Here is a 133,378-nt window from a genome sequence, read left to right on the forward strand (position 1 = left end):
AGAGGTGCAGTATCAGAAGGCAGAGGGGCTAACCCCCAAGGGAGAGTGGATGCTGTCACAGTGAAGGGGGTTCCCCCCAGGGACCATATGGGGCAAAGAGTGGGCACGACCTGTGAGTCCGTGACAGAGGGCCCTTAGCTAAGTCTTTGTATTGTGATGTTCTACAAGGGCCTAGTTTTGATTGTCCTTCTTGATGGGTGGGAGAAACACTCCTCCTGGCCACATTCACAAGTTCAGAGCAGGCATTTGTAATCATTATAAAGTAAAACTTCAATATTACCTTTTAGCAGGGGATATAAACGTTACAAGAATGGTTTTCATGCACCAACTTGCAAACATTGTACAGAGCGTAAACACGTCTTTACAAACAGAGCTCCCAGCTTGAACAAGGCTAACATACAGGTGAGCTGGTCTGGTTTCCAGCTATGAATCGGTCGGGTCTGAGCTGACGCCTACACCCTGGGCAAGCGCCGGCACCTCATCTACCAGCATCGCAGCAGGGCCGCAGAGAGCGAGCTGCAGCCAGAGCCCAAATCCCTACACTGCAAGGTTACAGCCGCAAGCAGCTGGCCCGGCCCAGCTGCAGGTGTCGGACTGCAGTGTAGACACAGCCGTGTGGGCACGACTGGCACAGCTGCACCTTGGCCACATCACAGCCAGGGCCAGCCTGCGGGAACTGAGCGGCGGCAGCGCCAGGTGCCCAGCAACGTGCCCGGCCTGGGCACCCCGCGGAGTTCCGGGACGGGCCCGGCCAGCCCCCGCTGGGGACGCCGGACACGCGCTCCCAGGCCGCGGCCGCGCGCAGGCCCCTGCCAGCCGCGCCGCGCGGGCTCCCACCGCTGGAGCGCGCATCGCCTGCACGCCGCGGCCGGGGCTGGGGCCCGGGGCGGCTCGGGCCGAAGGGTGGGTCCGGCCGGCAGCGAGGGGGAGGCCGAGGTGGCGGGTGGGAGGGAGCGCGGAGCTCCTGGCCGAGCCCCCTTGAGGCGGAGCGGGAGGGGGCGGCCCTGAGCTCGCGGCCCGACGCTCCTGGGGCCTCCCCGAGCCGACCCGACCCCGGGGCGCAGAGCTGCCAGTGGCGGGACTCGGGAGCGGCGCTGTGGGGCCGGCTGGGTGAAAGAGGCGGGAGACGCGCCGGGGCGCGAGGTGAGTGACAGTGGCCGGAGACGCGCTGCGGGGTGGGGGTGGGGTGACAGTCCCTGGAGACGCGCCGGGCCGGGGGGCTGGGCTGGGGGTGTGTGACAGTGGCCAGAGGCGCTGCAGGGTGGGGTGGGGTGACAGTAGCTGGAGACGCTCCGGGGGCAGGCTGGGCTGGGGTGTGTGACAGTGGCCAGAGGCGCTGCAGGGTGGGGTGGGGTGACAGTGGCTGGAGACGGGCCGGGGGCTGGGCTGGGGTGTGACAGTGGCCAGAGGCGCTGCGGGGTTGGGGTGGGGTGACAGTGGCTGGAGACGGCCGGGGCGGGCTGGGCTGGGCTGGGGTGTGTGACAGTGGCCAGAGGCGCTGCGGGGTGGGGGTGGGTGACAGTGGCTGGAGACGGGCCGGGGCTGGGCTGGGGGTGTGACAGTGGCCAGAGGCGCTGCGGGGTTGGGGTGGGGTGACAGTGGCTGGAGACGGGCCGGGGCTGGGCTGGGGTGTGACAGTGGCCAGAGGCGCTGCGGGTGGGGTGGGGTGACAGTAGCTGGAGATGGGCCGGGGCGGGCTGGGCTGGGGTGTCTGACAGTGGCCAGAGGCGCTGCAGGGTGGGGATGGGGTGACAGTGGCTGGAGACGCGCCAGGGGGCTGGGCTGGGGGTGTGTGACAGTGGCCAGAGGCGCTGTGGGAGCTGGGGGGGCTGACAGTGGCCAGAGAGACACGCTGAGGGGGTGGGTGACACTGGCCGGAGATGCGCCGGGGGAAGGGGGAACGGGGACACTGGCTGGAGATGCCTTGGGGACAGCGGGGGGGTTGATAGTGGCCAGAGACGTGCGGGTGGGTTGACAGTGCCTGGAGATGTGCTGGGTGTGTGTGTGTGACAGTGGCGCGGTGGGTCGGGAGGGTGACAGTGGTGGGAGATCCATCAGGGGGGTGGGACAGAGGCGGGAGATGTGCTGGGGGCGAGGGTGACAGTGGCAGGAGACACGCCGGGGGGTCGACAGAGGCAGGAGATGCACCAAGGGGCCAGGTGGGTGACAGAGGCGGGAGACGTGCAGCGGGGGTTGAAAGTACCTGGAGACATGCTGGGTGTATGTGTGTGACAGTGGTGGGGTAGGGCTGCAACGGTGGGTCGGGAGGGTGACAGTGGCGGGGGACAGAGGCGGGAGACGTGGTGGGGGTGACGGTGGCAGGAGACACGCCGGGGTCAACAGAGTCAGAAGACGCACCAAGGGGCCAGGTGGGTGTCAGAGGCGGGAGATGTGCTGTCCAGGGCTGCCCACGCCCGCCTCTATCTGGCTCTTTCACTCCCTCACTTGCATGGACCTAGTAAGGAGCTGGTGGTATGTCTGTGAGCTGCTCTCAGGACTGGAGTTTTCTGCAGGACATTTGGCAGTGGCTGAGAAGGCTGCACCTTGCACTGCTGCCCATAGGTCTGCCTCCTACTCCTAGAGTAATCTTGCAGCTAAATACTGGTGAACCTCTGGTCCAGATCAGGTGCCAGGCTATTCCGGGGCATGCTTCTTCTTCACATCGACTGGACCAGACACTGTAGCTTGCTCCATTCAGCTTATTCCAGTGCAGGAGCCTCCTGATTGGATACTATGGATGTCTTGCTAGAGTCACAGCCATACCCAATGGGCAGGCAGATCTAATTAGTTTGAGTCTTCTTCATCCTCTTCCCTGCTTCTGACAACAGCCTAGGCTTCTGACTTACTGCACGCATTATCCTCTTCCTGTATTACCATTATACCATTCTTTGATCCTCAGATGGAGGCAGGAGACCAGGAGGTGAGCAGCATGAAACTGCAGACATTGTCGTTACTGCCCGAGGAGCAGATAGTGACACTTCGTCAACAGATGGTGGAAAGCCAGGCATCCTATCAACGCAAGCTGCAGAGCTCCCAAGAGGCACAGCATAGGCAGGCAGTGCTTGTGCAGAAGCTACAAGCAAAGGTAAAGCAAAAGTATGTCCATGAGCAGTGAAACAGGGAGGTAGGGATCAGGAGTGAAAGACATTGGCTGAGATGTGGAAAGACCAGGAGTGGAAGAGAAAGGGGTGTTGTGGGTCAGGAGTGAGGAGCATAACTATAACTGACAGCTAATTTCCTTCTGCATCCTTTTTACATGTTTACAAAAGAGAGAGGCAAAAAGGTAGGATAGAGAAGGGCAAACATGGCAGAAAAAGGATAAAGGGGGAAGAAATGAAAACAAAATCACTAAGAAGGAAAGGGAAGTAGGAAGCAACGTAGAGGGAAAGAGGAATAGGGAAAATAAGAGCCCCACTATCTGTTGTGCTGGCAGCCCTGATGTTTGCTTGAAAGCCTCTGCAGCCTGCTCACGAATGCTGAAGAGTTTGAGGGGGACTTCCACAAAATCTGTCATTATGGAGGCTAGGACCGGACCTATCTTAAGGATTGGGTGCAGCAGGGCAAAGAGGACTGTGAGTGTGTGTAGACGGTGGTGTTGGATAGTGGAGGGGAGGTTGGGGTGGAGATGGGGAAAGGAGTAGCTAGGGCTGTGGGAGCTGTAGAGTGATGTGGGTAACAAGGAAGGGGAAATTGAGCCAGCAGTGGAGCATACAGTGATGCCATGTAGTTAAAAAAGGCAATAAGTGGGTCCGTTGCATTTCTAGCCTTTTTTAGCAACTTAACAATTTTAACTCCACATTCTGCCAGTCCATTACTTGGTGGATATTTAGGAGGGATAGTTCAGTGGTTTGAGCATTGGCCTGCTAAACCCAGGGTTGTAAGTTTAATCCTTGAGGGGGCCATTTGGGGAACTGGGGTAAATCTGGGGATTGGTCCTGCTTTGAGCAGCGAGTTGGGCTAGATGACCTCCTGAGGTCCCTTCCAACCCTAATAGTCTATGACTGGAGGTAAAATGTTCAATTCCATAATCTGGTGTGAAGGTCTTAAAATCTTTACTAACAAACTGAGGCCATTGTCCGCCCTCTCTATTTTAGGGACACCTGATATGACAAAAATAGCTGTATGTTTTAAGATTGTCTGCTCTGATGTGGTCTTCTGTAGTTGAGCTTCCTCTGGATAACTTATATTTTTGCAGGATCTGGCAACCTAATTTTCTGAGAGAAATTCCTCCAAATTCAACAATTCTTTTTTCTGTAATTGGCGTTTTGCTTTATTCAATTTGAGTCCATTGTCTCTAGCAATCTGCAGAACTTGTACAAGCCTGACATGAGTTCTTGTTCTGGGGCATTCCAAATGAGAGTATAATCTGTGAACATCTTAATACACTCATTGCTGCTACCTTGTTTTGTGGGATGCAGATATGAAAAAGGTATGTTCTTAAGGTGCAGATATGAAAAAAACTGATGCTATTGAAATGAATACCTGAGAGGAAGCTACTAAGGGGAAGGTTAAACATGGACATTTATAGGCACCACTCCCACTGATTAATACCCCAGAAATTGAAGAATTTAGATTGTGAACTCTTCAGCGCAGATTTATAAGAATGATGTCCTGTATGCTTGGATAGCAGCTAGCACATTATGGGCATTTATTGGAGAATAAATAATGACACTAATAATAAAAAATAGGTGATAAGTATATTTCATCCAGATAGTCCAGGAGGGTTTCTGTCTATTGCCTCATCAAATTTTGGCAACCCTTCCACATAAAAATGTTTGTTGTTCCTTCAGAATTGTGTAGGTTGCTGTTCAGGGGTCTCTGTGGTTTTTAAGACAGTTTTCTTAACCCTTTCAATAATATTTTGAAATATATCAAAATATTATATTTATAACTTTTTCTGTTGCTCTCTTCTCCCCTTTTTTTCTTTCTATGGTGTGTACTTTTTCTGGTTGTGTGGCTACATTGGTTTACTTCTCTATTGTTAGCTCCATGTAGGTGACTGGCATCACTCATGCTGTTAATTATAATTTAGTGTGTTGTATTAAGTTTGCTGTAGTGGGGATCTGTAGGTTTGCTTTGTATACTTTTTGGAGTTTAATTCCTGTATATGATATTGCTGGGATTTAATAGGGGTTTTGTGCTCAGTGGTTTTTCTAGGTTTTGGGATGTTTTTTTAGCTATCAGCTGAGTTGACTGTAGTTTGGTAGGTATGTGGGCATTATTTCACTGCTATCCAGTTCTCTCTTGCTCGCCTCAATCCCACAATTACTTTTTGGTAAGCTGAATGTGTCTGAGAATGGAGCCCATCTTCAGTGCCTGGAGAGATAATGGAGCAAATAATTAAGCAATCAATTTGCAAACACCTAGAAGATAAGGTGATAAATAACAATCAGCATGGATTTGTCAAGAACAAATCGTGTCAAGCCAACCTAATAGTTTTCTTTGAGACAGGAACAAGCCTTGTGGACGAGGCGAAGTGGTATATCTTCACTTTAGTAAGGCTTTTGATACCGTCTCGCATGACCTTCTCATAAACAAACTAGAAAAATACAACCTAAGATGGAGCTACTATAAGGTGGATGCATAACTGGTTGGAAAAGAGTGTGCATAACTGTTCCCAGAGAGTAGTTATCAGTAAGGCTACATTTTAGTCACGGGTCTTTTTAGTAAAAGTAATGGACAGGTCATGGGCCATAAACAAAAATTCACTGCCCATGACCTGTCCATGACTTGTACTATTTACCCATAACTAAAACTTGGGCTGGGTCTCCTGGGTGCTCCGGGGGAGGGGGGGCAGTCTGGGAGCACTGCGGGTGAAGGGGGTGGGTGGCCTGGGACCCCCACTGGTGCTTGGAGGGGAGAAGCGGCCGGTTGTGTGCTGCCTGGGATCCCTGCTGGCGCTGGGGGATTGGGTGGTGGCACAGGGCCTAGGACACTGGTTGGTGCTGAGACGGGGGCCCGGGTGGAAATAGGGGTTGACGGGGTTAGTAGGCTCCTTACCCGGCTCTGCATGTCCCTGCAGCTCCTAGAGGGAGGGAAGGCCAGGGGGGCTCCACACGCTGCCCCACACTCCAACCCCCTGCCTCAGGCCTGATCTCCCTCCCACACCCAAACTGCTGCTGGCCCTGCTGCTGCCTAAGTGTTTGGGCAGCCCCTCAGCCAGGCACACCGTCTGCTGCAAAAGTCACAGAGGTCATGGAAAGTCATGGAATCTATGACCTCCGTGAGAGACACGCAGCCTTAGTTATCAGTGGTTTACAGTCAAGCTGGAAGGGCATACCAAGTGGGGTCCTGCAGGGATCAGTTCTGGGTCCATTTCTGCTCAATATCTTCATCAGTGATTTATGGCAGATAATGGCATAGAGAGTACACTTGTAAAGTTTGCAGATAATACCAATTTGAGAGGGAGGATAGGATTAAAATTCAAAATGATCTGGACAAACTGGAGAAATGGTCTGAAGAAAATAGGATGAAATTCCATGAGGACAAATGCAAAGTACTCCACTTAGGAAGGAAGAACAGTCAATTGCGCACACACAAAATGGGAAATCACTGCCTAGGAAGGAGTACTGCAGAAAGGTTCTTGTTAACCTCTGAGGATAGAACAAGACACAATGGGCTTAAATTGCAGCAAGGGTGGTTTACGTTGGACATTAGGAAAAACTTCCTGTCAGGGTGGTTAAGCACTGGAATAAATTGCCCAGGGGGAACATAAGAACATAAAAATGGCCGTACTGGGTCAGACCAAAGGTCCATCTAGCCCAGTATCCTGTCTACCGGCAGTGGCCAATGCCAGGTTCCCCAGAGGGAGTGAACCCAACAGGCAATGATCAAATGGTCTCTCTCCTGCCATCCATCTCCACCCTCTGACAAACAGAGGCTAGGGACACCCTTCCTTACCTATCCTGGCTAATATTCATTAACGGACTTAACCTCTATGAATTTATCCAGTTCTCTTTTAAATGCTGTTATAGTCCTAGCCTTCACAACCTCCTCAGGCAAGGAGTTCCACAAGTTGACTGTGCACTGCGTGAAGAAGAACTTCCTTTTATTTGTTTTAAACCTGCTGTCCATTAATTTCATTTGATGACCCCTAGTTATTGTATTATGGGAACAAGTAAATAACTTTTCCTTATTTATTTTCTCTACATCACTCATGATTTTATATACCACTATCATATCCCCCCTTAGTCTCCTCTTTTCCAAGCTGAAAAGTCCTAACCTTGTTAATCTCTCCTCATATGGGACCTGTTCCAAACCCCTAATAATTTAGTTGCCCTTCTCTGAACCTTTTCTAATGCCAGTATATCTTTTTTGAGACGAGGAGACCACATATGTACTCAGTATTCAAGATGTGAGTGTATCATGGATTTATACCAGGGGAATAAGATACTTTTCTTCTTATTTTCTATCCCCTTTTTAATGATTCCTAACATTCTGTTTGCTTTTTTGACCGCCGCTGCACACTGCGTGGACGTCTTCAGAGAACTATCCACAATGACTCCAAGATCTTTTCCTGATTCGTTGTAGCTAAATTAGCCCCCATTATATTGTATGTATAGTTGGGGTTATTTCTTCCAGTGTGCATTACTTTACATTTATCCACATTAAATTTCATTTGCCATTTTGTTGCCCAATCACTTAGTTTTGTGAGATCTTTTTGAAGTTCTTCACAGTCTGCTTTGGTCTTAACTATCTTGAGCAGTTTAGTGTCATCTGCAAACTTTGCCACCTCACTTTTTACCCCTTTCTCCAGATCATTTATGAATAAGTTGAATAGGATTGGTCCTAGGACTGACCCTTGGGGGACACCACTTGTTACCCCTCTCCATTCTGAGAATTTACCATTTATTCCTACCTTTTGTTCCCTGTCTTTTAACCAGTTCTCAATCCATGAAAGGACCTTCCCTCTTATCCCATGACAAATTAATTTACGTAAGAGCCTTTGGTGAGGGACCTTGTCAAAGGCTTTCTGGAAATCTAAGGACACTATGTCCACTGGATCCCCCTTGTCCACATATTTGCTGACCCCTTCAAAGAACTTTAATAGATTAGTAAGACACGATTTCCCTTTACAGAGACCATGTTGACTTTTGCCCAACAATTTATGTTCTTCTATGTGTCTGACAATTTTATTCTTTACTGTTGTTTCAACTAATTTGCCCGGTACTGACGTTAGACTTACCGGTCTGTAATTGCTGGGATCACCTCTAGAAACTTTTTAAAATATTGGCATTACATTAGCTATCTTGCAGTCATTGGGTACAGAAGCTGATTTAAAGGACAGGTTACAAACCATAGTTAATAGTTCCACAACTTCACATTTGAGTTCTTTCAGAACTCTTGGGTGAATGCCATCTGGTCCCGGTGACTTGTTACTGTTAAGTTTATCTATTTCCAAAATCTCCTCTAGTGACACCGCAGTCTGTGACAATTCATTCCATTTGTCACCTACAAAAGTCAGCTCAGGTTTTGGAATCTCCCTAACATCCTCAGCTGTAAAGACTGAAGCAAAGAACTCATTTAGTTTCTCCACAATGACTTTATCTTCTTTAAGCGCTCCTTTTGTATCTTGATCGTCCAGGGGCTCCACTGATTGTTTAGCAGGCTTCCTGCTTCTGATGTACTTAAAAAACATTTTATTACCTTTTGAGATTTTGGCTAGCCATTCTTCAAACTCCTCTTTGGCTTTTCTTATTACGCTTTTACACTTAATTAGGCAGTGTTTATGTTCCTTTCTGTTTACATCAGTAAGATTTGTTTTCCACTTTTTAAAAGATGCCTTTTTATCTCTCACTGCTTCTTTTACATGGTTGTTAAGCCACGGTGGCTCTTTTTTTAGTTCTTTTACTGTGTTTTTTAATTTGGGGTATACATTTAAGTTGGGCCTCTATTATCGTGTCTTTGAAAAGCGCCCATGCAGCTTGCAGGGATTTCACTTTAGTCACTGTACCTTTTAACTTCTGTTTAACTAACCCCCTCATTTTTGCATAGTTCCCCTTTTTGAAATTAAATGCCACAGTGTTGGGCTGTTGAGGTGTTCTTCCCACCACAAGGATGTTAAATGTTGTTATATTATGGTCGCTATTTCCAAGCGGGCCTGTTATAGTTACCTCTTGGACCAGCTCCTGTGCTCCACTCAGGACTAAATCGAGAATTGCCTCTCCCCTTGTGGGTTCCTGTACCAACTGTTCCAAGAAGCAGTCATTTAAAATATCGGGAAATTTTGTCTCTGCATTTCATCCTGAGGTGACATGTTCCCAGTCAATATGGGGATAATTGAAATCCCTCACTATTATTGAGTTCTTAATTTTGATAGCCTATCTAATCTCCCTTAGCATTTTATCATCACTATCACTGTCCTGGTCAGGTGGTCGATAATACCGGTAGATCCCTACTGTTATATTCTTATTAGAGCATGAAATTACAATCCATAGAGATTCTATGAAACCTGTGGATTCACTTAAGATTTTTACTTCATTTGATTCTACATTTTCTTTCACATATATTGCCCCCTGACCCCGGCACAACCTGTTCTGTCCTTCCGATATATTTTGTACCCCAGAATGATTGTGTCCCATTGATTGCTCTCAGTCCACCAGGTTTCTGTGATGGCTATCATATCAATATCCTCCTTTATCACAAGGCACTCTAGTTCACCCATCTTATTATTTAGACTTCTAGCATTTATATACAAGCACTTAAAAAAATTGTCACTGTTTATTTGTCTGCCCTTTTCTGATGTGTCTGATTCTTTTTTATGTGAATGTTTCTCATCTGATCTGGCCCTTAGATTATCCTCTTCCATCCTTTCCTCCTGACTAAAACCTAGATAATATCTATCAATAGACGCTCCTCTAAGAGAAGTCTCTGTCTGATCCACGTGCTCCTCTGCAGCAGTCGGCTTTCCCCCATCTCTTAGTTTAAAAAGGTTGCAGAGCAGTTTTTAATGTTAAGTGCCAGCAGTCTGGTTCCACTTTGGTTTAGATGGAGCCCATCTCTCCTGTATAGGCTCCCCCTATCCCAAAAGTTTTTCTCCAGTTCCTAAGGAATGTAAACCCCTCCTCTCTACACCATCGTCTCATCCACGCATTGAGACTCTGAAGCTCTGCCTGCCTACCTGGCCCTACGCGTGGAACTGGGAGCATTTCTGAGAATGCCACCATAGAGGTCCTGGATTTCAGTCTCTTCCCTAGCAGCCTAAATTTGGCCTCCAGGATGTCTCTCCTCCCCTTCCCTATGTCATTGGTACCTACATGTACCACGACCACTGGCTCCTCCCCAGCACTACACATAAGTCTATCTAGATGCCTCGAGAGATCCGCAACCTTCGTACCAGGCAGGCAAGTCACCATATGTTTCTCCTGGTCATCACAAACCCAACTATCTATGTTTCTAATGATTGAATCTCCCATTACTAACACCTGCCTTTTCCTAGTGACTGGAGTTCCCTCCTCCGGAGAGGTAACCTCAGTGCGAGAGGATACCCCAACACCATCTGGAAGGAGGGTCCCAACTATGGGAAGGTTTCCCTCTGTTCCGTTGACTGCTCTACTTCCATGGACCTTTCATCCTCCTTAACAGCGCAGAGGCTGTCTAACCAGAGGTGGGACATTCTACAGTGTCCCAGAAAGCCTCATCAACATACCTCTCTGCGTCTCTTAGCTCCTCCAGTTCTGCCACCCTGGCCTCCAAAGCCCGTATGCGGTCTCTGAGGGCCAGGAGCTCCTTGCACTGAATGCACACATACGCCACCCGCCCACAGGGCAAGTAAACATACATGCTGCATTCAGCGCAATAAACTGGGTAGCTCCCACTCTGCTGCTGGGCTTCTCGCCTGCATTCTCTCCTACAGCTAACTAGTTAATGAAAGGGTATTGTTTAAATCAAGAAGTTTTGAATATAGTTTAGTTTACAGGTTTTAAAGAACGGCAAGTGAACCTTGCCCCCTTCCCACTCCCCTTCCAAACTCCCTTGTGAAACTCCCTGTTAGCCCTGGTCGCAAGTTTGCCCTGGTTGTGGAATCTCCATCATTGGAGATTTTTAAGGGCTGATTAGACAAACACCTTTCAGAGATCGTCTAGATCAGGGGTCTCAAACATGCAGCCCGCGGAGCTCTTCCCTGCGGCCCGCGGAGCTCCCCAGGGCCGCCCAGAGAGGGGGGCAAAAGGGGCAATTTGCCCTGGGCCCCGGGCTCCGCAGGGGCCCCCAAGAGAAAAGCGGAGGCTCCCGCCTCCGCCCCTCTCCTGGAGCCTCAGCGCATCAAGTGCCGAGTCTCCGCCGGGGCCTCTGAGCCCCGCTCCGCTCAGAGCCGTGTGGGGAGGGGGCGGGGCTGGGAGCTCCAACGGGGCCTGAGCCCCGCCCTGCTCAGAGTCGTGTGGGGAGGGGGCGGGGCAGCTGCCTCCGCTCGGCGTGGAGCTCACAGCCCCGCCACCTCACCACGCGGCTCTGAGCGGACGAAGCTCAGGCCTCGCCGAGACGCGCTCGGGTAAGGGGGAAGCGAGACCCGCCGGGCCGGGCTGGGGGTGGGGAGGGAAGCGGGACCCGCCGGGCCGGGCCGGGGAAGGGAAGCGAGACCCGCCGGGCCGGGCCGGGGGAAGCGAGACCGCCGGGCCGGGCCGGGCCGGGGGTGGGGAGGGAAGCGAGACCCGCCGGGCCGGGTGGGAAGCGGACCGGCCGGGTGGGGAAAGAGGACCCGCCGCCACGCAGCCCAGCCCGCCGGGACCGCAGCCCAGTCTTCGCGCGGCGGGGACCCCCGCCGCGGGTCTTTGGGGCACTTTGGCGGCGGGTCCCGAACGGAAGGGGCCCCGCCGCCGAAGACCCCGGGCCCCGAATCCTCTGGGCGGCCCTGAGCTCCCCAGTTACTTCCTGTCACCGCCAAACTCCCTCACCCCGCCTCCCGAGTTATTTTCTGTTACTAAGCTCCCCGCGCTGCTCCCCAATGTTTGGGGCCGGGTCTCTCCTGGCCCCACCTGCCACCCCATGCACCTCCCCCAGCCTCTCCCGGCCCCCACTTGCTGCCCCCTCACCGCCCGGGAGCCTGCCCGGGAGCTCACGCTGACTCCACTCCTCTGCTATGCCAGCTTCCGGCATCACCTGCTGCCGCAGGGTCCTAGAGCCCCCCTTCACTAGGGCCAGGGCAGGCTGCCCTTCCCCTGCCCTTCTGCCCTAGTCCTGAGACTCTCCAATGCCCCGAGCCTCTCCAATGCCTCAAACCCCTCACCCTCAGCCCCACAGCCCTCACCCCTGCACCCCCTCCTATCCCCAAACTCCGTCCCAAAGCCTGCACCCCCATCCCCTGCCACAGCCTGGAGCCTGCACCGAGCACAGAGCCTACACTCCAGACCCCCTCCCCCACCCAAACTCCAGCCCAGGGCCTGTACTCCAAACCCCCTCCCCCACCCAAACTCCCTCCCAGAGCCTTAGGCAGTAAATCTAAGTGCGTGTTTTGTCCTTTGAGTGAGGTGCATTACTGAGTGTATATATTTATTAAAACAGCTTGGAAATGACTTCGTCAAAAAAAAAGAACACTCATGGAAGAAAAGAGAGTTTTCCAAGACAAATGGGAGAATTTATATTTTTTCACAGAGGTAAAAGATAAAATTCAATGCCTTATTTGTCAGCAAATGATTGCTGTTCCCAAGGAGTATAACGTGCGTCGGCACTATGACACGATGCATCGTGAAAAATATGATGCATTCACCGGAAAAATCCGAGAGGAAAAAGTTCAGCAACTTAAAGCAGCATTTGCCAAGCAAAGAAATTTATTTTCAGGAATTAACAAGTCTAGCGAAGATTCAGTAAGAGCAAGTTTTGTGATAAGCGAAATGATAGCTAAATCATCGCGACCTTTTACAGAAGGCTTATTCATAAAAGAATGTCTTATGAAGGCCAGTGAAATTTTATGTCCTGATAGGAAGAAAGTTTTTGAAGGCATAAGCTTGACTGCAAATACAGTTGCCTGCAGGATAACGGATTTAGCTGATAATGTGCAAAAACAATTGATTCAAATGGCAAAAGACTTTGAAGTATTTTCAATTGCTCTTGATGAGAGTACAGATGTATCAGATACCGCACAGTGTGCAGTGTTCATTAGAGGTGTGGATTGCAATTTGAATATAACTGAAGAATTGCTAGACTTAATGCCACTGAAGGGTACCATAACGGGACGTGACATATTTCAAGGATTGGAAGAGTGCATTGAAAAAGCTGCGCTGCCATGGAACAAACTCGTATCTTTGGCTACGGACGGTGCGCCATCAATGTGCTCTGAAAACATTGGTGTGGTTGGATTATTGAAGACCAAACTGAACAGCCTCAATATACCAGGAATTAGCTTCACCAGTATACATTGTATTTTGCACCAAGAAGCCCTGTGTAGTAAAAGTCTACAAATGAAAGAAGTTATGGATGTAGTTGTTAAAACTGTTAATTTTATACGTGCACGAGGGCTGAATCACAGACAGTTCACTTCTTTTCTAGCAAGTATGGACAGTGAATATGGGGAACTTCTGTATCACACTCAAGTTAGATGGCTGAGTCGTGGAAATGTTTTGAAGCGTTTTTTTGCACTTAAAGAGGAGATTGATTCCTTCATGAAAATGAAAAACAAGGAGGTTCCACAGCTTGCTGATTCCACTTTTATCTGCAACCTTGCTTTTCTAACAGATGTAACTGATCACCTGAATGCACTGAACTTGAAACTTCAGGGTAGAAAACAGGTGATAACACAGATGTATGACAGTATTAAGTCATTCAAAGTCAAGCTTACTTTATGGGGGAAACAGCTGACTGCTGGCAATTTGGTCCATTTCTCAACTCTGAATTCCTTAGGAAAAGTTGAACCCAAATCCTTGAAAGAATATGCAGAGATCATTTCTAACTTACACAAACAGTTTGATGTGCGGTTTAAAGATTTCAAGGCACTTGAACCACATTTTCAACTTTTTTCCACACCATTTGCTGTTGAAATTGACAATGTTGCAGAGGAAATGCAGATGGAGTTAGTGGAGCTTCAGTGTGACACGATTTTGAAGCAGAAGTATACAGATGTTGGAATTCCAGAATTCTACAGGTTTCTTTCACAAGAAAGATTTCCCATGTTATTCTCTGCTTCTGCAAGGATAATGGCAATGTTTGGAAGTACATATATATGTGAACAGTTTTTCTCTTCCATGAAGATTAACAAATCTGTGTTAAGGTCAAGGCTCACTGATGAACATTTGCAAGCAACACTGAGATTGGTTTCGTCTCAGGATATCAAACCTAATATTGATGCTCTGGTTGATGCAAAATGCTGCCAGCTAAGTGGCCAAAAATGAAATGACTGTCAAAATTAGCACTGATGTTTCACATTACAGTTAAAGAAGTTAATAAAAAAGTTAATAAATTGACTTTTAATAGCATACTATATTTTAATACTATACTACTATATTACTCTTCATTTTTTTTCTGCCTACCTCCAGGCGCTTCCCGCCGCCAAGCCACCAAACAGCTGTTGGTGGCGCTTAGCACTTTCCAGGAGGGAGGGGGGAGGAGCGGGGAGCCGCGCGCTTAGGGGAGGAGGTGGAGAAGAGACAGGGCAGGGGCGGGGCCTCATGGAAGGGGTGGATTGGGGGTGGGGCCAGGGGCAGCAAGGGGGCGTGTCAGTGATGCGGCCCTCGGGCCAATGCACTAGTCCTCATGCGGCCCTCGGGGTCATTTGAGTTTGAGACCCCTGGTCTAGATAATACTTAGTCCTGCCATGAGTGCAGGGGACTGGACTAGATTACCTCTTGATGTCCCTTCCAGTTAGGGTGACCAGATGTCCGGTTTTTTATCGGAAAACCTGGTTGAAAAGGGACCCTGGTGGCTCCGGTCAGCACCGCCAACTGGGCCGTTAAGAGTCGGCTAGTCTCTACCTGTCCTGGCTCTATGTTGCGCCCCGGAAGCGGCCAGCAGCTCTGGCTCCTAGGTGTGGGGGCCATGTGGCTCCATGCGCATGCCCCCACCCCAAGCACCAGCTCTGCATTCCCATTGGCTGGGAACTGTGGCCAATGGGAACTGTGGGGGCAGAACCTGCAGGCGAGAGCAGTGCGCAGAGCCACCTGCCATGCCTCCGCCTAGGAGCTGGACCTGCTGGCCGTTTCTGGGGCGCAGCATGGAGTCAGGACAGGTAAGGAGCTTGCCTTAGAGCCCCCGAGCTGTGCCACTGACCGGGAGCCACTGGAGGTAAGCCCGTGCCCCAACCCTGAGCCCCAACACCCTGCCTCAGCCCTGAGCCCCCCCAAACCCAGAGCCCCCTCCTGCACACCAAATCCCTCATCCGAGCGCTCTCCCATGGAGTCCGGTACTCCACCAGGGCAAGAGGTGCAGGAGGAGTCAATAGGAGAGTGTCAGCCATCGACTTACTGCAGTGAATACACCACGGTAAGTAGATCTAAGTACGTCGACTTCAGCTATGCCATTCATGTAGCTGAAGTTCTGTAACTTAGATCGATTCTTCCCCCTCACTGTAGTCCAGGCCTAAGATTCATTCTTTCCTTATGGTGAGCTAATTGAAACTCTTGCGTGTGGTTAACAATTTCTTGCTGATCATGTTAATGTTACTGTGAAATCTACTGTGCATAGTCATAGAATCTTAGGTAGGCAGGGATTTTTTTTTCATGTGATTGCATGAAGTGCCAGTACTCTTGCACGCATCAGTGGCTCTTACTGAGTCTCCTTTCTTGTCCAGGTGCTGCAGTACCGGAGTTGGTGTCGGGAGCTGCAACAGAGGCTGGAAACGGAAAGGGGGGTGAGTTGTGCAGGTAGCTCACTGAGGACAGTAGGTGCAGAGTGAGTTAATGTTTTTATAAGAGCCAAAAAGCAAAAACAGAGGGAAATATGTTTCTATTGACACTGAAGTTTAAAAGACACTGTCTCTCTCTCCTTCCACTGCCTTGTTCCATCTCCACCACCAGAGTGGCTTCTTCAGGTACCATTTCCAAAAATCCTAACAAGCAGAGTGTTAATTTTTTAAAGGAACAGTTAGGTTAAACATGGTTGTATAATGTTGTTTTGGGTCCCTCCCCCCACAGCCTGGTGTGGGCTAAGCTGACTGATCTAGCTCTCCTGTCTCTAAATAGGGATTGGTCACAGCATAGGGCTTTTGAGGGGTATGACATTTAGATGTTCAACATGTGGCTCACTTTGGTTACTTCTCCTGTTTCACGGAGAGCAGAATTAGAAGGCAAAGAGGGAAAGAACCATAGAATGCACGTTCCTGGGCCCAAGCCTAAGTGAGCATTCCTCACCAACAGCACCATCTGCTGCCGCAGTGCTCCAGTTCTAGCACAGGCTAGTGGGTTGTGTACTGCACAAAGGAACAGGAACTGTAAGGAACGTGGAGCCACACTCGGACTGTGTCGCATTCTGCTCAGTCATTGCATTATTGTGCCATGGTAGCAGCCACAAAATCTGTGGTGCTGAGAGAGTATAGGGGCGAAGGAGGAACACAAAGGGCTGAGATGGTTTGATTAAGTCCTCTCTCTGTCTCTCTAAGGGGCCCATTTCACACAGGTGGGAAGCCAAGGAGGAGCACAGCCTGGAGAGGGCTCTGGTCCAGTTGGAGGAGGAGCAGCAGAGGTGAGAGGAAAAACCATATTATTCTGGGTTTTCTGCATATCCCAGAATGATGTGTGGAGAGATGGGAAAATCCCAGCAGTGCTGCTTGCTCAGCCTGGTGGGGCAACTGGGCAGATAACCCTGAACGGAGAAATATTATGACTGCATTGTGTGATGCCATAAGTGTGAACAGCATAATGGGACATGGTGGTGGACAGTGCCAAATGAATAACAGGTCACAACTTCAGACTGAAAATCAAGCCTATTATCTTGAGTGCTTCGTGGAATGGATGTGGTTTCTGTTCTGTTCAGGTTCCTATGCTGTGTCCAACACTGCGTTGTCTGGGTGCCTCCTAGTAGTGCATTTGGCAGTGTGACTAGCCTCTATTACACTCTCTTCTTTCCTTTCCTTTTCCTCCTCCTCTCCCCTTGGAAAGTGTTGTGTTTGGATTTTAAAAGACCTTATATTTATGTGTTGTGCTGTGTGTGTTCTCAGTGAGGGCAAGTGGGAGAGGTGTGCCTGGTACTTGGAGTGGAAAGGGATGAGGCCTATGTTGGTTTTTGGAGCCTGTGGGAGTTCATTCCACAATTTTAAACTGACCTCCAAGAAAGCTCTGTCTCTGTGTTCTTTACCATTGTGTGGAATAATTCCATGTGTCAGAGGGGCTGAGTTGTTGACTGCAGTCCTCATCCTGGTTTGGAGCACAAGTGGTTCTAGGAAGAGGGCAGGAATGTTGGCAGGGGCAGAGTAATAGAAAGCTTTGCATGGGCAAAGAAACTCAAACTTCATGCAGAAGTCACAGCAGAGATACAAGGGTGGAGGGAGAGATGGTGAGAGCAGGAAGACAGAATAAACTAAAATGTGGAGAGAGGGGAGTGATGTAAGCTGGAGAGGAGAAGGCTGCAGTCATTGAGACAAGAAATTGAGTGTGGATTTGTATCTTGGCAGTGGGGGTAGAGAGGAAAGGATGAATTTTGCAGACGGGAAAGTGAGGGCATAATGTGGATGTGCGGGGCAAGGAGTCAACAATGACAGGGGGCTCAGGAGATCCTGAAGGGAGGTCATGCTACCTCTCAGCCTGGAGAGACAGTCATGACTCAGGGAATCCAGCCACATGGTGGTGGTGGAATCCAAGAGTGTAGCCCCGGGGATGTTACTCTCTGATCCCCAGGTGATTTCATAGTCACAACTGTGGTGCTATTTACTGGGTGTGCTCATCACTGTTCTCTCCCCTCCCCAGATGTGAGAATCTAGCTGAAGTGAACACCCTGCTCCGGGAGCACCTGGGCAAAGCAAATGAGGTGAATGCAGCCCTTAGAGAGGATGTGCAAAAACTGACAGTTGATTGGACAAGGGCCCGGGACGAACTGGAGCTCAAGGAGAGCGAATGGCGCACTGAACGTGAGGTAGGGTTGGGGTGGGGAGCAGCGAACAAGATGCAAGACAGGGGAGAGAGAAACAGTGAGGTTCTCTCTTCCTCCAGCCAGGACAATTTGTGGAAGTTTTTGCAGTTTTGGGTATGGATTGATGTTGGCTAGCGGAGTGGAGGGGATCAGATTGTATTGATGGAAGGTGCTGATGAGGCAAGGCGGTGCTGCTGGTGGGGGCAAATATTAGCGAGATCATTGTGAATGCTGGGACTTGGGGGGCACTGGGAGCTGAGCCCTATCTGTGCTGAACACTGAGTCCTGTTACACTGGGTTATTGCCTTGTTGGAGTTAGTTTTGCATTTACACTCGGACAAGATGCTGGATCAGCAGTTTATAGACTGGAGGACTGTGTATCTCCAAAACTGGTGGAGCCCTGGCAGCAGCATCACAGGTTTCCCTCCTGCCAGTGTGCCTCACCTCTGATTCTGAAGGATTTGTTTCTGTCCTGTTGATAAATTATATAGTCATTTGCTTGGCCACACGTTGGTTCATTATTTTGTTATAAAATATACTCGAGGCCAGTGTCACTCAGGTGTATTAATATGGTGCAGAAAAAAGGTTCTACACAATACCAGTCTCCAAAGAGCAATCCCATGCAGCAATGTTACATTCACCGTATGCAGAAGGTGTGCTCCCTAAGTTACACATTTCAGCTGGTATTATATGATTTTACAACTACACATCTCTTTACATGTCAGTAAAATCCATTCCGTCAGTTTGTCTCGGTTTCCTAATTTGTTGTTCTGTTCCTTCCTCTTCTTTGTTTTGGATACTAGCATTCCAAGTACTGATCCATGAAAGTACTTCCCTTGTGTTAGGGAACCCAGAGAGATGGGGGCTTGCTGAGAAGCCCACCCTCTTTGGTAAATGGGTAGCGGAATGAGATACATGCCCATGGGGGAAGGATGCCTTCCAAGGAAAGGAGGCACTTAAGTCCACTTTTCAGAGGTTTGAAGTAAAGGCAGCATTATGGAAGGCTACCAGTAATCTTTCAAGTTTGGTGCTACTCCAGCAAAGGCAACTGGAGGATTGTAAATTAGAATTAGGGGTGGTTAAAGGTAATTTGGCACTACAGGGTTTGGAGTCAGAAGGAGAGTTAACAGACCCCCTTTTAAGGGACAGGTGCTGGGAAAGGGGACACAGGTAAAGGCTCTGCGGTATCAGTGCTGGGAACGGAATACTGGGAAACAGACTCTCCCGGCATGTAGAGCTATGGATATGCTTGCTTGAAACTAAACCCAATAAACATTGCATAGTCTGCACTTCGGGCTTCTGCTTTCTGCCTGCATGACAGGAACCAGTGGAGGGGGTGAAAGAGAGGCCTCCTAACACCTAGCTTATACTAAGACATTGAATGAATGTATCTTGATTTTGACAAGTTTCGTGTCTGCTTATGCAAAATGTTTACTTCAGCAAATGCAAGGCGTTCTGGAATGCTTAGCATAAGTGACCGGGTTTATGGAATAGTCCAGTTTCAGCTACATCACTGTTACAATATTGGTGCTTCATGCATACTAAAATATATCTATATGGTGTGGATAATACATATTATTAATATTATATAAATATATATGCTAGCCAGCAGATATTCATCAGCATCCCTCAAGACTGGCTCTTGGACATCTCTGCGGGGTGAGACAGGATTGTTAAGTGACTATTTTGTTAATCTCCATGGTGGCTGAGATTTGGGCCTGTTATTAGTTGCGCTCAGGTGGTGGCCCTAGGAAGGATGCTCAGAGTACATCTTTGGCCTTTCGGCTGGGACTGCTATCAAAAAACTTCTTTGTGTCTGAGGTGGTGATTCTCTCCCTGCTGGGAGAAAAGGGCACCTCATATGGTGTGAGTGGTGTGCAGAGGACCAGCACCATGTGGCTGAACTGCTATTTGCTTTTGTCTCTGCACATTTAGTTCTTTGAGGGGTACTTGAGGTGTGAACATGATCGACTTCTCAGCCTGTGGCAGCAGGTGGTGACCTTCCGCCGTCACTTCCTGGAGATGAAGACTGCAACTGACAGGTGAGCAGGAATGGGGACTCAAGCTGTTGAGGAAAAATGGGTGCTTCCCCTAACACCTTGTTCTGAGCCCCATGGTGCTGGGTTTACAGTTAAAGGACACAGTGCTCCCTCTGACAATTGGAAATAAAAGAGATAACTATGTCTTGTTCTGACACTCTCCTTGGAAGATCTGGGTTGCCTTAGGAATCTTATTCTCTGGGGTGGCAGGTATGGGGTCCCAAGCAGAGATGGTGGTGAGGATGGGTTAGGGTTGCCAGAGCACTGTGAAGAGTTCTTGGAGGAATGAACTTGACAGTAGTGAGGTCTGGGCATATTTTCAAATTGCCTCATCAAAAAGTCAAGCTGCTCACTTTCAAAAATGCCTAAAATACACACCAGTTGTTCAATGATAATGGAAAGGCCTGAATTTTCAAAAGGGCCTGGGTGAGTTAGGCACCCAACTCCCAGTGAAAGTCAATGGGAGATGGGCATCTAATTCTCTTAGTCATTTCAGCAGATGGGCTTGATTTGTGCATCTCCCATTTCCTTCTCCACCTCCTCTGTCGCTCCTTATCCTTCCTCTGTTTCTTTAACAGAATCATGAAGGTTAGAGATAGGAAAGATGCATAGGGTTAATCTAGTCCATAGTCAGGCCTGGTCTACACTAAGCGTTTAAACCGGTTTTAGGAGCGTAAAACCGATTTAACGCCACACCCGTCCACACTGAGAGGCCCTTTATATTGATATAAAGGGCTCTTTAAATCGATTTCTGTACTCCTCCCTAACGAGAGGAGTAGCGCTAGTATCGGAATTACCATATCGGATTAGGGTTAGTGTGGCCGCAGATCGACGGTATTGGCCTCCGGGTGGTATCCCACAGTGCACCACTGACTGCTCTGGACAGCAATCTGAACTTGGATGCAGTGGCCAGGTAGACAGGAAAAGCACCGCGAACTTTTGAATATTTCCTGTTTGCCCAGCATGGAGCTCTGATCAGCATGTGTGGCAATGCAGTTAAAAATCAAAATAAAGAAAGAGCTCCAGCATGGACCATGCGGATGTGATTGCTGTAAGGGCAGGCAAATCTGTTCTATCAGCGCTCCGTTACAGAAGACGAAATTCAAAATCATTTTTAAAAAATCTCCAGACAGACACCATAGCAGGGACTCAGAGCACTGCTGCGTGACAAGCGTAACGGAAAGCCAAAGAATCAAATGGACGCTCATGGACTGGAGGACTCAAGCTATCCCACAGTTCCTGCAGTCTCCGAAAAGCATTTGCATTCTTGGCTGAGCTCCAAATGCTTCTAGGGTCAAACACAGTGTCCGCGGTAGGTCAGGGCATAGCTCGGCAATTTACGTACCCCCCCACCCACCCCCAGAAGTGAAAGGGAAAACAATCCTCTCTTGACTCTTTTACATGTCACCCTGTCTTTACTGAATGCTGCAGATAGACGGGATGCTGCAGCACTCAACACCAACATCCTTGCTCCCCCCCGCCATGGGTGGCTGATGGTACAATAAGACATTGTCATCATCAGCCTATTGGCACATGGGGCAGTGCAAAAGGACTGGTAACCATGCCGATTAGCATCAGTGAGGTCGATCAAGGGCGCCTGCTCCTAATTTTTCCTGGTAGATGGTGCAGTATGGCTGGTAACCGTCTTAATCATAGCAACAGGGGGCTGAGCTCCATCAGCCCCCACCCTTCATGTGTAAAGAAAAGATTCAATTGCCCCTGGACTAGCAGCGGGATGCTGGGCTCCTCTCCTCCACACTGCTTAATGTCCTGTCTGGATTATCATAGCAGCTGGAGGCTGCCTTCCACTCATTTCTCACTAACAAGTCACTGTGTCTTATTCCTGCATTCTTTATTACTTCATCACACAAGTGGGGGGACAATGCTACGGTAGCCCAGGAAGGCTGGGGGAAGAACGGAATCAACAGGTGGGGTTGTTGCAGGAGCACCCCCTGTGAATAGCATACAGCTCATAATTTCTGCAGGATCTAACACAGAGCAGCTGTGCTCTCTGGTTCTATGATACAGTGGTTCTCTAGTACACTTGCTCATATTCTAGGCAGGACTGATTCTATTTTTAGATACCAAAAAGGAGGGATTGACTCAGGGAGTCATTCCCAATTTTGGCTTTTGCGCCCCTGGCTGATCTCAGCCAGGGGCACTTATGACAGCAGCAAATGGTGCAGTGCAAAAGGACTGGTAACCATGATCATCTTATTACCAATTTATGGTATGGTAGATGGTACAGTATGGCTGATAACCATCTCTGCTGTCATGCAAAAGCATGCTGCTGTGTAGCGCTGCTGAATCGCCTCTGTCAGCGGCATCTAGTACACATATGGTGACAGTCACAAAAGGCAAAACAGGCTCCATGATTGCCATGCTATGGCATCTGCCAGGGCAATCCAGGGAAAAAAGGCACGAAATGCTTGTCTGCCGTTGCTTTCCCAGAGGAAGGAGTGACTGACGACATTTACCCAGAACCACCCGCGACAATGATTTTTGCCCCATCAGGCACTGGGATCTCAACCCGGAAATTCCAAGGGGCGGGGGAGGCTGCGGGAACTATGGGATAGCTACGGGATAGCTACCCACAGTGCAACGCTCCAGAAATCGACACTAGCCTCAGACTGTGGACGCACACCACCGATTTAATGTGTTTAGTGTGGCCGCGCTCACTCGATTTTATACAATCTGTTTTGCTAAACCGGTTTATGTAAATTCGGAATAATCCCGTAGTGTAGACGTACCCTCAGACTTGTTTGTCTCTATCTGTTTTTCTAGTACTGTCTCTGTTTTATCATTGTAAATATTGCAGTTGGTGGGCTTTCACAGCATCTCTTGGGACACTATACTAAAGATGAGGACCAGGTCCTCTTAAACATATTTGGAAACAAATGCTGGGTTTGGGCATCCTAGAGCTGCGTGGTGTAAGCATATTGAGGACACTGCAGCCACATTAATTCAATAATCCTCCTTATTGTCCGGCCCCGTACGCTGTGAACAGGAAGGCTGAGAAGATAGGATGCTGCAGAACCCCATAGGAGAAAGCCCACAGGATAGAAGAGCAGTCATCCCAATCTCTGGGATCTTTCACAAAGAAGGAAAAGGAGCCATTAAAATGACTCCACTGACCCCCGTGCAAATAATACCTAATGTTCAACAGCATGAAAGGCAAATGGGAAAGAATCAGCACAGGAACTTTGTCCTAATCCATTGTGACATGGACATTGCCCATACCTGAAAAGTAACTGAGGGGAAAGATATCTGAGGACATTAGGTACTGCCAGAATTGCCCAGCCACAATGAACTCTTTCCCAGAAGAGGAAGATTGATCATAGGTTGATAAGTGATAGCACTGTCAATATTGATAGATAGCGGGGGCTTGATAGACTTCATCCTGTGGTGATAAGGGTCATATAAGCAGCAAATTACCTATATAGAGAAAAGAGAGTTAGTATGCTGGCCTTCATCAACCAGAAAGTGCATGGGCCTAACTTGCAGGTTGTCTCTGGAATTAGTCATAGTACCTCCAGAACAGGGGTGGGCAAACTTTTTGGCGCATCAGGTTTTGTAAATTGTATGGAGGGCTGGTTAGGGGAGGGGATCATGGCCCAGCCCCCATCTCCCCCCTCCTCCATGGGACCCCTGCCCCATCCACACGCCCCTGTCTCCTGACTGCCCCCTAGTGTGTATGCATTATGATACAGTCTTTAATTACATTTTTGCATACTATTTTTCCCACAGGGCCCCTATGTCATGCAGTCCAAGGATGGACAGTGCTTTGGGAATGAATTGGGTGTATAGTAAAGGAGGTTGTTTGTAGGACCCCTGCCTCATTTGTTGTAGAAGTTGAAGGTGTATAGTGAATGAGGAGTGAATGCAGGAAGAGAATGAAGCGTTTCAGGGTTAAGACAGTTGCATGCTATTCTGGACAAATGGATTCTATCCTTGCCTCTTCCACAGAGTTCCTGTGGGATTTTGGGGATGTCACAAACCAGACTTTTCACAGATGGTCACTAATTCTATGTTCCTTATTTTAGACTCATAGACTTGAAGTTCTTATGATCGTCTAGTCTGACCTCCTGCACAACGCAGGCCACAGAATCTCACCCACCCACTCCGTAATAAACCCCTAACCTGAGCTATTGAAGTCCTCAAATCATGGTTTAAAGACTTCAAGGTGCAGAAAATCCTCCAGCAAGTGACCCATGCCCCACGCTGCAGAGGAAGGTGAAAACCCCCTAGGGCCTCTGCCAATCTGCCCTGGAGGAAAATTCCTTCCTGACCCCAAATATGGTGATCAGCTAAATCCTTTGTGGGTGCCTGACTTCAGACACTTGGGTTTGATTTGCAAAAGTACTGAGCACCCTCGGCAGCAGCTGAAGTCAATGGGAGCTGTGCTTGGACCATAGAAAGTGCTGTAAACTTTTGAAAAATCAGGCTTTAGGCATCTCTGATTAACTGACAGTTTTGTGCCTCACTTCCTTATCTATAAAATGGGGATAATAATACTGCTTCACCTCACAGAAGTGGATCAAAAGTCAATTAATTAATGTTTGTAAAACACCAAAGTAATATGATGAGAGCACCATAGAAAAACCCATTTGGAAATTAGTAATTTTATATTCACTGCAGGGTTTTGATGCTTTGCAGTAAATGCATAGGCCACTTAGTGAATAGTGAAGATAAAAATCTTAAATGGCTGCCAGTGGGCCATCCGTATGTGGAAGAGGAATAAGTAATCATAATTAAAGACTGTATTGTAATTCATATATGCAAGGGGGTTGAATTAAAGTTTTGCATGGGCAACCATAATTCAGATATTTCCTAACATTTGAGTGCTTGATTTTGCAACCTTAATTTTTTAAATTTATTTTTGTATATGTAATTTCTTGGGTTTCTGAAAAAGCAAACGGAAAAGAGAGAAATTCTGTCACGTGGCATCATGATGGGGTTGGAATCTTCATATCCACCGCACAGACTTCTACCATTTGAGCTAATGGAGTAACTGGCCACAATAGTAGATTTTCATCCTCTGAACACTAGATGGGGATGAGGTGCACACTTTGCCAGGGAAAAAACGAGGAGTCCTTGTGGCACCTTAGAGACTAACAAATTTATTTGGGCATAAGCTTTCGTGGGCTAAAACTAGGGTGACCAGATGTCCTGATTTTATAGGGACAGTCCTGATATTTGGGACTTTTTCTTATATAGGCTCCTATTACCCCCTACCCCCATCCCGATTTTTCACACTTGCTGTCTGGTCACCCTAGCTAAAACCCACTTCATCAGATGCATGGAGTGAAAAATACAGTAAGCAGAATATATATTACAGCACATGAAAAGATGGGCATTGCCTTACCAAGTGTGGGGTCAGTGCTAATGAGCCAATTCAATTAATTGTTTTTGTGATACAGACTAACATGGCTACCACTCTGAAACCTGTCACTTTGCCAGGGGTTTCACAGATATTTGCTGACAGCAGAAGACTGGCGAGACCCTGGAGGAATCTTGGGTTCCATTCCAGGCTCTGGAAGGAAGAATTCTGTAGTGGATACAGATCCTTCTGCCTGTGTCTTTTCTAGTTCTGTGTCCCTTCTCTCTCAGTCTCCACTCACCCTGATTTCTCATCCTCATCCCAGCCTCCTTGATCAGCCAGTCCTAGTCTCCTCTGCAGGCTTCTCATTGACATTTGATTTTTTCTGCCCCCACCATGGCTCCCAGTTTCAGTCTCCCCTTTGGCTTCATGCCCCCAGTCTTCTTGCCAAGCTAGTTCCAACCTTCCACAACCCTCACCTCCTTGTCAGATCCATCTTCCACCCTTGTCCCACTGATTCCAGCCCCTCTCCTTGCCCGGTCATTCTCAGTCTCCTCCTTTGCCCCACACCAAGCTCCCAGGTCTATTCTTCCTAATCAGGCTCCTTGTCCAAATCTCGCTCCACTCCCCTTCTATTCTAGCAGACTCAGCTCCCCGCACCCCTCTGTATTCCAGTCCTAGGCATGCTGCTTCCATCTTATCCTCCATTCTTCCATGCTATCTGGGCACCTGCTGGGGGAGCATTGAGAACACAAGAGAAACGGTCTCCTTGCTCCCAGTTCCTGTACCTAGCACCACAGTGGTCCCCTGAAGCAGTAATTGTATGGAAAAAAGTCCTGCTCAGTCACTGCATCCCTTGGCTGAAGCATTCTCAGTACAGATAGAATCTTCTGAGAATTTAGCTGCCAAACTTTAACAAGTCGCTGAGAGAATGAAAAGTGAGGTTCCCCCCCGCAAGGCTTATAACTTGTTTACATTTGTGTAGCTTTTCACAGGGAAAGCAAAAGGCACATCTTTGACCCCAGGGTAACCTCCAAATTCTAAGACCTTGCTACAAAGCCATGGAGGTTCTAGAGCAGTGGTGGGCAAGCTGTGGGCTGCACATGGCCCGTCAGGATAATCTGCTGGCAGGCTGTGAGACAGTGTTTACACTGACCGTCCATAGGCATGGCCGTCTGCAGCTAGCAGTGGCTACGGTTTGCCATTCCCGGCCAATGGGAGCTGCAGGAAGCCGCAGCCAGTCCGTGCTGCTTCCCGCAGCTCCCATTGGCCGGGAACAGCAAACCGCGGCCACTGGGAGCTGCAGGTGGCTGTGCCTGCGGACAGTCAATGTAAGCACTGTCTCGCAGCCTTCCAGCGAATTACCTTGATGGGCCGCAGGTTATCCATCACTATTCTAGAGCTTCTCTACAGAACAGCTTTATGAATTTTTTTAACATAGGCAAAAAAAAATTTCCTTAATTTTGTACTCAGAAATCTCTGAACCATTTTCTTGAAAAATTCAGCCCGAGACAGACACCTGGGATGGAAAATTTCAATGCAAATGGTTAAAGTTTGGCAAAGTTTATAAGCAAATTCAGTGACAAAAAATGTTGGTAATGTAGAGTTAAGGTTGGACAGTGGTATCTCATAACCTTCTGGAATTCAGCAAATGTCAACCGTGTGAAAATGAGGAAATACAGAGATAAGGTATGTGCGCACACAACCTGAACTCTGTCCCTGTGGAGCTGGCAGTAACCACTGGGAGTTAACCTGCAGCCATTGCAGCTGCATTCTCTGTGTTAGGCCTATCTGTACTGGATGGTGGAGGGATTAGTTAGAGCAATTTGGAAGAGCAGTGCCCCTCTGGAGCAGTGTGAGCTCCTCTCCTTGACCCCTCTGTGTAATCAAAGGAAAGAAGTGTACTTTGGGAGATCCAGTATGTCTCATTTCATAAAATCATAGGGTTATAAGGGACCACAAGGGTCATGTAATCTAATGCCCTGCAAAGATGCAGGATTTGTTGTGTCTAAACCATCCAAGAGAGATGCTATCCAGCCTTCTTTTGAAAACCTCCAGTGAAGGAGCTTCCGTAACCTCCCTAGGCAGTCTGTTCCATTGTCCTCCTGTTCTTACAGTTAGGAGGCTTTTCCTGAGATTCAGTCTAAATCTGCTGTGCTGTAGTTTGAACCCATTGCCTCTTGTCCTGCCTTCCGTGGCAAGAGAGAACAACTTTTCTCCATCTTTTTTTATGGCAGCCTTTCAAGTATTTGAAGACCGCTATCATATCCCCCCCTTAATCTCCTCGTTTCAAAACTAAACATACTCAGTTTCATCAGCCATTGTTCATATGGCTTTTATTGCTTCCCTTTGATCATCTTTGTCACTTGCCTCTGGATCCTTTCCAATTTCTCTACATCCTTTCTATGCAGCGGTGACCAAGATTAAACACAGTACTCCAGTACTCCAGCTGAGGCCTAACCAGCACCATGTAGAGCAGTACTATCACCTCCTGTGATTTGCAAGCTATTCCTCTGCTAATGCAACCTAAAATTGCATTTTCTTTCTTTGCAACAGCATCATATTGCTGACTCATGTTAAGGTTGTGATCCACCACAACTCCCAGATCCTTATCAGCAGTGCTGCTGCCAAGCCAGTTATTTTCCATTCTATATTTGTGCATTTGTTTTTTCCGCCCTAAGTGTAGCACCTTACATTTGTCTCTTGTTAAATTTCATTTTGTTGTCTATGACCCTGTTCTCCAATTTATCAAGATCCCTCTGAATTATAGCTCTGCCCTCCAAAGTGTTGGCAACCCCCCAGCTTTGTGTCATTTGCAGATTTGATCAGTATGCTCTCTATTCCTAGATCCAGGTCATTAATAGAGATGTTAAACAACACCTGACCCAGTGATCCCTGTGGAACATCACTTGAGACCTCCCACACATCTGACATCATTCCATTAAATAGTTACTCTTTGTTTGCGGTTGTTTAACCAATTATGCATCCACTTAATGGTAGTTCCGCCTGTGACAGAGCGATTCTGGCGGACCCAACTGAGAGTGCCAAATCAGGACCAATTGCTTAAACAGGGCAGTAACAGCCCTAGGCTGGGGTTTTTCCACCTCTAAGGCAAACCAAACCAGCCAGACAAAAGGGACTTTGGTCTCACCCCACTGGCTAACCACAAGTCACACAAGCAATTTCCTTAGACACTCCAGTCTCCCAGTATCACCACCAGTGCACTCGTCCTGGGGATAAATGGTTATGAAAACCAACACCCCAATAAAAGAAAAAGGTTCTCTCAATCCCAAAGGACCAAGCCCCAGGTCAATATACACATCAGATCTTACCCACAAATCACGCTGTTGCCAATCCTTTAGAATCTAAAATCTAAAGGTTTATTTACAAAGGGAAAAAGGTAGAGAAGAGAGGTAGAATTGGTTAAATGGAATCAATTACATACAGTAATGGCAAAGTTCTTAGTTCAGGCTTGCAGCAGCGATGGAATAAACTGCAGGTTCAGATTAAGTCTCTGGAATACATCCCCCGCTGGGATGGGTCAGTCAGTCCCTTGAGTAGAGCTTCAGTTTGTAGCAAAGTCCCTCCAGAGGTCAGAAGCAGGATTGAAGACAAGATGGAGATGAGGCATTAGCCTTATATAGACTTTTCCAGGTGTAAGAATCCCTTTGTCTTCACTGTGGAAACTTACAGCAAAATGGAGCCTGGAGTCACATGGGCCAGTCCCTGCATACTTTGCTGAGTCACAAGGCGTGTCTGCCTTCTCTCCATGGGTCAATTGTGTAGCCGATGGCCCTTAATGGGCCATCAAGCCAGCTATGCAGGGCTGACATCAGCTTGTCTGGGACACTTCCCAGAGGCAGAGCATAATACAAAATACAGACATTACAGAGCCAATACTTATAACTTCAACTACAAAATGATACACAGACATACAGACAGCATAATCATAACCAGCAACCCAGAACCTGGTCTTAGACACCTTATATGACCCCCTTTACTTAAGATTTGGTGCCACTACAGGACCTTGGTTGCAACCCATGTTCTATATGGTCCCAATTTATATCAATAACGTCACAGTGTGACCTTCCAAATATATAAAAAATATATTTTTAATGTAACACTATTATAAATGCTTGAGGCAAAGTGGGGTTTGGGGGTGGAGGCTGATAGCTCTCAACCCCCTACATAAAAACTTATGACACCCTGAGGGGTCAAGACCCCCAGTTTGAGAACCCCCCTGCTTTATTCCATTCCCCCTTTAACTGTAGAGAGTCCTTACAAGGAGAAAAAACCCTGTTTGACAGTCTCTAAGATGGTATTAGAGATGGTGGTAACTCTCCTTTCGGGGAAAAATGTAAATTGAGATGGGCTGGAGTTGTTGTTAAAGTTGGATCGTGCTTCCTTGAAGAGAAAACCAGACAAACACACGCAAAAGGGGAAAGAAAAGAACAGCTTCTGTCTTTTTGATGGTGACTCTCACATGCAGTCTCATTGCTGGAGAAACACTAGCGAAAGCATTGCTCTGATCAGCCACTCAAAGACCTGGTAAAATTTTACAAGCATCAGAGTGTTTCAGGCATTGCTGTTAGCCAACTCCTTGGGCGCAGGCTTTAAGTGGTGGTTCAAAATGTACAGTCTTGGCCAGCTAAGCCAGTCTCTTATTAAACAGAAGGCAAAAGGGAATAGAAGAAATAAGGTGGGGAATGAACAAGACACACGAGGGAAAGGGTGACAAAGTCTCCCATCCCAGGTGATATTCATGATTTAGCCAAAGCTGGTGGAGGTGGTGATGTCATCTGTGTCCCTCTCTCTGGCCCAGTCTGGTCAGGATATCTCCACAATCAGGACAGTGAAGGCCCAATGGTGAAAATGTGTATCCTGGAATCCCAGGAAGTAGTGGCGGTGGCAGCCATGATGGTAAAGCTCACTCCTTCCAGTCCACCCACCTCTCAGTCAGTCAGTGTCCACTAATTTTCACCTCAAGTCTCTTTTTAAGGACCCCCGAAAGGAGTGATGGGTAGAATAGCCCATCCTCTCATTATTTTGTTTGCCAATTAGGCTTAATTTCTGAAGCACCAATTTTGGTCCATTGATTTCTGGTCCTACGCTCCTCTTGTTTACTAAGCATGATCTTGATACAGTCCTTGCATGTTATTAGTAAACCCTGGCTGTGTGAAGTACTTCAGCCTTCCAGTTTTCTTTTGAAACAATTTTATGAGCCAACTTGAGACAATTCACAAATCTTTACCCATTTTCCACCAAATAAGCTCATAATTGGAGTAGGACTGCTAGGTTCCAATTATTACAACAGACTCCAAATTTGGTTCACTAGCCCTACTCTCTGCCCCCAGATGTCAAGCCAATCGAAGTAACTATATGTGGATTTTAGGGCACTTAGAGTAGTCCTTTAAACAGAAATCTGTTCTTAACCTTAACTATAGAAGGGTCTTACAAGAGGGTGTGTTGGGCAACCTTTACTGTATGCCTGTAATTAGCCCCAACTTAACTTCATCCCTTTACTTGCACACAGCCAATCTAATTTTGGGGCAGGAGACCTGTATTTTCACAACCTCCTCTGCTTCTCTTGTGCCTCATACCATGCCTTACACCCTGCTGGAGACAAGTACATCAATATACATTTCCTGCCGCGTTTCCCAACTAAGGAGCTTATAACACTTTTGTAGTTGGAATTTGAGGAAAAAGCCATTGCTCAAGCCTTTGGAAATTGTGAGCTGCAGAAACCTGAGAGTTCCAACCTTTTCCTTACACAACAGGGAAGTTAGATTGGGGAGAACCCCCTTAGTATCAGTGTAAAAATTAAAGTTGCTAAATCAAGCACTCAACCAGAAAATTCCCAAAGTTCAGGTTTCTCCCATGAATCTTTGCATGTTGCACACATGGAATGCTTCAACAAAGGAAACAACACTAGAAAAAAATTATGTATCTATAATGAGGCAAAGTCAACACTTCAGGAAGTAGCTTAGCTTTTGGGATTCCCTGATTTTTAGTGTAGATCACCTTTAATGCTATAATAATGCAAGATTTTTGCATTCAAGTTTTTAGGTGTGTATTTGTTTTGTTTGGGTTTTTTGGAGGAGTGGGGATTGGGCAAAAAGAAATTGTACGCAAGCCCGTAGATACTTATCTGTCCCTGTCTGAATGTTTCACAATTTTAATGTATTTTTCTTTACAACACTCCTGTGAGGTAGAGAAGTGCTTTATCACCATTTTGCAGATGGGGAATTGAGACACAGGAAGTCTGTGGCATAGCTGGGAATTAAAGCTGGGTTTCCCTAGTCCCAGACTAGCACTGTAACCACTGAAACATCTTTCTTCTTCCTTAGTTGATTACAAACCAGATCACTGATCCTCTAAGCATCTGAGATGGCTGAACATCTTTGGAAAATGTTACGACTGATCCTCAACAATGGGTTGTAATTGTCATGTTGTGACATGTTTAAAAGGTGAATTTGCAGATGAAAGTGTTCTTGAGGATCTATTTTACTATTTTATTCTGCTTCAGGGACTTGTCAGCACTGAAGGCAGACCAGATAAGACTTTCTGGATCAATACTTGTCAGCTGCTTCCATCTAAGTTCTGGTACGCGGCACTGGGAGCCAAACACTTTGGAAAGATCTGCCCCGAGGGATCAGACACAGCAGCTTTGTGCCAGGGCTCAGGAGCTGGAAAAGGAAGTATACCAGAAAACCCAAGAAGTGATGTGCTTGCAGGTCAAAGGGGATATGGAGAAAGAGGAGCTTCAGGGCAGGTAAATTAATCTTGAAAAACCCACACACCTTTGGGGAATGTTTCTCACCATTTATCACAGAGGCCTTTGGAGTCAATCTGCATTCTTCTTCAAAGCTCAGCCACTTCGTACCAGGCTTGTTTTTCGAAATGGTATCTACTGATGGCTTTAAAAAGAAATAGGCAGGGAGGCACCTGAATGTAAAGAAAATGGGCTCTCTGAGTAGGGTGACCAGATGTCCCGATTTTATAGGGACAGTTCCGATATTTGGGGCTTCATCTTATATAGGTGCCTATTACCCCCCACCCCCTGTCCTGATTTTTCACACTTGCTGTCTGGTCACGCTGTCTCTGAGTGAGATGAAGTTGGAAGTAATGGTTTGTGGAAAGCGGGGTTTTCTTGGAGGGTGGGAGGCAGAGCTGGGTTTACAGTTACAATAGAACCTTAAGAGTTATGAACTCCAGAGTTATGTACTAACTGGTTAAGCACACAACTCATTTGGAACCGGAAGTATGCAGTCAAGGAGCGGCAGAGACCATAAAAAGAAAAAAGGAAACAGTACAGAATTGTGTTAAATGTAAACTACTAAAAGAATAAAGGGAAAGTTTAAAGAAAAGATTTGACAAAGCAAGGAAACTGTTTCTGTGCTTGTTTTATTTAAAGCAAGATGGTTAAAAGCATTTTTATTTTGCATAGTAAAGTTTCAAAGCTGTGTTAAGTCAGTGTTCAGTTGTAAACTTTTGAAAGAACAACCATAATGATTTGTTCAGAGTTACAAACATTTTAGAGTTATGAACAACCTCCATTCCCAAGGTGTTCGTAACTCTGAAGTTCTACTGTAATGTAGTTGGAGAGAAATGCTGAGCAGTATAAAGGGACCAGTTCTGTCCCCCACCCCAGTGCAATGCTATGGTAACCAGATCTATGCTGCAAGGGGCTGGAGAGAGAATCCCCACAGTGCAGATGCTGCATAGGGCTGCCAGTTATACTGCCCCCTTGCAAGCTCAGGTGCAGGGACGTGTTGGGGGCATCTACACAGTGCTCACTGTTACAAGGTTCCTGGGCTGTGACACAGCCCGTAGTCAACTCTCCATGGGGCTGCTGTAACTTACCATACCAGAACCACAGAGCACCTCAGAATCCTGAACGCCCAAAGGTAGCATAATGCCACCTCTGTCCCCTCCCTTTGGGCTGAGTCTTCTATGGTGTATCTCATGGAGGTGCTGCACAGACTTTCAGACATAGTTCCTATGCAGCTGATGGTGTGCTAAGCTTTTGGAATATTGCACAGACTTTTTCTTCTCAGGGTGATGGAGCTCTCAGCCTTGCTGGCGCAGTCCCAGAAGCAGAATGAGGAGAAAGAAAAGACCGTGAAGACGCTTAGTGACACGATGGAGATTCTGGTGTGTGAGAAATCTGTGGGAAAGCAACCGAACAGCTACTGGGTTTGAGCTTTTTTTTTCTTTCCCAGCCTCACCACAAAGAGCTGTGGCTTCCTCCATATATGGAAACATAAGGCACTTTGTCTAAATGTGTATTTTGTGGTTGGCAACTGAAGGCTGGGCAGTGGCAGGGGAACTGCGTGCACATCTAATCCAGCATCGAAGAGCTTGTAACAGAACATTTCACCTCAGGCACTTGTAATCCAGTTAGGTCACCAGTGACCAAAGACTGTCAGCATGTGACAGCTTCTCAGTTTATCCCGAATGATTTGTTGGCCTGTCTCATTCAGAGTTATCAGTTGTTGAAGTTGGTGTCCTTGTTAGTTTCAGCAGAGAAGATAAGGATTGAATGGGCCATGGAGAGTAATGTGCCCTTTCATCCCTAGAGCTGGCCCTTCAGTTCGGAGCTGAGGCACAGTGGCAAGTCAGTGCTAGAGGAAATGGGAATGCTCCAACTCATCCTTTCTGTATTCTTTTTCTAGGAGGCCAGTCGGTTGGCGGTAGAATATAAAGCTTCACTGACCAAGAATGCCAAAGAAGAGACCCTTTCCCTTCATCAGGTGCTAAAAGACATAACTCAGGTAAATAACATGTTCTGGCAATATAGCCATTCTGCTACAGAAATATCTGGGAAAGGCATGGGAAGTGCACGATATATCTGAGAAGAGCTCTTGATTTGGAAAATCTAACTTTTCACATCTCACTTGCCTGTAAATTCCCTCTCACTGTGGGCCAGATCCTGTAGACTTTGCTTAGACCTTACTCAGGCAAACATTGAAGTCACTGGGAGTTTTGTCTGAGAAGGAACGTAGGAGTCAAGTCATGTCTTTTTGGAACATTACCTTGTTTTTTGGAACATTACCAGTATTTTTTTTAACCTTATCCTGGCTTTGCTAAAACACTTGCTCATCCTTCTGCCTTAATAACTTCCTGAATAAAGGAATAAAAGAAAACTAGTAATTTTCATACAGGAGCAGTCCAGCATGCTGCATCCAGTAGTGGCCAAAACCTGATGCTTCTGACTGGATGCTATGCACCATTCACATAACGTGTTGCAGGAGTAATATGTATCCTTAACCTTTCATTTCCTGGTTTTCAGATGTTTAAGTTTAGCTTCTCTTCATATTTTTGAAGGGCACAAGGGCAACCTTAACTCTGTGTGGATGATGTTTTTGGACAGTTAATTTCCTTAGTTAAAAAAAAAGAAATTGGCATCCTCACATTCCACTGCCTCTGACTCCTTGGCGACAATTGCCCCGGCCACAGAATGCAGTGGCTGTGTTTTAATGCCTTCACCGCTCCTGCATTATCTCATCTCATCTCTTTGCCTCCCCAGCCCAGTCCAGCCCTCCCTCTTCAAAGTGCTAGTCATTAAACTGGGTTTTCAGAAACAGTTTTGGATGGTCCCTTATGCCTTTCACACTGCTCCAACGCCTCCAACCTTCCCTCCAGCTCGTCCATTTCTCTGACCATCCTTCCCACATCCTCACTGCCCCAAGGCTGCCACCGCCAGCTAGCTCCACCCTCTTCCTTGCTACCACATGTCCCGGGTAAGCTTAGAGGGCCCATGGAGAGGAGGGCAGGTAATGGGGTCTTAGGAGTGCATGTAATAGCTGGATAGGTCCATCACTGGCTATTAGCCAGTATGGGCAGGGATGGTATCCATAGCCTCTTTTTGCTAGAAGCTGGTAATGGCCAACAGGGGATGGATACCATTCTGTTCATTCCCTCTGAAGCACCTGGCATTGGCCACAGTTGGAAGACAGGATACTGGGCTAGATGGACCTTTGGTCTGACCCAGTATAGCTGTTCTTATGAGACAAGAAGGGGCAATAAGGTGAGTTGAGATCCAGAATCCCGACCCCAGATCTGTGTGTAGTGTGTGGGCGTGGGTTTCTACACGCACACATGCGCCAGAGGAGGCTCAGAGAGGAGTGACACGCCCCATTGATCTCAATGAGATGTTCTCAGGTGGATGAGAATACCCCATGGAGATGAATACTGCCTGAAATAATAGTTCAGAGAGGCATGAATTTAGGACTCAAACTCACTGTGCTGCTCAAGTTCAGTGGCCGCATCATGTCACTTTGGGCCCCCCCAGTTGGCAACACAGCCTTAGCCTTACTACATCTGCACATTTCTCTCTCTTTAACTGGTCAGTTGTGGTTAACTCATAGTGGAGGTCCCAACTTCACTCAAACTCTTTCAGTATTGCTTCCCCAAAGGGAAAGGGGCTGTGTGCTCGCTGGGATCAACTCTGAACAGGTGATATCAGTTTGGGTATAGTTTGAGACCCAGGTGTGTGGTGGGCAGGAAAAAAAAAAGAGGATTTTGATATCACACGGCTTTTTCTCAGGAACGTGTTGCTCAAGTGACCCCAGATTTGGTCCACTCACCCCACCCATGAAGCACAGCAAATGTCAGGACAATGTGATTCAGTATGTGGCGTTTAGACTATGTGGAAAAGTAGTCTGCTAAACAGTGAGTCTCAGCCGTTACGATAGTGCAGATTCTGCTCTGCTGTAATTACTCAGGCATGTTATTCATTCTTCATCACCTGAAATCTTTAATTCAAGATCAGGATGTATTTTGTAAAAGATCAGATGTACCAAAACCAGAAGTTATGGGTCTGATGCAGGAATTACTGGATGAAATTCTCTGGCCCATGTATGCAGGAGGTCAGAGTAGATTCATGAATAATTGACTGTAAAAACTGGCATTATTTAGATTGGATGAACAAGTGTAGGAAGGGAACTGACTGAGTATCCAGTGGCTAGGGAACTAGACTGCAGCTCGAAACTAGCGATTCTATTTCTGCTTTACTCTGTGACTTTGGCCAAGTTACTTTGGCCAGAATTCTCAGAGTTGGGTGCCTAAAGTTAATTTCCTAAATTCATACTAAGACTCCTAAATGAAAGTGGCCTGCTTTTGAGAAGAGCTGAGTATGTGCTGCTTTCAAATGATTTAAATGAAAAATTAGGTTATCTTTATTGAGGCACCCTGGTTTGAAAACTGTGGCTTTCATCTCTCATCTGTAAAGTGGCAGTAACATTTGCCTTCCTTCGTAAAGCTATTTGAGATCACCAAAAGAAAATCACTAAAGAAATGCTGAGTATTGTTATCCAGATTATAGAGGATAGATCAGTTTTCACTGTCCCATGGCAGAAGAATAAGGGAGGGTCCTTTGCTGAGGTTAGGATGCAGTAAGTATAGAACAAATGAAAGGAAATAGTGCTTCACACAACAAAGTCTGCCTGGAGGTACTGGAGGTTACTAGATCAAATATGGTGGCTCTATTTATTTTTTATGACCAATAACACTAGTTAGAATTCCCCATATAAAAGTAATCAAATCTCCTACTTCAGGGCCTTGCCTGATTGCTGCAGGGGTCAGGAGGGACATTATTTTCTGCTCCCTATATAGCACTACGTAACTGGCTCTCATTCTGGGCCACAGCCCTAACAGGGTCATCTGAGCAGTCCCTTCCAGGATTCAGGAAATGAAAGAGAACTTCCTCCCAGCCCATCTCAGAAGCCCTAGAAGCCCAACCCCACTGTGTTCCCTTTTGCCATGGCCTCTCCTGTCACTCTGTCAGCAGCTTGATTGCTTCTGGCTCTTCAATTTAACACCATGTGACATGGCAGGGCTTCTCCCCAACTTCCAAGCGCATACTGCCATGCCCAGTCTCCTTTAAGATTTATTGTACAAACAGAAGGAAATAAAACAAACACAAACAGTCCCTTTGCTTACCCTTTTGTCACACTCCCAGGGATCTCTGACAATCCTGCTATTTGCAACTTCCCAGTCCCAGCCCACTCTGCTCCCTTTCTGGAACACCAGCTCCAGGCTACTTCCTGGGAACCTGGCCCTTGCTCCAGGCAGGGGCGGCTCTGTGTTTTTTGCCGCCCCAAGAATGGCAGTCAGGCAGCCTTCGGCGGTACTGGTTACATGGATTCGGCGGCGCTTCTGCGGGTGATCTGCCGGTTCCGCGCTTACCTGCCGCCGAATTGCCGCTGAACCTGCCTGACTGCCGCCCTCACAGCGACCAGCAGGCCGCCCCCCACAGCTTGCTGTGCTGGTGCCTGGAGCCGCCCCTGGCTCCAGGGACCCACCACAGGAGTTAACTCCACTCCTGGGGGGAATCTCTCCCCAGGCACAGCCTGCCCCAATCACTCCTCCCTGTCCTGCCCTCTAACAGGTCTTTATAGCCCCAGGTGTAGCCCTTCCCCTTTTCATTGGGCCCACCTGCTCTGACACTGGGAAGCTGGGCCTGGTCTGCTCACAGAGACCCTGTGACACACCACTCGTTTTTCTGGTCCTTCCAGCGCCCTTTGTTACTAGCTCCCTGGCTGCCTGCCCAAGAGTACTTTGACAAAGTCTTAGAACTTTGATCTGTTTGGGGTTCCTTACCCACATGCCTCCTGGACTTCCTTTCCTGATTGTGGCCTTTAACTGGGCAACCTTAGTGTTAGCTGCATGGTCCACATGCATGATGTGAGAGGCGAGTCATCATTGTTCTGTCTGTTCGTTCATTTAATCCATTTAAGTTTAAATGTCTTTCCACTTGTATTTTTCAGTCAATCTGATGTGTTGATGAGTAATTCTTCTTTCCCTGCACATCTGTATAAGTCCTCCATGTTTCCTTTGCATGTGCTGGTAACACTAACTCATTCTTTTTGACTGCCCCTGGTTTTCCTTGCAAACTTTAGTTGACTGACTGTTCCTCTTAGGTTGCCTCCCTTTCTCTATTCCCAGGGCAGGAATTTTAACCTCAGATCTTTGCATAGACCCTCATGAAGCTTCTTTGGCCAGTTCTTGCTCCTTTCATGCTACTGTTTCAGAGGAATTATGATCAGTTGCTCTTCTATTATCATATTCTTCAGAATTCATCAGCTGCTTTCTCCTCTGGGGAGTTTTAATAATACTTTTCATGGCTATTGGTCACTAGAGGCCTGATTCTGTTACATTAAAGCTTTTTATATCACTCTGACTGCATAAAGAAGCCTTAAAGGAGGCAGAAACGGTGCCTGAGGGCCATAAGAAACTGAGCACTGGTTAAGTAAGCCCCCAGAGGCCTAGAATAGAGGGAGTACAAACATAACATCCATTCCTGCCCCATGGTTTTTCTCCTGTTCTGTGGAATCACCCATACCTGAAATGCAGGAGGTCATGGCCACCAGAACCAATCTTCCCTATTGCCTTAAGTCAGTTAGCCTGTAACCTCTGACTTCAGGCTGGCATGGAGGAGGAGGGAGAAATAGGTAAATAAGAGTGAGTGGTAGGAGGGAAGGAGTAACAGCTTGGTCTGGGGTTTCAGGCAGTGCTAGACGATACTGACAACGCAGTCAGCATCTCATGGGTTGAGAGCTCCCAGCATCCTGAATCCAGCAACCTCTCCTCCCTGCTGAGTTCCAGTGACATGGAAAGGGCCCTCGTTCTGGTGCACGAAGCATTGTCAAGGAGGTGCCAAGCAGTACAGGTGAGAGGGATCTGGTGCAGGACTCTCTTTACACTGGCAGCAATTTCCCCAACCCCACTGCCAACCCACTCTCTCAAATGCATGTGCCTCATCCAGCCTTTCCCCCTCCACTTACTCCTGCCCTCCAGCCATCCTTCTCTCCACACTGAGACTGCCTTTTCTCTGCCCCAACTTCCTCTGTAATTCCCCCTCCCACCTGAGCACCCTCCCACACTGGATCACATCTTTTGCCCTCAGATGATCTCCTGACTCTCCCAGCTGACTCATGTTTGAACTATCTCCCTGCACTCTTCAGCTGCTGTTGCCCTCAGGCCTAACTGTTGGCCTCCTCCTAGCTGGTCTGCCTGGGCCCATCTTCTCAGCCGCATTCTGCTCATGCACTCATTCTGCCTCTTCCCCGGCAGGCCCTAAGGGAGCAGCTTTCAGCCAGCCAGGACTCTGTCCATTCTCTGCAACATCAGCAAAGGCAGCAGGAAGAGGAGTGTAAGATGCTGAGGCAGAGGCTCCAGCAGCTGGAAGAGAACTGCAAGACACTCACCAGCCAGACGCAGCACCTCCAGTCCCTGGTGGAAACTCTCAGCAGGTCAGCCCTATGTCCTCCCTCCACATCGTATAGGAACTTCAGTAGCAGAGTGTTGGGGGCTAAGAACTCTCCTGTTCCAGAGTAAGTCTGGCTCTGCTTCTCAGGTTAGTCTTTCCCTGTCACCAGCAATTCATGTTCCTAGCCATCGCCCCATATCCAGGCTGCCTGAGGAACTTGGAGAGCTGCCCGAGTATAGTGTGTGTCCAGTCCAACCTCTGCCCCCCCTAAATTAAGCTGCCTAGGTGCATCCTGCATCCCCAGGTTGTAGAGAGGCCCTCTGCCGAGCACTGCTACCCACTGAGTGAGAGCAAGAGCCTCCCCAGCCCCTTTTCCCCCACCTCAGCTGCCAAGAGAGGAAAAGAGGTTCACATGCAGCAAGCACTTCTAACTCCCCCCATTCCATCCTCCCTGGTGATTCTCCTCATTCTGCTGACTGGGCCTTGCCTCTTTGCAGTGACCGTGTGAACCTGGAGAAGGCCAGGGAAGAGCTGCAGCAGCAACTGGAGGTGTCTGAGCAGGAGGCCTGGCGATTGCGCCGAAGCAACACTGAGCTACAACTGAAGGAAGATTTGGCTCAAGGGGAGAAGGAGGAGCAACAGCTGGAGATGGAGAGGATCCTTCGGGAGAGGGAGCGCCTGTGAGCTCTTCTGTCATCCCTCCACAGGGCAAGGGGTTGGGGCACTGTGGGAGCATGCTGGGAATGGTGGCTGAGTGCTGGAGGTGGAAGTGATGAGTGGCTGCACAGGCCTGGAAGTGGAAGCTAGGAGCTGAAGGGAAGCACCAGGAAAGGGAACATGGGGCTGAGTTAGGATGGTTAGTGCAGTTGGTGGCGTTTACTTCCATGATATTAGATTATTACTAATCTTCTTTGTGGCCTCATCCCCTCCTCCCTTCATTCCACTATTGGTCCTTGGAGGGCAAGGTTTTTACTTGGTCATCCCTGCTGGTCTAACTCTTTTCAGTCTTTGCTTACTGACTGAGACATGAAAATGGTTCTTCCCTGAAGAGATTACTCCTGATTTTTGCTCTCTTTTCCCTGGGCTCACCCATCTCAGCCAGCCGATGCTAGGCAAAAATGCACAGAAACAAGTGGTTGCTGCAGCACTGGGCTTTTGGGACAGCTCATGGGAACCTGCTGGGCCTGGTTCTGTTCTCTCCAGTGTTAATCAAGAGTAATTCCCCTAAAGTCAGTGGAGTTACACCCATGAAAAACTAGTGTAAGCCACTAGGGAATCAGTTCCTTTGTGCCTTGCTGTCCTTGGCTTTGTACAAGTGTTGGCACTACCAAGTGTTAAACAGTCCTGCATGTACCGAGTTACATTCTTTTGCCCAGAAGAATGGAGAGAAACAGCCCTTTTGTTCTGGATTTTTATGCTACACTTGGATATCACTGGGACAGGTGCTATATGATATCCAAATCAATAGACCTAGGTTACATCTGGCCCAGCTGATGCAGTCCACACTGCAGAGTGACACGTGTAGTGCAACTTCAGTGGCCACTCCTTCCTGTTCAATAATGCACTGCCTCACTGGATCTGTTTGAAAAGAGCAGAACCACTCAGATGCCACCAACCAGCCAGCGTCCTAATTTGCATGACCTTGTGCTCAACAGTATTGATGACAGATGGTGGATAATAGATTATAATAGATGAATCCTATTGAAATAATCCAAATCCTCCCCTGATTCCAGTCTGTTGATCTATCATGTAACACATGGGTAAAGTGGGTGGAGGTAGAGCTAAAGTCAGGGTCAGAACAGCAGCCTCCAGCCAGTATGTGGGGGGAGGACAGTAGTGTCAGGCTAATGTTGGGAACATGAAGGGACATGGACTCTACTCTATTTCCAGAGGATGGACAGGTGGTGGTGGTGGAGTGGCAGAGGATGGACAGGTGGTGGTGGTGGTGGAGTGGCAGAGTTTAAGGTCTGAGCTGAAACCTTAACTTAGAGTTTCCAACTTTGGGTATTTAAATTCTGAACTTTAATGCACTTGGTTTTTGGTAAGTTTATGCAATCATACTCACAGGTGCATTAGCAACAGTTCTTGTGAGAATGTCCTTGTTTTCACGTTCACAATTCTACCAAAAAAGCCTAATATTTTACTTTGAAACAATGTAATGCAGTATTTAGGGCTACAGGACAAGTTCAAGATAAGAAAAATATTGTTATATTATAATATATAAATATTCCATACTCTCTACGTTGAAATCTTCATAGGACTCTCCGAGAGAGATCAGTCTTCCATTGATGTTTCTAAAGTTACATTTTTTTATCGTAGAGTATAATCTCCATAATATATTAAAATCTCCACACTGTACTACAGATTCTTTTGGCAGCTGTAATCTCTACAGAACTAGTCGGTACATATCTTGATTTTTGCAGCACCCTTTCATACATACTCAGTTCTCTTCTGCAATAGCTACCACAACCATTCAATTTTCAACGAAACCTTTTAATAAAGTTGGTTTGGTTTTTAGTGGTATTTTTTCAAAGCTACCCAAATATTAGTTCTTATGGATGCCTGAGTGCCTGAGAATTGTAGAACTTGTAAGAGTCAGACCTTTGTGTTATGGTTTCCAAAGCAAAGCTAGACACTCTTAAAAATTTGGAAAGATGTTAAGTTTTCAATACAGTATAACTGAAGAAAACAACCAGACCAAACCTTTAAAAAAAATCATGTCTGGTCTGAACAAAGTGAGAATTTTCAGACCAAGAGGAATAACTTTGTAATCACCTATTCCTTTTCTGAGCAGTGTGGCATTGTTCCATACAGTACATTTGCTGGTGTTTTGTCCAGAGTAATTTTAAATGATCCACAAGATGAGGCTCTCATTGCAAAGACTCTAACATACTCAAGAAGTTTCCCTGATATTCAGTCTGAATCTTCTCTTTCTTTGATTAGTAATAAGCATAGTATTATGGAAGTGACTGGAAGCCCAGTCAGAATTGGGGTCTATTTTATTACACGGGCATACCATGCCTAGCAATGTGACAGTCCCTGCCCTAGAAAGTGTATAATCTAGGGTAATAATAAACAGGAGGATGAAACAAATAGGTGAGGGGGAGGAGAAGTAAAAATAATAGAAGCATGTTGTTATGCACAGTAGCTGTGTGCACAGTGTAACTATACCAGCTGGCAGAGTGCTGTAGACATCACAGCGGAGGCAAGTCTTATGGACTTACACATTTTGAAAGAATTTGTGCCATGTGTTAAGGGACAGCATGCAAGTAAGTGCAGTTCTGTCCCCTGGAGCACAATAAATAACTCCTCTCACTCTTCCACATCAACACCCTGCAAACATTTATAGAGGTCTCTAGTTCTCCTTCTCCCCTGCACACGTAAGCTCATAGTCTCTGGGCACTGAGACAAGCCCTACTTATGAAAAGAGCTCAATATTTCCTCATTAATCAATCCTTCCCACTCGTCTCCTCCATTGGTTATTGAATGGAAGCCTGTAAGTGGGAGCAGTGTTCCTGGTGGAAGAGCAGAGGCATTTGGAGGAGCTGCCTCTGCTTTGGGATGTTATGCCTGTGTATACAGCCTGCAATCGGGAGGGTGGTGCAGGAGTCCCCTGCTTAATGGTTATAGTCCAAGATGGTGGCAGCCTTGCCTGGTGGCGGCAGCCCCGCTTAGTAGTCACCACTCGAGTGGGAGTAGGGGAACCCAGGACCACCCTACTACATTGGGTTCTGACACAGGGTCCTGTGGGCCAACTTGGCTGCTCGCCTGGCCCATCAGCTTCCCTGGGCCACTTCCTACTCCAGTCTGCATCCCATCTAACCACTGCCTGGCTCTGGGTAACGTCATCTTTGGGGCCCCAGCCCTCATCCCTGCCACCAGTTCTGAGTCTCGACTGCTTGCTGACCCGAGGCAGGCTCCACTCTGATTATCCCCAGGAGCTCCCAGCTTACATCCTCCTCCCTGGCTGGTCAGGCCTAGCCTGAGCTGTCTGGCTGACTTTTTAACTCTGCCTCCAGTCCGAGCATGCTCCCAAGGGCTAAGGAGAGGGGCCTCCTTAGCCAATAACTATTCCTTAACCTCTTCTTGGCCAGTGAGGGGCCTGTACCCCGTCACACCCAATTCTGTGTTGGCTTTTTTGTAGCCACATCAGGTTGCAAACTTCTGTCTAACTAGGTTTGTTGTTGGTGTTCCTGCTTCCCAGATTTTTGCCTCCTGTTGATCATTTCCCTGTTGTATATTAGCCTATATTTCCTAAGATGAATGTCTTATTTTTCTTTCTAGAGAGACACTGTGGGTGAGGTAATAATCTTTTATTGGACCAACTTCTGTTGGTGAGAAGACCCACTGTTTCCTTGTGGTCTTTAACAGCAGCAGTTATAACACATGTACAGAGGACTGACCATTCCCAGATCTCGAGGCGGTTGTCCTTGTGAACTGTTGTGCTGCTCACAGGTCCCCCCGTGCCCTACAAGCGTGTCATCAGGCTAATGTGGAGGTTATTGAGGCTCACCCTCTGAACAAATATTTATTTAATCCCCGCTGATCCTTGATTAAGGGCACTAGGATTTCCTACCATGGACCAGCTTGAGAATGCTATCAATCTAGAAGGGTTCCCTCCCTGACTCCCAAAATTGCACTGCCCCCATCATACTGGTACTTAACCTCAATGCTTGAGGCATCCCACTAGATCTCTTCCCAAGGACAGTTTTTAGTGCTTATTACATTGTTTCTGTGCAAGCTAATTAGAACTAATTTTTTCAGTTAAGATTCTGAGACACGGTATCAAATACTTTCATTATTAATCTATAGACGAGAAGAATGGCCATACTGGGCCAGATCAATGGTTCATCTAGCCCAGTATACTGTCTTCTGACAGTGGCCAGTGCCAGGTGCCTCAGAAAGAATGAACAGAACAGGGCAGTTATTGAGTGATCCATCCCCTGTCATCCAGTCCCAGCTTCTGGCACTCAGAGATTTAGGGACACCCAGAGCATGGGGTTGTGTCCCTGACCAGCTTGGCTAATAGTCATTTATGGACCTATACTTCATGAACTTAGTACATTTTTTTAATCCAGTTATAATTTTGACTTCTACAACATCCCCTGGCAATGAGTTCCACAGGTTTACTGTATGTTGTGTGAAGAAGTACTTCCTTATGTTAATTTTGAACTTTCTACTTATTTATTTCATTGGGTTACCCTGGTTCTTCTGATATGTGAAAGGGTAAATAACACTTTTTCTCCATCCATAATTTTATAGACTTCTATCATATCCCCCACTTAGTCATCTCTTTTCTAAAATGAATAGTCCTAGTCTTTTTAATCTCTTTTTTATGGAAGCTGTTCCATACCTCTAATCATTTTGTTGCCCTTTTTGTTTCTTTTCCAATTCTAATATATCTTTTTTTGAGATGGGGCGACCAGAACTGTACATGGTATTCAGTGTGTGGGTGTACCATGGATTTATATAGTGGCATTATGATATTTGTGTCTATCCCTTTCCTGATGGTTCCTAACATTCTGTTAGCGTTTTGTGACTGCTATTGCACATTGAGCAGATATTTTCAGAGAGCTATCCACAATGACTCTATGATCTCATTCTTGAGTGGTAACAGATCATTTAGATCCTGCCATTTTGTATGTATAGTTGGGATTATGTTTTCCAGTGTAGATTATTTTGCATTTATCAACATTGAATTTCATCTGCCATTTTGTTGCCCAGTCACCTGGTTTACAGACTTCCCCCTGTAATTCTTCTTAGTCAGCTTTGGACTTAACTATCTTGAATAATTTTGTGTCATCTGCAGATTTTACCACCTCACTGTTTACTCCCTTTTCCAGTTCATTTATGAATATGTTTAACAGCACATGTCCCAGTACAGATCCTTGATGGAACCTCCTATGTGTCTCTCTCCACTGTGAAAACTGACCATTTATTCCTATCCTTTGTTTCCTATCTTTTAATCAGTTACTGATCCATGAGAGGACCTTTCCTCCTATCCTATGACTGCTTACTTTGTTTAAGAGCGTTTGGTGAGGGACCTTGTCAAAAGCTTTCTGAAATGCCATATTCACTATATCACCTGGATCACCCTTGTCCACATGCTTGTTGACTCCCTCAAACATTTTCAATAAAGTTGGTGAGTCATGATTTCCATCTGCAAAAGCTTTTTGACTCTTCCCAAACATATTGTGTTCATCTGTGTATCTGATGATTCTGTTCTTTGCTAGAGTTTCAATCAGTTTCACGGATACTGAAGTTAGCTTTACTCATCTGTAATTGCCAAGATTTACTCTGGTGCCTTTTTAAAAAATCAGTGTTATATTGGCTATCCTCCAGTCATTTGGTAGAAAAGTTGACATAAGTGATAGGTTATATGCCACAGTTAGCAATTCTGCAGTTTCACATTTGAGTTCCTTCAGAACTCTTGGGTGAATACCATCTGGTCCTGGTGACTTACTACTGTTTGTTCCAAAACCTCCTCTACTTACATGTTAACCTGGAACAGTTTTCAGATATGTCACTTAAAAAGAATAGCTCAGGTGTGGGAATCTCCCTCACGTCTTTGGCAGTGAAGACTGATACAGAAAATTCATTTAGCTTCTCTGCAATGGCCTTGTCTTCCTTGAGTGCTCCTTCAACACCTTGATTCTCCAGTGGCCTCACAGATTGTTTGGATCATGTCTACATTCCTCTCATTAGTGTTATAATTCTGTTCAAACAAGCAGTCAGGTTTGATTATTCTTTATAAACCCAATGTGATCAACTATGGAGTTATGACCACAACTTTGTAATAGCTGTTAAACTCAGCTTGCCTCCTTCAAGGCCTTCTGTCAAGTAAGCTATGTTATTTACAGATGTAAGGACCAGGAAGGACCACTATAATCAGCTTCTGCATAGAAGCTATAGAATTTCACTCAGTATTTCCTGCATTTAATGCATTAACTTGTAATTTAATTAGAATATCTCTTATAATAAGCCATCTAGTCATACTTTAAAGATTTCAAGTGGTGGAAAATTTACCACATCCCTTGGCAATGTGTTCCAGATGCTAATTACCCTCACTGTTAAACATTTGCTCATTTCCAGTTTGAATTTTACTGACTTCAGCTTCCAGTCATTGGACTTTGTTCTGCCTTTGAGTGCTAGACAGAAGAGCCCTCTAATATCTGATAGCTTCTCTGGTGTAGTCACTTATAGGCTGATTGAATAGCTTCTTAACCTACCCTTTTTGATAAATGAAGTAGATTGAACTTCTAGTCTCTCACTGTAAATTATTTTTTCAGACCACAAATCATTCATGTAGCTCTTCTTTGAACTGTCTCCACGGAAGAGGGAAAGGGAATAATGTGGTTTTATTTCGTACCAGCTTCACTTGACAACATCAAGTTGCATAAGGCTTTTATATCACGACCCATCACTGTAGTATCTGAAGGCCAGGTTTTTAAAGGTATTTACATGCCTAAAGATGCCTGGTGGGATTTCAGAAAAGCCTTGGCATCTTACTACTATTGACTTAAATGGGAGTTAGGCACCTTGGTGCCTAGTGGGACTTTCAAAAACACCTCTCTGCATCTTTAGGGACCACTTTTAAAAATATGGCCCATGTGCCTTCAACATAAAATTGATAGCAATAACAAATTCTCTAGCAGACTTCATGGGGCCTCTGGCACTTTTCCTTTTCAGGGTAAAAACTCTGCCTGGGGTAGGATTCTCTTTTTAAATGTTATTAATTTACTTTTTTGGTATTTACTTAGGTTAAGTTGTTTCAAAGTTGGTATCTTATGGTTTGTTGGGGGTATTTTGGTATCTGAATGAGAGGAAATAGTATGGATAGATACATTTAATTTATGTCCTGTGTGGTTTCCAAAGCTGGGTGACATCTGTCCACTGAACTGTAGGGGTGGGAATGGAGCTCTATTTTTGAGCTAGGTCCCACCATCCACTGAAGTGCTCAGAGCTCCTTTAGGCAACATGTATTCAGCTTGTGGAATTTGTAACTGAAGAAGGTCAGACAGTCAAGACCATGGCTGGGTAATGTTATGAATTCTAAAATCAGGGTAATCCCACTGAGATGAGGAACATCTCCATGTCCAGCATTGCACAGCTGGCCAGTTCCAGGGCCTCTCACCCACAACAGAGACAGAGGATGAGTGGCTCAAGCCAACAATGTCCTTGGACCCTGAGACCCAGAAGGGCTGATGGAATTGGCTGGGAAACAGCGGGTCTGGGATAGGAGTCATCTGGACATGTCTTCTTGTTGCCTAGGATTTTGAAATGATAATGCCTTTAAATCTAAAAGCTTCTCTCCTCTCTCTCCCACCTTCCACCATTGTGTGTGTGTGTTTGTGTGTCTATCTCTCTGTCTGTCTCCCTCCCCTCCTCTCAGTCAGAAGGCTTTAGCTGCACTTGAAGCAAAACATTCATTGTTAAAGAGCGAGTTGGTTGCCAGGAGGGAGGCGCTGGAGAAATCTCACCTTGATGGGGAGTTGATGAAGCAAGAGAAACATGAGCTTGCCATGGCACTGGAGAGGGTACGGGCTCATCTGTTATTCCCAGGCAGCATCAAGCCCAGCTTGTTATTTCAATAGAGAGTTCAAATATCAGGCTCACCATACATTGCTCCCTGTAGTAAGAAAAGGCTAGATAGTGTTATCTCCCATAGGAGGACACCAGAATCAAGCCAGAAAAACACTTTGGGGAGTTCAGCCTTCAAGTGCATAGAGGGATGGCTGAGAGAGGATTGGGACCCTGACTAGACAGAAAGAGGAATTCCTAGAGGATTAGGGGTGTGTATAGTGAGAGGGATGCACTTCGGGTCTGAGGGAGGAAGACTGTCTTGGAGACACAGCAGATATCAGGGGTTTGGTATGGAAAAGGCGTTCCCTGGGTTAAAGCAAGGGAAGCCTTTGAGGGGTTTTGTTTTCATCTTCTTCCTTTCTTCTTTGCCCTGCTAGGCAGAACAGTCAATTGCTGAGTTGACAGGGGTTCAGAATAAACTGAAGGCAGAAACCGCTGATCTGCATGATGTGGCTGAGAAGATGAGTGGCATTAATGAGGCTCTAGCTTTGGATAAAATGCAGTTGAATCAGCTTGTCCTGCAGGTGAGTAGAGGTCTCCAAGGTTTAGGTCTACCTTGCTGAGGTCTCCTTCAAGCTTCTCCAGGGAGTATGAGGGCTGACTGAGTGTGGATGTGGCACAGTGTTCTCTGCCCAGGGCAGAGGCCCCAAAAGGAATATGTCTATGTTCTCTGCCCCTTGATTTCCTTTTTGTTTTTTCCTTGACTGTAGTTGGAGCAGGAGAATCAGGCTTTGTCAAGCAAAGTGAAGGACATGCAGAGAGCAACAACCTCTGTGCAGGAGGAGCTGAGCCTGTCCGAAAGAGCAAATGAGGCGCTCTGTGCAGAGAAAACCCATCTGGAGCAGTTGCTGCAGAAGGCTAAGGAGCTACAGGAGGGACTGCAAGCAGAGTTGGATGTGCTGAGAGATGAGAGAAAAGAGACCCATGAGGTGATGAGTCAGGTGAGAGAGACCCCAGTTGTCCTCCACAGGAATCTGGCAGTACTAGCACTGTGGTGATGAGGCTGGGCGTGGTGCTGCTGGGTTTTAGAACACCCTCAGCACTAAGACATCCAGTGCTGTTGGAAACAAGACAGGGTCAGAGTTCACATGACTCTTGTGTATTTCATACTGGGCATGTCTCAGACTGATGGTGAAGGGTGGAGTTTGTGATGACTCTCCATGTTTTCTTGGGAGTTGAATTGTCCAATGGAGAGTATAGTGCATATAGTGAAGATGGTCACTTTCCACCCCAGGAACCCAAAACACTTCATAAATATTAGTGAGTTCAGACTCACAACCTCCCTGAGAGGGAGGGACACTAGCCCCATGTTACAGGAATCTGAGACTGAAGATTGCACACAGGCCTATGGCAGAGCATGGAATAGGACCCAGTCTTGCCTCTTAACTAGAGAAGCATTCTTCTAGCACTACCACTGCACCTGTCATTGCCCGAAGGAGAACTCACTGGGAAACATTGTATATTGCAATAGGGGCCCATTTCATCCCTGCACCCAATGAATCTGCATTTTCTGATGAAAAATTCCTGACCAGCTCTTGTTAGGGGATTTCCCCATGGGCTGGCTTGAGCAGCTTTGCAATCTCATGACACTAGGGTAGTGAAATGCAAGGTTCTGTACTAGGTCCAAAATGTCAGGAAGCATAAGGAATGGAATAGAAAATATAGAAAATGTAATGCCCTTGTATAAATCAGGAGTCCAGCCTCCACTGGATACTGTATGCAGTACTGGTCACTGCATTTCAAAAGGATATTGCACAATTAGAGGGGGCTCTGAAAGAGATAATGGTGAGAACAGTTAGGGGCCTGGAAAGACTCCTATAAAAAGACCTTGAGAAGATTGGCATTGTTTACATTAGGGAGGAGACATCATAAGAATATATAAAATACTGAATGGTCTAGAGCAGGTGTCCCCAACGCGGTGCCTGCGGGCGCCATGGTGCCCGCGGGGGCATTTAAATGCGCCCGCGTCCTGGCCAGCGGTGAAGCATCCACCGAAATGCCACCGAATTTCGGCGGCGACGCCTCTTGATGACGTCACTTGTCGGCAGCAAGTGACATCATCGAGAGGTGTCACCACCGAAACACCGCAGAAATTCGTCGGCATTTCGGCGGGTGCTCCACCGCTGCCATGGTCCTTCGTCTGGCGCCCGCCAGACGAAAAGGTTGGGGACCATTGGTCTAGAGAAGGGAGATTTAGTCACCCTGACTCCTAACTCAAGAACAAGGGCAGATTCATTGAAGTGAGACAGTGGTAAATTGATAAAAGGAAATGCTTTTTCACACAGCGTGTATTTAGAGTACGGAACTCCATTGCCACAGGATGCCACCACTGAGGCCAAGGACTTAGCAGGGTACAGAGAGGACATTTATATGGGTGACCAAATATTGAGAGTTAGAATAGTAACTACTAAGAAAGGAGATGGAAGGGCTATAAATCTTCTTGCACTGGGGCTGAAGCCAGTCTCTAACAGTTCTGGAGTCCCCTGGGGGATTATCCTACGGGCGGGGATTCACTTTTCTATGGTGTGTCTTGCACCTTTCTCTGAAGCAGCTGGTATTGGTCAGTGTCAGAGATGGGATAGTGGCCTGGATGAACCATTGTTCTGATCCACTCTGGCAATTCTTGTGTTTCTACATATTATTTTGGCCCTGGGAATCCCATGGGCCCTTGCTCCTCACTTCCCCTGCCTGCAGCTCCTGAGAATGATTTATAAATGCCCATGCTTTCTAGAAGAGCCTTCATGCCAAGGGTAGCTGGCCTTAAGCAACCTTTGTTACTCACTCCAAGCTGACCAGGATGATACTGTTGCCTCCTGTCTTGACTTATTAGTTAGCTCCTTCAGGGTACCCTGCCTTGTTTACTTGTCATAACTGAGTGCTTATCTCGTTTCCTGTTATAAATGACTTGTCATTTACACCTTGTCTGTCTCTGCTTACCACTCTCCAGCCACCACCAGGCTTCCTTCACTTATCTTCTGGATCCACTCCTCACTTGTCCTCATCCAGTTCTCCCCTTCCCAACCTCATTCTCACAAATCCTCTTACCTTCTTGCTGTCCTGTCTTCAGCAACATGTCTCCTAGGCCATGCCTTCCTCCTATCCCATCATCATCCTCACCCCGCTAGCTGCAAGCTGAGCCACCTCATTTCATAGAACCATAGAAGATTAGGGTTGGAAGATCCCTCAGTAGGTCATCTAGTCCAACCCCCTGCTCAAAGCGGGACCAACCCCAACTAAATCATCCCATCCAGGGCTTTGTTAAGCCAGGCTTTAAAAATATCTGAGGATGGAGATTCCACCACCTCCCTAGGTAACCAATTCCAGTGCTTCACCACCCTCCTAGTGAAATAGTGCTTCCTAATATCCAACCTAGACCTCCCCCATTGCAATTTGAGACCTTTGCTCCTTGTTCTGTCATTTTCCACCACTGAGAACAGCCGAGCTCCATCCTCTTTGGAACCCTCCTTCAGGAAGTTGAAGGCTGCTATCAAATCCACCCCCCCACTCTTTTTTTCTGCAGACTAAATAACCCCAGTTCCCTCAGCCTCTCCTCTTAAGTCATGTGCCCCGGCCCCCTAATCATTTTTGTGGCCCTCCGCTGGACTCTCTCCAATGTGTCCACATCCTTTCTGTAGTGGGGGACCCAAAACTGGATGCAGTACTCCAGATGTGGCCTCACCAGTGCCAAATAGAGGGGAATAATCACTTCCCTTGATCTGCTGGCAGTGCTCCTACTAATACAGCCCAGTATGCCGTTAGCCTTCTTGGCAACAAGGGCACACTCTTAACTTATATCCGACTTCTCGTTCACTGTAACCCCCAGGTCCTTTTCTGCAGAACTGCTGCTTAGCCAGTCAGTCCCCAGCCTGTAGCAGTGCATGGGATTCTTCCGTCCTAAGTGCAGGACTCTGCACTTGTCCTTGTTGAACCTCATCAGATTTCTTTTTGCCCAATCCTCCAATTTGTCTAGGTCACTCTGGACCCTATCCTTATCCTCCATTATATCTACCTCTACCCCCAGCTTAGTGTCATCTGCAAACTTGCTAAGGGTGCAGTCCATCCCATCAACCAGATCATTAATGAAGATGTTGAAGAAAACTGGCCCCAGGACCGACTGCTGAGACACTCTGCTTGATACTGGCTGCCAACTAGACATCGAGCCATTGATTGCAACCTGTTAAGCCTGACGATCTAGCCAGCTTTCTATCTATCTTTATACTCCATTCATCCAATCCATACTTTTTTAACTTGCTGGCAAGAATACTGTGGAAGACCATATCAAAAGCTTTGCTAAAGTCAAGTCCAACCCCAAACCCTCCCAGTTTCTTTTCTCCCAGGCTGCTTCCTTCACTCTACCACTAACCCTCGACTTCCCAAGGACTGGGTCTCAGGGGAAACTCCTACTCCTCAGTGTACTTTACGCAGCTCTCTGTGGGGCCTCCTCCTAAGCTCGTTGACAGGATTCTTCTAAAGCTTCTTGCAGGCCTTTTGCCTGGAGAGGCCTCGAACTTCTGCTTCTGTCCATGTTGAAAGAGAAACCCAGAGCAAATCTTGATCTCTCTCTCATCATTCCTTTACTGAGGTGAGAGAACCCTTATAAAAAGTCTCATTTCCCAGCATTCTTTGCTGGAAAGCCTACAAGTCCCCAAATTCCATTTATTCTGGGTTTTAACAGAGGTGTAGCCTGCCTTAAAGAACCATCATGCCTGGTTGCAGGTGGAAATGGAGTATCAGATGTACCTGTTTTCAAAATTAACCAATAAACTTTTAGGAAAGGAGGTAACACAACTTTGATTAAGTGGGAGCCCTTCCTCAAGCCCTGAGGAAGAAGAGAAGAGAGAAATTAACAAACGGACAAACACCCCCTAAACTGTCTTTGCTCAAACTTTTCAAAACGTCACCTTCAGGCATACTTCGACCAGGACTCTCAAAAGATTTCAGCTTGAAAGGTGAAAGCTTTGGAAAGTTTAATACAGGATTTTTGCATGGAAACACTGCAGCAGCCTTAGCTATATGTGTTGATAGCTGGAGTTAATGTTAAAATTGTCTAACACACAGGTTAAGGAAAGAGTGTCTGTACTTCTGGGTAGAATGCTTAAATTATCCAAAAGTATAAAGTCTGGTTTAAAAGTCATAAAATACATATAATACATAATCTGTAGTACCCCAAATTAGGGTTAATAAATTCATCAATACAGTTAAAAGTATTAGCATCCAAATATTTGGGTACATCACTTATAAGAGGTTATACTAAGAGTAGATTATGGAAAGCAAATATAGCAATGAGTGTAGATTGTCCCTCAGTAATTGAGAATTTAGGATAAGTTGTCCCTCAGTAAATACAATCCATCACAGAAGTATTTCAGTTACTTTCCTGACTCCACTTCTCAATGGCACTCCAGCTCACCTCTCCTGGTATTGCCAATGTCTGGTGATGTGTTCTAAATAGATGTCCCTCGATTACCTGATGGCGTCTGATACCATGAGTTGCCGCATCAGCTGAGCATAGCACTGATCGATTCCACATTCCTACAACACTCACTCATTACTGGGGCCCCATGCGCCCAGGAACCAGAGCTATAGTACTATCCCAAGCAACCCAATATGGACATAGACATCATTTCCAAATTATCATTTTCAGGCCTGGTTGTCTCCTGGTACATCAGTGCACAGTGACACCATGAAGGGAGATTATCTCAGTCCTTCAGGCCTCTCCTCTGGCTAGCTCAAGAGTGAAGCTGATGAGATCTGGAGAGTGCCTTGGCTAGTAGTAGGAGCTCATTTCCTCCTTTCCCCCCATTTCCAGATGTGTCGCCAGGAGGAGTCATCCAGCACTGACTTGGAGAAAACACGTCTGGAGTCAAGTCGCCGTGGAGATGCATTGGCTAAAGTATCCAGAGAAAAGGAAGCCCTGGTGCGTGAGAAGGCAGCACTGGAGGTGCGACTAGGGGCTGTGGAGCGGGACAGACGTGGCCTTTCAGAGCAGCTGGCAGAGCTCAGGTGAGGTTGGGGAGGTGAGGGCCTTGTACAGCACACAGATATATTTGTTGGATCTAGTTGTAATGTCACTCGGCACTGAGTAGCTGGAATAGCATAGGTCAACTTACCCACATAGTGAAGACATGCCCTGAGAGAGTGCTTTCCATCTGAGGATCACTTTATGTTTTGCAAACAGCCTCACCACCTGTGGGAAATAGGGCCATTTTAATATCCATGTGCCAGGGCCAGGGTTTGCTCAGCTGGACGGCAGCTCAACAGGAGTCACAAGAGAAAACCCGAAGTCCCAGTGAGGATTTATTTTTGGTACAAGCTTAATAAACTGAAGCAGAAGTATCTGCCCATGTCCCTTTCGTGCAACATAGTACTGGGTAAACTCCAAAACAATCCAGTATAATTCTTCGATATTTGGTTCCTCAGCTCTGACAGAGTGAGCTGTCCCTGGGCCATCCTCTTTGGCACGAGCTGTTTGCTTGGATCCAAGTGCTTATCGGGATTGTGGAATGGAGTCTGAGGCTTCAGAGGCTGAGTTTTCTGCAGGCTGCACTCTTCTGTTGATTGAGCAGACACCATTCCCTGATTACAACTCCACAGATTTTGGAGCGGGCACTTCTGGATCCAAGGCTTTGACCTGAGGACAGTCAGAGTCAGTCCCACATCCAACTAAGATGGAGCTAGAGTCTTATTCTGAAGGTGCTGGGAACCCAGAAACCTTCAGGGATCCATTTCTATGTTTGCTTATGTTGGGAATGATGGGGGGTCGTAGGAATGTGCCACAGACAGAGATTCCATTTTCCCTTGGTCCTCTCCGGCCTCTTTTGATTTCTAGTCCTTCCCTGTTTTATGGATCCTTTACTCCTGAGCCTTGCTGACCTGTAGGAACAGGCATCAAGGAGAAATTGTTTGGTCCTCATAGAGGTCTCCCTGTGGGATGGGGGAGCAGGCTGATGCCGGACACAGTGTTGGTATATAGTACTCTAAATACTTTTATTGATTACAATGTAAACCCCACTCACTCCACATTCATACCCTTTTCATACTGCATCAGAGTCTGACAATTAGAACGAAGTCCCGATGGCCAGTTGAGGTCTGCTTTCAGTTATAAGGCCTGGGGAGCCAGCATTGCACACCTCTTCAAAATTAGGGCTCTGGATCGATGTCTGACTCCAAATTGCAGATATCATAGACAACCATTTATAGTCCATTCCGTTGCGTCATCTGTCCTTTACCTTTGCCAAGAAAACAGTCCTGGGCAGGCCACCATAATCTAAGGCATTTCATTTCCCTCAATTTTTGTCCACAGCTCCACAGCTGTAGCGAATACATTGCTGTGACAACACCACTGATGTTATTCCTTTTTCTGCTGATTCTTTATCTTTCCCATGGACACAACAAGTTGTTTTGCACAGAACAGTCCTTGACCATTCGCAGCCTTAAATTCTTGCTTCGGTTGCCAGCACGCAACCCACGTACTCATCTCAAGCATACTTCACACACACTGGGCCCACTGGCCTATAACGTATTACAACGTATTCATATATATGTGTATATATGTGTCACAACATATATGATTATATCCCAACAATATTACGCTATTTTTGCTTCTGCATCAGGATCAAATATCTGAGTGATCCTCTGGTCCAGAGAGAGTTTACTGTTAGTTGCCATGTTGCCATGGAAGAGTATGGTTCTTCTTAAGTATCTGGGCTACCAGAATAATTCAGGGAATGAAGAGCCTATCTTATGAGAGGAGACAAAGGGCTTGGTTTGTTTAGCCTAGCAAAATGAAGGCTGAAAGGGGATCTGATTGTTCTCTATAAATAAATTAGGGGGTAAACACCAGGGAGAGAGAGGAACTGTTTAAACTAAAGGACAGTGTTGGCACAAGAAGAAATGGGTATAAACTGGCCATGAATAGATTTAGGCTGGAAATTAAAAGAAGGTTTCTAGCCATCAGAGGAATGGGGTTCTAGAGCAGTCTTTCAATAGGAGTTGCGGGGGCAAGAAACCCAGTTAATTTTAAGATAGCTCTTGATAAATTTATGGCTGAGATTAGGTGATGTGGTTGCCTTCAATAATAGGGGGCTGGACTCAGGGCCGGCTCTACATATTCGGCCGCCCCAAGCAGTCATGCGCGGGAGACGCCCCGGAGCCCCGGGAGCAGCGGACCTCCCGCTGGCTTGACTGGTGAGGGTCCGCTAGCTGCGGACGGTTAGCTGCCGCAGTCATGCCTGCGGGAGGTCCACCGGAGCCCCGGGACGACCGGACCTGCCGCAGTCATGCCTGCGGGAGGTCCAGCCGAGCCGCGCGACCAGCGAACCGTCCACAGTCATGCCTGCGGCAGGTACGGTCGTCCCGGGGCTCCGGTGGACCTCCCGCAGGTATGACTGCGGCAGGTCCGCTGGCCCAATCTGCCGCCCCTGACAACAACTGCCGCCCCACGCGCGTGCTTGTCACGCTGGGGTCTGGAGCCGGCCCTGGCTGGACTCGATGACTCAGGAGGTCCTTTCCAGCCCTGTGCTCCGATGTGAGAAAAAGGAGTATTGCATCCCATTTTGGGCCCCCCACTACAGAAAGGATGTGGACACATTGGAGAGAGTCCAGTGAAGGGCAACGAAAATGATTAGGGGGCTGGAGCACATGACTTAGGAGGAGAGACTGAGGGAACTGGGATTGTTTAGTCTGCAGAAAAGAAGAGTGAGAAGGGATTTGATAGCAGCCTCCAACTACCTGAAGGGGGGTTCCAAAGAGGATGAAGCTAGGCGGTTCTCAGTGGTAGCAGATGACAGAACAAGGAGCAAAGGTCTCAAGTTGCAGTGGGGGAGGTCTAGGTTGGATATTAGGAAAAACTATTTCAGTGGGAGGGTGGTGAAGCACTGGAATGGGTTACCTAGGGAGATGGTGGAATCTCCGTCCTTAGAGGTTTTTAAGGCCTGGCTTGACAAAGCCCTGGCTGGGATGATTTAGTTGGGGTTGGTCCTGCTTTGAGCAGAGGGTTGGACTAGATGACCCCCTGAGGTCTCTTCCAAGCATAATCTTCTATGATTCTATGAAGAGGAACAGGAGAATCATAGATTCCAGGGCAAGATGGGACCATTGTGATCATCTTGTGACAGGATCCCCAGGGTGCAGCCTGGGATGGTAAGACCATTGTGCCCCCTTAACTCTCCAGCCTGGCCTGTCTCTCACAATGCTTTGCAAGTGACATGTAGCAAACCCTTCCAGGTGCTGTTATCACTCAGCACAATGGCATGTGGAGCCCCACACCCAGCATGATTGCATGAATGCTTCCCGAGCCACTCATGAATCACACAGAGAAAGGCACCAGCCAAATCCCCCCAGCTCCCAGCCTTGTACCTCAGAAATATACCATCTTGCACTGCTCAAGACCCTTTCTTGAGCAATGCAAATTTATTAATTGGTTCACCACTTCATCAATGGAAAGTGGATATACACCAGCCTTTGTAAACCTGAGCAGATTTACCAAACACTTCAGGCAAGCTCATTGGTAAAGGTAAACAGTTAAACAAATGTATTGACTACAAAAGATAGATTTTAAGTGAGAGGCAAAAAGTCAGAGTTAGCTACCAAAGAAAATAAAATATAAGCACGCAATCTAAACTCTCAACCCTATTAGACTGGGCAACATTTAGATTAAGATATCACCCCACTGGAAATTGCAGTTCATAGTACATGGGTTTTCCCCTAGAAATCTGGGCCAGTCTCCTCTGTTGGAGTCTTCAGTCTTCTGAGTGTCCTTGTTGCTTGCAGCATAGGTGGGGGAAGGAGAAAGGCCAAATATGGGGCCACTGTCTTCTGTTTTAGACCTTTAGTCCCATGTGCTTGGAGAAGACAAGACCAGGCATATCTGGTGGGCATTGCTGCGTCCCCAGGCAAGGTTGAACAATTCCCCTTGGTGTGGCCTCATGCAGGTGAGTCATTGCATTGTAGCTCCCTTGCTGGACAGTGGTGGTTGATGGTTGTTTGACACCCGCCCGCATGTTGGTTACTTTCCTTGCTGTTGTCTCAGAGTCTCTAGGGAGATAACATCTGGCCAATTCCCCAATTTATAGCATGTTTTAGTGACAACCATACAACACAATCTCATAACTTCATATGTGCCAATGATATACATATTTAGATAGAACAATGACTTTCAGCAGATCATAATCTTTCTCTTGATACCTCACGTGGCCTGATTTATAGCAATATCACAATTATATATAAGTAAAGAATATGGGGGATACAGGGTGCTCCCCCAAGGTATAGAATTTCACACATCTAGTCCAACTTCCTGTGTAACAAAGGTCATAGAACTTCCCCAAAATAATCCCTAGAGTTTATCTTGTAGAAAAACAAGAGCTAGTTACTGGACCTAGAGAACAAGCTGTTCCATCTTCTGCCTCTCTTGTGAAGTGGTTAGAAATAGTTCTTCATCCCTTCTAGGTGATTTTTAGAGGCTTCCAGAAATGGCTAGGTTATATTGGTGATGCCTTTGACTTCAAAAACTAAACAAGTACATCAGAAAGTTCAAATTTTGTATGGTGATTTTGACTTCTGTGATTTCTTCCCTGAGTCCAGGAGATTGATTTGTGGCTTTTGATGTCAAAGACGTCTATGTTCACACATCCATCATATATCAGTACACAGAAATTCTTGGATTCTGTGTAACAGCAGTTATCCGTCCAGAGCAGTTCTCTGGTATTGACTATGGTCTCCTTACAGCTTTTGATACTCAGAGCTGTTCTTTGTGTATGCATCTGTCAAGGTTCCTTCCCCACTCTGAACTCTAAGGTACAGATATGGGGACCTGCATGAGAACCCCTAAGCTTAATTACCAGCTTAGATCTGGTTTTGCTGCCACCACCCAAATCATTTAAGAATTATTTGGGAAACTCTGTCTCCTTCCCCCTAGAATATCTCCCTCCCAAGTACTATAACCCTTCCCTGGGTAGCCTTGAGAGACTCCTCCACCAATTCCCTGGTGAACACCGATCCAAACCCTTGGATCTTAAAACAAGGAGAAATGAACCATTCCCCCTCCTTTTCTGCCACCAATTCCTGGTGAGTCCAGATCCAACCCCCTTGGATCTTAAAACAAGGAAAAATCAATTAGGTTCTTAAAAAAAGAAGGCTTTTAATTAAAGAAAGAAAGGTAAAAAATCATCTTTGTAAAATCAGGATGGAAAATAACTTTATAGGGTAATCAGATTCAAAGAGCCCAGAGGAACCCCCTCTAGCCTTAGGTTCACAGTTACAGCAAACAGAGGTAAATCCTCTTATCAAAAAGGAACATTTACAAGTTGAGAAAACAAAGATAAACCTAACACGCCTTGCCTGGCTGTTACTTACAAGTTTGAAATATGAGAGACTGGTTCAGAAAGATTTGGAGAGCCTGGATTGATGTCTGGTCCCTCTTAGTCCCAAGAGCGAACAACCCCCAAAACAAAGAGCACACAAACACAAGCCTTTCCCCCACAAAGATTTGAAAGTATCTTGTCCCCTTATTGGTCCTTTGGGTCAGGTGGTCAGCCAGGTTACCTGAGCTTCTTAACCCTTTACAGGTAAAAGGATTTTGGTGTCTCTGGCCAGGAGGGATTTTATAGTATTGTACACAGGAGGGCTGTTACCCTTCCCTTCATAGTTATGACAGTGTCAATGTGGACCCCAAACTAGATGCACTGTGCCCTTGTGCACGGAACCAGATTTTTTTAAGAGCACTGTCAAGTAGAGGCTATGCATGCATCCTGTACTGCCGCATGCTGCTTTATGAGGCTATAAAAGCCAGGGTGTCCACAACCCTCCCACAGTTCCCTCTTACTGCTCCTGGCAGTGAGACAGAACTTAGCAGGTATCAGACACATGGACTTTAGCTCCAGCTAAATTTCTCAAAAAAAAAAAGTCCTTCAAATCTTCTTAGATTCCTCAGAACCATCTTCATTATTTATTTTTGTTCCCTAGTCTGTTCTAGCACTTGTTGAACCAAAAGCTGCCTGCAGACCCTGGTGTCCAGGCCCCCCCATACAAGGTCCCCCTGCATAGGCTCTTAGAATGGGAAATTCAAAACCCACAGGCTTTAAGCCTTGTCTGCCCTGCAATGAGCTAATTCCTCTGAAAGATGGGCCCTGCAGATGCCTATTCTGCTTGAGAAAGTCTCATGTCCCAAGCCAGTGCTCTGTCTGCCTCTTCTCTGCAAGAACTAGCAAGTCAAGGGGTACAAGGCTGAAACTCCATCTTCTGGAGCAATCTATGAGAGTGGCATCTGATCCAGAAAAGCCAAGCTTGAAGACCCTTTGATGGCCAAACCCACATCTTCCAGCACTCCATCTAGCAGGCAGGCAACTCTGAAGATCTCTGCAGAAAAAGAGACACCAAAAGCTGACCTGGCACTGGCATCAGCATTGGCACTAGTACCAACCCTGGCATTGAAGTCATCAATGGCCCCCTCCATGATGATGACACTGGTCACAGATTTGTCAGGGGCAAGGTGGGGGACCCACTTACACCACCTGTAAATGCTAGGCTTGTGGTCCCAGGATGATTTCAAGCGCCACACAAACGTTTTTGAACCGAGAGCCATCAGACTGGCTTAGATAGCATTCCCACCAGTCCTCCAAAATGCCACAGAGTAGGTCCTGATAGACAACACTTTGGCAATTACTGTATAAACAAGCAGAGAGGCACTTGATCATCTCCACTGTGCCGGGAGGTGATTGAGTTCTGGGAGTGGTGTCATCAGCATGGAAATGGACTGCATGGAAGTGGCCCATGAACTTCACTTTACCTGGAATGGTCCCTTGAAATATGTGTTAACTACTTATGATAAACAATGTGTTCCACCATATATATAGCTGTGACACTCTGTGTATAGAATCCAAGACCTGAAGAATAGCTCGGTGTAAGTTCAAAAGCTTGTCTCTCTCATCAACAGAAGTTAGTCCAGTAAAAGATATTATCTCATCCACTGTGTCTCTCTAATATCTGGGGACTGACATGACTACAGCTACACTGCAAGTGCAAGAGAGTCATTATTGCTCTGTATTTATATCCTGTAGATCAGCAAAGGAGATCTTAGAATCCAGCCTGTTCGAGGCTCAGCAGCAGGTGTCTCAGTTGGAGGTCACTAGGGGTCAGTTGGAAATCAAGGTTCAAACAGTCACCCAGGCCAAAGAGGTGATACAAGGTAAGAGGCTGAGAAGCACAGCCCACCGGAGATGCCCCTTCTGTGGATGGGACAGAGGGGCCTCTGGGGAGTGAGAGATGGACATGACCCTTTCCCTGTCTGGGACAGAGAAGGCTCTGGCATGGTGCAGCTGAGCCCTTAATAGCTCAAGGAAGGGAGAAGGGTTCACACTCTTGCCATGTCTCCTCTTCTGCAGGAGAAGTGAAGTGCCTTCGTTGTGAGCTGGAAACAGAGAGATCCACAATGGAGCAGGAGCGGGAGGATATGGCACAGCAGCTCTCACGGACAGAGCAGCAATATCAAGATACCCTTAGCCTTCGTCAAACTGCGTACGAGGAGGAAATGAACAAGCTCCTGCGAGAGCTGGTAGGTGGTAGGATGGCCATTGTCAAAGGGCAAAGGCAGTGGATTTGAATGGTTAAGACCAGGCCATCCCCTGGGCCCATTTTAATGTTTTCATTAATGTTTATTGCTATCCTCAGACACTGTACTGTACACTCCCTGTACAATGTTTGCTACTGCAGCCTTGTATGATTTACTAACAACACCTTGTATGCTGGATTCCATTCCACTGCAAGACAGCTAGGACGTTCCAAAGCTCTAAACTTTGTTTTGTCCCTTTGAGCTGCATGTGCTTTGTGTACAGACTTGCTGCCAGTACATGGCTATGTTCATACAATTATTTTGTGATCACGACTGTGGGGATAACAAAAAATAGAAGGCCACTAAGTACAGTAAGAATGAGAATCTCAATGCCTGTTAATTTCTAATAGGAATTGGGCATCCAGATCCCTCAGACAATTTTGAAAATCCTTTGTTACATAATCTATCCTATAGAGGAAAAATAGAAGTATATCCTGTACAGCAGATATTTGCAGTGGACCATTTTTAAGCAATCCATAGACTATGATGTGTATGCACACAACGTTCATGAAACAATGAACAAATCTGGGAAAACTTTAACTTGTTTGCTTCAAGCAGAAGAGGGTGATGTTCGTGGAATAAATGCTATGAATAATTTGACAGCTGTAAATTAACGTTGCTGTTTAATATGGGTCTGTCAGTCATGGCTGTGTGTACAGCTGGGTATGATGGTGTTCCTAAAGTTTGGTCGGCAGACCTGTGCCGGTCCATATAGCTTCTCCAAGTGGATCCTGGGGCTGCTTGCATCATAGAGGCAATCAAGTGAAACAACACAGTCTCTCAGTATGTGTTGCTCTTCAAGTAGAGCTTCCTCTCATGCCTTTGCTTGTTTGGGCTATTGCCCTGGAGGTGAAGTTTGTTATCAAGCCTCATTCTTTGTTAGGTGTTCAAGGGGAATATAATTGTGAACAATTTTGCAGACAATACCACAGTGGAGGGGAAGAAACACAATGGTGTCAAAGCTGAGCTTCAATGGGACCTGAAGAGATTAGATTGGGGGCAACAGGAAACAAAGGCATGAAGTTCTGACAAAGTGCTGAATTGCTGATTTAACCCAGGCTCTTACTCACATATTGTCCCTAACCCACCTCCCAGCTGAAATCTCAGACCTCTCACCCAAGCTTGATAGTGCTTTCCGCCTGGTCTAGCTGATCCATACCTACTTTGCAGTGAGGACACAGGCTAAACCTCTCAAGTGCAGATAGTCCTCCAGCGCCTTCCCACAATTCTCCCAGTGTTCCCAGGATTGTCAGATTCTCCCACAATTCACTGGGAAAGAATTAGAGCAGCTCGGCTTGGTGCAGCACAGAGAACCATAGGATGTACCGCCAGAAGTCTTAGCATCTCACATGGGTGAATCCATCCACTGTAGACACAGCAACTCTCATATGGCTCTGCAGTGTGACTGCTCACACCTGAATTAGGCCAACCCAGGTACTGATCCCCTGAGTTAACTCTGCCGTACAGACCTGCTCAGAGAGAGGAAATAACTAGGGCCCTACCAAATTCACAGTCCATTTTGGCCAATTTCATGGTTATAGGATTTTAAAAATCATAAATTTCATGATTTCAGATATTTAAATCTGAAATTTCACAGTGTTGTAACCGTAGAGGTCCTGACCCAAAAGGGGGTAGTGGGGACATTGCAAGGTTATTGTAGGGGGGTCATGGTATTGCCACCCTTACTTCTGTGCTGCTGCTGGCCGCAGCACTGCCTTCAGAGTTGGGTGGCTGGAGAGCGGTATCTGCTGGCCGGGAGCCCAGCTCTGAAGACAGCGCCACTGCTAGCAGCAGCATAGAAATAAGGATGGTATGGTATTGTCACCCTTACTTCTGTGCTGCTGCCTTCAGAGCTGGGCCCTCGGCCAGCAGCCACCACTCTCGGACTGCCCGTTGCCACCCTTACTTCTGTGCTGCTGCTGACAGTGCTGCCTTCAGAGCGGGGCACCTGGCCAGCAGCCACTGCTTTCCAGACACCCAGCTCTGAAAGCAGTGCAGAAGTAAGGGTGGCAATACCACGATCCCGCTACGATAATCTTGTAATCCCCGCCCTGCAACCTCCTTTTGGGTTGGGACCCCCAGTTTGAGAAATGCTGGTCTCCCCTGTGAAATCTGTATAGCATAGGGTAGTAGTACACAAAAGACCAGATTTTCACGACCGTGACGCATTTTTCACAACTGTGAATTTGGTAGAAATAACCAACCCAGTGACACACAGGGGAGATGTAAGTAAAGCTGTATCTCAGTGCCTTGGAGGGAGTTTATCATCTCACTTTAACCCTGTCCTAATGTTACTTGTCATGTGATCAAATACGGTCGTTTATTTTTTGTATTGCTGTTTATTTATCCAGTGCTGGAGGAGCAATGCTGTGTGGGATCAAGACTGGGAAATGGAAGGAGAAATTGCTCAGCGTTGACACCCAGGCACAGTAGGGCAGGATGAACTAGACACATAAAACTCTTTACACAGCCCCTGCACCCACAAACAGATGGTGACTTTTCCCAGTAGCTCAGTTACCTGAAATTAGTCAGCAATTTGTGTATGTGAAGAGGGATTTCATGCATGCTGTTTGTGGCTACTGTTGCTTTATGGTTTGCTACTGGTAACATGCTGCATACAGTGGCTAGTTGGGGATGCCTGATCAAGTCACTCCTCTGGTCGAGGCAGCATAATGAGCACATAGCTAGTGACAGTGGCTGGTGGTGGTAGGTGTGAGTACCCTTCCTCCTCAACTCCTTGCTGGGGCCAGGCAGCAGTGGCTGAAAGTGGCTCCTGCAGGTGTGCAAAGGCTCCTTTCTCAGGCTCTTCCCTGCTGCTGCTGCTGCTATTATGTGACCTGCCATGGGGCACCACATCCAACCCCAAGTTCAGGAGGGCTCTGGGACTGGCTCTGCAATCAACTATGTTCAGAAGGCCTGACAGCCAGGGATTGAAATTCTGCCCAGGCTCACAGATTGATATGAACCAGCCACCTGAGGCTCTGGCACATTGCAGCAGGTTGCCCGGGGGGTGTAATAATGCAGAAGTGAGGAGGAGCCTCAGAAGAGCTGCAGGAACCTGTGCTCCTTTCCTGCTGGACTTGGCTGAGGGAGGCCATGGAGTAGCTCCACACTGTCTGGCCCAGCCTAAGTCATGGGGGCGGGTCTCCTCATTCTGTATGCAGTTTACGCTTATTATGCATTAATCAAAATGTTGAATTAAGCTCTGGGATCACAGGAAATAAGAGTAGAAGCAAATACTGGGGATGGTGATGCGGAAAATCCTACAGGAACAGAGGGAGAGAATCCTCACAGGAGGGAGGGTCAGCAGGTGGAGGGAGGTGGGGTGCTGTTTCCCCTCCAAGATCACTAGGAGTCCCCTTGGAAAATAACTGCTTCTGTCCCTGCCCACAGCACTGCCAGCAATGTGTGAGCTGTTGATGCTTCATGTTGGTGGCGGGAACTCTGACCTGGGCCTTTGGCTGGTGCCATAGCTGCAAGCTGTGATATGAGGAGGTAGCCTAAGTCTGAAGAACCTAATGGCTCTTTTTTTGATTGTTAGAAGAGTGAGCAGGAATGGCACCGCGCAGAGCTGAAAGAGATGTGGGAGCTCTCAGCCCAAGAGAAAGCAGAGGCAGAAGGGGCTTATGAGAAGAAGCTGTTGGAGCTGAAGCAGGAGGCTGCTACTATGCAATCTCAGAAAGAAGAGGAGCGAGCTAGGGCTGAAAATGCCAGGCAAGAGGTAAAGGTTTGGGAGGGAAACTTGTGCATTTAACAGCAGACATCTTTTGTCTCCTGGCTGGTGAAGTTTCCCATAACCCAGGTGTCTAGGCAGAAGTAAGAGGCTTCTTGAAGGTGATAAAATATCTTCTCTTTAGCACAGGAAATCAGGATTTACCAACCCAGATCAGGTGATTGCCCATGAAAGTCTGTGTCCTACTTCTGACAGTGATGGATAGTTGATACTGCAAAGGAAGATGAAATGCCCACAGCTGGGCAATTGTGCAATGCAGAGTAGGGAGTGAACTGCCTAAGGCTCCATGTTTGTCACGGAGGCCACGTAAGTCACAGATTCCATGACTTTCCGTGACCTGCGTGACTTCTGCAGCGGCCAGTGAGCCTGGCCTGGGGGCTGCCTGAGCAGCTCGGGCAGCCCCTGGGCCAGGTGCACTGGCTGCTGCTGGGGCAGTCTTGGCCCCTCCCAACCCCCAGCAATAGGAGTTTACCGGGGGTGGGGTCTCCCTGGAAGGGCAACTGCAACTCCCCTCCCTCAGCTCCTAGCTCCACCTGCTTCCTCTGCCCATAGGCACCACCTCTGCAGCTCCCATTGGCTGCAGTTCCCAGCCAATGGGAGCTGTAGAACCGGGGCTTGGGGCAGAGCAGAGGCAGCACATGGAGCAAGGAGCTGGGGTCCCTGCTTCCCAGGAGCCGGGTAGGAAGTCTGCCTCAGCCCCACCAACTCCCCTACACTCCCCAGCACCCATGGTGCACCCCCGGGCTATTCCCTTCCGCATCCATGGCCCCCCCAGGGCTGCCCTCCCAAGCCTTCTCCCCTCCCCCCAAGTTTTAGTGAGGCAAATATAATAAAAGTCATGGAAAGGTCACGGGCCATGAAATTTTGTTTCACGGGCCATGAAATTTTGCCTGTGACCTGTCCATGACTTTTACTAAAAATACCCTTGACTAAAACATAGCCTTACTTATGCCCAAAGGAGCAGATATGAGGGCCCTTTCATTTATCTTTGCTACATGCATTAATAGTGCATGAGGGATTTGTACTTCACTCACCTTTATTCTGTTCTAGGATGGGGACTCCTGGCTTCTCGGAATGAGCTGTCTGCAGAAAAAAGTTCAGCTCAGGTGTCTGGGGGGAGAAGTCAACAGAGCAATTTTCATACTTTCACTGTAGCAGGGAGCCTGATGTTATATGAGCCATTGTAACATGAGGCAACTCCTTCACCAGGCTGCGCCCAATTCTCCTGTCATTATAACAGGGTTTTTTTTCTCAGTTTATCTTCCAATTAAAGTCACTAAACTCTGGGTTAGGCCCTCTAAGGTATGTCCCAGTGCCAGCTAGGGTGACCAGATGACAAGAACAAAATATCGGGACACATAGGCGGGGCAGGGCCCAAGCAACAACAAAAAAAAAAGCCAGAGTGCCCCAAGCCAAAATATCGGGACAAATGGCGTCCTGACCATACATCCGTCGGGACACGGGGCAAACAACTGAATATCGGGACAGTCCCGATTTTATCAGGATGTCTGGTCACCCTAGTGCCAGCATTACTGTCCCTGCTCCTTAACCTGCATCCGGAAAACTGCCTCTTGGCCCTAATGTAATGCTCCTGGCAGAGAATATCCCGCATGGAGCCTAGGATAAAGGCAGCCATCTTCCCAATGCCTGACAGGGGCTGCCAGTCCAAAGGTAGCGGGAGCCAGTTTGGAGGTAGAAGTTATGTTCTTCGAGTGATTGCACGTGCCAATTCCACTGTAGGGGTGTGCGTGTTTTGTGCACAGATGTCGGAGATATTCTTCCCTCAGTGGTACCCATCGGGATGGCTTGAATACCCTCTGTTGCCACATGCTGGTATAAGAAGACAGAGCCACCCCCAAATCCCCTCAGGTCCTTCTTATTGTCAGTGATGGTTGTTGGAGAAATTCCAGACTTGTTGATTCAAGTGCTTCTCTCACTCGTTGTATATAGTTATAATTAGTAGTTGTTAGTGCTGGATAGTTAGTTTATAGATAAATTAGTGATAGGTTTCTGGTTTTGCATCCTTTTTGGACCATTTTTTCTCTTTCAGTACTGGTACCAGTAGGATGTCTTGCTTGGAGTTTAAGTTCTGCGGGACCTGCTCAAAACCCATCCCCGCCAGTGACCCCCCCATCCGACCTGTCTGAACTGTTTGGGAGAATCCCACAGTGGTGACAAATGCCACATTTGTTGTGGATTCAAGCCCTGCTCAGAAAAGGACAGAGCGCTGAGACTTAAGTGCTTGCTTATGGAAGCAGCACTTCAACCCTCCCACTGGAGTCATTGCATGGGGAGAGTGCCCTGAGTACTTAAGTGTCAGTACAGCGTACTCCACTGGACATATCTCCGACTCCTTTGCCCCTATCCCTGGTGCCAAAGAAGAGACTCAGACCTTCCTCGGGTTCCACATCTCCTTCTGCTGCATCAGTACTGAGGCGAGACAGAGGTAGGGACTCCATTAAGCACGTGGCAGAGAGAGCCACCTGAGAGGCATCACTTCCTAAGAAGGGTTCATTGCCTCCGGAGGCCGTGCCAAGTTCATCAAGTTTGTCCCCTGAGAGACATCTAAGGAGTCAACAAATTATACCTCTCCCATCCACTCCAGAGGCATATGCAGCCACAAGAGACTTGCTTAGCCTCTCGGTACCGGTTTCACCAGCAGTGAAAACTGTCCAGCCAGTCCCTGTGCCTGTAGCTCATTCCTCGCCACATCGAGAACCCCCAGTACTGCTGTCCAAACCTCTCAAGCTGATCTTATCGAGAGGAAAACCTCCTATGATTTCCCCGGTACTGCCATCCCCAGGTTTGGGCTACTTCTCACGTAAGAACATAAGAACAGCCATGCTGGGTCACGCAGTATTCAAGATGTTGGCATACCATGCATTTATATAGAGGCATTATGATATTTTCTATCTTGTTATCTATTCTTTTCCTAATGGTTCCTAACATTCTGCTTAACCTTCCTCCCCCACATAGCGGGGAAAATCTATTGTTCTTCTTCGAGTGATTGCTCCTATGCATTCCATGGTGGGTGTGTGCGCGTCGTGCTGCTCCTCTCCTCGAATTTTTTACCTAGCAACTCCGGGCCGGCCGGCGCGCGCTGATGGCGCGCCGCCATGCACCATTATTATATACTCCCTCCCCCGGCCCGCCTCAGTTCCTTCTTCCCGCCCGCCCGTTGCCAGTTGGAGTGTAGTGTGCCCTTACCGCCACAGTGCTAGTGTTTCTCCATATCTAGTGTATATATGTTAGTAGTAGTTAGTTATAGTGTATAGATTTAGTATGTGTATAGTGTATAGTAGTATAGTTTTTAGAGTAGGGAATTGGAAGTTGCTCTTCTTCCGCCCGGCGGCAATGCTTATTAGCACGGGATTCAGATTCTTGCAAGCCGCTTGCCAGCGGCCCATGCGACCCAGACTCCACTCCGCGCTCCCTCGCTGCGCCCGACCCATGCGACCAGACCAGATAAGCTCCTTCGTTGTGTGGCGAAGAGCGGGGCTCGGCTAAAAAAGCGGCTGGCTAAACTAAAAAGTGGCTGGCAGCTCCCTCGCGCGCCGGCGCCAGCTCGCCCAGCGCATCGACGAGCAGCTCGGCGGCCAGCACACGGCAGGCACGAAGCGAGCCGCCGAGCGGCGCTCCGGGCCACTCCTCCCCCTCCCTGGGCACAAGGCGCAAAAAGGCAGGCAAAAAGAAGCACCCAGCGAAACAGCCGGTGGAGGCGTTAGCCAAGCCGGTGTGCGCAGGGCAGGTGCAGCAGCAGCAGGGCCGCCGGCCGGCACGGGCCCGCCACTCCCGGCGCGGTGCCCACCGCCGGCTCGGTGCGCACCCCGCGAGCGAGGGAGGATGCGATCGCGTCGGGAGCTGCGACTGCGTCGCGAGGCGCCCTCGACCTGCGGCGGCTCCTGATCATCACGCGCCCGGCCAGCCGTCGGGCGGCGGCGTCCCATCCCCGGCTGCGGCGACCGATCCCCCCCATCCCGGGCGACCGAGGCGACGCGTCTCAGGATCTGGACTCGATCCGGTCCCTCGCGCCCGGACCGCCGCACCGCCGCCCATCCGCCGCGAACGCTCCGATCGCGTCACCATCGTCAGCGTCTGGCGCACCGCGGCAGGCGGCGGCATCAGGCGCAGGCCGCGGCGGCCGGGGCGCCGGCGCGCGCGCACGCAGCGGTCCGCGACGCAGCGCAGGCAGTCGCGATCAGCGCGGCGCACGCAATCATCCGCGGGCCGCCGTCAAGGCGCGCCGCTGCACCGGTCGATCGCAGTCGGCCCACAGTTCCCGGTCGCCGCTCGCCCCTGAGCTCCCGCTGCGTCCCTGCCCGCGCGCCTCAGCGCGATCCGCCCGCCGCCCCCCGGACCAGCTCCGGCGCTCGCCGCACTCCCCTTCACGGTGCGGGCGAGAGGCGGCGGCCCGGACTGCCCCGACCGCGGCGGCCGCACCGCCGGGCACGCACCGCCGCACCAAGGCCCCTCACCCCGCACCCCCGCCCCGCTGCCTCCCCTGGCCCTCTCCCGGACCACTCTTTACTCTCCTCAGCGCAGTGCGGTCATTCAGAGCCGGTAGACCCACATCAGAGCCAGACCCACCCATAGTATTGCCTGAGGTGGCAGGGGCGGCCAAGGCGAGCAGGCCTCACAGGCCACCCAGAGGCCCGGCAGAGGCGGCCCAGCACCCGGGCCACCTGCCCGCGACACCAGGCCCCACCAGACCCCCGAACCACACGGCCACTGCCCACCCCAGCGCAGGCCGCGCAGGCGGTGGCACCAGAACGAACAACGGTGGGACAACAACAGGAAGAGGTGCTGCCGGCGCCTCGTCCCTCCCTCTCGCCACGCGTGGCAGGGGCGCGCCATCAGAGCCCCGCCATTGACCTCAGGGCGCACTGGAGAGGAGGCAGGAGCGTCGGCAAAGCCAAGGTGAGGAGCCCCAGAAGTCGATGACCCTATTCGGGATGTCCACGGCGAGGCGGCCCCCAACAATGTGGCGCTCCTGCTTATCCGCACCATCCAAAAGAACAATGCCGCTATGCGAAGTCACCTTCCTCGGTCACGCCCGCCGTGCGAATACCTGCGTAAAGACCCACCACCCGCGCCAGCTGGTGGTCTCCTCACCATACACCCCACCTGGTCACGGACCGGGTCGCACGGACATGCCAGTCAGGCCCGGCGCATGCTTAATGGGGCGTAAGATTTTTGGGCGGGAGGTTCTCAACTCGGCGTAGCCAGACCAGATTTCTATTGTCGTTTCCAAGCCCTAATTGGGCCTCGTGCTAGCTATTCGAGCTGACCTCAGAGATGATTCGCCGCCCGGCCGCGCTGCTGGAGCTGGGCAAACTCAATTCGAGCGCGGTTGCGGACTGAGAGCCGGACTCAACCTTAGGCTGCAGAAAGAGGCCGGTGGCGCCGATGCGCAGGGCGGTGCGCCGCGTGCGTGGCCCTGGTCCTCCCACCTCCCACCGTGGCAACCTACCTCCCCTCCTCCCGACATCCCGTCAGAACCTTCCAGGAGATTCTTGAGAATTCAGACGGGAGGGCGGCGGAGACGTTGGCCTGGCGGCCGCTGCCATGCAGGAGCCCATGCCAGGGCGGAGTCTGGGCATGCTTCACCCACCCCAGGCCTCGCCCGCCATGCAGCCGCCCCCACCCCAGCCCCCCTCCCGACCGCGCCGGCCCCGCCGCGCAACCCGCCTCAGAGCTCCAGGCTCCCGGGCCGCGCAAGGGCCGCGCCTTCCGACCTCGAGCGCGTTTCCACCAGGCTCCGGAGCCACCTCCTCCACTTCCTTTGATGGGCTTTTCCTTTTGCCTTTCACTCCCATTCCCCATCCCTTTTCTGGTCCTCTTCCACTTCTCCAGCCCACCGCTCCATCGTCCAGCTTCACAGCTGGCCCACCACCTCCCTCCCCTCCAGCTCTTCAGGGACACCCCATTTCCCCCCTCTCCCCTCCCCTCTCCCCTTCTGCCTCTCACTCCCTCGGGTCTCTGAGGTGCCTCCAGTCTCTGAGGGGGAGATTCTCAGATATTTCTCATCTACATCCTCCATTCGAGGGTCATCCAGCGGGAGACAATTCCTTTCTCATATACTCTGAGACCTCATTGCAGGCCAAGCTCACCTCGACTTAGACACTTCCTGGGATCCGAGGAGACTGGTGGATCGCCTTCATGAAGGATGCTTAACCTTGGGGCTTTGCTTCTGGTTTCCATGCTTGATTTCATGTTTCACTTCAATTTACCCCCAGGTTGCAACTGCGGCACCTCGCTTCAGGCCCCTTCGCCTCTCCATGTGGCGGTCACTCGCCGCCATCTGGCCGCCGCCGTGGAGTATAAGTGGTGGCGCTCGGTCGTGTGTGGCGTGGTGCTGAATCCGTCGTGCCCCGCGTGCCGCTATCAGTGCGGCGGGCGTGGTCAGCACCAGTTCCGCAGGTTGGTCAGCGCCTCAGCGCCCTCCTGGCCTCCTGCCTCCCCTCAACCTCTCAGTCCCTCATCCTCCGCTCGCCTCCTATCAACGAACCTCTCCGCCTCCTCGCCTCCCCTGCCTCGATCCTCTCCTGCCTCCTGCGCGCGAGCCTCTCTCTCCCTCGTCGACCCTCCTCCTCGATCGCCTGGCTCTCCGCGATGCGCTCGTGCTTCTCTGCCGCGTGCTGCGCGCGCTCCAGGCACTAGCTCACGGTCACGCCGAGACGCTACATCTTCACCATCGCGGCGCTGAGGCTGATATCTTAACGTTCCAGGCGCCACGCTTCAGGCCGGGTCGCGGCCGGCACTCGCTATTCTGGTCGCGGTCCGGTTCCTCTCGGCTCGCGCAGGGTCGCGGGTGGCTGTCCGGTCACCTGCATCGCGCGGGGGGCCCCAGGGCCCCCGGCGCTCCTCACGCCCCTCCTCTGGGGCCCAGGAACCATCCTCCGGGGCTCTGGTGCGGGGGCCTGCAGGCCTCCACTGCAGCGCCTCTCGGTCTTCTTTCGGCCCACCCCTGACCGCTATCTGTCGGCACTTGGGCGGGCGGGGCCGCGCTGGCGGTATCTCTGCGACAACACGGCGGCCGCTCTCACGCATTCACAGGCGGATCTGAACAAACGATCCTCCCTGCGATCCCTCCGCTGTGCATCCCTATCTCTACTGGGCTGACCGCGAGATTTCTCCACACCCGTTCTTCGTTCTTTTCCTCAGCGACAGTGCCCTTCTGAGGTCTCGACAGGTGTCGGCTCTGGCGGACCCACTGATGGTCCCCCGCCCTGATGTGGCTCACCTCTCCTTCGGAGGTGGGATCCCCAAATGAGCCTGTTCGGTCCAGGACCAACAGGCCTTCCACTTCTCCTGGAAGTCGGACTCCCTCGGCTCCGGTCTCCATCCCCGATCTCCCTCATCGCCCCCCACGGGTCCCATCCTCCCCCCCGCCCCCTCCCCATCCGCTCCTCCCGCTCACTCTGTGCCGCCTGGCGCCCTGCTACTCAGTGAGCGAGCTCCGCGGAGCATACTCGCCGTACCCATTGGCCGTCCCTCTCGAGCTCGATCCGGATCGATTCTTCCCCCCCCCTCGACCCGGACCTCTTCCCTCGGCATCTCTCCTTGGTCGTCACCCGAACCTGCAGTGGCCTGCATCTTACAGCCTGTTCTCTGTGGTTGACTGGTCCTTGAGGTTGTTCGGCGACCGAGTTGGGGAAGCGGTGCAGCAGTGGAAGCCTCTGCTCGCAGTACCTCTTCTCGACGAAGTGCTCAGCCGCGCTTTGGGTGCGTCGTGGAGCACCCTGCTGCCGGTTCTCGCGATCCTTTCCTCGACTGCCTCCTCCACTGGTACCTGAAGGGCCTTCGGCTGCTCTCCTGGAGCCAGATTTGTGCACCTGGCGGCACCTGGCGGCTTATAGATGGCCACTGCCCGTTTTAATGTGTTCAAGGTTGCCCCGACCAAGCTGGGAAGCCGACTCTGGTCTCACCCAGCTGCCCGCCCCTACTCCGACCCCCCCTGGCCTGCTCTCTCTCCTCTCCCCTGGCCCCAACACCTTGCCCCCCCTTCGGCCCCTCTGCTCACGCTCACCTTGTCTGCGGCCTTCTTCGCCAGGCCTTCCAGGTGGCATACCGCCCCCCCATCCCGCCCAGCGAGCTCCTCCCATATCCTCGCTCCCCACTCCGGCCTTTCCATGATCTTCCACATCCGGTCCCTCTCCCAAGGTGGATGCGGCCTTCCTTCTTAATCAGGGAGCAGCTCTTCCACCTCTTCCAGGTTCGGGCCGCCTCTCGTTTACAGCGAGCTCCACACCCTCAGCGTCCGTAGGGCTCCACCCTGGGGCCGCTTCGGCCGCCTCGACAAGCGAAGGGTTTCCTCCTCGGTCATTTCCCTTCCTGGGTGACATCCTGCATTCGCGCTCGAAAGGGTGCGGTCTGGTCCAGCACCGACGCATTCGCACTCCTCATGAGGGCGCCGCCTGCTCGCGACGCACGCCTGGCTGCGATGCCACCGCGCCACAGGTCGACCGCCACCTACTCCTTCAGCTGGCACACAGGCCCATCCTACCTATTTTTGGTGCCAGCAGCCACAGACCAGCCAGGTGCAGCCTGCCCCAGGCGGTGCGGCACATTCCAGCCTCACAGTCTCGAGGCGTGGTACAGCCTCCTCACGGCGCTCGCCGAATGACCTCGGTAAGGTATGGGACCTCGTAAGGCTTAACCGACATGGAATGGAATGCATGTGGAATAACTGGAAGAAAGAACCTGTAGTACCTGCCTCTCTTCTTCTTCTGGTCTGAAGGAACTGAGGAACTCTATCCTTCCAGACCACTATCGGCCACAGGCGGAATAGCGGCAGGAGGAAGGAGGCTTACTGCGGTTGGAGGGGGCCGGGCGCCATGTCGGCGCCACTCCAGGGCCGGCAGCTGGGCGCCGAGATGCTAGGCAAAAATGTTCGGTGTAGAACACCAGCGCACACTAATGGACAGCACCTTATTCTGACAGTCAACTTGGCGATCATGTTTTTCATAAACAGACAAGAGAGGTCAAAACAACTCTGTCAGGAGGCAGTTTGCCTCTGGGACTTCTGTATAACCCACTCAGTTCACCTTGAAGCTGTTTACGTTCCGGAAAAACAAAACACATTGGCAGATCAGCTGAGCAGATCCTTCACCGATCAACACGAGTTGGTCGTTATGCTCAGATGTGGCCAGGTCCATGTTCAGACTCTGGAGGACTCCCCAAGTGGATCTATTTGTGACAAGAACCAACAGAAAATGCAATCAATTCTGTTCTCATAGACTCATAGACTTTAAGGTCAGAAGGGACCATTATGATCATCTAGTCTGACCTCCTGCACAATGCAGGCCACATAATCTCACCCATCCACTTCTATAACAAACCCCTAATCTATGTCTGAGTTATTGAAGTCCTCAGATTGTGGTTTGAAGACCTCAAGCTGCAGAGAATCCTCCAGCAAGTGACCCTTGCCCCATGCTGCAGAGGAAGGTGAAAAACCTCCAGGGCCTCTGCCAATTTGCCCTGGAGGAAAATTCCTTCCCGACCCCAAATGTGGCCATCAGTTAAACCCTGAGCATGTGGGCAAGACTCACCAGCCAGCACCCAGGAAAGAATTCTCTGTAGTACCTCAGATCACAACCCATCTAACATCACAGACCACTGGGCATACTTACTTGCTGATAATCAAAGTTCAATTGCCAAATTAATTGCCATCCCATCGTACCATCCCCTCCATAAACTTATCAAGCTTAGTCTTGAAGCCAGATATGTCTTTTGCCCCCACTACTCCCCTTGGAAGGCTGTTCCAGAACTTCACTCCTCTAATGGTTAGAAACCTTTGTCTAATTTCAAGTCTAAACTTCCTAGTGTCCAGTTTATATCCATTTGTTCTTGCGTCCACATTGGTAATAAAGGTAATAATTGGAGATATACCAATCTCCTAGAACTAGAAGAGACCTTGAAAGGTCATTGAGTCCAGCCCCCTGCCTTCACTAGCAGGACCAATTTTTGCCCCAGATCCCTAAGTGGCCTCCTCAAGGATTGAACTCACAACCCTGGGTTTAGCAGGCTAATGCTCAAACCACTGAGCTAGCCCTCCCCCATCTACTAAGCTTAAATAATTCCTCTCCCTCTCTAATATTAATCCCTCTGATATATTTATAAAGAGCAATCATATCCCCCCTCAGCCTTCTTTTAGTTAGGCTAAACAAGCCAAGCTCTTTGAGTCTCCTTTCATAAGACAGGTTTTCCATTCCTCGGATCATCCTAGTAGCCCGTCTCTGAACCTGTTCCAGTTTGATCTCAGCTCAGGCTCACTGACAGATGCTTTCCTCCGATCCCAGGAGAATATCCTTCTGTACATCTTCCTTCAGATTTCTTTGCTTCGCAAAGTCGTGTTCAGAATAAAGCAGGATGAGCTCATCTCATCCTTATAGCACCTGCATGGCCCTGCAAACACTGGTACTCAGCCCCACTAACCCTGTCGGCTGAGCCCCGTCTGTCCCTCCCCATTGGATCCAGACATAATTTCCCAAGATCACAGCTGCATATTGCACTCCAGCCTCCAAGCTCTCCATCTCACAGCGTGGATGCTTCATGGCTGACGCCCTTTGAAAAGTCCTGCCTGAAGGCTATCCAGAATGTGTTTGTAAAATAGTAGAAAACCCCCAGCTAGGATCACTTCCCTAGCTAAGTGGGAACACTTCTCCATTTGGTTTCTTGGGGAAGATGTATCTCCATGGCAAGTACCCCTGGACCTTGTGCTGGACTATCTTCTAGATCTAAAACAGAATTTGATGATTAGCTCTAGAAGGGTGCATTTGGTACGGGTGGATAATAGATCCCTTTTCTCCAACTCCATTGTTACTCAATTCCTGAAGGGCTTGGCCAGATTATATCCTCAAGTACAAGATCCCATCCCTCCTTGGGATCTCAATTTAGTCCTGGAAATTCTGACGGGACCCTTTCACAACTTGCTCTCTCCTCTACCTCTCCATAAAGTTGGCATTTCTAATAGCGATCACCTCAGACAGAAGGATTGGTGAGTTGAGAGCTCTGGGATTAGAATCCACCCCACATACAGTTTTTTATAAGGATAAAGTTTATCTCCGGCCTCACCCAAAGTTTCTTACAAAAGTAGTCTCTAGTTTTCACATTAACCAAGCTATCTATTTGCCCACATTTTTCCAAAACCCCTATCACCAGAAGCATTGGATGTAAGAAGGGCTCTAGCTTTCTATCTGGAGCATACTAGAGCATTCAGATCCTCCACACAACTTTTTGTGGCAGTTGCTGACAGAGTTCAGGGCAATCAAGTGTCCTCTCAGAGAATTTCCTCCTGGTTATCTTCCTCCATCTGTTATGTTACCAACTGACTAACACAACCCCACTATCTAGAGTAAAGGCACATTCTACTAGACAGCACACAAGCAGCTTTTGCAACTTTCCTGGTTCAAGTACCCATTATTGACATTTGTAAAGCAGTGACTTTGTCATCAGTCTACACCTTCACTTCTCATTACTCCATTTCCTGTCAGTCCAGAGATGATTCCAGTTTCAGATGGGTGGTCTTACAATCACTGTTCAGATAGACTTTGAACCCTCTCTGTAGCTGTTTGTTTGTGTCACCTACAATGGAACTGACGTGCAATCACTCAAAGAAGAAGAAACTGTTACCTACCTTTCTGTAACTGTCGTTCTTCAAGATGTGTTGCACATGTCAGTTCCACAACCCATCTCCTTCCTCTCTGTATCGGAGTCAGACCAGTATGAAGGAACTGAGGGGAGTCGGGGGCAGCTCCACATTCTTAGACCAGCACACAGTAGCGCAAAGTGACAGAGGGCACTCAAGCCACCCTGACAGGTACCACTGAGGGGAAAAAATCTCTGACATTTGTGCATGAGGCATCACCTACAGTGGCATAGACATGTGCAACACACTTTGAAGAACAGTTATGGAAAGGTAGGTATCTATTTGTTCCTTACCCTCCTCGTAGAGGAAGATGTCAGGAAACAGCTAACAGCTTTGAGGGCGGGGAAATCTGCCTCCTTTTAAGGCATAGAGCCAGAAGGTAAATCAGGAGCTGGAATGCTGGCAGTGGAGGGTAAAGAGCAAGTGCTGAGAGCTTGCTTCGTGGTTAAATAAAGAAACTGCAAAGTGACCAGTGTATACTCCAGTTTTCCTGTTTGTATGTGATATGTCACTTGGAGAATGGGCTGTTGCACAGTGGCCAACTTAGAGAGCTATCCTAGAGAACCATTGTGTAACTTCAGACTGTCATATATTTAATAAGCTCCCAGGAGTCAAGCTGATCAGGAGAACAGGCCAAGCACGTTATTAGTCTCATGAGCCTTCAATTCAATCAGTCTGCATAGTCTTCTGAAAAGCATCTACCACACACTGGGCATGCTCAGAGGTTTAACACCAATTTTAGCATAGTCACTCCTGTACTAGTAATTTTATACTCCTCCTTTCATCTCTCTCTTTAGCTACTTCAGTTCATCTCAAGCAGCACTCTTTTTCGACTGGAAATAACACATAGTACAGGTCCATGGATTTAGAAATAGCTTTCAGAACAATTTAATTAGTCTTTGCTCCCCAAATTTTCAAACATAGATGCCTAAAGTTGACCACCCTGGGTGGGATTTTCAAAATCCCCTAAATCAAAGTTAATGGGACATATGACTTAGGAGTGTGTAGGTGCTTTTGAAATTCATGTATAGGCACCAAAGGTCATTGAATTCCCGTAGTGCCCATTGACATAAATATGAGCTACAGGTGCTCAGCATCTCTGAAAATCAGGCCAGTTATTGAGACTGCTAATTTTAGGCCCCTACATTTGGAAACGATGGCCCTTATATATTATTTCAGGCCTGTATGTATAGCTGCTAACATGATTCACTCCATACTGATTATGCTTTGGCATCAGCCCAGTGTTACTTGGAGTTTGCAATCTTTGTGATGCTATTGTCTTCTATATAGGGTTTTGTAGTGCACTTATCTCTGTGGTATCTGAACATCTTCCAGTAGTGCATTAAGCAATGTGCCTATACATCGCTTGTGTGTTGTTTGTTCTCTCATCCTCTCCCCAAGAGAGAATTGTGTGCAGTGGGATGTCTTGTTTTGGTAGGTGTGGGTTGTTTTTTTTTATGCTGGGAGGTAGACTTTCTCATTTCTTTTACTGTTCCTTAAGGAATCAAGTTTCACAGTTTTTCTCTGGCAGAAGCTGAAATCTAGATTAGTAGAGTAGAATTTCAGAAGTTATGAACACCTCAGGAATGGAGGTTGTTCATAACTGAAATGTTTGTAACTTTGAACAAAATGTTATGGTTGTTCTTCGAAAAGTTTACAACTGAACACTGACTTAGTACAGCTTTGAAACTTTACTATGCAGAAGAAAAATGTGGCTTTTAACCATCTTACTTTAAATGAAACAAGCACAGAAACAGTTTCCTTACCTTGTCAAATCTTTTTTTAAACTTTCCTTTTTTTTTTTAAAGTAGTTTATGTTTAACACAGTACTGTACTGTATTTGGGGGTTTTTTTGTCTCTGCTACTGCCTGATTGCGTACTTCCGGTTCCAAATGAGGTGTGTGGTTGACCTGTCAGTTTGTAACTCTGGTGTTTGTAACTCTGAGGTTCTACTGTAGATTCTAAGGCCAGAAGGGACCACTGTGATCATCTGCGCTGATCTCCTACATAACACAGGCAACAGGACTTCCTTGAATTCCTCTTTGAATTAAAACAGATCTTTTAGGAAAACATTCAATCTTGATTTTAAAATTGCTAGTGATGGAGAATCCACCACAACCCTTGGTAATTTGTCCCAATGGTTAATTACTCTCACTATTAAAAATTTACACCTTATTTCCAGTCTGAATTTGTCTAGCTTCAACTTCCAGCAGTTGTATCTTGTTGTACCTTTGTCTGCTAGACTGAAAAGCTCATTATCAAATTTCTGTTCCCGATGTAAGTACATGTAGACTGTGATTAAGCCATCCCTTAACTCTCTCTCAAGAACCTATCCATGCAGGACCCCACTAGAAACACAGCCACTTGATGATGATTCTCCATTAACAATTACAGCTTGAGATTGCCTGTTGTAAATCCATTTAATATGTACCATGTTGATTTGGTACCATGCACATTTCTTAATCAAAATAACATGCAGTACCGAGTCAAATGCCTTACACAAGTCTTACTATATTACACCAATGCTGTTACCTTGTCATCTTGTTACCCTCTGCCTCGAGAGTGAGGGAATCTTGCTTGTGCCTAGTTGAGTGTCAGCTCCGTGACACCACCACCCAACCAGCCACTCAAGCATTCTCCTCTGGGCTATGCCAGCCCTGCATTTGCCTTGTACGTTAACAATAGATGCGTCTTACTCCCCAAGTCCCTTTGAAGTATTCTCCAGCCCCAACACTGCTTCCTCACAGAAATCCCAGATCCTCTGTCCCCAAAGGTTCAATGTATCCCAGTTTTACCTTAAATCACTGCTCCTGTAAACCACCCAGCACTTATAATGAAACAGAAGAAGGTTTATTTCAGAAAGGATAGAGATTCTACTAGAAACAAGAGAGAGTGATGGAAACAAATGATTAAAGTACAAAACAAAATCATAAGACATGAACCTGAGTCTTCACTTTTTAATAGACCCTTCCTGCCTAATAAAGTAGATTCCCCCAAAGTTCAGTCTGTTGCAGAGCTGGCTGGCTTCATAGGACCAAGTATTCAATTTTTCATGAGGACGACACCACTTCTTCTTTGAGTGATTGCTCATGTGTATTCCACTATAGGTGTGCGTGCTCGCCACGTGCACCGGTGCCGGAAGTTTTTCCCTTAGCAGTATCCGTAGTGGGGGAGCACCACTGCGACCCATGGAGTGGTGCTGACATATCATGCCATAAAGGGGACTGCACGCTCCCTCCACCCTCAGTTCCTTCTTGCTGCCAGTGAAGGTAGTCAGAACTTGCTCCAGCCTAGGCTGCAGCGTTATATCCTTAGTGGTATCCAGTCTTTGGAAAACTTCCTTGCTGAACTTTCTCTTGCGAAGCCGGGCTCGGGGCATGCCCTGTGGCCCAGGCTTCAAGTCGTGCGACTCCTGTCGCAACTCCATGCCCAGAAGCGATCCACACAGTCAGTGTCTTCGCTGTCTGGGCGAGGCTCACATTAGTGAGAAGTGTAAGATCTGCCGCTCCTTCAAGCCGCGAACAAAGAAGGAGCGTGAGATCCAACTCCAAGCTCTCCTCATGGAGCGAAGCGAAGCGCCTCCGGTGTGCCGTCCTGATTCAGCACAGCTCCCCACCTAAACAAGGGAAGACTCAGCAGCGCTGAGAGAAGGAGAGAGGTGAGGCCAGACCCGAGTTGGGCAGCCCACAATCCCCATCGGGACATAGACCTCCGACTCGTGCTGAGCGGAGTAGTCCAGTCCCGTCCACGCGAACCTCGCCCGAAGTATGCATGCCGTCGAGACCAGAGGCAGCTCAGGCCGCGCGTGATATCTTGGCGCTTCCGGTGCCGGGTGTGCCGCCTCAGTCGGGCCCCCAGTCCCGTGGAAATCCGCCCTTGGGCGCCCATCAGCCCTCCCCGGAGGTGTCAGAGGTCGAGGCACCTTCCCGGGTCAAGGTGCCGAGTAGAGCCCCGCGACACACGTCGACTCCGCGTCCCGGCTCTTCAGTGAGCGCATATCACTCCTTCGGTCTTGGATGCCGTTGAGGAGGTGACAAGAGACGACGCCGTTCCTCCTCCAGCTAGTCCGAGAAGAACAGGTCTCGACGCCGTCGGCACCGACGCTCGTACTCAAGCGCCCGCCATTACAGAGGCCATGCTCAGAGTGCGTCCCGAGAGTCCCCGGAACCGAGGCGCTGTGGTTGCAGGCGCCGCAGGGAGTCCAGATACACCTCATCGGAAATTTACCTTTCGACATCCTCCAGGTCGAAGTCTTGGGGCAGGAGCCGTCATGACAGAGACTGCTCCAGTCGTTCCTACGGCACTGTGCGTTCCTCCAGGACTTCTGCATCGGCACGCAGCCATCTCTCCCCGAGTTGCACCGCACCACATGACCAACCAGCCCTGCCGGCGCCCGAGGCAACTCATTTCCAAGCTGTTCCCTGGCAAGAACAATGGTGCCACTGGGCACCGTGGCCTCAGGTTCCTGTGCAGCCGAGACCTCGCTCCGTGGCAGGAGCCTCTTAAGGCCGCCCTGCGTCACCTCCCTGGCACTGGGATCAGACCATGGGCGCCGAACCCCCGGCACCGACTCCAGCACCAGACCTGGACGTCGAGCCCACGATGCCGTCTGTGGCTGAAGGCACCGCACCATCCACCTCTTCGGCACCGGGGGATTCAGTTGCGGTACCGCCTTCCTCTTCCCAAGAGGACTTCAAGGCACATCAGGAGCTGCTTAGGAGGGTGGCAGCAAATCTCGAGCTCTGGGCCGAGGAGATGGAGGAGCCATCTGATAACCTCTTCAATGTCCTTGCCTCCTCGGTACCGGGGCATGTGGCGCTCCCATTCCATCAGGGAGTAGCCAACATCACCACTGGCCTCTGGCCCCCGGCCTCCCTTGCGTCAATTTCCAAAAAGGCCGAGAGGAAGTACTTCGTCCCCACAAAGGGTCACAAGTACCTATACACCCACCTAGCTCCTAACTCGTTGGTGGTAGAGTCGGTCCACCACCGTGAGCGGAATGGCCAGCCCGCGCCCACACCAAAAGACAAGGACACTCGTAGACTGGACATCTTTGGGGAAAAAGGTTTATTCGTCTGCGAGTTTCCAGCTCAGAGTGGCCAACCACCAGGCACTGCTGAGCCGGTATGAGTTTAATCTCTGGGGTTCCCTCTTTAAGTTTGAGCCCCTTCTCCGGGACAAGGACGGAAAGGAGTTTCGGGCCTTGATCGACGAGGGTGCGGCCATGGCCAAAGCAGCTCTCCAGGCAGCTTCGGATGCAGTGGACACAGTCGCTCATACGATGGCTTCCACAGTCTCCATGCGACAGGCGTCGTGGCTGTCGCTCTCGGGGTTGTCAGTCAAGTCCCAGTCTATAATGCAGGACCTGCCATTTGATGGCAAGGCCCTGTTTGCAGAACAGACAGATACCCGTCTGCACGGGATGAAGGACTCCTGCACCGCCCTTCAGATACTAGGCCTGTACGTCCCTCCCTCTAAGGACAAGCCCAGGCCTCAAACCTCTGCTCCTTTCGTTCGGGGCAGATACGAGCCCCCGCCTAAGCGGCAGAGGGAAGAAAGGCGTCGGTCCCAACGCCAATCCCGTTTGGCCCCACAGCCTGCGACCTCTAAGGCCAGGCGGCCGGGGAAGCGGCGTTTTTGACTCATTGAGGGGGGTCACCGAGCCTGTTGCCAGTGTTCCCCCCACCCAGTTAATAAAGTTGCCTTTTATGAATAGTTTATCGGCCTTCCGACTGCAATGGGCCCGTATACCATCGGACCAATGGGTCCTCAGCACCATTTCCCAAGGGTACAGGCTGCAGTTTGTTTCCATCCCTCCCAATTGTCCCCTGTTCGGGCAGCCGGCCGGGGTCCCGGAGCATGCCCTCCTCCTCCATCAGGAGGTGGAGTGCCTCCTCTCCCTGGGAGCGGTGGAAAGGGTACCTCGGGAATACCAGGGCAGGGGTTTTTACTCCAGGTATTTCCTCATCCCGAAAGCGAAGGGTGGGCTCCAGCCCATCCTCGACTTGCGGTATCTCAACCAGTTCCTCGTTCGTTGCAAATTCCGCATGGTGTCCCTGGCCTCTATTATTCCATCCCTAGACCAGGGGGATTGGTTTACGGCGCTGGACCTCCAGGATGCATACTTTCACATCCACATATTCGAGGGTCACAGGCGTTTCCTCCGTTTCATGGTGGGTCAGGACCATTTCCAGTTTACGGTTCTCCCCTTTGGCCTCTCTACTGCCCCCAGGGTATTTACAAAGTGTATGGTCATTGTGGCTGCCCACCTCAGGAAAAAGGGGCTGCAAATCTTTCCCTACCTCGACGACTGGCTACTCAAGGGCTGGTCTTAGTCTCTGGTGCAGCAGCACATGAGCATCCTGCTAAACACCTGTGCAGCTCTGGGCCTACTGGTAAATGAGGAGAAATCCACGTTAATCCTGGTTCAGCACATAAGCTTTATAGGGGCGCTGCTGGATTCCCGGGCCATAGCCTCCCTTCCAGAGGACAGATTCGAGACGCTCAAAGCTCTCATCGCCTCGGTCACGGCCTTTCTGGTGACCCCGGCACAGGTGTGCCTGCAAATCCTTGGCCACATAGCAGCATGCACCTATGTGGTGCGACTTGCCAGGCTTCAGATGAGGCCCCTTCAGCTCTGGCTGGCCTCCCGGTACTGCCAGGCCAGAGACAGCCTGGAGTTGTCACGCTGCTGCCCCAGGTGGTGGCAGATCTCCAATGGTGGTCCCTCCAGAGCAACATGCTCCAGGGTATCCCCTTCCGAGAGCCCCCTCCATCACTAGACCTAGTGTTGGACACCTCGGACCTGGGCTGGGGAGCCCACATGGGCGATATCAGGACCATGGGCATGTGGTCACCAGAGGAACTGGCCCTGCACATAAATGTCACGGAGCTCAGGGCCGTACGCCTGGCGTGCATGGCCTTTTGCCAGCACATACAAGGGAAGGTAGTCAGAGTCCTTACGGACAACACGACCGCCATGTATTACATCAACAAACAGGGGGGCACGCATTCCCGGGCCTTATGCCAGGAAGCCCAACTCCTGTGGGAGTTTTGTATAGCCCACTGTACTTCTGCGGGCTTTGTACCTGCCTGGCAAGAGCAACACGTTCGCAGACCGCCTGAGCAGGGTGTTCTCCCAGCAGCACGAGTGGTCCCTGCACATGGAGGTAGCCAGGTGGATCTTCCTACAGTGGGGTGCTCCCCAGGTAGACCTGTTCGCCACCGCCCAGAATCAACAGTGTCCTCGATTCTGCTCCAGAGCGGGAGGGGGCGATATCAGATGTGTTCCTACTCCCATGGTCGGGGCTCCTGTTGTACGCCTTTCCGCCCTTCCCCTTAATAGGCAGGGTCCTACAGAAGGTGATGTCAGACAGGGTGAGGGTCATTCTCATAGCTCTGGATTGGGCCCGTCAGCATTGGTACAGGTCCCTACTGCAACTCTTAGCGGCTCCTCCGTGCAGGCTGCCGCTCTGCCCGGACCTCCTCTCCCAGGAGGAAGGTCGTCTCCTCCATCCCAACCTAGCCGCTCTCCACCTGACAGCGTGTCTGCTCCATGGTTAAATGAGGAGGAAGGGAGGTGTTCTGAGGATGTGAGGAAGGTCCTCCTGGAAAGTAGGAAACCCTCCACATGTTGAACCTACCTGGCTAAATGGTATAGGTTCTCTAGGTGGGCGAGGGATAGAGGTTCCTCTCCCTCCTCCATGTCTATCCAGCTTGTCCTCGACTACCTCCTCTTCCTTAGGACCCAGGGGCTGGCGCCCTCTTCGGTCAGGGTGCACCTGGTGGCCATTTCGGCCTTCCACCCCCCCAGTGCAGGGCCTGTCTGTGTTCTCGCATCACATGATGGCCCGATTTCTGAAAGGGTTAGATCGGGCATTCCCATATGCCAGACCCCCAGTTCCGCTCTGGGACCTGAACCTGGTGCTCTTCTGCTTCACAGGGTCTCCCTTTGAGCTGTTAGCCACATGCTCGTGGTCCCACCTGTCGTGGAAGGTGGCATTCCTAGTGGCCATCACCTCAGCCCGCTGCATCTCGGAGCTCAGGGCCCTGACTTCTGAACTGCCGTATACGTTATTCCATAAGGACAAGGTTCAACTCCACCCTCACCATGCTTTTTTGCCAAAGGTAGTCTCGGCTTTTCACATGGATCAGGATATTTTTCTCCCGATCCTCTGTCCTAAACCCCATTCCTCCAATGTGGAACGCCGCCTGAACACATTGGACGTGCGCAGAGCGCTGGCCTTCTACCTGGACAGAACCAGGTCATTTAGGAGGTCCCCCCATTTTTTTATTGCTTCGGCCGAGTGTATGAGGGGACTGCCAGTGTCCACCCAGTGCATGTCCCGCTGGATCACCTCGTGCATTCGCACCTGTTACGACCTGGCAGGGGTTCCCCTGCCTCCTGTTGTAAAGGCGCATTGCACCAGAGCTCAAGACTCGTCAGCGGCCTATGTGGCTCATGTCCCTATCCAGGACATTTGTAGGGCTGCTACGTGGTCCTCTGTCCACACCTTTTCATCGCACTATGCGATCGTCTCCCAAACGAGGGATGACGCCGGGTTTGGTACGGCGGTGCTCCGCCCCAGTAACCCTTAAAACTTTACATTTAAACTCCTACCCGCCTCCATCAGGTATAGCTTGGAGTCACCTATAGTGTAATACACGAACAATCACTCAAAGAAGAAAGCACAGTTACCTGTTTCCATAACTGGCATTCTTTGAGATGTGTTGCTCAGGTGTATTCCACGTCCCACCCTCCTTCCCCTCTGTCGGAGTTGTCTGGCAAGAAGGAACTGAGGGTGGAGGGAGCGTGCAGCCCCCTTTATGGCGTGATATGTCGGCGCCACTCCAGGGGTTGCAGTGGTGCTCCCCCACTACGGATATTGTTAAGGGAAAAAGTTCCGGCACTGGTGCACGTGGCGAGCACACACACCTATAGTGGAATACACCTGAGCAACACATCTCGAAGAACACCAGTTACGGAAACAGGTAACTGTCCTTTCTCAAGATGGCTCCTCAGTAAGAGGATCCGGGGGGCCTCTCTCCATTCTGTGTTATACTGAAACAGCCTTTGGTCTCTCTAAATAGACAGAACAGCCCTTGTCTCTTATAATGTCCCTTCTTTACCTTCAAAAGTGGTGTCAGTTGTGTGTAGCTCTCTCTAAAAGGTTTTCCATTGGCTGTTCTGGGATGGGGCAGTAGTATACCAAAGAACCTCGACATTTGACCAGATAGGGGTGGCAACTCCCTCCTGCAGGAATAGGCCATCACCCAGTAATAGTACTCCCTTGTGACTCCTTTTAACTGTAAGAGCATGTAAAGGGGTGCACTCACCCCTTGTGTGTGCCTGCTCTCTCTCTCTCTCTGGTTGCTCCTGCTCTGGGATAGAGCAGTGACCCAGGGCTCCCTCCCTGGAGAGAATGTCTTCGCCCTCTTGGGCTTCCTGGCTACAGCTCTCCAGCTGGGCCACTATAGTTCAGTCCTCCCCTCTGGGGTGCTTCACTGTCCAGGCCACTTCCCCCAATAGCTAATGGGGATTGAGGGGCGGGAACTGGGCCCAGCCCAGGAACCCTGTAGATAGCAGCTGTCTGCTGTGTCCCTTTATCTAAGTCATGCTGCTGCTCTAATTCCCTGGGCCACTTCCTTGCGGCCCTGTGCCATCTTCACCCTTATCTCAGGGCTTGTCCTGATGGAGTCCCCACAATCGACTCAGGGTTCCTTTTCGCTCTCCCTGGCTTCTGGCAGCTTGAACTCCTCCGAGGGCCTTCAGCTCCCTCAGCCAGCCACACACCATCCATACTCCTACAGCTCCAGCAAGGAACTGAACTCCCTCTGGCCCTGCAGCGCCTCTTACACTAGGCTGCTGGGCCCTGATTGGCTGTGTCCCACGCAGCCACTCTAGGCAGCTTGGAGGACCCTCTCCACTGCCCTTTTTTGGGGCAGGGTGTGGCACGGCCACGAGGCCTCCAGTAGGAGGTGCCAGAGGGTCTGATATACCCCATTGCAGATCATATGTTATTCTTTTATTGTTTAACAGCACGATTAATCACAATTAATTTTTTTAATCGCTTGACGGTGCTAATGATCTCACCTTGGGGCGGAACTCTGCTGTTTCTAAAAGCTATCCTCTTAACACTGTTAGCTTCAGTTTATGCAAAATTGGGTCTGCCTGTTTCTGTTTGAACTGTTAACTCTGAAGTAGTCTCACAACATGGACTTGATATTAATCCATTTCCGTGTCCACTGGGGTTGATGTGCTTACTGTTCTGCTAAGTGTATGTGCTACATGTATTTGTTATCCAGTTTACATTCCATATGGAAATCCATCTTTGCAGCTTGGTCCAGAAGCCTTCATCCCTCTGCCCCATCCTCAAGCTGCGCCCTTTCCCTGCTTACGTATGTACTCCCTCTTCCTGACAACTGAGGCAAGTTGCTAGGATGCGATAAGTTCTTTGCACGGCTCCCTTTGCTGGGAATTAAACTCTTCCCTGCCTGAATTAGTGTGTAGTATGTCCACACTCTCACATTTGGATTCTAGGTGGTGCTAATGATTTTTAAACAATATTCAGAGTTTGTGATCACTTTCTATATTATGCGTCCAGTATCCAATGTAAAGGCCAGCACTCTGCCATTAACGTCCAGTCCCAAGCAGTGTGCTGTGCAGTCGCTGCATGTCCAAGGAGAATGACAGCTCTGCCTTGCTCTGTACCAAGCACTGGGACGCTCTTGGCTTCACATATGGGAAAGACCTTTGGAAAACGATGATGGTCTATGGACACATACTTGTCCAAATGTTGGGCAACTGCTTGCCTCAAGTTCTCCATCACTGCTAATGCATTGGAATTTTTGTTTGTCAGCTGACTGGTTTTATTCTTTTTATTGCAATTTCTTCTTCTTTCCTTTCTTACATAAGAACGGCCATACCGGGTCAGACCAAAGGTCCATCTAGCCCAGTATCTGTCTACCAACAGTGGCCAATGCCAGGTGCCCCAGAGGGAGTGAACCTAACAGGCAATGATCAAATGATCTCTCTCCTGCCATCCATCTCCATCCTTTGACGAACAGAGGCTAGGGACACCATTCTTTACCCACCCTGGCTAATAGCCATTTATGGATTTAGCCACCATGAATTTATCCAGTCCTACACAACCTCCTTAGGTAAGGAGTTCCACAAGTTGACTGTGCGCTGCATGAAGAAGAACTTCCTTTTATTTGTTTTAAACCTGCTGCCAATTAATTTCATTTGGTGACCCCTAGTTCTTGTATTATGGGAATAAGTAAATAACTTTTCCTTAGCCACTTTCTCAACATCACTCATGATTTTATATACCTCTGTCATTTCCCCGCTTAGTCTTCTCTTTTCCAAGCTGAAGAGTCCTAGCCTCTTTAATCTTTCCTCTTATGGGACCCTCTCCAAACCCCTAATCATTTTAGTTGCTCTTTTCTGAACCTTTTCTAGTGCTAGAATATCTTTTTTGAGGTGAGGAGACCACATCTGTACACAGTATTCGAGATGTGGGCGTACCATGGATTTATATAAGGGCAATAATATATTCTCAGTCTTATTTTCTATCCCCTTTTTAATGATTCCTAACGTCCTGTTTGCTTTTTTGACCGCCTCTGCACACTGTGTGGACATCTTTAGAGAACTATCCATGATGACTCCAAGATCTTTTTCCTGACTCGTTGTTGCTAAATTAGCCCCCATCATGTTGTATGTATAGTTGGGGTTATTTTTTCCAATGTGCATTACTTTACATTTATCCACATTAAATTTCATTTGCCATTTTGTTGTCCAATCACTTAGTTTTGTGAGATCTTTCTGAAGTTCTTCACAATCTGCTTTGGTCTTAACGATCTTGAGCAGTTTAGTATCATCTGCAAACTTTGCCACCTCACTGTTTACCCCTTTCTCCAGATCATTTATGAATAAATTGAATAGGATTGGTCCTAAGACTGACCCTTGGGGAACACCACTAGTTACCCCTCTCCATTCTGAGAATTTACCATTAATTCCTACCCTTTGTTCCCTGTCCTTTAACCAGTTCTCAATCCATGAAATGCTCTTAGCTTTCTCTGCAACCTTCCAGGCAGTGAGAAACATTTTTAACTGTTGCTTTTACTGGTGCCGTTTTTGAAGTGGTTTTGGAGGGATTAGTTGTTCTCTCATTAATTTCCTGTACCTTCAGGCATTGTGTAATATCCACATAAGAGCACTGATGAGCTAGAGGGGCTGTGAGACCCTTGGGACAGATCTGCCTTTGGGCTTCAGGAGAGACAGTCTCACTTTCTTCTTCGTTTTAAATACATTTCTAACTCATTTTCTCGTAAGCTCTGTGCATTGGAAAGTGACCCTAAAGTCTTGCTAGGGACTGAATATGTAGAGAGGAAAGGGTTCATTCTGCAGCAGAAAGCTAGGGAGACTTATAGACCTTTCATCCACTGGCTTTTAATATAAAGTAAATTGGCTATGTTTGGGATGGCCAGCCCAGAGCATAATGATGTGAGCTTGGTGGGCAGGATGCTGTTATGTTTGCAATAGGTTGCGCAGCCTCAAAATGCTAAGGCTGGCTCTGCTTGTTGAAATGTTTAGTCTTCTTGGATGCTGCAGTCACTGTCATTGCTGCCAGGGGATCTCCCTTCCACCAGCATTGCTAGCACGTGACGAGGAGGGAGGGCCAAGCCGCTGCTATAGCCTCACTTCTCTCCCTACCATTGCCTTTGCCCCTGCCCATGGTGTGAAGAGCTGGCTTTGGAAGGGAGTCTGGAAAGCCATTCTCCTCAGACACAGACCCAGAATCCCAGGGGCATGGTGTATGGGGGTGGCAGGATTGATAGATTAAAGTCTGGGGGCAGTACAGATTAGATTTTGGGGGTAGAGCCTGGGCTGCTGGGTATTTTAGCCAGGGAGCATTGCATGTTTTGCCAGCTGAGGTGGAATGTTTTTTAAGAAGCCCCTTCTTTATCTTTCAGCAGCACCAAGCCGCTCAGGAGTGCAGCTGGCTGCCAGGAAGGTCCAGCATTTCTGTTAACTTTTGCCTGAGCCTTTGCTCCAAGTTTTAGGCTTGACACTTTGTGTGCATTACAAGAGCACTGTGTTTTGCAATGGGGTTTGAGAGAGAGAAGGTGAATGCCTGGCATCCAGGGAGGGAGGGCATTGTATGCATGAGGGCAGCATGGATTCTATGCTTAGATACCAAGGTGGTGAGCCTAGTAGAAATGCTGTCCAGAGAGATGAAGAAGATGCGGAAGATGTAGGAGTCTGGTTTCTTGGACACGTTCCCTGACTTTTGTTGCTGCTTTTCTGACAGCACTGAAGAAGTGCTCATATGCTTGTTTTCTCAGACTGCACAAAGTAGGAATGTACACAGGCCTGCACCAGTAACGTCGGTGAAGGCTGGCTAATGAGCTGTACAGGGGTCCACTTGCATCTTAGATGTTTGTTCTGTTACTGGGATCTGCAACAGCTCAGATATTTGGGGTTTAAAAGTCTTTCCTTAACTTACAGTTTTCCTCAGTTCAACCATTTGTGTTTCAATAATTCATTATTCTTTAAGGCTCTTTCTCTGAAGTTATTGCGCCATGTTTACAACCTTGAGTGCAGCTAGATGAAGTTATGAGTTGTGGATTTCCATAACTTTTTGTAAACTGTTTTCAGAGAATTGCCCTGGGATTGGAAGTTCCTGTTCCACTTGCTGTCCATGTGCTGCATTTCTTAAGTATGCAAAATTCGCCTGCCAGATCGTCCCCACAGTAGGGGCCCTTATTGTGTGCCACCCAAAGCCCTGCTCTTCTGTCTGAGTTCCTGGGCACGGCAATATCCCTACAATGCACTTGCAAGCATCAGAATGACTGCACCAGATCTCAAAGATGAAAATGTGCTCATGACACCTCAGAGACACCTAGTGGATATTTTCATTTAACCACCTACTCTTTCCAAGAGAGCCAAAGATTCCTGTCCTCTTTGGATCATGACACTCTGCTACTGAAACCCAGTGTGCACGAACAAGAGCTGCTGCTGGCTTCGTGGGAAGAACTGAGGAGCGTTGCTGCAGGCTGGGGATGGCCTCACTGAAGATGATCCAGCAAAGTTAGGCAGATGTTTACATTGACCTAAGGCAATTGGGAGGTGCCATGTGGTTTGGCACCACATAAGAGGAGACACTCATCGAAGGTGGATTTCTCTCACTGTCAGTCTCACCGTAGAATCTGGGTCTCTGGTGAAGTGGAGACTGACTGCGGAGACAAGAAGCTAGCCTCTGGGATTCGGCAAACTCATTATATCTGTGAGGGTTAAGCCTTCCCTCTCCCCTTTTGTCTTTGTGCAGGTGCAGCTAGAGAAAGAGAGGGAGAAGAAGTCTTTGCTGGAGGCACTGCTCCAAACACAGGAAGAGTTGACAGATGCCTGTCAGCAGCTGGAGCAGCTTCGCCAAGAGGTGAAGAAGCAACAGAAGGAGCAGGTAGGTTTGACCAGCAGGGAGCAGTAGAGAGGAAGGAACGGGCTGTCAGAGTCCAACATATAGGATGGAAAAAATGGGGGTGAAAGGAGAGAGAAAGGGGACCAAGTCAGGGACTGGAGGGCAGTGCAGAGCTGGGAGAAAAGCACTGGGGCAGAAAGGGAGAGGGCTGCGCCTGGGCAGAGGCCTGGTAAGCTGATAAGCCAGAGAGCTCAGTAAAAGGAAGGACAGGTTAGAGGCAAAGATGGCAGCCAGGTGGGTTTTGTGCACACGACCGCCCAGGCGGAGCAAAGGCAGAAATATGTGGTTAGTGAGAGGGACTCTGGGGCACAGAAAGGAAGGAGCAGGATTTGATATTTCACAGCTTTCAGTGACTCACTCTTTGGCCTGGCTGCAGGACACCATGGAAGGGCTGCAAGCTGAGCTCCAGGAAGCTCAGAATCAGATGGAGGCAGTGGAGAGCAGGCACCTGGAAGAGGTCAAAACCCTCAAACAGGAAATAGACATTCTCCTTCTGCAGCGAGACACCCTGCGAAACCAGGTGACTGCCCCAGGCACAGTGCAATGGGGATTCCACCCAGGAGGGTGGCAGTCCCCCTGCTTGTCACTCACCCTCAATACGACCCTCAGCCCTGATCCTGGCTAGGCAGAGGGGGGAGGTCCCCTCTGTTTGTCAGAGGATGGAGATGGATGGCAGGAGAGAGATCACTTGATCATTGCCTGTTAGGTTCACTCCCTCTGGGGCACCTGGCATAGGCCACTGTCGGTAGACAGGCTACTGGGCTAGATGGACCTTTGGTCTGACCCGGTACGGCCGTTCTTATGTTCTTATATCCCTCTGTCTTTTGCCTGGTTGTTCACCCCTGATCTCAGCTGGTGGGGACGGTGCCTCTCTCCGTCACTCTGCTGCTCACTCAAATCCCACCCCGATCTTGGCTGGCAGGGACAGTCCCTCTGCCTGTCACCCTGGCATTTGCTCCTGATCCCAGCTGCACAGTGGCATATCGCCATCTCTCCTGCTGCTGGTGTTTTTATTTCTAGGGGTGGTGGGGATTGGATGAACAAACTACTCCTCTTAGGTCTCCAAACATATGAGCAATATCTAATTTGTACCTGGCACTCTGAAGATCAGATGATACTTCAATTTGCTTGTTTGCTTTCCCCACAGGATACAGGAAGGCTATTGCATGCTTTAACCTCTGGCTCCTCCACTATTCTTCTGTCATATTTCAGGTGCAAGAGCTAGTGGTCACCAAGGATTCCTGGCAACAGATTGGCCTGGAGGCTCAGCGGCAATTGAACGAGGTGCAAAAATTATCCAACCAGAAGATACTGGAGGCTACTCATATCCAGAAGATGTTAGAGGGGGAGAGGAGTCGACGGGAGGAGGCGGAGCGTCAGAACACAGAGCTCCAGGCCGAGGGGAGAGGAGTCGACGGGAGGAGGCGGAGCGTCAGAACACAGAGCTCCAGGCCACGGTCGGAGCTCTGGAGGGGGAGAGGAGCCGACGGGAGGAGGCGGAGCGTCAGAACACAGAGCTCTGGGCCACCGTCGAAGCCCTGGAGGGGGAGAGGAGCCGACGGGAGGAGGTGGAGCGTCAGAACACAGAGCTCCAGGCCACAGTCGGAGCCCTGGAGGGGGACAGGAGCCAATGGGAGGAGGTGGAGCGTCAGAACAGAGAGCTCCAGGCCACAATCGGAGCCCTGGAGGGGGAGAGGAGCCGATGGGAGGAATTGGAGCGTCAGAACACAGAGCTCCAGGCCACAGTCGGAGCCCTGGAGGGGGAGAGGAGCCAACGGGAGGAGGTGGAGCGTCAGAACACAGAGCTCCAGGCCAGGCTCAGAGCCCTGGAGCGGGAGAGGAGCCGACGGGAGGAGGCGGAGCGTCAGAACACAGAGCTCCAGGCCACCGTTGGAGCCCTGGAGGGGGAGAGGAGCCGATGGGAGGAGGCGGAGCGTCAGAACACAGAGCTCCAGGCCAGGCTCAGAGCCCTGGAGCGGGAGAGGAGCCGATGGGAGGAATTGGAGCGTCAGAACACAGAGCTCCAGGCCACCGTCGGAGCCCTGGAGGGGGAGAGGAGCCGATGGGAGGAATTGGAGCGTCAGAACACAGAGCTCCAGGCCACCGTCGGAGCCCTGGAGGGGGAGAGGAGCCGATGGGAGGAATTGGAGCGTCAGAACACAGAGCTCCAGGCCACCGTCGGAGCCCTGGAGGGGGAGAGGAGCCGATGGGAGGAGGCGGAGCGTCAGAACACAGAGCTCCGGGCCACGCTCAGAGCCCTGGAGGGGGAGAGGAGCCGATGGGAGGAGGCGGAGCGTCAGAACACAGAGCTCCAGGCCAGGCTCAGAGCCCTGGATGGGGAGAGGAGCCGATGGGAGGAGGCGGAGCGTCAGAACACAGAGCTCCGGGCCACGCTCAGAGCCCTGGAGGGGGAGAGGAGCCGATGGGAGGAAGTGGAGCGTCAGAACACAGAGCTCCAGGCCAGGCTCAGAGCCCTGGATGGGGAGAGGAGCCAATGGGAGGAGGTGGAGCGTCAGAACACAGAGCTCCAGGCCACGCTCAGAGCCCTGGATGGGGAGAGGAGCCGATGGGAGGAAGTGGAGCGTCAGAACACAGAGCTCCAGGCCACGCTCAGAGCCCTGGAGGGGGAGAGGAGCCGATGGGAGGAAGTGGAGCGTCAGAACACAGAGCTCCAGGCCACGCTCAGAGCCCTGGAGGGGGAGAGGAGCCGATGGGAGGAGGTGGAGCGTCAGAACACAGAGCTCCAGGCCAGGCTCAGAGCCCTGGATGGGGAGAGGAGCCAATGGGAGGAGGTGGAGCATCAGAACACAGAGCTCCAGGCCACGCTCAGAGCCCTGGAGGGGGAGAGGAGCCGATGGGAGGAGGTGGAGCGTCAGAACACAGAGCTCCAGGCCACGCTCAGAGCCCTGGAGGGGGAGAGGAGCCGATGGGAGGAAGTGGAGCGTCAGAACACAGAGCTCCAGGCCACAGTCGGAGCCCTGGATGGGGAGAGGAGCCGATGGGAGGAGGTGGAGCGTCAGAACACAGAGCTCCAGGCCACGCTCAGAGCCCTGGAGGGGGAGAGGAGCCGATGGGAGGAGGTGGAGCGTCAGAACACAGAGCTCCAGGCCACGCTCAGAGCCCTGGATGGGGAGAGGAGCCGATGGGAGGAGGTGGAGCGTCAGAACACAGAGCTCCAGGCCACGCTCAGAGCCCTGGAGGGTGAAAGAGCCAGGTGGGCAGAAATCAAGTGTGATATGGGCTAGATATTTTGTTTTCAATCTTAACTGATTCCTGCTTTCCGGTCTGTGCACATGCAAGCTAATCTGGGAGCATCTCCCAAAGCTCTGAGGTCTGGGCGCAATTAGGGGCCTGCTCTTATGTTCTCCCACTGGGGTGCCTGAACTGCACTGTGCAGTAGCCTGTCAGTTTCCTTCTGACAGCAGGCAGCAAAGGCACTCCTTAGGGACCTAGCTGCAGTTGTACTGGCATTGCCTTGGTTTGCCTTCTGGAGACTGCTGGATTTCTCACAGTTCAGCATAATTAGCCAATTCCTTTACCCAGCTGGTTGCCCTTAATGACATTTCAAATGTCTGAGTGCCTTGTATGGAACATCCTTAGGGGGTCGCGAGGTTATTACATGAGGGGTCACGAGCTGTCAGCCTCCACCCTAAACCCCACTTTGCCTCCAATATTTATAATAATGATAAATATATTAAACAGTGTTTTTAATGTATAAGGAGGGGTTTGCACTCAGAGGCTTGCTGTGTGAAAGGGGTCACCAGTACACAAGTTTGAGCACCACTGATCTAGAACATCATGAATGGCATGGAGAAAGTGAATAGGGAAGTGTTGTTTACATTTTCATATAACACACGAACCAGGAGGCACCTGATGAAATTAACAGGCAGCAGGTTTAAAGCAAACAAAAGGAAGTTCTTCACATAACACAGTCAATCTGCAGAACTTGTTGCCAGCGGAAGTATAACTGGGTTAAAAAAAGAACGAGATAAGTTCCTGGAACATAGGTCCATCAGTGGCTACTAGCCAAGATGATCAGGGATTCAACCCCATGCTCTGGGTGTTCATAAACCTGTGAGTGCCAGAAGCTGGGACTGGCTCTCCTGATAATTTCTCTTGTTCTGTTCATTCCTTCTGAAGCACCTGCCATTGACCACGTGAAAAGACAGGATGCTGGGCTAGATGGACCCCTGTTGTGGTGCTGTCAGGCTTAGAGAGAGTCTCCCTGCCTCTGTCACAGAGCTGCCAGGATTACAGAGCCCTCCCCGCCCAATCACATTGCCATCAGAGCGTCACCCCTCCCCATTCCAGGCACTGAGCTGCCAGGATTACAGAGCCCTTCCCCCCCATCACATTGCCATCAGAGCGTCACCCCTCCCCATTCCAGGCACTGAGCCGCCAGGATTACAGAGCCCTTCCCCCCCATCACATTGCCATCAGAGCGTCACCTCCCCATTCCAGGCACTGAGGTGCCTGGATTACAGAGCCCCTCCCCCCCATCACCTTGCCATCAGAGCGTCACCCCTCCCCATTCCAGGCACTGAGCCGCCAGGATTACAGAGCCCTCCCCCATCACATTGCCATCAGAGCGTCACCCCTCCCCATTCCAGGCACTGAGCTGCCAGGATTACAGAGCCCTTCCCCCCCATCACATTGCCATCAGAGCGTCACCCCTCCCCATTCCAGGCACTGAGCCGCCAGGATTACAGAGCCCTCCCCGCCCAATCACATTGCCATCAGAGCGTCACCCCTCCCCATTCCAGGCACTGAGCCACCAGGATTACAGAGCCCGCCCTATCCCATTGCCATCAGCGTCAGCCCTCCCCCATTCCAGGCACTGAGCCACCAGGATTATAGAGCCCTCTCCCCCACATCACATTGCCATCAGAGCGTCACCCCTCCCCATTCCAGGCACTGAGCCGCCAAGATTATAGAGCCCTCCCCGCTCATCACATTGCCATCAGAGCGTCACCCCTCCCCATTCCAGGCACTGAGCTGCCAGGATTACAGAGCCCTCCCCGCACATCACATTGCCATCAGAGCGTCACCCCTCCCCATTCCAGGCACTGAGCTGCCAGGATTACAGAGCCCTTCCCCCCCATCACATTGCCATCAGAGCGTCACCCCTCCCCATTCCAGGCACTGAGCCGCCAAGATTATAGAGCCCTCCCCGCACATCACATTGCCATCAGAGCGTCACCCCTCCCCCATTCCCGCACTGTGCCGCCAGGATTATAGAGCCCCCCCCCCCCCCATCACATTGCCATCAGCATCACCCCTCCTGCATTCCAGGCACTGAGCCGCTAGGATTACAGAGCCCCCCGCATCACATTGCCATCAGAGCGTCACCCCCCCCCCATTCCAGGCACTGAGCCGCCAGGATTACAGAGCCCCCCCATCCCATTGCCATCTGCGTCAGCCCTCCCCCATTCCAGGCACTGAGCTGCCAGGATTACAGAGCTCCGCCCCATCGCATTGCCATCGGAGCGTCACCCCTCCCCTTTCCAGGCACTGAGCTGCCAAGGGATAGCTCAGTGGTTTGAGCATTGGCCTGCTAAACCCAGGATTGTGAATTCAATCTTTGAGGGGGCCATTTAGGGATTTGGTCCTGCTTTGAGCAGAGGGTTAGACTAGATGATCTACTGAGGTCCCTTCCAACCCTAATAATCTATGGTTCTAAGATTATAGACCCCCCCCCCATCACATTGCCATCAGTGTCACCCCTCCCCCATTCCAGGCACTGAGCCGCTAGGTAACTTTCACTCTGTGCATCTGAAGAAGTGGGTTTTTTACCCACGAAAGCTTATGCTCAAATAAATCTGTTAGTCTTTAAGGTGCCACCAGACTCCTTGTTGTTCTTGCCAGGATTACTGAGTCCCTTCTCTCTTTCAGCCTGGCTCTGACCCTGGAGGGGAAGGAGCTGAGACTCAGGACCTTCCAGGAGAGAGATGATGCCCAGCTGAGTGAGATCATCAGCCTGCAGGCAGCCATTTGCCAAGCTCAGCAGCTCCATTCTGACCACAGAAGAGAGATACAGGAGCTCAACACACAGGTGCCCTGCACACCAGCATTTCCTTCCCCAGCAGCACATCAGCCTTCCCCAGGACCAGCCCCAGCCACTGTACTCTGGTCCCTGCCCCCTCCTTCACTGCTTCCACTCCTGTAACTGCCTCACCTGCTCGCAGCCTTGGAGCTATGGTGCCGAAGCCTGGCTCTGGCTCTGGCTCTGCCCTCCCTACATCTTAACCTGATTGCAGACCCTGAGCTCCAGAGAGAACAGCAGATTTCTGTGGAGCATCTCAAAGCCTCTATTGCAGTTGTTGGCTCCAGGTGGCTGTGCCTACCCCTGCAAAGCACTAACTTCTCTCTCTGCTCCGGGGAGGAGGAAGGGAGCTCAGAGCTGGGAAGGTGCGTGGTCCCAGACACACAACTTGAGGGACTGACGATCTTGCTGTTCTGCCTCTGTGCTTTTGTTGGGTAGTTCACCTCCACTATGGCATAACTGGCTCCCCCTCAGGAGCCTCTTTCACCCTGTGTGTTTCGTCTGGTTTCTTTCTGAGGGTGAGGGCATGGTGGGGCGGGGAGCAACAATCTGTGTTTCCCTGCGGGTGGGGAGCTCCTGGTCCCTGAAGGTCCCGGAGCTTATTTCCAATCTGACCTCTGCACCTCCTTAGTTTTGTGCCTTTGGCTGTAGGAAGATGTCTGCTTGAAAGCAGCTTCCTTCATCAGACTCTCCTCCTCCTCCCTGCCCTTGCAGTATTCGTGCTGAGCCCCGAGGGCCTGTGTTCCTCTTCTCTGCAGGTCCACTCACTCAAGCAGGCAGTGCTAGAGAAAGAGGCTGGTTTAGTGGCCCAGGAGAAGCAGTTGTCACAGGATCTGGAGGAGTCACGGGCAGGTGAACGGCATTTGAGGGATTTGCTGCGGACAGTAGAGGCAGAGGTGTCTCAGCTGCGCCTTAGCCTTTGCAGCACAGAGAGCCGGGCAGAGGCACTGGCTGTGGAGTGCCACCGCGCCAGCAGTGCCCGCTGTGAAGCAGAGTCCCAGCTGGCCAGGCTGCACACCGTTCTGCAGCACACACTGCGTGGCAGCACTCTTGCAAGTGGAGACCTTGTCACATGGAGTGCAGGTGAGTGTGGCTGGTGTTTGTGGCAGTGTGCTAGAGGCTTACCCCCAGAAGGCCATGTGGATCTGTCCCTAGCTGAGAAGGCTTTACAGCCTAGTGGAGGAGACTGGGGTTCCCTTCCTAGCCTGATTTCCTGGCCCATATCACTTCCCAGTGGCCTTGCTCTGGTTGGGGAAGGCTAGGAACAGTGGGGAACCCTTTACCCTGGCTCTTGGCCCAAGAGAAGTCCTCAGTCTCTGACACAGCAATTCTTGGCTCTCCATTCTGGGCGAACAGACAGCATATTACGTTTGAAAAGTGTAACACGTTCCAGCCATCTCTGGCCCCCGGAAGGAGTGTCCTTCCACTTCTTCTGGAACTGCTTATCGGGATGGCCTTAGGGCTGGTTAGAGGCTTCCAGGGACTCCAGATCTGCATGGGTGACCTCAGTAGCAGGCGCCATGGATGATGGGTTATACATCTTATGGGATGCCGTGCAAGATGCAGGAAGCACTACAAGCCAGAGAGCCCAGAGCTGGTCATCAGCCCACCTGTGCTGCTGATTGCATGGAGTCCCACATGGCACAGTTGCCAGTACTTAGAAATGTCCCCTGGGACATTGCTCCAAGAAGCCCCCAGAAAATTTTGCATGGATTTTGTAAGGATATTTCATTGCAACCTCCCTGTCAACGTATCAAAAACAAGTACTAAGCCTGGGTGGGAGAAATCCAAGTGGGCAGGGCTGTATGGGGATGTGCCAGTGTTTCTCAGAGCTGATGAAATTGCATTGTGTGCTTTACTCCCCTCCCCCATTTTTCTCCAGGGGCCATTTCTCCCTCCCTTGCCAGTGCCTCCAAGAGGGGTCTCTGACATCCCGTCTCCCTCTGCATGTTACTGCCTCCTGAGGGGAGCTGCTGCTGAGGGCTGGTGGTGTGGGAGGAGACTGTCTCTCCTGGCTTAGTGCTGCAGATCACTCCTGTGTGAAGGAAAGCCAGCCAGTTTTTGATACGTTGACAGAGAGGTTGCACGCCTGGCAATAGCATCTAGTGTGTATAAGAGATCTGTGGCTGGGCCATATTCCAGCCCCATTTGCTGGAACAAACGGAGATGTGGGACACAGAGCAGAAACATGGGGCTGTTGGCAAGCGTGGGCAGCCTTTGTTTCTAAAGCCAGGAGGGGCACGGAGGGCAGGCCTATGCCCCCAAAAGCTCACTGCAGAGAGAACTAAGGCAGTGTTTGTGAATGGGGAAGCGACCTCAGCCCCAGTAGCCGTTGGAGAATGCCACATGTGATGTGGCACTAATGGGCAGTCAAGGTAATGTGCAGTGTGTCACCTATTCACTGTCACATCTATGGGACTTGCCCCGAGAGGTCTCCAAACTCTGCCAGCTTCTCCTACGTGAGAGCAGGGCTGTCACTGGCCAAACACTGATCCCAGGGCTTATATTTCCAGAACAGGACCGTGTTTGTGGGCTTACTGGGCCTCAATCTAAGGCCCTCCCCATAGAGCTCACAGCAGAGAAAGTGGCAACAGCCTTCCGGAACCTGCACCAGGACCTGAGGCAGACTCTGCAAGATCGGGTAACTGCTCTCCTCAGTGCACTCACTTCCCCTGCCCCTCTGCTGAGCTTAAGCAGCAAAAGAAGGTGGTGTGGCCGAACTGGTTCTAGTTCCCTATGCCAGTGCAGCCTAGACCTGCTCCATCATGGGGAGAGGGGAATATCCCCTCTGTAGGGATCCCACTCACTACTACTGCCCCTGTTGGTAATGGCCCTGCCATGTCTGAGTCTATGCCCTAAGCTTCCCTCTCTCTGCTGTCCTGGCACCATGTGTGTGTAGCTTCATACAGCCTCTCCTGCTTTCTCCAGGATGATGCCAGGAACAAGGCTCAGAAGTTGGAGCAGGAGCTGAGCAAAAAGGAGGCCGAGAGGGACTGTCTCAGAGCCCACACTCAAGAGCTGCAGAAGTGGTTGTCCCAAAGCCAGGAAGGTATGGCTGCCCCCCTTCCCACTGTACAGGCCCACTCTGCTTTATCAGCAAGGGAGTGAAGATGGCAGTTGGGGGAGAGGAAGAGCCACCATGAGAGCCCACACAGACTGGCGCTCCTGAATAGATGGTGAATCATTGCAGAGACAGCCTTGGTTCCCTGCAGTGCTCCTTGCAGTACTTGAAGAGTCCTCTCTTCCCTCCTCCTGCCCTGGGCTAACCTGGGGCATTCCTGTGTAATGGAGGCTTCTCCTCCATTTTCCAGTGCATTAGCTCTATCTCCTCCCCCAGGATCCTTGCGTTATTGCAGTTGTCAATAAATCATGTGCCTCTGCTACCTTCCCCAGTTTTCTACAATCTGCCGCTTCTGCTTCCTTCTCAACCCTCCCCTTCCTAGCCCTGATACAGTCTGAGCACAGGCTGCTGCTGAATCTCCCGCCCCAGCAAAATGCTTGATGGAGACACTGTCTCTCATCTCCCCAGTCACTTTTCACAAACAGCCCCTCAAACAGATCTCACTCTGGGTCTTGCCCTAGGCTATAGCACAGTAACTACTCCCCTACATGTAGCTAATTGTCCTGTCTCTCTTACTCTTCCTCGCTTCCCTCGGCCTCCAGTAGTGTGGACCCCTCCATACCACAGCTATGTGGGCATCTTGGCTTCTCATCTGTCATGGCACCACTCGTACCCACCAAGCACTTGGAATTGTCTGCCTTTCAATGTCATGGATTGTCCCCTGTTCCTATGTAGTGGGACATAAACTCCCTATCCTCCCGCCCTAGACCAGTCAGTATTTTATAGGCTTCTGTCATGTCCCCTAGGCCTAGTTGAACAGTCTGAGCCTTTTCAGTCTCTCTCTATGGCAGAGCCCCTTATTGCCCATCTTGGAACTCTTTCTAATTCTGCAACATCCTTTTGCAACCTTATTGCTCCCTCCTTTGTGGTAGCAGCTCCTCTGCACCCAGACTTGTTCTTGGATGGAGCCCTACGTCAGTTGGTATTCATCCTTTTCCTTCCTATATATTTTCCTTTTGTAATCTTATCCACCTCAGCTCTCACTACTATACTGATGATGCTCACTTGCACCAGTCTGCTGACCTAATCTTATTGACTGCGCCTTGTTCACTCCCTCTGCCTCTGAACTCTGGTTTCACCTGAACTTCCTTAAGCCAATACCTCAGACCAAGATACTTCTCTGAGCGTAACCCAATCTCCCCATTGTGGGCTGGAGCCTGGGAAGCAAAGGGCAGCTGAATGGAAAGATCATGGCTCTTGCCCAGCATTGTTTGGTTTTGTTTTGGTTCCTCTTCTCCCCCTGCCCCATTGCAGAGATGCGGATGGTAGAAGGGAAGCAGGGCTCACTCCAGGCCACGCTGCAAGAAGAGGTCATTGCCCTAAAGAAGGAGGTTGTGACGTTGCATGGGGAGGTTGCATCCTTGGAGAGGAGCCTTGAGGGCACCGAGAAGCAAAGAAGGGATGTTGTGGTGAGGCTGGCAGATGGCCCTGAAGCTTTGTTACATAATGGCCATTCAAGGAAAGCCTGGACAGAGCTCTTTTAACACTGCATTCTTGGGAACAACCCTGCCCTGGCCCCAGAGCCACTAAATTGAAAACTCCTGCACAGTGCCATCTCCCATGTCTATTTTCTAATTTCTGGTGCTCCCCTCAAAGTTAGAAGCATGTGTAACCAGACAGAGTGTGCAGACATTGAGCAAGTTTCCCCATCCCTCCTATAGCCCCTCTGTCATGCCCTTTTATCCAGTCCTAGGCTTCCCATGCAGTGCTGCTGAGCCACCTGGCTGCTGATCCACAGTATCCTCACTATTCCAGTCTGAGTTCCACCCCTAGAGTTCTGCCAATGCATTTCACTTCTCTCCACTCATACCCCTGCTGTTCCAGGCTTGGGATTTTCATGAGCCACTGATAATCTTCACACACTGAAGAGACTGCTATAAGGAAAGAGTGGGTTTCAGTTGGGAGACATAGGCAGGGTTTGTTCACTGTGAATATCAATAGCTGGGCAGGCATCTGGTGAGCGTGAGAACCCTTTGGTGTGTGTGTGAAGGTGGCTGATATTATGCAACATCTGGACAGACTTCCGGTGAGTTCTGGGGAGCAGGCTGTGGCCATGGTACATACTAGTACTAGCGACCCTGGGAACGCAGGAAGCTAAATTTAGATTTAGGTACTTCCGTACTTGGTAAGTTTTATAAAACATCTAAAAGAGCCTGTCATAGCGTTTAAACAGCACAGCTTCTGCCAAGGAAAACTGTGCCTCATTAATCTATTAGAATTCTGTCATTAAAGTAATAGGTAAAGAAGAACTGGTTGATGTAATTTATTGGACTTTCAAAGTCTTTGACAATGTCTCTCAGAAGGGGATGTAAAGGAAATGGAATAGTCATGGTATGAGAGGCAAAGTATTGTTATGGATCAGAAATTGGTTAAGGTACTGACTCTGCAAAGACTTCCACATATGCTTTGCTTTACTACTGCGAGTAGTCTTCCTGAGATCATTGGAACTACTCACAGCTGTGAAGTTAAGCACTTGCATAAGTATTTGCAGAGTTGGAGCCCAAAAGACAGAAAACAAAGAGAAGGAATGCTTGGTTCACTTTCATAGTTGAAAAAAGTTTAACAGCTGGCTGCCCCAGGGCTCAGTGCTAGGACCAGTGTTGTTTAATATATTAGTTATCTGGAAAAGGTTTATAGGTATTGAGGAAGCAAAATTTTCAGATAACACTAAATTATTAAGACTAGTGAAGGCTGGAGAAGACTAACTTCAGAAGGACCTAACTAAGTTACACAAATAAGCAGCATGATGGCAAATGAAATTCCATGTTGATAAATGCAAAGAGAATTTTTAAAATAATTGTAATGCCATTCTCTAAATTAATGGAATGCCCTTACCTGTAACACAGTGCTTGATTCAGGACACATGATGAGAATGATTAGAGACCTGGATAAACTTCCATATGAAGAGAAGTTGAAAGGCATGGGACTGTTTATCTTAGCAAGGAGATGAACACAGTACAGTAGGCAGGAGGAAGAGGAAAGGGGTCAATGGGGATAGCTGGAGGGGAATGGAATTAGCCAGACATACTTACAATAGTTTTTCAATACAATTACAATACAGTTTTTCAGGTTAACTTTTGTAATAGTTGTGATGGGATCCCTGGGGTGCAGCCTGGGACCATTGGACCGCTGTGCCCCCTTAACTCTCCAGCCTGAGCTGTCTCCCACAATGCTTTGCTAGTGACAAGCAGCAAACCCCTCCAGGCACTGTTATCACTCAGGATAACCATATGCGGAGCACCATACCCAGCTATACAGCATGAATGCTCCCAGAGCCACTCATGAATCACACAGAGAAGGGCACCAGCTGAATTCCCTCCAGCTCCCAGCCTTGTACAACAGGAACATACCACCTTGCGCTGCTTGTCTTCAGCAGTGCAAATTTATTAATTAATTCACCACTTCATCAAAGGCAATTGGATATACACTAGCCTTTGCATATCTGAGCAAATTCACCAGACACTTCAGGCAAACTCACTGGTAAAGATAAAGAGTGACCAAAGAACAAGAAAAATTAGATGGGAGAGAAAAGCCACCCCAACCGGAAGAGTTATTCCATTAAGAGCCACACTTGCAGAATTTGGGTGTCACATCATCCAGGCAGTAGAGCTACAGCCCAGTTCTGAGATGGGAAGAGTTATCTAGATTTATTTTCAAGTCATTTTCTCTCCGTTTCAGCATGAACGGGACATGCTGCAAGCAGCTAAGGAGAAACTGGTACGGGAGATGGACCTTCTACAGGAATCAGTCTCTGCCTCTGAGACTCGGGCAAACATAGCAGCAAAGATGAGCCGCTCCCTAGAACAAGAGCTTCAAACAACCCTCTCTGCCCTGAAAATGAAAAGTGAGGAAGCAGAGACTCAACAGGAGGGAATCCAAACATTGCAGAAGGAGGCTGCATTGGGGAAGGCTTTGCAGGAAAATCTGGATCACCTGACTCTTGCCTTAAGCCAGAGAGATGGAGAAATGGAAACACTGCAAGAACAGATTAGCAAGCTGGAGCAGCAGAGAGAAGTGCAAAGAACAGCTTTAGATCACCTTACTAAAGACCTAGAGGAGAAGGACAGAGAGGTGGAATCCCAACAAGAACAGATTCAGGAACTAGAGAATCAGAGGGAAATGCAGAAGACTGCTCTAGAACGACTGACTTTAAACCTAGAGGAGAAAGTAAAGGAAATTAAATTCCAGGAAGAGAAAATCCAGACTCTGGAAGAACATGGAAGATCACAAATGAAAGCTCTGCTGGAGAAGCTCTATCTGATCAAAGTAGACTTGAGGGAAAAAGATTGTGAGCTTATGTCTCAGAGAAAGGTAGCTGAAGAATTGAAAGAGGAGGAGAAAAAGCAGGTGAAGGTTCTGCGCACAAGCCTAGAACACATGAAAGCAATTCTCGGGGACAAAGAGAGTGAGATCGAATCGCAGCGGGAGCAGATAAGGATTTTCCAGCAGTATGAGGATCAGCGGGAGGAAGAGCTACAGGACCTGCGGGAGAAAGTAAAACAGATGACCCTCACTCTGACTCAGAGAGATCAAGAGCTTGAGTCACAACAAAAGCAAATTCAGAATATTAAGGAAGAGATGGAAATGAAGCTAAAGCCTCTTTGTGAACATCTGGAGCAAACACAAGCAGCCTTAAAAGACAAAGACAGAGAGCTGGAATTCCAAATGCAGCAAATACAGAAACATGAGGAAGAAGCAGAAGGGCAGATGAAGGTTTTACAGAGAGATTTAGAATATGCCAAGGAAGAACTAAAGGAGAGAGATGGAGTGATTAAGTCTCAGAAAGAGCAGATCTGGACACTCCAAAAACAAGAAAGAGAAGTTGAGCAACAGGTGAAAACTCTTGACCGTCTTGAAGCAATATTAAGGGAGCGAGAGCAAGAAATCGAATCCCTGCAAAAGCAATATGAGGAGTACAAAACAGAGGAGGAGAAGCAGGCAAGAGCCATGCAAGCAAATCTTCAACAAACACAGGTGACTCTGAGGGGGAGAGAGAGGGAAATAGAGGCCCTTGAGGAAGGAATCCATAAGCTTCAGCAGCATGAGGAAGATGCAGTGACACAGACTAAGGCTGTCTTGAAGACACTTGAATATACCAAATCGTCTCTACAAGCCAGAGACCAGGAGATAGAGTATTTGCAAGGGCATATCAAGGAGCTGTTAGGGCAGAAAGAGCTGGAAGAAAAGTGTGCCAGGAGCTTACAGCAGGATCTAGACAGAATGAGCCAAATAGTGAAGGAGAAGGATGTAGAACTCCTCAAGCAGGCGGAGCAAATTAGCATATACCAGAGTCAAGAAGAAAGAATGCAGGTGGCACTAAAGTCCTGCCAGAACCAAGCAAGTTGTCTAGAGGAAGTTGTAAGAGAGCGAGAGTGGGAGAATGAGACTCTCATTCAACAGCTCCAGCACCGAGAGGAAGAGCAGGAGACCCTGCACCGTCTCCAGCTTACACTGGCTGAGAAGGAGGAGAGACATCACAGAGAGAGAGAGCAGCTTCCAGAAGAAGCCCTGAACAAAACGGAACAGGAGACCAAGGCCCAAGATAAGCGAAAACAATTGGAAGAGGAGGAGGTAAAGGGTCTTCAAGAATGTCTCCAGCATCTCCAGCAGACACTGGCCAAAAAGGATGAGGAGATCAAACACCAGAGAGAGAGAGTCAGGGGCCTGGAGGAGACTCTGAGAGGGAGAGAGCAGGAGCTGAGGACACAGGGTGAGCTCCTGAAGCAGCTCACCTCAGCTCTGCAAAGGAGAGCTGGTGAAGGGGAGACTCTAAAGAACCAAATCCAGAAACTCCTGAGATGGGAGACAGAGGAGGCAGCCAAGAGGAAGGTTCTCCAGGAGAGAGACCAGCAATTGGAAAGGCAGAAGGTGTGGATCCAACAGCTGGAAGAGGAGAAAAAGGTGAAGGATCAGGAACTGGAGCACATGATGGCTGTTCTGAAGCAGACTGAGAGTGTGGAGATAGAATGGAGGGAGAAAGCACAGGCCTTGGCTTTGTCCCTGGCCCAGAGCGAAGCAGCCAGTAGGACCCTGAGGGAGGAAATGGCTGTCCTACAGAGCATGGTATCAGAGCGGGATAAGGATCGGCTTCATCTTCAGGTAGGCAGTTTGGTGGGTGACTTGCATGAAAAGGATGCCTGTCTATTTCTGTCTTAAGAATCCAATGGCACTTTGTTTAGATTCATAGATGTTCAGTCCAGAAGGAACCATTATGATCATCTAATCCAAGATTAAACAACCTTTTTACGCCCAAGATCAGTTTTTGAATTTAAGGGCAACTGAGGATCTACCCCACCCCTTCCCCCAAAGCCCCACCCCTTCCCCTAAAGCCCCACCCCACTTACTCCATTCCTCCCCCCGCCCTGGTCACTTGCTCTTCCCCACCCTCACTCACTTTCATTGGGTTGAGGTAGAGGGTTGGGGTTCGGGAAGGGGTGCGGGCTCTGGGCTGGAACTGAGGGGTTTGCAGTGTGGGAGGGGGCTCTGGGCTGAGCCTGGGGCCTGGGGTTGGGGTGCACCAGGGGCTCTGGTCTGGGGCAGAGTGTTGGGGTGTAGGAGGGGGTGGGGGTACTGGCTCTGGGAGGGGGCTCAGTGCTGGGGTTTGGGGTGCGACCTCCCGCCAGGCTGCACTTACCGCTAAGGCAGGCTCCCTGCCTGCCACGGCCCCATGCCACTCGTGGAAGGGGCTAACATACCCCTGTGGCCCCTGGGGGTGATGGGCGGCACGTGGCTCCATGCGCTGCCCCTCTCTGCAAGTACCGCCCCCTCATCTCCCATTGGCCACAGCTTCCTGTTCCCAGCCAATGGGAGCTGCAGGAACAGTGCTTGCTGGCAGGAGCAGTGCGCGGAGGGAGACCCTCGCCTGCAGGGCTGCACTGGCCGCTTCTGGGAGCGGTGTGGGGTGGGGCAGGCAGGGAGCCTGTCTTAGCAGTAGCCCTGCTGTGTCGCCGGAGAAGGATTGACCAGTCGATCGCAATCAACCCGTTGGTGACCACTGATCATAGAATCATAGAATATCAGGGTTGGAAGGGACCTCAGCGGGTCATTTAGTCCAAACCCCTGCTCAAAGCAGGACCAAACCCAACTAAATCATCCCAGCCAGGGCTTTGTCAAGCCTGACCTTAAAAACCTCTAAGGAAGGAGATTCCACCACCTCCCTAGGTAACCCATTCCAGTGCTTCACCACCCTCCTAGTGAAATAGTTTGTCCTAATATCCAACCTCAGCTTCCTCCACTGCAACTTGAGACCATTGCTCCTTGTTTTGTCATCTGCTACCACTGAAAACAGCCTAGATCCATCCTCTTTGGAACTCCCTTTCAGGTAGTTGAAAGCAGCTATCAAATCCCCCCTCATTCTTCTCTTCTGCAGACTAAACAATTCCAGTTCCCTCAGCCTCTCCTCATAAGTCATGTGCTCCAGCCCCCTAATCATTTTTGTTGCCCTCTGCTGGACTCTTTCCAATTTTTCCACACCCTTCTTTTAGTGTGGGGCCCAAAACTGGACACACTACTCCAGATGAGGCCTCACCAGTGTCGAATAGAGGGGAATGATCACGTCCCTCGGTCTGCTGGCAATGCCCCCACTTATACAGCCCAAAATGCCATTAGCCTTCTTGGCAACAAGGGCACACTGTTGACTCATTTAGTGTGACCTCCTGCATAGCACAGGCCAGAGAACCTCATCCAGTGTTTTCGGCATTGAACCTGTAGATTCTGGCTGAGCTAGAGGGAAACTTTTAAAAAGTGACCTCCCATTTCAGTGTAAACACTTCAAGTGATGGAGAATCCACTACGTCCCTTGGTAATCTTTCCAGTGGTAAATGATCACCCACACTACGGGTGTGAGTGCTTTCAGCTGGTCAGCTCTGCCATGTCCAGGCAGGTTTAGCTGTCACACATCTGGTTGTCTAACAGCTACTAACCACGGACTGCTTACCCACTCCTCTCTGGAGGAAACCAGCCACTTTGGACCAGCCAAGAACCAAGAGTTGTTTGCCCGGGAAGAGGGACAAAGGAGGGAGAAGGAGCAGGTTGAGTGAGTTAAGTGTGGTCTGCGAGAAGCAGGAACGCTGCTGAACTGGGGGCTGTGAGAGGGAGCCCTGGGCTCTGGTCAGACTCAGATGGATTTGGCTGTAGCTTCCCATTCTCTATGCTCACTTAAAGGCTTTCTACGCCATATTACAGACATTTAACAAATCTTCTGTTTTACAGTGCTGTCTGAGAGTCACTCCAGTCTAAAGAGGTTGGGGATGCATTGCTTCCTTTGGGTGTGCAAGTCTCCCTTCAGAGGTCCAGTGCGAGTGGACTCACTGAGGGGACCTCACGGAGTGAGGCAGGCGTGCTGAAGGCTCAGAGGTGTGGTCCCAGGAGGCGATGGAGGCTTAAAGGGCTTAGCCCCACAGAGAGAGTGCAACCCTCGAAGAGGACTGACACACTAATGGGGGTTCCTCCCAGGAACTGTACGGAGCCAAGGGAAAGAGCACTGGGCCTGTGGTACCATGACAAATGGTAGTTGGGGGTGGGTTGGCAGTCCATGGTCATTAGTTGCTAGGCAGCCAGATGTCTGGGTCATTGTCTTCTAGGTTCATCATGGACGTGCGGCCCAGGCAGCTAGGCAAAGAGTAATCACCCTTCTCCCACTGTCTGGGTACACATGCAGCAAGTAGGGGAAACTGGGGCACACACGATTCTCATCCAAAGCACTAGGAGAAATTTCCACTTTGTCACAATTGGATAGACCCATACCTTACCAGTCTCCTGGGCTAGGGAACCTATTGCTCTGTGTTTCCTGGGCCTCCTGGTGCATGTGCACCTGCTCTGTGTTCTCAGCACCATAAACTTTTAGCAGTTGGTGCATTGTTCATCCTCTGCCCCCCAATTTTGATTCAGTGCAGCAGAACCATTCCATCTGCCTCAGAGCAGATATTGCCTTTAGCACTGAAGATGTGGAGAGGATTTCATAACCCTCTTGGAGGTACTCCAAGAAATCCTTAAGTCTGGCACAAGAGCAGCCCACAGTTTCTTAAAGAACAAAGCCTCAAAACAGAAGCTTGGATCAGCCAAAACCACTAAATCTCAGTTCTAGATGAGAGCTCTGCCAGTGCAGACCTAGCCCCATTCGCTAAGCTGAGTCAGGTGGCTTCACCACTGAAATGTCCTGCGCCATCACCATGAAGGCCAGAGACCCCAAATGTCAGCTCTTTGATGTAGTTCACATGACTCTTCTTGGAGTGCCCAGGACTGAGTCACCTTGTTATCCTCCTGCCTCTAATGAGAGAGAGACTTGCTGATGCTTAACTGTGCTCCCTGACACCACCAGTTTGCTAACCACCCAATATACTCAGGGCTCTGCTAGCACTCACTCTGCTTTGCAGGTTAACTGTAGGTTCACCCCCAATCTCTGAACCCCTCGGAAAGCATCCTCCTGTAGTATCCAGCCCCTGTCACTGGACACTCACAGGAATTCTGAGGGTTGCTCTCCCCAAAGGAATAGTATACACAACACTTGACTGGTACAACTCAGGTTCAGGTCTTTGATATCATCACAGAACTGAGATATATTTATAGTGAGAACAATCATAAGTTTATCATCACATGCTAAGATTTCAGAGATAGTGAGTAAAGTTACATATAAAACAAAAGTATAACACCCTTCCTATTGGCTCTGGCCCTTGTCTAAAGTAGTTTTATCTAACTTAAAGCAATCTCCCAACATGTCCAGCCAGTATGGTTGGGAATCCTTTTTCATGAATGCAAAAAGCATTGTCCTTTTTTCTTTCCTCAGTGAAGGATAACAAAGTGTCTTTTTTCTTCTCCTTATATTCTCCAAAACTCATTGTTTTGTCCCCAGAGTCAGGACAACCTCCTTACTCCCTCCCTGATGTGCTGGCTCCATGTTGTCTTCACATCCTGATGTTGATGTCATATGCAAATAGGTTTCCATTATGTTGGCTTATAATGCTTGTATTACATGTGAACCAAGGGAGACTGATGAATATACATCCTGTGTCTGGTGAAAACCTGCTTGTCAACCCTGCTTTGATTCAGACTTTAAAACATATTTTCCTGTACATCTTTACAACTCCTTAAATATCATGTGTACATATATCTCACAAAGATTATGAGGATCAGTCTGACATAAGCTTTTATTAGGGACTTGACATGACCCTGTTTGGTAATACTAAGAAAGCATTGTGAGTTTTTCAGGTCTGACAGGAGTTGCTGTTGTAGAACAGTGAACTCAGCACCAGCTGGCATTGAGATGTTCTCAGGGGCACAGTTGGGGCCTCAATACTTGCAATCAGTGTGCTCCAGTGACCTCCAGTCCACTCAGTGAGAACATAAGAACGGCCATACTGGGTCAGACCAAAGGTACATCTAGCCCAGTATCCTGTCTTCCAACAGTGGCCTAATGAGAGGATATGGACAGAACAGATAATCATCAAGTGATCCATCTCCTGTTGCCCATTCCCAGCTTCTGTCAAAGGGAGGCTAGGGACACCATCCCTGCCCATCCTGGCTAATAGCCACTGATGGACCTACCATCCATGCATTTATTTAGTTCCTTTTTGAACCCTGTTATAGTCTTGGCCTTCACAACATCCTCTGGCAAAGAGTTCCACAGGTTGACTGTGTGTTGGGTGAACAAATACTTCCTTTTGTTTGTTTTAAACCTGCTGCCTATTAATTTCATTTGGTGACCCCTAGTTCTTGTGTATTGAGAAGCAGTAAATAACACTTCCTTATCTACTTTCTCCACACCAGTCATGATTTTATGGACCTCTATCATATCGCCCCTTAGCCATCTCTTTTCCAAGCTGAAAGTCCCAGTCTTATTGATCTCTCCTCATATTGAAGCTGTTCCATACCCCTAATAATTTTTGTTGCCCTTTTCTGAACTTTTTCCAATTCCAATATATCTTTTTTGAGATGGGGTGACCACATCTGCATGCAGTATTCAAGATGTGGGCATACCATGGATTTATACAGAGGCAATGAGGCAGAACCTCTGCCCAAAATGATAAGGCAAGAGGTGCCAAAAGAGAAACAGCTGCACGCCAACATGGCCTTGCTATAGGCAGCTCCATTGCTGGATTCGCCCTTCTGCATTTGTGGGGTAATTCTGGGTACCAGTATATGCTTGGCCCAGTCACTCCTGGTGCTCTGAGTGTCCTGCCTTCAGGACTACCTTTTCGCTCTTCCTCCTCAGGGTAGGTGCTCTTGCAGCATTCTTTGTGCTGAGCTCTGATAGGTGGTGCTCCTGGCACAGAAAACTCTGGCTTCAGTGCTGGCTCCCCCTGACGCCTTTGCTCGTGGCTGCGGTACAGCCAGTGTCAACGCTTTGAGAGGCTCTGTCTTCACGTCATGATCTAGACAGTTTGGGCAGGGGCTGGCTGAGGTCAGTGCAAAGAGGAGCCAGGTGATGCCGTATCTACTGTGGAGGAGCTCCAGGACAACAAGCTGATGGGAGGATCTTACCTTACCCATGTGTTTGTAAAAGCTGGTGCAGACAGCAGAATCTGAGCTGAAACCAGTACATGAACTAGGAATCACTTGGGCTAGGAAATCCTGTCAATAGGGCTGCAGCACCTTTGCTCCTTGCTGTGGGCTGGCTGGTGGAGGCTTTGTTGCATACCCCCCCAAGCTGCTGCCCAGTCTCAATGGAAGTGCCAGAAAAAGTCTGTCGGGTCTCCCACCGAGAGTGAGGTGGTGGAGGTGGCTATGAGTGGCCTGGCAATGCACAGAGTGCTGGCGCACTGCACAGCAGTGGCACTGAGATCCATGGGATGAAGTGTGTACCTCACTGGCTATGACCCTTCACGTTCAGGACTAACAGACCTTCATGGCCCTGCTATCAAGGATCAGACCACCTAGGACCACCTGCTGGGCTGCTCCCTGACTAACTGCGCTGCTAGGTAGCCAGTAAGTCCGTGTAGTGTGGTGGCAGTCATCCCTCCCTCTCTGGGTCGGAGGGAGGCCACACTACATCACTGGGGTCACTGCCTAACATCAGGTGCTAGCGCCTAGAGCCTCTCGGCAGGGCGGAGCACCAAACAACCGGTGGCCTAAGCTCTCAGGCAGGACCGAGCAAGCCAGCAGTCTATCGGCTCTGGCCCTCAGGCAGGGCAGAGCTAACAGGCAAACACAGGCTGTTCAGCCTGAAGCAGAGAGACAGCCACCCCAGGGATGGGGTTGGCAGCAGGGTGTAGGAGGACCTGTGCCCACATTACTCCACCAGCGAGCAAGATATGTCTGCCTCACTGGGAACAGCAGTGAGTGCCCTCTCCAGCAGGGGGCACTGCAACCCTCGCTTCCAGAGGATGATCTGTGCCTTTTGTCACTCCCACAGGAGCAGCTTGCTTCAGCTCTCAGAGACCTAGAGGAGAGCGTTCCAAACAAGGCTCTGAATGGAGATGCGGATCTGCTGCTTAGAGAGGAGAGAGCAGGGAAACGGCAGGTGAGGGAGGGGGGAGTGGGCAGGGCACGTGCACACATGGGAGAGGAGAAGTAAGAAGTGTGTATCTGGCCTGGATTAATTCTACCCTGTGGCTGTGCTGGAGAGTGGCCCCTGAGCCCTGACGGGTGCTGGTGCCTATGCTTTGGGAGCAGAGGGAGCGACTGATGAGCGCTCCCCTTCAGGCACAGTGTGCTTCTCTGTAGGCCTCCCTAGCCAGCTTTGTTCAGATTCCCCACTCTGAGCATCTGGGGCACATACCCATATGGCACAGGCTCGCCGAGACTCTTCTCTGTACAACCCCAGGCCATGGGAGAGGAAGAGGAGCAGCTGGCAGCAGGGGCAGAGAGGAGACTGCTGCAGCAGCGGCTGGAACGTCTGCAGCGAGCTGTCGCAAGGCTGGAACATGACAAAACTCAGCTGGAGCAGCTCAACACCCAACTCAGGAGGACTCTAGAGCAGGTGAGCCAAGATCCTAGTGCCTCCCCAGTTCCCTTTGGCACTCTGGGATGACAGCACCCCCATGTGCTCCGGCACCGCCTGCCCACCCCCGCATGCTCCAGCACTGCCCGTCCACCCCCACCAGCCCCGCCCACCCGTGCCCACACCCTCCGGCATCGCCCACTCCCCAGCACTCCTGCACCGCCTGCCCACGCCCTCTGGCATCGCCCACTCCCCAGCACTCCTGCACTGCCTGCCCACGCCCTCCAGCACTGCCCATCCACCCCCACCAGCCCCGCCCACCCGTGCCCACGCCCTCTGGCACCGCTCACTCCCTAGCGCTCCAGCACTGCCTGCCCACGCCTTCCAGCACTGCCTGCGCCCTCCGGCACTGCCCACTCCCCAGCGCTCCAGCACCGCCTGCCCACACTCTCCAGCACTGCACTCTCATGTGCTCCATCACTGCCTGGCCACGCCCACCAGCACCCCCTGCCCCTCAGCACTCCAGCACTGCCCACCCACCCCCACGCACTCCAGCACTGCCTGCCCATTGTACCCACACACACTCACTCCAGCATCAGCTGGTCTTGCTGCAGGGTGAAGCCCTTTCTGTCCCACTTCCTTCCCCTGCCACCATCTGGAGGTAAGTGCCTCTGAGTGGAGAACCTGCTCTGCCCACCTGGTACCCCAGGTTATTAGCTCCTTGCTCCCTGGCAAACTGCTGTGACCCTTTCTGTGTGTCCTGTGTGCAGGTGGAGCGTGAGCGGAGGAAGCTGAAGAGGGACTGTGCTGGCCTCTCACTGCCAGATGCCTGTGGACTTCCTGTGTCTGACTCTGGGCAGAATAAGGCATCAACTTCAGGACAGGTAGGAACAGGGATGGAAGCCTGAGCATGTGACCCTAGCAGAGTCCCGCCTGCTCTGCTCTAGTCCTGCCCCAGGCAGAATGAGGACTAAAGGCCTTCTCGTTGCATTTTCTTCCCAGGAGGAGGCCCGGGCTCTCCGTAGGCGACTCGCCGAGTTGCAGAAGCAGGTTAGGAGTAGAAAACCTCTCAGCTAGATGGTCGTATCTGCATGGGTGGGGCACACGGGTGTGGAAACTCCTAGGAATGGGGGCCTGGAAGGGGCCTGGCGCTGAGGGGGCTTGTAGCACTGGGCCAGCCCTGGCTGTGAGGGGAGCTGTAGTGCTAGGGCCCAGGGCAGAGCAGGGCTGTGAGGGGATCTCAGTGCCAGGCTGGGCAGAGCTTTGAGGGCACTCATAGCACTGGGATCCCAGGCCAGGTAAGGTGTGGCTGTGACAGGGCTCACAGTGCTGAGGCATGAGGCATGAGGTGGGGCGCAGCTGGGAGGGGTCTGTAGCATTGGGGTGCTGAGCGGGGTGGGGGCAGGGCTGGGAGGGGTTTGTAGCATTGGGGTGCTGAGCGGGGTGGGGTGCGGCTGGGAGGGTTTGTAGCATTGGGGTGCTGAGCCGGGTGGGGGCAGGACTGGGAGGGGCTTGTAGCGTTAGGGTGCTGAGAAGGGTGGGGCGCGGCTGGGAGGGGGTTGTAGCATTAGGGTGCTGAGAAGGGTGGGGCGCGGCTGGGAGGGGGTTGTAATGTTGGGGTGCTGAGCGGGGTGAGGTGCGGCTGGAAGGGTTTGTAGCATTGGGGTGCTGAGCGGGGTGGGGCGCTGCTGGAAGCGTTTGTAGCATTGGGGTGCTGAGCAGGCTGGGGTGCGGATGGGAGGAGGTTGTAGCATTGGGGTGCTGAGCGGGGTGGGGTGCGGCTGGGAGGGTTTGTAGCATTGGGGTGCTGAGCGGGTTGGGGCATGGATGGGAGGGTTTGTAGCATTGGGGTGCTGAGCAGGCTGGGGTGCGGATGGGAGGAGGTTGTAGCATTGGGGTGCTGAGTGGGGTGGGGTGCAGATGGGAGGAGGTTGTAGCATTGGGGTGCTGAGTGGGGTGGGGTGCGGCTGGGAGGGTTTGTAGCATTGGGGTGCTGAGCGGGTTGGGGCGTGGATGGGAGGAGGTTGTAGCATTGGGGTGCTGAGTGGGTTGGGGCGTGGATGGGAGGGTTTGTAGCATTGGGGTGCTGAGCGGGGTGGGGTGCTGCTGGGAGGGTTTGTAGCATTGGGGTGCTGAGTGGGGTGGGGTGCAGATGGGAGGAGGTTGTAGCATTGGGGTGCTGAGTGGGGTGGGGTGCTGATGGGAGGAGGTTGTAGCATTGGGGTGCTGAGTGGGGTGGGGCGCGGCTGGGCGGGCTCGTCGCTTTGGGGTGCTGTGGGGGTTGGGGGGTGGTTGGGTGGTGGTTGTAGCATTGGGGTGCTGAGCGGGGTGGGGTGCTGCTGGGAGGGTTTGTAGCATTGGGGTGCTGAGTGGGGTGGGGTGCAGATGGGAGGAGGTTGTAGCATTGGGGTGCTGAGTGGGGTGGGGTGCAGATGGGAGGAGGTTGTAGCATTGGGGTGCTGAGTGGGGTGGGGTGCGGCTGGGAGGGTTTGTAGCATTGGGGTGCTGAGCGGGTTGGGGCGTGGATGGGAGGAGGTTGTAGCATTGGGGTGCTGAGTGGGTTGGGGCGTGGATGGGAGGAGGTTGTAGCATTGAGGTGCTGGGCGGGGCATGGCTGTGATTGGCCTGGTAGCCCTGGGGTGCCAGGCCTGGGGCGGGGGGGATGATTGTTGGGGAACTGGTAGCACTGGGTCGGGATCTTGAGAGAAGCAGAATGGCAGGCAAGTCACTTCTTCTCCTTCGGCCCCTTGAGCTCAACCTGTTCCTCTTCCTTCAGGTGTCTCTTCTGCAAACCCAGCTGGTGCTGGAGCGGAAGCACAAGCAGGACTACATCAAGTGCTGTGCAAAGACCAGCCAGGAGCTATCGGGCCTGCACCAGGAGCTCTCTCACTCCTTAGCAACTGTGGCCAGGGAGCCCAAGGCTGCTGTTCTAGAAGCAGAAACGCGGAAGCTGGATGAATCCCTGAACCACAGCTTGGCCTTGGTGGCTTTAGGGTGGGACGGCCAATCTCCAGAGATACACCCTCTGAGTTCCACACCCAGAGCAGCCCAGCAGAATGAGTTGAGGTAGCAGGATCAGCGTTCAGCAAATGGGTCACAGCAGGAACAAGGTCCAACCCTACGTGTGGTTTGGCAGTGCCATTTTCAAGGGTGCCATGGACAATAGACTCTTGCCCACCTTGCAGAAGATCCTACGTGGCAGTGGAAAAGGTGGCGATTGTCCCTTCAAGAGCCATCCCCTCCATTTTCATGGGCCAGACCTCCTCAGAGCCAGCCTGCCCACTGACGTGGCCCTGACTCTCGTAGCCCCAGCCAAATACCAGTCCTCAGGAACATTGAACCACATGGTTGGTTGTGGCACATGGGAGGATGGAACCAATAAGAACATGGGTTTTTCCCCTTCTTCACAGCCTGTGTATCCTGAGGAATGTCCCCAGAGTGTGCAGAGACCTGCTGCAGGGAGTGAATTCAGGGGCGTGGGGTTGTGTCAAAGCTGAGACCTGGGGCAGGGGGGCAATAGTGCTCGCTATGGAAACACCATAGGCAGCAGTGTTCACCATGGAAACTTTCCAGCAGGACTGTGCCAGGGGACCAGAGGCTGGAGCTGGCTGAGCAGGGCTCAGAGATTGGAGGCGAGCTGGAAAAAGGCTCTAGGGTTGACTGGTAGCAGCAGATTGGTGGAATTTTCCTTTTCTGAAGCACACGATTGTTGCCTGCCCCAGAAATGTTGCTGTTACAAGGTGCCCCCAGAGATTGCCCTCGTGCTGCCTGGAGAGCTGCTCCCAAATGACTTTGTACTGTTTCCCTTTTAGTAGGAGCTCCAGTGGGATCTGTATTTTCAGCTTTTACAATAAAGTTATTCCCTACGAAAGAGGTTTATTTTCCCTCGTTTAATCTTTTCCCTCTATCAAAAACCTCCTTCCATGTGGCTCCAGTTCTAAAAATGCCCTTGGGGCTTTCTCTTCCTGACCTGCGCTTCAGTACCGTGAGATGGGCGCTGTCCTGCAGTGGAGCTCTTCCTTGTGCAGTTTGCTTTGTGCCTGGCTGAGCTGGGAGGAAACTGGGCAGAAGGGCATAGCCCCAGGAAATATCTCTTCTCTTGCACATTTCCTGCCCTGCTCCCCAGGCCTGCTGTTTGTTGCCTGTGCTGCAGGAGGGAAGCATAACACAGACACCACAAACTCTAATGTGGGAAAAGGCAGCTAAGGCATCTCTGGAAAATAAACCAAAACACACAGCTTCAAAAGGAAGTAGGGAGCTGGGTGGAAATGGCAGATAGTGGCTGGAAAGTGCCCAGGCTCACTAGTGCATTTTGTAGACGCGCTGATGAGCAGTGGCAGCAAGGTCTGGGCTCCACCTGAAAGTTTCACCAGTATAACTATTGGCTGGGAGATGATTTTTATTAAGATAGGTAAACTGATATGAGCCCTAGTGTGGATGTCGTTATAGTGATGCAGTTACTGCCCTTCCTTTATGGGAACAGCTGTACAGCACCTTTATGCCAATATAACTGAGTGCACACGTGGCAGTGCCGTACCTTGGTACCTAGTTACAGTGGTACAACACTCCCACGTAGCCAGGCCCTGGGGAAGACAGCTCAGCCCTGGAATCCTGTTCTCTTTGGAAGGTTTTTCATAACCCCTGGAGCTACAAGCCTACTCTTCAAATGAACACTTAGATTTGGTCAAAGATGATGGCCCTTGCCCTGTGGGAGCATAGTGAGCAGGTGCATTTTCTAGCAGTGGGGTGACATAATTAGATCTTTTCAGAAGAGCTGAAGGAGGTGCTAGTATAGTTTAGTTCCAGCCCCCCGTTCTGAGGCCATTCTTCTGAGGTGAATGACTTCTCAGGCTGTAGCCAAAGAATAAGTCCAAGTGTTTAGTCAAGTCTGACTGGGATGAGTTTTTCACTTGGCCTGCAAGAAATGGTATGTGCTATCTAATGCAGGATGTGTGGGACTGCCACAGGATTACATCACTTTACTGACACCTTCTAACGAACTCTGAAAATTGTTGTAGAAAGTCATGATGATCTATCCAAAAGATTAAGCATGGTTCCTCCCCGTGGCTCCTGTGTGAATCAAGCAGTTCCCCAGTCTCCCTGTGAACAAGTGGGTCTGAAGGATCAAACAATGCGAGTGCAAGGTCTAACTCCTCCTGCTGTGGGGCAAGCACCACCCTCGGACTGACAGGATGAGGGAAAGACTTTCTCTGGGGAAGGACATTCCATTACTGTCCATTGGGGGTTCTTTGCACCATCCTCTTAAGCAGTGGTGCTGGCCACTGTCTGACAGGCCACTGGGCCAGCTGGGCCATAGTCTGAACCAGCAGAACAATTCCTGTGTTCCTAACAGGGAGCTGCAGTCTAACACAGTGAGAGACTAGATGCCCAGGAACACCTAGTTTGAGCCAACTAGGTGGGCACTGTAACAAAGGGGCTCTGGTGAGAGAATTCCTCCTCCCCACACCTGAAAACGAGCTGGTACCTCTCCAGAGGTTATGGCCGGGGGGACAAGGCGTACCGTGACAGGCTCTGCCCACCCAAGACAGCAGTCAATCAGATTCAGGTAAGGCTGCGGTAAGTTAAGTTAAGGGTCACTTTTAAAAAAATCAACATGTCTTAAAGTCTGGGCAATACACAGTTAAGTAAATGTCAATTCCTTTCTATATCAAGGAATATTTCAATCTTTTCCAGCAAATTTACATTTATAAAACTTCATTTCCTTTAATGGTACTAGCTACTGACTTACAGTATTTCCAACCTTGATGCTCAGTGGCGTTGATCAATACACAATACCCCCTATCTGTTACATAGCACTTTTCATCTTTAGATCTCAAAGCACTTTAGCAACGGTGCAGTATCATTATCCCTATTTTACAGATGGAGAAACTGAGGCAAAGGATAATAAAATGGTACATTAAGGCGACTCCCACTTACAACTAAAAAACTCTGGATTCCCAATTTAGTCATGTTATCTCCTGCTGCCAGGACCCCATGTGATCAAAGGGTAAAATGAGCAGCATTTAGGGGACAAGGAGCGGTGAATGGTGAGGATTACTGTCCATCAGGATTGCAGAGCTGGAATTGGCTGTCACTTAGTGACAGCAGAGAATAGAGATTGGCTGATCTGACCATTAGTAGGGAAATGTCGAGCAAAATCTGGCTGAGCTAGCTGTCAATCTCGAAGGTCTGAGCAGCAATTGAATGGCTCAGCCTGCCTCTAAGAGAAAGAAGCCAGGATCAAGTGGGCTGGCCTATCCTAGTGACCTTCTGTGACCCAAGAACACCTTAATGCCAGCTAGCAAGAGGGTTACAAGAATATCCTGCTCTTCAAATCGTGTGTCCACTCAAGATGTGCTAGCACCCCTACACCTTTGAGTGGAGATTTCGCATAGCGGTGGCCATTAGGTCCATGAATGCATTAGTCAGTTTCGTGCCCCATCCTATTGTTAGATAGCACTGCATGGGTGAACAACCCCTCAGTTCCTTCTCAACCACCACGACCTGAGACGAAACTCTAGCAGTTGTAGTTAGTTGTAGTGTTTGTTCTCACATAGCCCATATTTCCTTTTATTCTAGCTTCTTTCCTCTCTTTAAATAGTTTCTTTCTCCTTTCTCTATACTATTTAGATAGTTTTAGGTAGGCAGACATTTTCTGTTTGTCAGATGATGCCTAGTTAGCTTGGCTTCAGATGCTGTTTGTCGTGGCAGAAGGCCCTCCCGGTCAGCGACAGACATTCTGGTTGTAGCCGCTGCCTTCGAGGAATTGCATGTCTCTCCAAAGTGCAACTTTTGCCTCGCATTAAAAATCAAGAGCCAGGAAAAACCGAGAAATTAAACTTTGCCTCCTTATGATGGAGCTCTCTTTACACCTGGCCTCATATTCAGGCCAAGGGATCCCCTTCCTCCGTATGCCAGGCCCCAAGTAAGTCTGCTGCCTCAGAGCCCCACACTTTCAGGGCACCCAAGAGGCAGATACAGGATTCCTCTCACAAGCCCTCGAATAAAAGTGCCCCAAGTTCACCAGATAGAGAGACTACCTCTAAAATGCCGAGATCATTGGTTCCTTCAGCTCTCCAGTCAGGTACTGATGAGGCTTCCAGTTCCTCTCATACCCAGGGCACAGCTAGCGCACATGGAAGCAAGGCTTCAGCCCCAGAGCAAACCTCAGTACCATCATCAGATCAAAGCAGCAAGAAGAGCTGTTCCCTCGGCATTGAAGAAGCCTGCTCACGCTCTGATTGTGCCTCCCTTGGAGGGCATGAAGCACTCAACTTCATCAAAGACTGCACTACTGTAAACACCCCCAGCCACAACTACTTCAGCACAGCCATCAGCATTGGTACTGATGCCCCTGGCGGTACCACAGGAGTTCCGTTTTCCTCAGGACCTGACCAGATCAGCGACTCCCAACTGAGCATTCGTCGGCTCCGCCGTGCTTTCAGTACCAAGGACATCTAAATAAACAGAGGTGTGCCTGGTACCGATTTGTTCACCTGAGATGTCTCCAGGCACTCCACTGTTCCTGAGGGAACCAGAAGAAGAGGATTCTGTGTGGACCTCACCTCAGTTCCCCAAGTGTCAGTCCAGGGCTCTCCTCCTCACTTCTGCAGCGGTCCCTTCCCTGAGGCTTCGGCTGGAGCTGTTTGTTTAATTAAAATTCTTTATTCAAAGGAAAAAAAGCAGGGGAAACCTCAACATTAAGGTAAAGGTAATATTAACAAAAAGTCAATGTCTTGTTTGGGTTTTATAAACTTGTTTGCACTTTTAAATATAGTTATAAGAATGTCATAGCAAAAATATTTTAAAATAACAAGTATCAGAGAGGTAGCCGTGTTAGTCTGGATCTGTAAAAGCAACAAAGAATCCTGTGGCACCTTATAGACTAACAGACGTTTTGCAGCATGAGCTTTCGTGGGTGAATACCCACTTCTTCGGATGCAAGTGGTGGAAATTTCCAGGGGCAGGTTTATATATGCAAGCAAGAAGCAAGCTAGAGATAACGAGGTTAGTTCAATCAGGGAGGATGAGGCCCTGTTCTAGCAGTTGAGGTGTGAAAACCAAGGGAGGAGAAACTGGTTCTGTAATTGGCAAGCCATTCACAGTCTTTGTTTAATCCTGAGCTGATGGTGTCAAATTTGCAGATGAACTGGAGCTCAGCAGTTTCTCTTTGAAGTCTGGTCCTGAAGTTTTTTTGCTGCAGGATGGCCACCTTAAGATCTGCTATTGTGTGGCCAGGGAGGTTGAAGTGTTCTCCTACAGGTTTTTGTAGATTGCCATTCCTAATATCTGATTTGTGTCCATTTATCCTTTCCCTTAGAGACTGTCCAGTTTGGCCAATATACATAGCAGAGGGGCATTGCTGGCATATGATGGCATATATTACATTGGTGGATGTGCAGGTGAATGAACCGGTGATGGTGTGGCTGATCTGGTTAGGTCCTGTGATGGTGTTGCTGGTGTAGATATGTGGGCAGAGTTGGCATCGAGGTTTGTTGCATGGGTTGGTTCCTGAGCTAGAGTTACTATGGTGCGGTGTGCAGTTACTGGTGAGAATATGCTTCAGGTTGGCAGGTTGTCTGTGGGCGAGGACTGGCCTGCCACCCAAGGCCTGTGAAAGTGTGGGATCATTCTCCAGGATGGGTTGTAGATCCCTGATGATGCGCTGGAGGGGTTTTAGCTGGGGACTGTATGTGATGGCCAGTGGAGTCCTGTTGGTTTCTTTCTTGGGTTTGTCTTGCAGTAGGAGGCTTCTGGGTACACGTCTGGCTCTGTTGATCTGTCTCCTGATTTCTTCGTGCGGGTACTGTAGTTTTGAGAATGCTTTGGTGGAGATTTTGTAGGTGTTGGTCTCTGTCTGTGGGGTTAGAGCAGATGCGGTTGTACCTCAGTGCTTGGCTGTAGACAATGGATCTTGTGGTGTGCCCAGGATGGAAGCTGGAGGCATGAAGGTAGACAAATATCCACCAAATATCCTGCACATCCACCAATGTAATATATGCCATCATATGCCAGCAATGCCCCTCTGCTATGTACATTGGCCAAACTGGACAGTCTCTAAGGAAAAGGATAAATGGACACAAATCAGATATTAGGAATGGCAATATACAAAAACCTGTAGGAGAACACTTCAACCTCCCTGGCCACACAATAGCAGATCTTAAGGTGGCCATCCTGCAGCAAAAAAACTTCAGGACCAGACTTCAAAGAGAAACTGCTGAGCTCCAGTTCATCTGCAAATTTGACACCATCAGCTCAGGATTAAACAAAGACTGTGAATGGCTTGCCAGTTACAGAACCAGTTTCTCCTCCCTTGGTTTTCACATCTCAACTGCTAGAACAGGGCCTCATCCTCCCTGATTGAACTAACCTCGTTATCTCTAGCTTGCTTCTTGCTTGCATATATAAACCTGCCCCTGGAAATTTCCACCACTTGCATCCGAAGAAGTGGGTATTCACCCACGAAAGCTCATGCTGCAAAACGTCTGTTAGTCTATAAGGTGCCACAGGATTCTTTGTTGCTTTTAAAATAACAATTTATGCATAAAGTTAACCATACAATTTCATCAGGTTTCCACCTTTGGCTCCCAAACACAACAAAGCATTGTGCAAATTTAATACCCTTAAAGTGTTTGCATAGACTTGCATTTAAAATTTATTTTGGTTTAATGTTATACACTTTTCTTTTATGTTATAGGGAAATAGTGGTTGTTAAAGCTTGTGCTTCTAAACAGTTTATGAAAATGGAATTGGTATCACAAGCAAATTAACTCTCAAAATCTTGGTAAAACATCTGTTACTAACTCTTTTGCTAAACCAGAGTGCTCAGCAAGGGAAAGCAATTCACCTTCTCATAGAAGATTGTGAGCAGCTATTCTAGCCATTAAGCATTACATTTCATATAAAGTATTAGTAATGCAGCTCATGTAAAAATGAATATCTATACAACAATTGCAAAATATAGATTGTGTTATAAAAAACTTGGTCCCTATCACATTGTAAACACACTTCATTAATCTGTGTATGAAATTAGAGTTACTAGAAACAAAAACAATGTAAAACAAAGAAACAAAAAATGTTATGATGTTAACTAACTTAAGCTGTTTAAGGTTACATCCCACAGACAAAAGACACCAGAAAATATCACAACACAAAGACATCAGAAGATCTCAGTAGACAGTGAAGGAACCCCCAAGTATCAAGAAAAGAAAAATAAAGTGTCTTATAAATAAAAAACTGGTCAAATACACCTCAATCTACCATATATGGACAGTGAAGTTGGCAATCAGCTAGAAATCACCGTCAGTTAATTTAAACTTGGCCACTATGTAAAAGCAATTGTAGTTCTGCTGTATTATATTATTGCTGTACATCATTTACAATGTGCATAACGTAGCTAAACTGTTTAACCAACACACAGGTAAAACTCAACAAACGAATGGCAGCAAACAACATGAAAGCAAGGAAAAAACCAAATTGGTAAAGAAATTAAGTTATACAGTAACTAATAATATGGAGATATATATCTATCTCCTAGAACTGGAAGGGACCCCAAGGGGTCATTGAGTCCAGCCCCCTGCTTTCAGTAGCAGGACCAAGGACGGATTTTGCCCCAGATCCCTAAGTGGCCCCCTCAAGGACTGACCTCACAACCCCCTGGGTTTAGCAGGCCAATACACAAACCACTGAGCTAGCCCTCCCTACAAATTGGGTAAACAAATTCCCTGGTAGTACCAGTCACACTTTGGGGTCATTAACACTGTACCCTAATCAGAAACATTTTATTCAAAACAATCTTGTTCAGTGTCTATTACCAATACTAAATGCTGACCCAATAATATTTAATACATTGGTTACTGTAGACAAGCTCTCAACTTCCTTTGCTGACGATTAAGCCCATTACTTCTTATTCTACCTTCAGTGGACATGATCACCATCTTTTAAAAACACCCCTTAACATATTTGAAGACTGTTGTCAGTTTCCCCCCACCCATCTTCTTTTCTCAAAATTAAACATGTCCAGTTTTTTTAAGTTTTCCTCATAGGTCTGATTTTTTTTATAAACTTTTTATAATTTTAATTGCTCTCCTCTGGACTCTCTCCAATTTATCCACATCTTTCCTAAAATGTGGCACCCAAAACTGGAAACTGTTCCAGCTGAGTCCTCCTCACCAGTGCTGAGTAGAGCAGGACAGTTATCTCCCATTTCTTGCATATGATGCTCCTGCTAATACACCCTAGAATTATATTAGCTTTTTCCACCACTGCATTACGTTGGTGGCTTATATTCAATTTGTGAGTCACTATAAAGCCCTGATAATTTTCTGGAGTACTACTGCCTAACCAGTTATTCCTCATTTTGTTTTTGTGCATCTGATTTTTCCTTCCTAAATGTAGTAATTTATACTTGCCTTTATTGAATTTCATACTGATTTCAGACCAGTTTCCGAATTAATGAAGTGGACAAGCAACTGAACATGGCAAAAAAGGCTCATGTGATCCTTGGATGTATAAACAGAACTAAAAAGTAGGAGTAGAGGTGATTTTATCTCTGTTTATTGCACTGGGTAAGACCGATGCTAGAATACTGCACCCAGTTCTAGAGACATTTTTAAAAGGATGTTGAAAAATTGGAGAAGGTTCAGAAAAGAGCCACAAAAATGGTTCAAGGGTTGGAGAAAATGCCTTACAATGAAAGATTTAAAGAGGTCAATCTGTTTAGATTATCCAAAAAAAAAAAGATTGGAACATGACGTGATTATGGTGTATAAGTACTTTCACACGGACAAAACATGGGGTACTAAAGGGCTCTGTCATTTAGTAGAGAAAAGTAGAGCAACAACCAATGGCTGGAAGGTGAAGCCAGACAAACTCAAGTTAGTAATTAGGCACACATTTTTAACAGTGAAGGTCATTAACCAATGAAACAAACTACCAAGGGAAGTGATGGATTTTCCATCTCTTGATATCTTCAAATCAAGGGTGGACGCTATTCTAGATGATACATTATAGTCAAACAGAAGTTGTTACTGGGCTCAGTGCAGGAGTAACTAGATGAAATTCTATGGTGATGTAGAGGAGATCAGACTAGCTCAGTGGTCTCCAAACTTTTTTGATCGCGCACCCCTATCAGTAAAAAATGTTTGAGCACCCCCCCTATATATATATATATATATATATATATATATGTATAAATTATATACATGTACTACTATAGTAATATATTATGTACATTATAAAACATACAATTTTTTTAAAAGGATGAGATAAAGATGAAAAACAATATTTTAAAAATATTTGTATTTTATTAATATGCTTCATTATTTCTGAAAATCTTGGTTTAACACCGGGGTCTCAAACATGCGGCCCACAAGGTTATTTTCTGCGGCCTGTGAGCTCCTCACGGCCCCCCCGCCCTTCCCCAGCATTTACCTAGAGCGGCTCTGACCTGGCGCGCACCGGGAGCAGGGCAGGCTTCCCACGCCTCTCCGGGAAGCGGAAAGAACCTGGGGGAGGAGAGGCGCGGGGGGGGTGGTGTTGATATTGCTTCAGGCGCCGCCCCCAGCATCTCCCATTGACCGTGAACGGGGAACCACGGCCAATGGGAGCTGCTGGCAGTGGTGCCTGAAGCAACATCAGCACCCCCGCCTCTCCTCCCCCACGTTCCGCACGCTTCCTGGAGCAGCGCGGGTTCAGGGCAGGCAGGCAGAGAGCCTGCCCTGCCCCCGGTGTGCGCCGGGCCAGAGCCCTCCCCCCGAACCCCTCCTGCAGTCAAACCCCCTGCCCTGAGCCCCTTGCCGCACCCTGCACCCCGACCCCCTGCCACACCCCTCCTGCACCTCAACCCACTCCCCTGAGCACCCTGCTGCACCCCGACCTCCTGCCGTACCCAGGGGCAGCTCCAGACTCCAGCACGCCAAGCACGTGCTTGGGGCGGCATGCCACAGGAGGCGCTCTGCCAGTCGGGCGGCAGGCGGCTCCGGTGGACCTCCCGCAGGCGTCCCGGTGGAGCCTGCGGGAGGTCCACTGGAGCCGCAGGACCAGCGACTGGCATGCCGCTCTGCTTGGGGCGACGAAATGTCTAGAGCCGCCCCTGGCTGTACCCTGCACCCTGACCCCCCTGCCCTGACCCCCCTGATGAACCCTGACCCCCTGCCACACCCCTCATCCCTCCTGCACCCCCTGGGGGCAGGGAGGGGGCAGAGTTAGGGTGGGGATTTCGGGGAAGGGGTTGGAATGGGGGCAGGGAAGGGGTGGGAAGAGGCAGGGCAGGGGCGGGGCCTCATGGAAGGGGTGGAGTGGGGGCGGGGCCAAGGATGGCATGGGGGGAGGTGTCAGTAATGTGGCCCTCAGGCCAATGTACTAGTCCTCATGTGGCCCTTGTGGTCATTTGAGTTTGAGACCCCTGGTTTAACACTTTGTGATACTGTGATTCGAAGGTCTGGATTAGGGTTAGGGTGTGGGAGGGGGCTCAGGATGGGGGGTGCAGGAGGGCGCTCAGGGTGGGGTGCAGTCTGGGAGGGAGTTAGGGTGTTGGAGGGCGCTCAGGGTGGGGGTGCAGGAGGAGGCTCAGGGCTGGGGCAGGCAGGAGGTGCAGAGCCAGGGGTGAAAGTAAAATACAGCTCTTACCAGTAAGGGTCCCACTCTGCCCAGGTGCGGCTCCAGGCACCAGCACGTCAAGCGCGTGCCTGGGGCGGCAAGCAGGCTACCTTTGGCGGCATGCCTGCGGAGGGTCTGCTGGTCCCGCGGCTTCAGTGGACTTCCTACAGGCTGCCGCCGAATTCGCGGGACCGGGGACCTCCCGCAGGCAAGCCGCCGAAGGCAGCCTGCCTGCCGTGCTTGGGGCGGCAAAATACCCTGACTCTGCCCCCCCAAAGAGTGGGACCTCAGACAGAGGGGGCGGGGCCAGGGGTAGAAGTAAGTTACATTTCGTACCCGTACAGTCCAAACACAAGCAACCCACATACTTCCTGGATCCCTCCCATTGCATGACTTAGATTCAGAAACTAAAGCTACTATTACTACTACCCGTACTGTCTGCAGTAAAACTTTACTATTGGAATAAGCCTGAAAAACTGAAAACTCACTGTCACATTTTTCTCCTTGTCCTCCCTTCTCCTCCAGCCAGGCTGCCCGACGTGGCTAGGCTCCGCGTTCCCCCGACCCTCGCACTCAGTAGGGGCTGCGGGGGCTCCGCTCTAGCTTGTAGCAGGGGGATTGGCTGAGGGAGAAGCCTGGCCAGGTAGCCTGCTGCCTGCATAGGCACAGTTTAAATTTAGCTGTTCTTCTTCGAGTGCTTGCTCATATCGATTCCAATTAGGTGTGCGCGCGCCGCGTGCATGCTCGTCGGAAGATTTTTAGCAACACTCGGTGGGTCAGCTGGGTCGCCCCCTGGCGTGGTGCCGCTATAGTGCTGGATATATACCCCTGCCGACCCAACAGCCCTTCAGTTCCTTCTTACCGCCCGTGACGGTCGTTGGAACTGTGGAGAGCGGCTTTTGCTGACCTCCACATCCCTAGCTTCTCGTAGTTATTTACTCTTTACCGTGTTTATAGTTCGACTTCTTGTAGTTATAGTTAGTTTTAGTACTTATATTCATAGTTAGTGTATATAGTTGAACAGGGGATTGGGGATTAGCCCCTTTCCTCCGACCCGGTGCAGGCCCATGCCCAAGGCACCGGGATTCAAACCGTGCTCGTCATGCTAGAAGCCGATGCCAATAGGGGATCCTCACAACTCCTGCCTAAAGTGCTTAGGAGAATCCCACCTGATGAACTAGTGCCGCATTTGCAAGTTGTTCAAACCAAGAACGAAGAAGGAGCGGGACTTCCGATTAAAGCAGCTCCTCATGGAATCGGCACTTAGTCCTGTGGCATTGGTACCAACCACCCAACAGACTGCCTTGGTGAGGAGCACACCTTCGGCACCGGATCACTCCGGTACCGAGAAGGACTCCCGGCACCGACATCTGCCGGCACCGACTCCCTGGCACTGCTCTCTTTCCCCGACTGGGAAATGCCATAGTGCTCCGACCCCATCCTCGCAAAAGGAGCGCGCATCAAAGTCCGTCCGTCGGACCCCGGCAACCGTTGCGGCACCGTCAACACCGGCACCACAGTTGGCAGCTCCTCCTAGCGCGGCACCGTTGATTCCGGTCCCACAAGGGCCGTTGAGTCCAGTGCCACATAGCTCCCCGGCTCATGCTGTGGTTGAGCTCGCTCTCCCTTCTACGCCAGAGACTTTCTCTACGGCAAGAGAGCTCATCACTATGACGGAGCCGATGCAGCCTCAACCCCCGGCACCACCGGTGCGGGTTCTCCAATCCTGATAAGGCCTCCTTCCGTCGGTCCACCCGAGAGATGTCATTCCAGGTCACGGTCTCGGAGACGCTCCCGCTCCCGCCGTTCCCGATCCCGGCACCGCTCGCAGTCCCGGCACCACTCTCCATCGCGGTACCGGTCGTACTCCCGGAGACGTTCAGCATCTCGTTCACCAGACAGATACTCCTGGTACCGATCCGACTCTCGGTACTGATCTCGGTACCGTGTGTCCCGCAGTCACTCCCGGCACAGGGACTCAAGATCCCGGTCGACCTCCCGGCACTGGCACGGTAGAAGGTCCCAGTCTCGCTTGCGGCACCGACAAGTCCGGTACTGCTCCCCGGTACCGCCCCGGGACCGAGCGCCAAGAACAACAGCGCCCCCCCAGGGTCTCTTGGCACCACCATGGCCTTCGAGGCACACATCGGTATCGTCTCAGGCTGGTAGTACTTCCTACCATCAGGAACGCGACTCTGATGTTCTCATCCATTATCCAGAGACACAAAGCCACGAACAAGGTCCTCATCACTGGTCCTTTTGGACTCCGTGGGCATACCACCAGGCCCAAGGTGCCCCATCAGTGGCTCAACGGTCAGGCCCGTCAGAGCACAGGGTTCCCGAAGCGACAGTGAGCCGTCCTCCCCCCGCGGGCACGGACGAGGATCCACTTCAGTCTGCAGACACTGAGGTTCCACCTGATGCAGATGGTGCCCCGCCAGTCCAAGACCCACCTCAGGACCCGTTGGTACCGGGCCTCTCCTCCTCCTCCTCACCCGATGAGGCCGTAGCAGAAACATCCTCCTCAGGCCCTCCTCCGATCGATCTCAGGGCCCATCAAGACTTCTTGAGGAGAGTAGCCCAGAACATGAATTTACCAATGGAGGAGGTTGCTGAAATAGAGGACCCGGTCGTGGACATCTTATCGGCGGATGCACCCCTTCGAGTGGCTCTCCCGTTTATCCGCACTGTACAAGCCAATGCAGACACAATTTGGCAATCCCCAGCTTCAATTACACCTACAGCTAGGGGAGTAGAGAGGAAATATATGGTCCCCTCAAAGGGGTACGAATATCTCTACACCCACCCACCTCCCTGCTCCCTGGTTGTCCGATCAGTGAATGAACGGAAGCGTCATGACCAGCAAGCATCAGCTCCTAAGGCGAAGGAGGCTAGACGCATGGACCTCCTAGGCCGTAAAATTTACTCGGCTGGGGGCCTCCAACTTAGGGTGGCAAATCAACAAGCCCTCCTAAGTCGCTATCATTTTAATATGTGGGTATCTGTGGGCAAGTTTATGGAGCTCCTTCCCCAGGAGTCCCGCGCAGAATTTACGGCCCTACTTGAAGAGGGTAAAAAAGTGGCAAGAACCTCCCTCCAGGCCTCTCTGGACGCAGCGGACTCGGCAACCAGAACGCTCGCGTCCGGGGTAACGATGAGACGTATCTCCTGGCTACAGGCTTCAGGCCTTCCCCCTGAATTGCAGCAGACAATTCAGGATTTACCCTTTGAGGGCCAGGGCCTTTTTTCAGACAAAACCGACCCCAGGTTGCAGAGTCTGAAGGACAATTGGATCATAATGCGCTCGTTGGGTATGCATACGCCAGTGACCCAATGAAGGTCCTTCCGGCCCCAACCACACCGCCCTTACAACCAGGCTAGGCCGCGTCAGGATACGACCAGACGGCGCGGCAGGGGGAATCGGCGGAGACAGTCTGGCCCTCAGGGAACCCAAAGTCAAGTGCCCCCTAAGCCACCTATGTGGCCCAAACAAAACTTTTGATGGGACATCCGAGGACGGCCCACCAGTTGCCCTGCCGGATCCTTCTCCCTCCTTCTTCAACTGCCTGTCCCATTTCCTCCCTGCCTGGTCCCAGCTGACCTCGGATCGTTGGGTCCTCCGCACGGTGGAAGCGGGATACCACCTCCAGTTTGTTTCACCACCCCCTCCCACCCTCCCTACCCGTCCCTCTTCAGGGACCCCTCTCACAATTCCTCTTACAAGAGGTCCAGGCGCTCCTAAATCTGGGAGCCACAGAGGAGGTGCCAGAAGGCACGAGGGGCAAGGGATTCTATTCCCGCTACTTTTTAATCCCCAAGGCAAAGGGCGGTCTCCGACCAATCCTGGACCTGCGAGAACTCAACAAATTCATGATAAAGCTGAAGTTCCGCATGGTATCCCTGGGGACCATCATCCCATCCCTGGATCCGGGAGACTGGTATGTCGCCCTCGATATGAAGGACGCGTATTTCCACATCACCATTTATCCGCCGCACAGACGGTATCTCTGTTTTGTGGTCAACCACCAACACTTCCAGTTCACGGTGCTTCCCTTCGGTCTTTCTACGGCCCCAAGAGTCTTCACCAAATGTATGGCCGTAGTAGCTGCCTCCTTCCGCCATCGTCGAATACACGTCTACCCGTATCTCGACAATTGGCTCATTCGAGGGACTTCCCAGTCTCAAGTATCACAGCACCTGTGCATCGTCAAAGACCTCTTCGGGAGGCTAGGCCTCATGATCAACACAGAAAAGTCTACTCTGACTCCAATGCAGAGAATAGACTTCATTGGAGCAGTTCTGGACTCCAATCTGGCCAGGGCCTGCCTTCCCCAGCCACGTTTTCAAACAATGTCTTCGATTATTCGAAGCCTTCAATCCTTCCCGACAACGTCGGTGCGCACCTGCCTCGGCCTATTAGGTCACATGGCATCCTGCACCTTTGTGACCAAGTATGCGAGACTACGTCTCCGGTGCTTCCAAACCTGGCTTGCTTCACTATACCATCCACACAGAGACAGTCTAGATTCGGTGATCACTATCTCCAGGACGGTTCTTGACTCCCTCACTTGGTGGTTAGACCCCTCTGGAGTCTGCGCAGGGATGCCTTTCCACTCACCTCAACCCTCAGTGGCACTAACCACGGACGCATCATCTCTGGGTTGGGGTGCCCACCTCGGGAACCTTCACACTCAAGGCCTCTGGTTGCCCCAGGAGCTGGCCTTGCATATCAACGTGAGGGAGCTGAGAGCAGTCCGTCAAGCATGCCAGGTGTTTTGGGACCATCTCCAAGGCTGTTGTGTATCAATGTTCACGGACAACACAACGACCATGTTTTACATAAACAAGCAGGGCGGGGCACGCTCCTCCCTCCTTTGTCAAGAAGCCACTCACCTTTGGGACTTTTGCATAGCCCACTCTATTGATTTGGTAGCGTCTTTTCTCCCAGGAGTACAGAACACTCTGGCAGATCGCCTCAGCAGGTCCTTCCTGTCTCACGAGTGGTCGATCCGTCCCGACGTTATCCATTCCGTTTTCCAGAGGTGGGGCTTTCCCCACATAGACCTCTTTGCCTCCCGAGAGAACAGGAAATGCCAGGTGTTCTGCTCCTACCAAGGACGCTCCCCGGGCTCCCTCTCAGACGCATTCCTCCTCCCGTGGACAAGGCACCTATTTTATGCCTTCCCGCCGTTTCCCCTCGTTCACAGAGTCCTACTCAAGCTCCGCAGGGACAGAGCCAACCTGATCCTCATTGCTCCAGCGTGGCCGAGGCAGCATTGGTACACCCTGTTGTTCGCCCTCTCAGTGGCAGATCCGATTCCCCTGCCACTGTGGCCGGACCTCATAACGCAGGACTTCGGCAGGCTTCAACACCCAGACCTACAGTCCCTTTATCTCACAGCATGGCTGCTACGTGGTTGAACCAATCTGAGTTGCGTTGCTCTGCCTCGGTGCAACAGGTACTCTTGGGAAGTAGAAAGCCTTCCACTAGGATGACTTATCTCGCCAAGTGGAAGCGTTTCTCCCACTGGTGCACTCAGAGTAGCTTAATTCCCGTAGAGGTTTCTGTCCCTGCGGTCCTGGATTACCTCTGGTCCCTGAAACAGCAGGGCCTGGCGGTCTCTTCTATAAAGGTACATCTGGCAGGTATTTCTGCCTTCCACCCAGGTGAAAATGGCCGTTCAGTTTTTTCTCACCCCATAGTTTCCAGGTTCCTTAAGGGATTGGAACGGTTGTACCCTCAAATCAGGCACCCAACCCCCACCTGGGATCTAAACCTGGTGCTGACCAAGCTTATGGGGGCCCCCTTCGAGCCTCTGGCCACCTGCTCCCTGCTGTACCTTTCCTGGAAGACGGCCTTCCTCGTCACTATCACCTCGGCGAGGCGAGTTTCGGAGCTTCGTGCCTTGACGGCTGATCCCCCATATATGGTATTCCACAAGGACAAGGTACAGCTGCGACCACACCCCTCTTTCCTCCCTAAGGTGGTGTCTGCCTTTCATGTCAATCAAGACATCTTCCTCCCAGTTTTTTTCCCAAAGCCGCACTCATCGCGCCGGGAACAACAACTACATACTTTGGATGTCCGTAGGGCTCTCGCTTTTTATATAGAGAGAACAAATCCCTTCCA

General features: G+C 49.8%; 1 protein-coding gene across 1 annotated transcript; it reads left to right on the forward strand.

Moving 5' to 3' along the window:
• The first annotated feature begins 997 nt into the window (after positions 1 to 997).
• CEP250 (centrosomal protein 250) lies at positions 998 to 117,510 on the forward strand. Its single transcript, XM_039497786.1, is given in 34 exon segments — positions 998 to 1,143; positions 2,900 to 3,085; positions 15,716 to 15,775; positions 16,523 to 16,605; positions 17,826 to 17,991; positions 19,924 to 20,030; positions 31,874 to 32,119; positions 33,405 to 33,501; positions 34,023 to 34,121; positions 38,858 to 39,019; positions 39,424 to 39,602; positions 40,057 to 40,239; positions 47,952 to 48,096; positions 48,520 to 48,666; positions 48,853 to 49,083; positions 53,949 to 54,142; positions 61,195 to 61,322; positions 61,519 to 61,688; positions 65,287 to 65,466; positions 91,459 to 91,590; positions 91,985 to 92,128; positions 92,821 to 93,011; positions 93,014 to 94,822; positions 97,501 to 97,660; positions 98,410 to 98,734; positions 100,165 to 100,292; positions 100,580 to 100,700; positions 102,027 to 102,181; positions 104,451 to 106,871; positions 113,122 to 113,229; positions 113,533 to 113,688; positions 114,420 to 114,533; positions 114,652 to 114,699; positions 116,426 to 117,510. Coding segments are annotated over 33 exon segments (9,069 nt in total). The 5' UTR covers positions 998 to 1,143; the 3' UTR covers positions 116,720 to 117,510.
• The last annotated feature ends 15,868 nt before the right edge of the window (positions 117,511 to 133,378 follow it).

Source organism: Mauremys reevesii, linkage group 13, assembly GCF_016161935.1.
Source record: "Mauremys reevesii isolate NIE-2019 linkage group 13, ASM1616193v1, whole genome shotgun sequence".
Classification (NCBI taxonomy): Eukaryota; Metazoa; Chordata; order Testudines; family Geoemydidae; genus Mauremys; species Mauremys reevesii.